The sequence below is a fragment of the Puma concolor genome, chromosome A3, assembly GCF_028749965.1.
Source record: "Puma concolor isolate L17-30 chromosome A3, mPumCon1.1.hap2, whole genome shotgun sequence".
Lineage (NCBI taxonomy): Eukaryota > Metazoa > Chordata > Mammalia > Carnivora > Felidae > Puma > Puma concolor.
The window spans coordinates 86,857,499-87,000,801 of record NC_141669.1 but is presented as its reverse complement, the minus strand read 5'-3'; the positions used below and the strand labels follow the sequence as shown (position 1 = coordinate 87,000,801).

The following is a 143,303-nucleotide window of genomic DNA, read 5'->3' as shown; positions in this document are numbered from 1 at the left end:
GTGCTAGAACCCGGTGGCAGGACAAACACCCGGGCCTCCTAAAAGAGGAACCAGGAACCAGCAAGGGGACTGAGGACATCCTCTCTATCTCTGATCAGGTGCGGTCCTATCCCGGCTGTTTATTCCAAGTTGGTCTCACTGTGACTCCTGCACAAGCACTGTCTCTATTCCAGTGTAGACTTGTCTACAGGTGAGTCGGGGTTTACAGTTCTTTCCACATCAGGAACCTGAAAGAGAGTATTCCTAGAACTCAATCCCGAAGTCGAGGGAGAAAATCCGAGTAGCCCAGCTTGAGTCAGGGGATCAGGAAGCATGGCCAGAAAGGGCTGTGTCGAGTGTCCATTCTGTACATCTGGAGGAGGGAGGTGGGGCCCTTCTTGTGGCCCAGGCTGGGCAGAACCCCCTGAAATCATCCACAACAGGCATGCTGCCGAAAAGCTATGTGCATACCACATTTCAGGAGATCGCGTCCTGCTCAAAATGCACTACAAGTAATTAACATTTATATAGCAACGCTGAAGTTAAAAAACTGTTTTCACATTATTCCAGGTATGCCCACAACAACCCCCTTGAGGCAGGCAGTATAATCTCCGTTGTGCTGATGAGAGACTGAAGGCCTCAAAGGATGGATGAACGAATGACGGATTGTGACACAAGCGATCATCTTTGTCAGGAACAACCATCAAAAGAGCCGGCAGAGTATTCACAGCACGAGATGCTGATTGTTTGAGGGACTTGGGGCTGCCATCAGGGGCTATCACCAACTGGGTAAAAAGACGAATGGCCAAGTCAGATCACACATAATGGAAACTACGTGAACAGGAAAGGGAGTGAGGGCTGTCGTGGGCAGAGACAGCAGAGGTCTCAGGGCTGGAACAGTGGAAGGAGTTTGCCCCAAGGAGGTCAGACTCCAGTGGCTCCTGAAGGACACATGCGACATAGATGAGCTGCAAGACAGAAGAGCATGTGGCAGTAGGAATTGCATGGAGACGGGTTCAGAAGCAGAATTACCCTCAGGTGTCCACTTCATGTCTCCACACACACAGAGGACAGAAGCCATCGTGTAATGGAATCCTCCTTAGCGAATGAGTTTTTCCATGCTAGTGAATTTTCCAACCAACTGCAACTTGAAGTACCAAAACATTTTTAATGAAAACCATTTTGGATGGAAATAGTTCTCAAATGAGATGACCCCTATGAAGCATTTAGCACAGACCTTGACACATAGCGCCCCATAAATGTTAATTATTATTGTTGTTGTTATTCATAAAATATGTCATGTAAGTCCCAGCCTTAGGAATCAGAGTAAATAGAGTATAATTTAAATTTTCTGGATGGCTAAAGGTCATCATGAACATTAATGATTTCACTAAGCTGTGAGTACAGGAATGTCTTGAGAGTTACTGCCCTGGGCTGAGAGGCATGGCTAATGCTGAATCTGGTGGTTGGCTTGGCTTTCCCTCCTTTGCTGTCAGACTGTCACTTCTCATGGCTGACACTGTGCCTGCCGCGGCCATCCCCACCCCTGCCTTTAATTTCCTACCATTGTCTGTGAGATGAGACATTGAGCCCTTCCAAACTTAGAAGAATATTCTGTAATTGAGCAACCCATACAGTCTTTCTCAGCCTCACTTTCCCATTTGTCCACGTAATCTTGATGTTTCCAGCTCTAAAATCTATGAATCTATGAAATGTTTCATTCAAAGTGAGAGTCAGAGGTCTTCTGACCGTCTTGGGCTTGAGGTTCCAATTTGGTGTATTTCTGACAGTACTCTAGGGAACTGAACACTTGCCAACTTTCTGACAGTCCCGAAATTAAAGGCTTCTTTCATTTTCAAAGCAAAGAGAAACAGCAGCGAAAAATCGAGATCGATTTGCTGTGCTGATAGCATTGCCTTCACTAGGATTGTTTATTTTAAAAAAAAATTTTTTTTTCAACGTTTATTTTTGAGACAGAGAGAGACAGAGCATGAACAGGGGAGGGGCAGAGACAGAGGGAGACACAGAATCTGAAACAAGTTGCAGGCTCTGAGCGGTCAGCACAGAGCCCGACGCGGGGCTTGAACTCATGGACCGTGAGATCATGACCTGAGCCGAAGTCCCGAAGTCGGACGCTTAAGCGACCAAGCCACCCAGGCGCCCCTCACTAGGATTGTTTAAAAATCACATATGACTTAGGAAGGTTCTTCCTTGGAGCACCTGGATGGCTCAGTCAGTTAAGGATCTGACTCTTGGTTTTGGGCTCAGGTCATGATCTCACGGCTCATGACTCTGAGCCCCGCATCAGACAGTGAACTGACAGTGCGGAGCCTGCTTGGGATATTCTCTCTCTCCCTCACTCTCTTCCCCTCCCCCATTCGTGCTGTCTCTCTCTCTCAAAATAAATAAATAAACTAAAAAAAAAAAAAAAAAAAAGGAAAGTTCTTCCTCCTCCAGTGTGCCTGTACTTTCTCATGAGAGGATGGAAGGAAGGGCTCAGAAAGACGTGCACCTTGTGGAGGAGACAGATCTGATGTCGAAGGAAGAGCATTGGATTTGGAGCCAGAGGATGCAAATTCTAGTCATCTGTGTGATTGGAAGGTCCTCAGATAACCTCTCTACACCTTAGTTTCTCTATTTGTGAACACGGGATCACATTACTTGACTCATCGGAATGTCGTAAGCACATCAGTACTCGTCTGCTAGGGCGGCCACGACAAAATGCCGCAGCCTGGAGGGGCAGGGGGAGCACAGGGGGTGTTAAGCAACAGAAGTTAATTTTCTCATTTTCTCACAGTCCTGAAAACTAAGAGTTAGAGATGAAGGTGTTGGCAGGTTTGGTTTCTTCTGAAGCCTCTCTCCTGGGGTCGCGATGGCTGCCTTCATGTCGTGTCCTTACATGGTGTTTCCTCAGTGCACGCACATCCCTAGTCTTTGTGGGTCCAAATTTCCTCTTCTTACAAGGACACCAGTCGGGTTGGATTAGGTCCCCACCTAAAAGCCTCATTTATTTTTTAGCTTTATTGAGATATAATTGACCTGTAACAATCTGTAAATTTAAGGTGTACAATGTGATGATTTGATAAACTGATATGTTGGGGAATTACCAGAACAGGGTTAGTTAGCACCTCCATCACCTCACATGATTAATTACCTGTGTATGCGTGTGTGTGTGCAGTGAGAACATTTAAAATCTACTCTTTTAACAATTTTCAAGTATAATATGTAATAGCATTAATTAGAGTTAACAAAGTCCTCATTTTGACTTAGTCAGCTCTTTAAAGGTCCTGTCTCCAGGGGCGCCTGGGTGGCTCAGTCAGCTAAGCTTCTGACTTCAGCTCAGGTCATGATCTCTTGGTTTACAGGTTCCAGCTCTGCGTCGGGCTCTGTGCTGACAGCTCAGAGCCTGGAGCCTGCTTCAGATTCTGTGTCTCCCTCTCTCTCTGCCCCTCCCCCCTCACGCTCTGTCTCTCCCTCCTTCAAAAATAAATAAACATCAAAAAAAAAAATTTTTTTTAAAGGTCCTGTCTCCAAAACAGCCACATTCTGAAGTTCTAAAGGTTAGGGCTTGGACATGGGAATTTGAGGGGGACATAACTCAATCCGTAACACTATCCACAAACGTGTTGTGTGAACTCCTTATAGATGAAAGGTGTGGTGTCTCCATCCCCAAAAGCAGAGCAAGTCGCTGACGAGTGAGGCCTGCTGGGTGCTCCATGGCTGGCACAGGATAACCAGACTGGTAACACCGCCAGGTGGTCATTTTGTACCCAGCATCTGCTTTTACAGCTGTGTCCCTTCAGCACTTATCGCGTGGGTGTCTGCCTTGCGTGCCAGCGCTTAGCTGGGCAATCTAAGGGTTGGGGCAGTGCTGTCCAGTGGGAACTAAGTGGGTCAAGACATGGGACAAAGACGTCCTGCTGCTCTTCCCTGTCTCGAGAGCCTCCTGCGTCCCATGACTAGGGCACTGGGCACTTCCAGATACATATGTTTTGTACTCTTCTCAAGAAGAGAAGAGCTGGGTTTTGAAGCCCAGGAACATGCAGTAAATTGCCCAAGGCCAGACTCCTAAACAGCAAGGTCAGGATTTGATCCCGGGTCTGCTATGCCAAAGTCTAACACTTTTCTGTTTAGAAGCATGGTATTATCGGAGAGGGGGGGGGGTCTCAGGGATAGAACCAAGTGTACTCATGCTTGGTTTCTTGTGTGAGTTTGGAATTGGGGCATGTGGCCATCCCCATTGAGAATGAGGGGCCAAGAGGTTGAACCTGCCCACCCAGAGGCTCTGTTTCCTTCTTCCTTCCTTGACCTCTGTCCTTTGCTGACCTCTTCTTCCTTATTCAGTGGACCCTGGTTCTCGGGGAACCCACCCTGGGGTGGGAGCAGGGAGGAAAGGCCTATCCACCATTCTTCTTGGTCCTCGGCAGGTTTGCACTGCTCTGACTTCTTTCTTCTTGGTTAATAACACAAATGCAATGTCAAATATGCCACAATAAAGCTGAGAAAAAGAAAAGAACTGAAGGCCATGTTTTCTCTCAGAAACTATTCACGGGTTAGTGGTGATTTGGGTTTTTGTGTTTGTTTTTGTGTTTGTTTTTTTGTTTTTTTTTTTTACAGACTTTCACAATTAATACACTAAAAGGCCAACATGAGTCTAAGCAGTCCCAATAAGTTAAGAAAATAAACAAATGAATAAACAAAAAAATTAGAGATTAAAAGGGACCACAGAATTGCTAAATTTTGTCCTACTCTCCAAGTTCTAGCGGATGCAGAATAGGAGATTCATGAAGAATAATGTGGATCTCTTCTAATGAAGGCACGGTACCCCTCTTTCCTGCTGTAAACTATAACACCTTACCTCAGATTAAAATTGTCTTTTTGATTTTTCTATATAAGAGAAAGAGAACACCCCAAGTTTTGACTATCTGCAGGAACGCTGAAATCAATTTATTTTCTCATACTTAGATACCTTTGTGTCCAAGAAATTTTCACAGCATTAGTTAAAATTGGATATTTGAGCGAACACATCTAAGTGGAGACTTTATGCAATTTTCAGTGGAATCTTGTCCGAACAATGCACACATACCTTAGACACAACAGGGGACAAAGGAAGCCAGGATAAACGTTAATATTCTGTCTAGACATAATTTGATTGTGTAATGCAGGAACCAGGCACAACATGGAGGAAATGGAAATTTATAAACAAGCTTTTATTTTTTAATTTTTTTTTTTAACGTTTTATTTATTTTTGAGACAGGGAGAGACAGAGCATGAACAGGGGAGGGTCAGAGAGAGGAGACACAGAATCTGAAACAGGCTGCAGGCTCTGAGCTGTCAGCACAGAGCCCGACGCGGGGCTCGAACTCACGGACCGCGAGATCATGACCTGAGCCGAAGTCGGCCGCTTAACCGACTGAGCCACCCAGGCGCCCCTAAACAAGCTTTTAATATCTGATTTTGATTCATTGTCCAAACAAAGACAAGTCATTAATGAAACTTCAGAAGACCTTAGTAAGTAAGAAGAGTCTGATCCAAATCTATAGAAACTGTACCAAGATGTAACTATATTTTCTCCTTGGCTAAATCATCTTATGGGACAATTTAGGAAAAAAATATATTTCTTTAATTAAAATTACATAAGTCAACACCCGTCTCTAAACACTCTGATGGCTTTCCTATGTATTTTGGGCAATTCGCCTGCTGGAATTCCTAACACAAAATGTGTCAAGTTGAAACAGATGTTCCCTTGTGAAATTGTTTTCTTTCATTCTATATTACAAGTAGGCTGATCAATTGGTTGGTTGGTTAATTCTAAGCAAATCCTCAGAAGTCAATGAAAACTCTGTGAAGGGAGGCCTGGGTGGCTCAGTCGGTTAAGCGTCCAACTTTGGCTCAGGTCATGATCTTGCAGTTCGTGAGTTCGAGTCCCTTGTCAGGCTCTGTGCTGACAGCTCAGAGCCTGGAGACTGCTTCAGACTCTGTGTCTCCCTCTCTCTGCCCCTTCCCTGCTCATGCTGTTTCTCTCTCTCTGTCAAAAATAAGTAAACATAAAAAAAATTATTTTCTCCCGAACAGAGAAAGCTACAGAGACAGAAAGTAGATTAGTGGACGCCTAGGGATGAAGGGAAGGGAATAGGGGGATGGTAGCTAAAGCATATGAGGTTTCTTTTGGGGGTGATGAAAATGTTCTAAAATTGACTGTGGTGATGGTAACACGTGTCTGTGAATGTACTAAAACCACCGAATTATGTATACTTTAAGTAGGTCAATTTTATGGTATGTAAATTATAGCTCAATAAAGTCATTTTTTAAGAAAATCATTGGAACACACAGTCACATACACACACACTTGGGACAGACAGACCTGGGAACACGGCAGTAGCATAGCGGTATAGTTTTTAAATCTTCCCAAACCTAAAAATCAAAATAAGAAATCCATAGAAAACAGTTGCAACAAAACTGCAGAACAAGGTATTTTTATGAGCCCCCAAAATACAAAGGGGGAGGGACAAACCATCAAGAGCCAGAACACATGCTTGGGAGCATCAGCCTCTGTGCAGAAGAAAGCGGAGGGATGCCCACTGAGCATGTTCACCAAATTCGTCCAGGGAGGTGATGACTTCCAGACTCCAATTGTTTCAAATATTTGCTTCAAAGTCTAAAATGATTTGCCTTTGTCCTTACCCTTTAGAATGCAGGGTTTTTAAAACAAAGATCCTAGGAAAAATAAAACCAATGTGCACCCCACGTCTGCACACCTTTGTGTCACATTCTAACGGTGACTCCACCTTCTTCCCCTTATTCTTCCAGCCAGATCATGTCCTGTCATTTTTAAAATTCCAACTCAAAACTCATCTCCTGAGGAAGGACTTTTAGGATTGATCCCTCCAGATTAACGGCTTCTCCAGGATAACTCAGGATGACCCCCTCCAGGTCTCAAATGCCTAGTTTCCACTGAATTAATTTCCTCTTGTTGAGGTTTTGTGCTTTTTCCAATTGAGCCTGTCCAATAAGATGAGACATTCCTGGAGAAGAAGCTGTTTTGTCTGCATCCCCCACTGTATCTAGGATATTAAGTAGGAAACAACTGGAAGGCAATGCTGGTGCCAGTTCCTAAATGATTGTGGGCAACTGGGGACCTTTCATGCAGCACTTTGAACAGTTCACCAACAAATGTATGATTTCAGCTTGCTCATCGAATTGCTATACATTGCTTTAAAACGATGAGCTATCCCGAAAGAAAACCGCAGTGTTCTTTCTAAGTAATCCCGAGGAAAGTGTTGAAAGGGTTGGCCTATGCACAGTAAGGCTCCCAACAGCTTTTCTGTTTTTAAGACAGAGATGTAACTGTTTTTAATTTAAAAGGCAAAATGGTTTCTAGGTGAGCCTACATTAAGTTCTGAAACACATTCTCCTTAGCCCATTCTGAGCATAATTTGCATCTGGCCAAAGGAAAGAAGAGGGGGGACATCATGCAATGCCAATTGAGGAGCATGCTTTATAAGGCTGTCCTCCCACATGAAGGATAATAGATAATACTGATTTGCAATTTACACACTAATTAAAGCATCTGTGTATTGGACCATCTTTTCCAAACAGCCTCAAAACCTTCCTTTCCGTCTCAAACAGGTTTCACCTCTCCTCTTGGGAAAGGAAGAACCAACATGGGCTGTTAACACTTTTTCTGCAAGCCTTTTGCATTTTCACTCTTAAAATTGTCTGGTATCAGTATGTAACCATATAATTGGAGTGCTTAAAATTAATTGGACTTCTAATAATGAACAGATTTATAGTTGATGAAGGTGACGATTTAAAAGGCAAGGAGTCTGCCTCTAAACTTGGTAACAACCATTTTCGAAAGCAGACTTCGTGAATCGTGGTGTTGTGTATCTGACGGCTGCTTTTTTTCTCCACTGATGGGAAGTTAATTACTCAACACACCCCAGAGAAATAAGCTTCTTTAATGGGTAATGCAAACTTCACAAAATAACAAATTAAAAACGTAATTCGCCTGTCTAATGCACTTCCCTAAAGTCAGTTGGTCGATAAGTATTCACAGAGCATCCACAGCTACAGCTGGCGTGCCCATTAACCACGAGAATTTATTGCCTACTCATCAGAAACCTCTCCCAAGCAGAGAGACAATGTTACCACCCAGATACACAAATGACAGTTCACGCTTTCCTCTTGCAAAAGGACAAAAGAGGGAAAGCCTTAAGGAATTAGTGAAGAAAGCTTTTTTTTTTTTTTTTTTTCTACTCTATTCCTCACTCACAGATACTTCGGCACACAGGTCTTTGTGTTTTCTTCTTGTAGATCTTCCAAGTTCTACAGAAGCTTGGAATTAAGCACTTCAAAAATTACTAGTCACGCCAGAGTGATCTATTTCTAAACTTGGACTTAGCAGATTGTCAGTGAAATCCTCTGTTCTGATGCTCCAGGGCATGCCAGCGAGGGGGACCAAAACGCTGTCATCTGATATCTGCAAACAGCCTTCAAGGTCCTTGACTCCTTCACGTGCCTCACTCAGCCCACACCCTCCGACAGACTCTGTCTGCCCCATAAAAGCAAACCTCAAACACCGGCAGGGGACAGAAGCAAGAGCCCCAGAACTGGCCCCCACGCCCCATAACATACATACTTAAGGGACTGGCTCTCCCTGGCTGTGTTACCAGCTTCCCATTTATTCCCTGTAGTTGTGACCATCCCTGGATTTCTTGTCCAGCTTGTGGGTGTCCCAGCTATGCTGGCTCTCTGCCCGGCTCAGTCCCTCGGGTATTTGGTGCCTCCTCACCGTCTCGAGTGAAACTGACTGCTTCCCAGCCAACACTGGCTTCTGGAAGCTCAATCCAGAGCCCATCAGGCCCCTTCAATAAGGGACTTGCTGGCAGCAGAGGGGAGGTGGAGCCTGGCTACCCCCAATACCACCTCCTCAACAATCATCCAAAGATCGTTGTTCACTCCGACGATGAGAGACCACGGTGAGATGATGCTAGGGCAGGACGCACACATGCCAGGTCTACATGTGGACAGGGAGTGGCACAGGGGTCAAGAAGTGTCCCCCAGGGCTCGGCATAACTGTCAGACCTGTGGCTCAGACCAGGCTTCAGCTCTGTGGGAGGAGGGCCTGGGGAAGAGAGGCAAAACCCCCCTCTTCCTCGTTTTTTGGTTTTTCTTCTAGTTCTTCCTGCAGGCAGCTGCTGGGAGGCTATCTGATGGAGGTGATCACACAGGCACTTAGCTTCTTGCTGATTGGTACAAACCTGACCGCCTCCCTCTCTTCTCCGCAAGCTCTAACTCACAGGTGCAAGACTACTGCCCTCACGAGCAAGACCCCTGCTCCAAGGGCAGCCACAAGGCCATGCTGAGTCACAAAGGCAGAAAGCAGGTGTCCATTCTGCTAGGGTGTTTGTGGGTCTGATGAGGCAAGATTTCTATTCAAAACCAAGAAAACATTTATTACCACGTACTAAGAACCAGGTCCTGTGCTCAACGCTCTCAGTATTTACCCAGAACTGTTTGTTTTCTTTTGTAGACCACTAGAATATGGAAGTTTGATCAGGGTGAATATAGATTTGATCAGATGCTTCCCTGTAATACTTCTCTCACTTATTAATTTCACTGTGATACATGCTACAAAAATATATTCACTAATACATAAATGTAGAAATATTAATTTTCACACTCTCTTATTTCTTCAGTTTTATTCAAACTATGTGGTGTTGACATAAGCATCTCTCTCATTACCAGAGCCAACGTCGAGGCTCTAAAACCATTTTCTAGAGCCCGCAACGTTTAGCCCTTGACTAAGTTGAGATATAGAACTTTTTGAACAGTGTATTACGCGGCCAATGGAAAGTTCTGCCCGAATCACAAATACCCATTCTCATAGTACGTGCTGAAAGACTGGTTTGTGCAGGCACACCCTGATTGCCCCTGCTAATCACGACTTGAGAATGTACAGATCCTGTCCTCCTCTACATTCCATCAAGCAGAACATGTAGAAGAACCTGTTGTTGGGCACTCAAGGTCAGGGTCTCAAGTGGTGGTCGCCCCAGAGTGTCTCTTTTGTGACAAGGAATGTCTGGGTGGAGGGCCTTGATCTCCTTGGAGCGTGCTGGCCATTCAAGGGGGGAAAGCCTACGTACAGACAGTTGCTAGGCTCGTTGCTACACCATAAAAGCCTGCTGCGTGTAAGTTCCAGGCTTAGAGTCCTTAGATAGTTGATTTTTCGTTTATCCTGTTCACGATCTCCGTAATTTGAATAATTACTCGATTCCTTTCTTAACTGATCTTTACAAAGCCTGTGTGCTATGACATTCAGTAGTTGAAAGCTGAGGTCATACCCTCAGGCTCATTATTAAACTTCTGCCAGATGTCTTCCTTTTTTTTTTTTTTTTTCAATAAATGATTCCTTAGGTAACCTCTGGAAACGCCCAAAACTAGCATTTTTTAAGTCCCTTTCGAGCTTACATGTTCAAAATAAAGTAATTGAGATTGCATCTCATTTTCTGAATCTTCGTAATGCAAGTATAAGGTGATTTTTTCTTAATGAGGAGCAAGCTTTAGAGGAAGGAGAGACCCTTTGCTGCATGTCAGGGAAGAGATGGTACATGAACTTGTTTGGTCATCACAATGACACACTTAAGAGTATAAAAGCGGAAACAATTTTATGACAGAATAGAATAAACCCTGCTCACCAGTAGGAATTTGATGGCTTTCTTAAAGACCAAAGATTTGGAATAATATCCAGTATTATTGAGCATTTATAAGACGCCACTTTCCTAAGTGTTTTCCACGTGTTAATTCATTTAATCCATAAACAACACTATGTGGCAGGTACTATTCTTGATTCCACTTAAAATAAGAGGAAACCAAAGAGGAAACTTTGTCTAAAGTCCTTGATCTCATACCTCTTGCTCATAAAAAGCGAGACAACTGCTTGAGAACATATATTTTGTTCCTTCTTTAAAAGAGTCCAAAATTTCAGTGCTTGATGTGCACATTAGAACCAGCAAGTGATGATCAGGCCCTAACCCAGATCAGCTCAGGCCAAATCTCTGTGGGACTAGGTAGGGGTGCTTTTTTTCTTTTTTAATGTTTTAATGTTTCTTTACTTTTTTGAGACAGAGAATGCAAGCCTGGGAGGGGTAGAGAGAGAGGGGACAGAGGACCCAAAGCAAGCTCCATGCTGACAGCCGAGAGTCTGATGCGGGGTTCAAACTCCCAAACTGTGAGATCGTGATCTGAGCCCAAGTCAGATGCTTAACCAGTTGAGCCATCCAGGTGCCCCTAGGGGTGCTATTTTTTGTAAGTGCCCCAGGGGATTCCGATGTGCCACCAAATTGAGAATCTCTGGCTAGATCCGTGGTTCTTGAGAATCTAAATAAGATCTTAATACACTGTTACCACATCACCACGGCCATCATCACCACAATTAGTTTCTCTTTAAATTGAAGTAAGTAGCAAAGTACAGACCAAGCAATGGAGAGAGAGTGACAATAGAAATAAAGACACCAATGGCTGGAGCCATTGTCCTCAGGAACAACAGAGATTATGGTCTCTCCTCTGCCATAGTATAATCAGGGTGTCTCCATGTATATACCCTCTCCCCCTTATAACACACATTGGTTTCATTTTTGAATCATGGGGTCATTTTTTAAAACATTTTTTAAATGTTTATTTTTGAGAGAGAGACAGAGTGTGAGCAGACGAGGGGCAGAGAGAGAGAGAGAGGGAGACACAGAATCCGAAGAAGGCTTCAGGCTCTGAGCTGCCAGCACAGAGCCCAACACGGGGCTTGAACTCATGGACCGTGAGATCATGATCATGGGGTCATTTCAATCCATACAAATGATTGCTTCTTACCTGCATTTATTCTACCACCACAGGAGGTTGCATTGAATGCCTATAATGAACAAAACACCACGGAAAACAGGAAAATGGGCAAGATGTGGTCCCCACCCTCAAGAAGCTCCGTCTATCGGAAGAGATAATAAAATGCTGAGAAAATCCAGTGCAGACAGGGATGACTGTTAACCAGGGGATCAAGAAAACTTCATGGTGGAAGTGCCATTTCAGCTGGACATTGTGGATAGTGAGGGGTTTTAAAGAACAAAGCAAAGAGCATAAGATTAAACTCAGAGAATCACGTGAGTCAGTGCAATCGCCTGAGTTCAGTTCCACCAGCATTAGGTTAATGGGAGAAGAAGGAAGAAAAACAGATAAAGTGCCCCGAGGTTCAAGACCCGACCTCTTTGCTCTCAGATCCATTTTTTGCCATTCCTCTGCTGTGTTCCGTATCTCGCAGGGGCTCAGGCTGCACTTCCCAGAGCCCCAACCAGCCGGCCTCCAGCTTGGTTAGCCAGGAGGCACGGCCAGATGGCTAGAGGCAACAAGAAGAGAGAAGCTGGGTGTGTGTTCAGCCCTTTTCCTGCTCAAACCTCAGACCCAGCTCCTGCGGAACCTGTTTTCTCCGTGGCTCCAGCTCCTACTGAACAGGCTCGTGGTGCTTATAGCACCTGCTGGTGCCCCTGGCTTCTGTGCTCTGGAAACACTGGCAACCCACCTTTGTCCCTCTAGACAGTGGGGGTGTCTTACTCAGTCTGGGCTGCTATATGCTAAAGTACCTTAGACTGGGTCGCAAACATTCAGTCCTTTGTGGGAAGGCAGGGTGGCAGTAATTTTTTGCCCGTGCCAGTCGCTGGAGTGCTTCACCATCCCAGCTGTTACCATTGTTAACAAATTCCCTGTATTATATTCCTTGGCATTCTTGCATTTAAAGTATTTCAAACGGTGGGGCACCTGGGTGGCTCAGTCGGTTAGGCATCCGACTCTTGATTTCAGTTCAGGTCATGATCTCACAGTTGTGAGATAGAGCCCCATGTGTAGCTTCCCTCTGGGCATGGAGTCGGCTTGGGATTGCCTCTCTCTCCCTGTCCCGCTGCCCCTCCCAGGCTTGCGCTCTCTCTCTTAAAAAAAAATGAAAAAATGAAAAAAAAAGATTTTGAGTAGTTGCTGTTTTTCTGGTTGGATCCTGACTTAATCAAATGATCATTTAGCAGGAAAAAAAAATCCCATGAGGTCTCTACAAACAGGAAGATTGCATGGGATTCTGGCTTAAAGAATAACCCTACCAGTACAGACTTAATGCTTTGAATCCAAATCTTCTCCTGATGCTTCTTGTCTTTTATGTAGCATCCCACATTGCTGCCTCACCACTCACTCTTCTCTGGGTTTTTGCACTTCCACTCTCTGCTTTCTCTATTCCTCTGTCATTAGCCTTCCTTTATTCTCACTGCAGTCTGTCTCCCTGAGCAAGTTAATGTTTTGACATCATTCTATTCAGTTCTTCTGAGCCTCAAGTTCAAATTTGTATCTGTCTACTAGACATTTTCCGGGGGGGGGGGGTGGTATACATCTCAAAGTGTCCAAAATAAAAGGAGTTCTTTCCTCCCACCCCAGCTGTTTATCCTTCTTTCTCGACTAGTCTTGGTGTCCTTCTGTAAGTAGGAAACTCAGTATTTGATGTTAGAAATGTCTTCATTTCACCTTCCTTCTTGAATGATGTTTTAACTGTGTAGGGACTTCACAGTTGACCATTACTTTTCCCTTAGTACTTTAAGTTGTCCCATTATCTTTTGGCTTCCATTTTTGGTAACTGAGATGCTTACTCATAATGTAATTGTTAGTCTTTTAAACTGTTGACATGTCTTTTCCCTCTGTTAGCTTCTAGAAGTTTCTCTTTGAATTTGAGTATTTGCAATTTCTCTGGTGGGGAGGGTCTTTGTATGGGTTTGTGTGTTTGTTAATATATGAGGACTTATTTCTTTCCATTCTGAAAAATTTTAAGACACGATTTCTTCAAGCACTGCTTCTACCCCTTTCTCTCTATTGTCTCCTTCTGGATTCTTAGTCACATGTTGGATCTCTCATTCTTGATTCCATGGGTTGTTTTGTTTTGTTTTGTTATTGGGTGTTTTTATTTTGATTCCACATGTTTTATCTCTCATCCGGTATTTTCCACACCTCTGTGTTACATTCCTCATGGTGTCAACTCTAGCTCTCATCAGATCAAAATCCAATGAAGTTTTTATTTTTTTTTTAATTTTTTTTTTTCAACGTTTATTTATTTTTGGGACAGAGAGAGACAGAGCATGAACGGGGGAGGGGCAGAGAGAGAGGGAGACACAGAATTGGAAGCAGGCTCCAGGCTCTGAGCCATCAGCCCAGAGCCTGATGCGGGGCTGGAACTCAAGGACCGCGAGATTGTGACCTGGCTGAAGTCGGACGCCTAACCGACTGCGCCACCCAGGCGCTCCAGCCAATGAAGTTTTTAAAAAATTGCAATGTCTAGGGGCACCTGGGTGGCTCAGTCAGGTAAGCATCTGACTCTTGATTTAGGCTCAGGTCATGATCTCACAGTTTCATGAGTTAGAGCCCCGCGTCAGGCTCTGTGCTGGCAGCGCGGAGCCTGCTTGGGATTCTCTCTCTCCCTCTCTCTCTGCCCCTCCCCCACATGCTGTCTCCATCTCTTTCAAAATAAATAAGTAAACTTAAAACATTTTTTAAAACTTGCAATGTCTAACTTTTTTTTCTTTCTAAAATATATATGTCACCACTTGTAATGTGGTCTTAGTCTGCTTTTTTATCTCTTTTCAACTAACATACTGCTTTTCAGATCACCCAGTGACAATTTTTCCTGACTTTTTCTCATTCTCTTTTGTCATTCCACCTTGCAGTTACATGGGCCCTGCTCGGGCTCTGTGTCATCCCTCTGGCTGCAGGGACCGGCCAGTGGCCCAGGCCCATCCAATCATAGATCATAATCTTATTGGCCACAGTTTTTGATTCAGGGATAGGATCATGATGAGAGTTTGGCTCATTCTTCCTCTTTCCTTCTTTCATATTTTTTTAAATGTTTATTCATTTTTGAGAGGCAAAATGTAAGTGAAGGAGGGGCAGAGGGAGAGGGAGACACAGAATCCCAAGAAGACTCCAGGCTCTGAGCAATCAGCACAGATCCCGATGCGGGGCTCGAATCCATGAACCATGAGATCACAACCTGAGCCAAAGCCGGATGCTTAACTGACTGAGCCACCCAAGCGCCCCTAATTCTTCACTTTTCTAAGTGGAATCAGAGGTAAAAGTCTCTTTTCTTCTTGAGCAAGTGTTGGCAGACTTTTTCTTTAAGGAGCCACCTAGCAAATATTTTAGACTTTGCAAAACAAGAGGCAAAATAAGGATATGGTGTAAGTACTTATATGGTAAGAGAGAAAACACATTTCTACAAGAATTTTACTGACAAAATTCAAAATGTAATAATAATTGAGCGCTTTTGCATAATAAGTTTATTAATGAGAATAACAGAATTATTTTTTGTGAGATACGATTTTGCTAATTTGGTGTTCAATGTTAGTGTTCTTATTATAATCACTTACAAATGTTCATACGCTAATACTGAGACAGTATATATTTCATCATTGAAAATATCTTTCCATACAGGTAAGTATGGCCAAATACTGGTATAAACCCATGAGCCTATGATTTTATTAAGAATATTCATTCCTTTTTTTTTTTTTTTTAATGTTTATTTTTGAGAGAGAAAAAGAAGAGCGAGAGCAGGGGAGGGGCAGAGAGAGAGGGAGACACAGAATCCGAAGCAGGCTCCAGGCTCCGAGCTGTCAGCACAGAGCCTGACGCGGGGCTTGAACTCACAGACCGTGAGATCAGGACCCGAGCTGAAGTCGGACGCTCAACCAACTGAGCCACCCAGGTGCCCGGAGAATATTCATTCCTTGGAAAGCACTGCTACAATTCTGTGATTCTTTTGATAATTGTATTTAGCATGCCATTGCATTTAAAATGGACCACTACCCAGGGTGCCTGGGTGGCTCAGTTAAGCGTCTGACTTCAGCTCAGGTCATGATCTCAAGGTCTGTGGGTTTGAGCCCTGTGTTGGGCTCTCTGCTGTCAGCGCAGAGCCTTCTTTGGGTCCTCTGTCTCCCGTTCTCTGCCCGTCCCCTGCTTGTGCTCTCTCTCTCTCTCAAAGAAATAAATAAACATTTTAAAAATAAATAAATAAATAAAAGGAACCACTCCCAATGGAAGGTTAGGGGAAGCTCCTGAATCGCACAGTTCAATAGATTTTGCAATATGGAAATTTCCTTTTCCTTTTGGCTTGCCTCAAGATTTGATAAACACTACTAGAACTGCAGTTTGAGCTAAGGATATATATATATATCGTCTGCAAATTTGTGTGGGAATGGAGATATCATTTCTTATTTTAACTTTTGACAGCATGAGAAGTGTATAAAGCTGCTTGATGCTATATGTGATTTAAACGTTAGTTGCTATTGAAATGGCTTTACCACAGTTTAAAACAACACGTACAGTGTTGTTTTGCCTTCTAGTTTTAGGATGAATTCATTAAGAAACATTATGAAGCCTGCAGCAGAAGTTAATTTCGAGAGCTATTCCATGTGTGATAATCGGGGTTAAGTGCAGTTCTTTTTGTTCAGAAATTCAATCTAAGCCCTGAGCTGAAACTATTGCAATAAAACGTTGCCATTGCCAAGCCACTGAACTGCTGTGTGGTTGGTCAATTCAGGATATGCAGCTTCTATTTGGTAAAAAAAGAAAAAGAAAAAGAAAAAGAAAAAGAAAAAGAAAAAGAAAACAAATGCATGAAACTGACAATGGGTAAGCCCATTAGAGTGAATGAAGTCCACTGTTGATGCTATTTGTTCAGTAGCACATACTATGTTTAAATATTTTCTACCAAGTATCTACTGATAAATAATACAATGAGTAACTACAGGCTTTAAACACCTTAGGTTTTCACAAATTTTGTAAATCTCTCCAACTAAGCTGTTTTTCTACTTTACACACATTTATATCACCATCAGAATAACACATCTTAGGAGATTCCACTTCAAGTTGTACTCAATTCACATGTTCTCAGCCTCTTTGGAAATATTCTTACCTTCAGCTCTTCCACACACACTAGAGGAGCTAATTCTTGGGTTACTTCAAGCTCACCATTGATTTCTTAAGCAAACAAGGACAGCTGAACCACATTCAGTAACATTTGCTAATTCATCAAGGACAAAGGAAAACCACTTGAAATCATTTACCTTTAAAAAAAAAAGTCCTCAAATCTGAGAGGAACTATTTCTCACCAAAAGATAATATATTTAAATAAGTTTATTTTTTCTGGACACATTTCCTTGGCTGCTGCAATAAAATATGGTTTAATTTACTCACCATTGGTAAATAGCTGTCCTCGCTTAGCTAACAAATGAATTATTAGGAAACTTACTTTGTAGCCTTATTTTCCCGTTTCATTTTTGTGCAGGAATCTGCGTGATGACACTTCCTATTTTAAAGGTTCTAATTTTTCTAGGGGCGCCTGGGTGCTCGGTCTGTTAAGCATCTGACTTCAGTTCAGGTTACAGTCTCGCAGTTTGTGCTGACAGCTCAGCGCCTGGAGCCCGCCTCCGATTCTGTGTCTCCCTCTCTCTCTGCCCCTTCCCTGCTTGCACTCTGTCTCTGTCTCTCTAAAGTAAATAGTAAAACATAAAAAAAAAAAAAAAAAAAAAGAAAGAGAGAAAAATAAATGTTCTAAATTTTCTGACTGTTGCTTTCCTGTGAATTGGGAATATTGCTGTGAGCATTAAGTCTGATAACACTAATCTATGTCATATTCAGTTAGCATGCTGTAGTGTCATTGCATGACAAAAAAATGCTTTGCCATCTAATGCAATAAAGTAATCTACATTCTCCTGTGCCTTAAAGGCAGATATTCAAAGCCCAGTTTTCTCTTTGCTTTTGTATTTTGGCATAATGAGTACTCATTGGTGATAAAACTTAAGACCCTGTAATCTACTGGTATCTACGGCAGTGAAACGCCGTCACGTTTCAGTGTCACTGCCATGTGTAGTGTTTACAGTGACAAGTGTCATACATGGTGTCTTGTGTTTACTCAACTCTGCCCTTGTGGTGCCAGTGCAACCAAATGAATGAGTGTGTTTATGGTCCAACACTCCAATAAAACTTGATGGACACGGAAGTGTACATTTGATACAATTTTCCCGTCACAAAATAGCATTCTCTTTTTGATTGTTTTTAACCATTTAAAATGTAAAACCATTCTTGACGTGTAGGCTACCCAAAAGCAGGTAGTCAGTAGGCTGTAGCTTGTTGATTCTGTACAGTAATCCTAGAACTCCTGGGGACCATGTTTCCTGTCTCTAGAGGCAGTCTTATCCAGGATAAGAGAATTTGAGCGTGTGTGCATATGTGCGTGTGCGTGTGTGTGTGTGTGTGTGTGTGTGTGTGTTAGACACTTATTGGGCTCCCAGTTCTAGGCCCTAAGGCCCCAGTTCCTATTGTCCTTCCCTTGATTGTGTGAATAATTCCAGCCTCCTTCTTCAGGGGAAAGACTAGGATGAATTTGGTCATTTGCACTTGTAACTGTCCTAACAGTACAGCTGAGTTTATCACTTGCCAGCAACCTCAGATTGGGCAAAAACATTTGCTTCTCAAATGCTAAGAGAGACATAGCTGTAAGAGTAATAACACCACACTCGAAGGCTCCATTTCACTAATGTGACGAAAACTGCTGCAGGGATGAGGAGGGCTCGTGGGACGTTTCTCCTGGTGACTGACTTCCTTATGGCACCTACTGCTAAGTCCACGACCTGTAGTTTTCAACATCTGCTGTGTGTGATCATCCTGATAAGGCGATGCAACACATTTAAAAATAGACATTTCCTTTTTCTTCACTTAGTGAAGGCAATTGTCAGCAGGCCTTAATACGACATTTTCCGTATGGTATTTCTGTCCCTGCGAATGTGAAGTTTCTCTCCAGAAAATTACCAGAAAAGTTCAAAGAGTTAACAAATCCAGATGTGAAGGATTTTACTGAAATCAACCAATAATGCTATTGCTCATTATGGACGCTCTAAATTCAGCATTAATATCAAAGTTTTGAAAAAGCACACTTTTTGCCAAAGCATATTTATTGTTTTAAGAGTCTGCCGTTGGGAGCAAACACTCTAACAAGGACAGCAATGATAAAAGCAACAGTGACCAGTGTTAATGGAGTGTCCATTCCCTGCCAGGCACTGTATGGCTTTACATATATTGTCTCCGATCCTCAGAGCAACCCTGAAAGGTGTTATTCAACCCATTTTACAGATGGAGGCTCCGAGGCTAAGTACCATATCCAGAGCCAGTTCGGGTTATGGGGCCAGAACTGGAATCTGAAATCATGACTTGACTTTAAATGTTAAATACTGTGCCCTCCCATCCTCGCCCACAGTGTGGCCACTAGCCATCCTGTGGCAGGGTGATGCAGGGGTCTCTGTTAGATGAAACGTTAGTCTAAATTGCCAAAGAAGGCTACCATGCTTTCTCACGCTAACATTCACAAATACATACCTCTTCTCAGCAGGAGGGACATAAGAGTATGGGGATCAGAGTGATCCTCGAGATCAGTGTCGAGGTGATCAGTGTCACCTCGAGAGTGACAAGCTGTCACCAATGCCTAGGACTCATACTATTTTTGGACAACATGCGTAAGTCAAAGGAAGATGTCCTCTTTTTTTTTTTTTTTTTCAAAGAAAGGATGTTGTAGTGAGGGTCAAAGAAGGGTCTGACGGGGAACTATTCACAACAGTGGCCACAATGCAATCAGACACATGTACCTTTATAAAGTTCTATAAAGCTTCAGAAAGGTTATCGAGGCAAAGAAATTGAACTTCTAAGTGAGAGTTCATGCAAATTGCATACGAAATGTTATAGTCTACTCTACGAGGCCCTTGCTGCTTTGTAGGATGGCATTGCTTTAATTTCAGCAAATCACAGAGTAAACGACCCCTTCTATTTGATGAAATAATTCAGAAGAATTTCCTTTGGGAGGTTTTGACGGACATCTTTGAAAGGGCTTCGGTGGGTATTTTAATTTCATTTTTTTTTTCATTGTTAAGAATACATTTACGGTACCGGGAGAGAATACCAAACCAGAAGAGTGACACATCTGTTACATAATTACAAGTTGATGAAGTTCAGATTCTTATCAAGTTAGAATCACTTTATCACTTTATCAGTGAAAGTAGCAGCGTTCCTCTTTTTTTGTTGTGCAAAACACACATCACATGAAATTTACCAGTTTAACCATTTGTAAGCATACAGTTGGGTGGCATTAAGCGTTTCCTATTGTGCAAACATGACCACCATCCATTCTCAGAACTTTCCTGTCCTAAAGACCCTGTACCCATTCAGTGTAACTGTCTGTTCTCTCCTTTGGTTTCCGGCAACCACTATTCTACCTTCCGTCTCTATGAATGTGTCTACTCCAGGTTCCTCATACTAGGGGAATCCTAGTGTTTGCCCTGTTGTGTCTGGCTTACTTACTACTTAGCACAGTGTCCTCAAGCTTCCCCCAAGTTGTAGCACGGGTCAGAATTTCCTCCCTTGTCAAGGCTGAATAATATTCCATTGTGTGTATACATCACATTTTGTTTACCCATTCATCTGCTGTTGAACACCTGGGTAGTGTTAATTTTATTTAGAAATTCACCTGGGGATATCTCTTTCGAGGTTCTTCTGTTCCAGTGAAAATCTCCCTTAAGCCAACCCAGCATTCAGGACAAGTTGCTTCCAGCATATGAAGGGAGGAAGTCCTTTGGCAATTCTTGAGCTGCTATTTTATCACTGCTTCACGGGTCACCTTGAACCTGTATATGAAAGAAGGCTTACCTATCTTTAAAACGAATAAACTGATATCTACTTGTACTGAATCTTCTGCCTTTTCTGCCTTCCCACTCTGGGTTTTGTTCTGCCCAAACACTTCACTGTTATCCCATTAACCCTGGAAAATCCCCCCATCTCAACCTTGGTTCTGACACTCCCTGATGACAGAGATCTGCTACCTGCACAAGGTCTCTGCTTTTCCCTGATGTCGGTAATTTAAAAGCAATTAGGAAGCTGCATATGAAGTGAAACATAAAGTAACTGATTTTTTAAATGTATGTCTAAATATATGTTGTCCTTCAAAATTATCACCTCCTCAAAATGTCTGTGGAATTATCTTCACATCTGTGTTATGGGTTTTATTACTTTATAGGCACAGGGTGCTGTCATGGCTGATTACCTCCTCCCTACTTGACTTAATTCCATTCCATCGCATCCCAACTTACCCTGCTGCTGTCAGTGACTGTGGGCCCAGACAGTGAAGTGGACGTGGAGGATGTGAAGATGCAGACTATTTCATGTATGTTTTTTCATGACTCGGGTGCTTGCTTGCTTGATGTGCTTTACTAAGTTATCATTAGTTGTGCACCAGAAAACCCATCAGAACAGGACTCCATGGCTTCTTATGCTTACAGGGAAGCCATTTTCTTACTATCTTCTCCCCTTCTTGCAGTGTCACTACTACATCTCACCCCACTCCTGGCCATGTATACCACATACAGTTGTGCAGGTTGTACACTGATTAAAGGCATACTATCATAGAAAACATAGATTTATGTATTTACTATGACAACTTCCTGCCAGATAGGAGGAAGGCATATTGAGAAAAAAGAGCCTTTTTCTGCTTCCTATGAGAATGCTGTATTTTGCATTCTCTGCTTCTGAAGATCCCATGCAGATGTTTGCTTACACGTGTGCACATGTACACATGCACACACGCACACACAGAATTTTCTCTCCTGACCACTGTTTGTGCCTAAAAATTCTCATTTTAAGCTTTCTTCCTTAATGTGTAAAGTATCATAAGGTCTGAAAAGCATGGTTTACTGTCCAATACCTAACCCACTAAGGTAACTGATTACTTCACTGTTGCCTTGTAACACAATGCTCTGACCATTGTTGCCTTGTAACACAATGCTCTAACCAAAGTCCTAGGTCAGTTTTAAGGTACTCATTGTTACCAGGCTCTCTTCCAGCTCCTTGGTTATTTTAGTCTGGAATACAGGACTGTCTTTAGACTAGACAAGGAAGGATGATGCCTACGGGATACGATACAGAGGCTTTGCTCAAAATGATCTCCTCCAATGGTAGTTGTAGTATGTAAAATTAACCGCAAAATCCCTGAACTAGAAGGAAGCTTGCAGATAGAACCACAACAACCAAAAAAGGCCTGGGAGACCCTGCCCCACTCTTCCCCAGCCACGCAGGCGTCACTAACATCACAGCACGTTTCCTGCCATGTCTGGATGCAGCAGCCCTTCCTAACTCCTGCTTCGGGCAACCGCAACATTGCTGCTGCAATTGGCATGCATTTGAAACCTCTTTGCCAATTCTAAATTCAAGACCAGGAGTCTCGTTAAAATGCAAACCCCTGGAGGAAAAATGCTTTCAGTCTTCATCGAGTAACACCTCAGGAAGACCCGTCACCCCAGCATGTGACATGAGAGTCTTATGTGATTAATTTTTCTCCCCTTTGACCTCTGCAATCAACTAGAACTTCCACTGTTCTACTTTCGAAATAACCCTCAAATTTGACCCCATGCCCTTTCCACCATGACTGCTAGTGTGTTCCTGCTCCTGTCCACCCGGGCTGTCGTGTCAGCCGTCCACGCCAGGTGCCTCTCCCGTGACACCAGGAGACCAGCCTGACGACGGGAGCTGCTGCTCAGGGCCGGCCCAGCACACTCACTGTCTATAGGCCAAGACCAGACCCAGAGTCTGATCGAGCTTAAGAAGATATTTTCATGGCACCTGGGTGGCGCAGTCGGTTAAGTGTCTGAGGCTTGATTTTGGCTCAGGTCATGATCTCAGTTTGTGAGTTCGAGTCCTACATCAGGCTCCGTGCTGACAGTGTGGGGCCTGCTTAGGATTCTCTCTCCCTCTCTCTCTGCCCCTCCCCTGCTCACACACACCCTCTCTCAAAATAAATAAACTTAAAAAAAAAAAAAAGAAGGTATTTTAAGGGTGACACCAGAGTATTTCTTAGAAAGGGAACTGTGTTTGCTTAGAAAGATAAAAAGGGGAGGCCAGCAGGGTATGGACTAACCCAGGGGAAACAAACCGCCCAGCATAGAAATTCCAGGGTTGGGGTGGGACAGGGGGCCTGGGGGTGGGGGTGGGCAGAGGAGAGAGGAGGGGAAAGGGGCGCATGCGTGCGCCAGTGTGTGTGTGTGTGTGTGTGTGTGTGTGTGTGTGTAGGGAGAACGGGGTGGAGGACTGCACAGACGGCCATCCCCAGGGATGCAGTAGTCAAAGAACTCTTGGGTGACGCTGCTGTACGTGAGCACTGGAATCAGACAATGAAGCGAATGGATGGTGGATGGCAGGGGCCAGGTTTCTCACTGATGGAGTGGGAAGTTGCAGCCAAGTAAGGGAGGAGGGTAGAAGGATCCACACGGCAATGGATCGGAGTTGGGGACATCAGGATGAACGCATGCTCAGCTTCACACACACTGTTACCTGCAGAAGTGCTTACCGCCACGTGCATGTGAACACACACACAGTTCTTTGCTTTGTCATCTAGGAAAGCCCGGAAACAACAACACTCCTGTACTAGCACATCCAGCACCCAGACGGTGGTTTCCAGTATCATTCTCCAATAAAAGGAACGAGGACTCTTTGGAGAAATAGCTGATTCTGGGGCTGGGGCAGGAAGTATACAAGATGAACCTGGAGCACTTGTAGCCCCAGGAAACTAAACCAACAAACGCAAAGTAACTACAATGAAGAGAGTGTATCAAAGGTGCAGAGGAGCCAATTCAAAGAGCTTCTAGTGACCCAAGCTGGGACAATTTGAGCAATGAAACAAACAAAGCAGTATGGCATTATAACTCCAAGTACAAAATCAACAGCCACAAGTCCCATGGAGGATGGATTGGATAATTAAATGACTGGATGTCTATGAATGGGGTAGAAGAGACAAAAGTCCCTTCAGGAAGAGTTCCAGATAATTCAAATACATACTACACCCTCAAGGAGGTGACTTGTGACTCCCCGCTTTGTATGTGCGAGCTGTGCAGAATGGCTTTCTTGCAAAGAGGACAGAATGGAAAGGGGACAAAGAGTAGCTACAGAGGTGAGAAACCAGAAAAACACACCTAAGCCTGGCAGTCAAGGCCAACATCAGCAGTCCCAAATCATGTTGACAGTATGAAGCCCTGATGTGAAGGGACGTAAATCCTATGGGAATTCAAGATATCAACAACAGGGGGAAATGGGTGCATGGGGACTTTCTGTATTATCTTCTCAATTTTTCTGCAAGTCTAGAGCTGTTCTTTTTTTTTTTTTTTTAAGTCTAAAGCTGTTCTAAAAAATAGAGTCTATTTTTTAAAGAAGACTCATGGGAAAAAAAAAAAAAAAGAAGACTCATGGTGGGTGGTACCTGAGCGGCACAGTCGATTAGGCATCTGACTCTTGATATTGGCTCAGGTGGTGATCTCACAGTTCGTGAGTTTGAGCCCCGCATTGGGCTCTGTGCTGATGGTGCAGAGCCTGCTTGGGATTCTGTCTCTCCTTCTCTCTGGACCTCCCCTGCCTTTGCTCTCTCTCTCTCTCAAAATAAGTAAATACACTTTAAAAAAAAAAAAGACTCATTGGCGGGGGGGGGGGGGGCTGGGTGGCTTAGTTGGTTGAGCAGCTGACTTCGGCTCAGGTCATGATCTCATGGTTCATGGGTCTGAGCCCTGCGTTGGGCTCTGTGCTGACAGCTCAGAGCCTGGAGCCTGCTTCAGATTCTGTGTCTCCCTCTCTCTCTCTCCCTCCCCCACTCACACTCTCTCTGCCTCTCAAAAATGAATAAACATTAAAAAAATTTTTTTACAGACTCATAGGAATGGGAATGTTAGATATACAATTTCAGACTATTTAGGTGGCTGGCATATTAAAACCTCCTGTGTCCCCATGCCTGATGGAAGGTACAGTACACTCATTCATTCTGATGTGACACTGGGGCAGGAAACAAAGAGATTGAGTACAGAGACCTACCTCCCATTTGTCCCTCTTCTGAGACCCATGGACGTAATGTCCTTTACGGAGGGACTCCAGTGAAGGAAAACAGCAGTGACCTGTGACAGAGCTGGAGTGGCATGGAGGAGAGGCTTCATGACAGGCAACTCCAGAGTAAAGCTGAGACTCTTCTTTCTCAAATATCTTACCAGAAGATGTATCAGCCAAGGTCTAGTCAGGAAAACTACTGTAAGTATTTCAAACATACAGACTTTAATGCAGGAGATCGGTTACAAAGCTGTTGGAGGGCCTAAGAAGACAAAGGAGAGGAATTCTGAAAGAACAAGAAAGAATGGAGTGATACCCAGAGATGAGAAGCAGTGAACACCCACGGGTGGTCAGCCCTGGAGCAGCCCAGAAGAGAGGCCTTGATTCTCTGACAAGATGTTGCCTGGCTCGGGACGGCTGGGGTCCGGAATCACCCACCTTCGCTAGCAAATGCTAGCAACGTCATGGCCACATTGGAAGAGCCAGAAGCAGATGTCTCTTCGTCCTGCTGGTCTCCCACCGGGGCCTCCCACTGGCAGGACCTACCAGCAGCTGGATTATGCAGTGTATGGACTCCCAGCCCCAGCAGAACAAGCACAGATGGAGACTGAGGCAACTGGTAAGGAGCTAGCAAAGAAAGTGAACCTTGACCAGGACCAGACTGACTCTTGGTTTGTACCAACCCTCAAGGCCTTCCAGAATCTTTCCTTTCCAACATGTATACCTTCTCCCCGCAATCCCTGCTCCTCCAGCCAAACAAGCATCCCCACTACGCCCTATGGTATCCTTTCCTTCCCCAGTGTCCCCGCCCTTGCTATTTCCTGAGGGAACCCCCTGCCCAACATGTGTGAGTAAAAATCTTCCCCATGCTTTCAAATTCTGCTCACATAGCTCCTGTTCTGCCAAATGTTCCTCTCATTATTCTCACCTGGAAGCCAAAGTGTGTGGGTTAAAAGGAAAAAAAAAAAAAAAAAAGAAAAAGAAAAAGAAGAAGCCCTGATTCAGAGCAACTGCTCATTTCCATGGTATAAACGCTCCCACTGGAGGTGCGGCCACTCCGCTTTGGTGAGCGTGTGCCACAGTACCCGGAAGCAGTGTCTCTGTCTTGTGAAATTCCTTAGCCATCCATGGAGTCTGTCCCACAGCACTCACTGCTTTCTACCATGAATTACAGTTGTTTCTGCACACCTCTTCACCCTCCTGAAGAAAAGCATCCTTAAGTAGCGCAAAGGCATGAGCTAAAATCCCAGCCCCGGGGGTTTCAGTCCCTCCTCTGTTAAACACAGCAGCAGCAGCGACCCTATACCACAGAGCTGTTAAAAGAAGCAGAGTGCCTGGTTGGCTCAGCTGGTTGAGTCTCTGACTCTTGATTTCAGCTCAGGTCATGATCTCAGAGTTCATGAGTTCAAGCCCCACGGCAGGCTCTGTGCTGACAGCACAGAGCCTGCTTGGAATTCGCTCTCTCTCGCTCTCTCTCTCGCTCTCTCTCTCTCTGTCTCTCTCTCTCTGCTCCTCCACCAGTGGTGCATGCACACACCGTTTCTCTCTCTCTCTCAAAAATAAACAGACACTTAAAAAAAAATTACATGAGGCAACATGTCAAAACATCCCGCGTGACAGTCCCTGGCACGTGGTAGAAGCTTTAATAAGTGCAGTTTCCTACCCTTCTTAGGATTTTTAGCACTCTAGGAGAAGAGCCATATTATGATTCAGTTTTTAATCACCCCTTGTAACTAGTAATTGCTCAAAAATATTCTTGTTAACATATCCATTGAAAGAATGAAGTAACTGATAGCAAGGATGGGGTAGGGGTTGGGGACGTGAGCCCGGACCTGTTGGAGGAAGTGGAGGTGAGCCAGTTGGAAAAAGACCAGAGAAAACAGAGAAGAGGAGCACAGGGAAGGACAGACCTAAGCCCGCGGTTTCCCTGATGAGCTTGGAGGGCCTCTTTGGCATCCCCTTCCCCCTGTGCCTTCCCACCTCCACTGGGCACAACGTGTACTACTGCCTACGCCCCAATTCTGGCTTTGGTGGAGCTGGAAATCGGGATCCTGGGCCACTAACAGCCTTCTTGGTGGTAGTAACGACAGCAGCAGAATTTTACCTACAGCTGCTGATGGCATTTCCATGTATTTACTCCAGTGGGGCAGGAGCAATGGAGCACTGGCATTGGTGCGTGGTGGCAGAAGAGATGCTCGACTAGGAATGCAATTACACACTGTTGTACAGAAATAGCACGTATTTCACAATTTCTGTCCCGTCTGAATTGATAGATACCTATCAACGACATCCTGCCGATAACTGAATATGCTTGAAATCTGCTTACAGCTTCAATCTGATTTTCCCAGTAGGACAAGTGTCAACAAAAATCTTTTCTCACATCTCTGCTCCTCACCTTTAATCTAAAAATATTAGAATCAGAAAAGCCCAAAGCTCTACCTGCTCTAGGCACTTTTGTGCAACAAGTATAGAACTAACCCAGATCCAAAATGTTAATGAGAGGTAAACTAAGCCTCACAGGCAAAAAGTGGTTTGTTTCAGGCTCACAGCTGGGCTCTGGAAGCCCTGCCACTGTGGGAACCTAGGCTTCTGGCTCCCAAGGCAGGGCTGTCTCTGCCTCCAAAGGAAGCGAAGGAAATGTCACTTGGCAGCCTCCTTTGATACTTCAGAGACTGGGATGGGGCTTCTTGAAAGTAGGCCACTCCGTTTGTGGGCAGCATGATTGGAGGGTGGCTCTTCCTAGGGCAAAACCCCTCAGCATGTTTCCTCCCATTCAGTGATTCTCAGCAAGTTACTGGGGAGACCAGGTTTGGGGGGAGGTTGTATTTAGAATCATACAATCACAGCATTTGGGCTGTGTAGGTTAAGGCTGTAACATATTGCTGCTTTGATTTATTGCTACTTGTTTATTTTTCTTGGAGGTTTCTAATAAAGCTAACACGAAGTGTTTGATTTTGGCAAAATGGCCTGGCACTCCAGGGATGCTGCTGGCTCCTCTGACTTCTCTCTGTGGCTGATCAGCACTTTTAGCCAGTACCCCAACATTTTCTGGGGTCTCACTTGACTAGGCATCACAGACCTATGTGTACCATCTTTTCTTTTCTACTGGGACCAGCTTTCTGTGGCTCCGATGACGAGCTTCTGGTGTCCATGTATCCTCTGACACACCTCCTTGTTTGCAGCAGGCATTCAATAAATGCCTACGGAATAAATACATTCAGCCACCACACACGCAATCGGTACACCACTGCAATTCACTTCCATAACTACTTTACAGTATATGCACTCAACAAAAAGCTTGGAATGAAACACATGTGATGACACGTTTTTCTCTAGGCAGAGACAAAGCGCGGCTTCACCCTTTCCTTTTCCCGGTTTGTCCTAATTCTATATCACCAGCATTACGTTTTCACAATAATAACAAAATATTTTAAGAAGAAAGACATCCCAGTCGATCACAGCAGAGAAAAAAGGCATCGGGTTTTCACTTTAGCAGTGTTTAGAGGATTAATAATTTTCGCTGCTGCTCCTAACGAAGTCAACACAACAGTCCACAGAATTAGTCAACTTTCTGAAAGAGGCGTTCAAAGAACTTCAAAGACATGGCCAAATTTAGCATAAATATTTCTTTTGATGGCCACATATGAATGCCCACAGCGTGCCACCCCCTGGGCCGGGTTCGGAAACTGGCGACCGCGGTCCCGCCCTCGGGTCGGGGACGTACCTCTTCGGTACAGCGCGCCAGCAGCACTCCGGCAGGGGGAAAACACGCCGGTACACGCATGCGCCGCGCCCGCCCCGCCTTCGGCTCGCGGCCACATTCTTCGAAAACTGAGCACAGGCGCAATTGCGCCTGCGGGGAGAGCAGGCGGAGGGGCTGCATGTTGGGAGGGCGAGGGAGGAGGCGGGGCGAGGGCGGAGTGGCGCCTGCGCGGTGGCCCCGCCAGCAGGAAACCCGGCACGCGGGGGCGGGACCGCGCGGGCTGGAGGCAGGAGGCGGGGCTCTCCCCGGCCGCCGCCGCCGCTGCTGCCGCCGCCGCCGCCGCCGTCCCCGCCGCCGCGCATTGTGCAGCAGGCGGGCCCCCGCGCGGCAAGGGCCCTGGACCGGCGCGGCTCCCGGGTATGGTGAGCAAGGCGCTGTTGCGCCTCGTGTCTGCCGTCAACCGCAGGAGGATGAAGCTGCTGTTGGGCATCGCGCTGCTCGCCTACGTAGCCTGTGAGTTCGAGCCCGCGGCCGGCGGGGAGCCCCATTCATTCCCGGACGCCGCGGCAGCGGGGCCGGGGGTCGGGGGGCTGTGGGCAGGGTGGCCCTGCTGCCCGGTCTCCCGCCGCGTACTGGGCGGGACCTAAGCTCCCTGCTTTCACTCCTTTTCGGGGGCTGCGAGGACCCGTTTCCCCTTCTCCGCTCTTGTGGCAAAGCAGCTGGCCAACTTGGGCGCAAACCCTCGAGCGCTTAGGCCCCGGCGCGGAGACCTGGCGGTCCGGCGGAGGGTCCTTGCCCCGGAGCTCTGGGACTGCCGGGCCCGGCACGGCCGAGGCGCCAGCCGAGGCCCCAGCCCGGTGTCCCAGTCCCCCCGCCCCGACGCGTGGGACTCCCGTCCACGTCGTCCCGACAGCCGGCGAGGGTCCGGCAGGCGATTCCTGAGCGTGCCGCGCGGGGACACCCTGGGGACAGTCGTGGCCGCGCCGCCGTGTTGGTTAAGTAGGATAAAAATACTGTTGCCGTTGGCAGAGCCCCCGCTCCGACTGTTTGCTCCGCAGGAAAATTACTCAGCATTTAACTATTGGGGAGCCAAGTGTTGCTGATCCCCGCCGGCCCTCGGCCGCGCCCAGATGTCCGGGCGCGCAGGGTCCCCGGGGCGCGGCGGATCGGCCCAGTGGGGAGGCGCAGCTCCCGGAGACCCGGGGCGGTGCTTTGCTATGTAAGGTCCTCGTGTCTATCCTGACTCCCGGCCTCTGCCTGAGACCCGGGCAGGAGGGGCACTTCGCAGGCAGGTGGTGGACCCTGTGTTTTCTAAGAGGCAGAACCCCCCCCCCCTTTTATGTTAAGATATTTTCGATGAGCATATATTATAATTGTTGCTATTAATACTTTACCAAAGACCACAGTTGGACTAGAAATAGCTTACAGTGTAAGCTCCCTTTGAATCCTAGTCACCGCACAGACATGCTCTTAAATGAAACAACCTGCTAACTGGTTGAATTACCAAGATCTGGTTCCCGAGATGAGAGGGGACTTGGGAAAGTGACTTCAGTTGAGCTCTAGGAGGACATGTGTTATTAAGACCCAGATTGTCCAGCATAGCCCAGCTGTTCCAGGAGGTGGAGCAGAGAAACCTCAAGCAGGACTTTTGGATCCTAGGCAGAGTTTCATGCCGGGTTGGGTGTTAGATGGGAGTAGTTTGAAAGGGAGAAAGAGCTCTTAAGTGAATGTGGTCAATCTTGAGCAAGAAAGCTGAGACCCAGGGGAAAGATCACTTAAAATTGCATAATTATTGTTATGAAATAATAATAGCACCTAAATTTGCTGAGTGTTTACATATGTGTGCAGGCATGAGTCTCATTGGCTTATTTAATTATCTCAACAATCTTGGGAAATACTATGGTCATTCCCATTTTAGAGGTGGGAAAATTTAGACCAAGAGGAATTAGGAACATTTATGGATGATTATACAGATGACAAGCTATAGAGAGCCAAGTTTTGAACCTAGAAAGGCCAGGGAGCTGGGGGTAGAACCCAGGTCTGCAGACGGTTCAGTGTTGATCTAGGTTGGACAGAGGTGTTTAGAATTAAATTTTTTTTGATGTTTTATTTTTGAGAGAGAGAGAGACAGAATGTGAGTGGGGGAGGGGCAGAGAGAGAAGGAGAGACAGAATCTGAAGCAGGCTCCAGGCTCTGAGCTGGAGCTGTCAGCACAGAGCCCCATGCAGGGCTCGACCTCATGAACCATTAGATCATGACCTGAGCTGAAGTCAGACGCTCAAGCAACTGAGGCACCCAGGTGCTCCATCGTGATTAGAATTAATAAAGGGAGATTTAGGGAGCCCTGGGAAGTTTTTCAGCATTCATTCAACCAGGAAATCCTGCCAAGTCTTTTCCCTTGTCTGTTACTGTGCATGGTGCTGGGGGACACTGAGGAAGTGCCATCTTGGTGCCTAGAGCAGTGGTTCTCAAACTGGGGAGTATATCAGAATCACCTGGAGGGTTTTCAAAACACAGATTTTTGCCTCCCACCTCACGGTTTTGATTGAGTAGGTCTGGGTTGTGTATTTGTAATAGCATCACCTGGGAAGTTGTTGCTATGGTCAGGGGACCACTGGTCTAGAAGGTAAGGTAGCCAAGAATGAGATAACCACCTGGATGAGGGCTGAATTACAAACTGGTATAAAGGAAAGGAATGCATGAGAGATCATGCATGGGACTCCTGAATTAGGGTGATCAGGGGCATTTGTTTCTGTGAGAATTGAGGCTTGAGCTGAGAATTGAATGATGTGTAGAATAGGGAGGCTTAGGGGGGAATGTGTTCCAGGAGGACCAGCATGTGCAGAGGTCCTGTGGCAGCCAAGGGCTGTAGGAATGCAAAGAAAGATAGTGTTTTTGGAGCATGAAAATGGTACAGTGATGAGGCTGACCAGACAGGGGCCAAGAGCTGGCCGGCTTGGGAGAGGCCTGGTGCCAGCTTATAAAATCTGATTTTAGTTATGAGGGGCTCAAGAACAGGGTGGAGCAGTGTTACTAATGAGCAGGGATGGTACATCTGAGACACTGCTGGAAAAACGTTACGGGGCTCCTGATAGGTGGTGTCCAAGGATACTGAGAATGTAAGTCAGCAGGGAGTCTTACCGACAATCTTGCCCTCCCTGTTAAGAGTGAAATCTCTTTGAAAAAACTGTCCATACTCCCACTTAACACAGCCTCACAGCTAGCCAGTTCCCTTTCTGGAAGTGCACTGTCTGCTCCTCTCTCAAGTTCTGCCAGTCTTTCTCATTGCACTTGGATCTTTCTCAAAGGGCTGTTTTTTTGCCTACTTGGGCCGGAGTCTCCCTTCGTGCATCTGAACTCTTCTGGACCATGCCTAGGGGAGTCAGCCCATGACACCTTGCACTGCACTAAAGGTCTTTCCCATGCGTGTGTTTTCTTCTCAGTAAAATTCCCAGTCCTTGAGAACAGGGCTTCTGTCTTCAGTGTTTCAGCCCATGGAGTACTGAAGAGCTCAGAGGTCTGATTGAAAATCTTGCCAACCTACTAGGTAGGTAGCTCCCCAGGTAGAGGCTCAGCTGGAATTACCTTTAGTGTTTCTTTAACATGCACAGAGTTTGAAAAGTCAAATAGAGTCTTCAGGGTTTGTTAGGCAAAACAGAGTCCCTGCCACTATTTTCCCCTGCCGGGAGGCAAGCACTTCCCTTAGCTGATTGTTTTTGGTGTTTATCTTTGTGCCATAGAATCATATGCTTGTTGATTTTTCATTTGTAGGTATTACCTAGTGACTTTATCCTTTGCAAGATGATTATTTTCTTACCTCCCTGCTTCCCCTGTGTTCACCATCCCCCATGTAGATGTGGTGTAATTTTGAGATCAGCATTTAGTGTATATGTGTATGACTAAATGCTGTTCTTCTTGTTAGTGAGCTGTGTTGTGCATGACTTTTGTTTTCGCTGGTGCTAATAAATGGCTTTTTCTTTTTCTTTCTTTCTTTTTTTTTTTCCCCTCTCTGTCTACTATTTCTGATTCAATTCCACATGTTTTGTCAGTTGCCCTAAGATGTTCAGAAGCATCAGGACCTCTTGATGGGGCACCTTCCTGAAGAATGGCCCCCACAGCCTTCAGACCTGCTCTGCCCATTACAGATGTCTTATTCCCTGACTTCTTCTTGCTTATTTTGCACTTATTTCACTTGAATGTGCATTGGAGGAGAATTTTGAGACATGTGATAAATGTCTTCACGTTTAATTGGTAGATTGATGATGTAGAATTCTAGACGAAGATTCCTTCAGAACTCTTCAGGGATTATTGCATTACTTTCTGGCTTCTACCGTAGACCAGTTGTGTCAGGTCAGTGCCTTTTGTGGGCTTGTGTTTTCTTTCTGGAAGGTGTCAGGATCTTCTTTTTGCTCACAAGGGTCATTGTAGACCACACGTTTCCAGCTCTCTGCTGCCTGGCCTTTCCTCTCTCCCAGAGCTTGGTGGCCTCATGCAGTCAGCACGCCCAGGAGCCGAGGGGGGTGCCCTGCTTCAGTTCTGGGCCCAGCGATTAGTTATAAACATGTTTCCTCCCCTCTGGGTTGATAACTGACATCATTCAAGGTGATGGTGCTCAGTGAAGAGCCTACCCCCACCCCTTCCTTAGAGTGACACAAACTTGAATAATACATCTTCGTTTTTAAGCCTCATAGGGTCTGGGCTCGCTCATTGCTGCAGCTCAGCAGAGCCTGCCCTGACGCACCTGCCCCCTGATATGGGAGGTGCACATAGCACCTGTGCCCCATGCACTGGGTCCTCTGTGTCCTTGCAACCCAAGAAACTCTTACTTTTCAGTTCTGGGATTTTCTTAAATTATTCTTTGTTTCACCTCCTCATTCTCTGTTTTCTGTCTCTGAATCTTATGCTGATGTAGTATTACCTGCTCTAGTCCTTTTATTTCCTATTGTCTCCCCTTAAAAAAAATTTTTTTTTAAGTTTACTTATTTTGAGAGAGAGAGAGTACAAGTGGAGGAGGGTCAGAGAGAGAGGGAGAGAGAGAATCCCAAGCAGGCTCTGCATTGACAGTGCAGAGCCTGATGCAGGGCTCCAACTCACGAACTGTGAGATCATGACTGAAACCAGGAGTCGGATACTTAACCAACTGAGCCACCCAGGCGGCCTGTCCACTCTTTAAAAGTTTTGCTCTACTTTCTAGAAACTTCTGCTTTGTATATTTTAAAAAACATTTTTTTTAATATTTATTTTTGAGAGAGCGAGCATGAGTGGGGGAAGGGCAGAGAGAGGGAGACACAGGATCTGAAGCAGACTCCAGGCTCCGAGCTGTCAGCACAGACACAGGGCTTGAACTCACTGACCTTGAGATCATGACCTGAGGCACGGTTGGTTGCTTAACCGACTGAGCCACCCAGGTGCCCCTACTTTACATTTTAAAGCTTCTAATGATTTTTTAAAAAATTTATTTTTGCTATCATTTTTCATTAATATGAGTTCTTTTTTCTCTGGATTAAAAAAAACCAGAAACAAAGAAAAGCAGTGGCCTTTATTTCATGGCTGTATTCTTTTCATGGTAGTTTTGTTTATTTTTCATTCTCACTAAAGAATCTCTTCCCTCCTGGTCCCTTCCCACTGTTCTTCTTGGAGGCTTTCATTGGCCTTCTGGTGGCCCTAGGTTGTCCACTCCTATTTGAGAGAGTGCTGTAGGTCTGTCCTCTGAGCCCTGGTGCCCAGGCTCTGCCAGCTGTCTGCTGGAAGAGGAGGCCTGGCTGCCCGCATCCTGGAGCCCCCGTGGGGACAGGACTTCAGGTCTGAACGGTACCGTGATCATTGTCCCAGGTGGACCTGGGGCTCTCCAGTCTGAGACCCCCTTCCAGAGAATGGACTGCCCATCTGCTGCCGGGCGGGGAGTACAGCTGCCAGTCATGCTGCTGTTTGCACACATTTGAAAGCCAGAACCCCTGTCTCGGTCGACTTGTCACCCCATTTCCAGAGGCACAAGGCAAGACCATTCCTGACTCTGCCGGGTGCGGCTGGGCCTCCCCACTGTCTGTCCCAGGTGTTCTCTTGACTTTGCCTCATCCTTCTCATGCCTTCTAGCTGCATTGTGTTCCCCTCTTCCCACCCCCCCAGGCCCAGACCTTAAACAAGAATGAAAAAGAAGTCTCCTTTCTGCTATAGTGATTTCAGGAGCCATTACTTTCATCCTCAGCTCTTGAAAGCTAGAGTTGTGATACCCTGTCATCCTCATTTAAGTTTTGGCATATCAGGGATCTTGTGGTAATGACACTGCAGCCGTGGCACCCTTCAGTCCTGTCGCTTGCACCCCACTGAAGAGAAACGCTACGAAATGAAACACTGAAAACCGTATAAAAGCGCGGTTTATGTGTGTTTGCTTTGCATTTATGGAAACAGACTGCAAACTTGTCGGATTCGGGCTTTCGTTAGAACAGCTTTGCCCTTAATCTGATCAGCCCCGCGTGACTAGGGACTGTCCCTCGAATTCACTCGGTAAACATCCACCGGCCTGCTGCCAGGGAGACACAGGGAGTTAGACAGCATCCTGATGCCAGCTGCCTCCAGGGAGGAAAGGGGGGGAAAAGACAAAGCAAATAGTACAGGTGCTGGTTCCAGACTTACCTGAGCATGAGCTTCAGCCAGCGCTTGTGAAGTGCAGGTTCCCAGGATCCTTGAGACCCTGGGAATCCATTCCTTGGGGGTTGGGAGGGGCACCTCAAAGTTGTTTTGAGCCCTCAGCATCTTAGTTTAATAATTTACACACCTGTTTTCTCTTACTCCTAATGAAAGACTAATTCAGCAAACAGGCAAATACTCCTCTGCCTAGATTTACCAGCTGTTCTTTGTTTCCACATTTGTTCTTTTTCTCTGTTTTAACGTGTACATCTTTGTGTTGAAATATTTGAAAGTTACCCCACCTTTAAATACTTTCACGTAGATCTCCTAGAACTAAAGGCATCTTCTGTATAATGTCATCACCATTACACGCTCTAAAAATTAACATAAATAATACTGTCTAGTGGACAGTCCATGTTTGAGTTTCCCCCAGTTGTACCATCAATGTCTTTGATAGCCTTTAAAAAAAAAATCTTAATGTTTATTCATTTTTGATGGGGGGAGGCAGAGAGAGAGGGAGACACAGAATCGGAAGCAGGCTCCAGGCTCTGAGCTGTCAGCACAGAGCCCGATGTGGGGCTCGAACTCACGAACCATGAGGTCATGACCTGAGCTGAAGTCAGATGCTTAACAGACTGAGCCACCCAGGTGCTCCCCACCCTCCCCCACCTTTTTTTTTTTTTTAACTCTAGGATCAGTTAAGGTTTATATGTTGCATTTGGTTGTTACGTCTCTAATTTTTTTTTTTTTTTTTTAATAACATGTACCTTTAAAAAAAAGCCCAGGCCAGTTGTCCTGTAAAACATCTCACATTCTGCGATGTGATTTGTCTGATTGCTTCCTTATAATTTAAGTCAGCTGAACGTTTTTATAGTCGTGCTTGATGATTTGCCTTCTATCAGGGTTGCCCCACTGTTGATGACACGTTTGATGCCTGGAAGGGTTGGCCATCGCCGCACTTCATATTAAAGGTGCAAGGTGCCTTTTCCTGGTACAAAGTCCCAGAGGTGGTTCTCAGAGACGGAGTGGCTTCTCGTCCAGCGAGTGCATTCAGTGCCCATTGGCAGTCCTCTCCTAGATCAGTTTTCACACTGGGAAATCCAAAATGCTGCTTTTCTTGAGTTTATTTTTACTTTATTTTTTAATGTTTATTTATTTTTGAGAGAGAGAGAGAGAGCGTGCGCGCGCGCGCAAGCGGGGGAGGGGCAGAGAAAGAGAGACATACACAGAATCTGAAGCAGGCTCCAGGCTCCAAGCTGAAGCCCGATGCGAGGCTCGACGCAAGGCTCTAACCCACGAACTGTTAGATCTGACCTGAGCCAGAGTCGGATGCTTAACTGACTGAGCCACCCAGGCGCCCCTGCTTTTCTTGAGTTTATTAACTTGCATTCTTCTGAAAAGAACTTGCCTCCCTCTATCTTCTCTCACTTTCTGTAGTAATTTCCTGTGCCTGTTGTAATGTTGCCACAAACAAGGTGGTTTTCAAACAAGAGAAATTTATTCTCTTACCGTTCAGAGGCCAGACGTCTGAAATCGAGGTGCTGACAAGGCTCCTCTCCCTCCGAAGTCTCCGTTGAGGCTCCAGATGTTTTGGCGTGTGGACGCATCCCTCCCATCTTCCTCTGTGGGTGGTCACGTTGCCGCCTCTTGCTGTCACATCTCCCCTGGGTCCCCTATGAGGACACATGGTGCTGGATTTAGGGCCCAACTGAATAATCTAGGGTCATCTTTTGGTCTCAAGATCCTTAATTACACCTGCAAAGCATCCTTTTCCAAGTAAGGTCATAGTCAAGGTTCTAGGGATTAGAATGTGGACATATTTTGGGGGGTCACCAATCAGTTCACCGCTCCTGTTTAAAAAAAATACCACTGTGGACTCAGAGTCTTTGAGCACTACCTTGATCTCCAGATGTTCTGGGCTCATCTTTCCCTGCCCCAGTCCTGGAATTAGCCATTTCTCCAAGGATCCCTGCTTTCTCTCACTGGAGAATGTGGTTTAGGAATCAGAGCCTGGGCCCTGGTTGTGCACATTGCCATTGAGGTGTCCTTGCTCCCAGGGCTTGTAGGGAATGGAGCCGGGAAGCATGCACACTTTATCTTCTTTACCTTCCCCCATTCCATATTGCTGTCTCCTTTTTCCCACTGTGAAAATCTCATTTCTAGCATCAGTAAAAAAGTCATCAGCTCTCTACTACCATACAGACAGAACAGTTTCAGAATTGCTACGTCAGTACCACTACCAGTAACAAACTTGGCGAAATTCAGGATTTCTTTGGAGTTCTTTTTGTCCTCAGAATATGTCCTACTGAGGATGTGCAGTTAGAGTATTGTGTTCAGAAGCTACTTGTGATCATTTTTTTTTAAATGCTGAAACAAGTTAGGGTCATGCTTTGGTTTGCAACCAACTTTCTTCTTTTTACTAAAGTGTTTCAGCCATGTACATGGTTCTGAGTCGAACTACATGAAACATTGGATGATTTGGGGGCAATCTCGAGTCTTCTGCACACTTCTGGTTTGTTTTACCTGTCTTATTACAACGTCAGCATTTAGTCCACGTGTATGCATGCCCTTGCTATCCGTTTTTACTGAGCGGGTAGCATCCTGTGTAGACTGTTTGCCTCCCTTTCCTGGAGAGCGAGGGCTCTGTGTGGGGGCACATAGCCGCCCCCTGTGCTGTTGTGCATCTGCGTAGTACTCCTGTGTGCACGCACCAGTCTCCTATGGAAGGCGTTTATTTCCAAAATGCTGCTGTCGCAAATACTGCTGCAGTGAATAGACATGTGTGCATGCTGTCACCAGGGGTTGTGAGCAGCCGTCTCCTCTCAGCCTCCCCAGCCGAGGCTGCTGGCAAACGTTTGACTTGTCACCAGCCTGAAAATGCCATCTCCTTGTTTTAATTTGCATTTCTTTTATTGTGTCATGAAGCTGGTTTTGAAATGTTTAAGGACTATTTATATATATGTGTGTGTGTATATATATATATATTTCTGAGAACTGTTTATGGGTTTGCTCATTTTTCTATTGAGTTGTTGGTTCTCTTTTGCACTTATTTGTGTAGGCTTCACACCCAACATGGGGCTTGAACTCATGACCCTGAGATCAAGAGTCTCATCCTCTCCCGACTGAGCCAGCCAGGCATCCTTCTTTGCCACTGATCTCTCAAGATCTCTTTCTATATATGTTAACTGTCCTCTGTGAAGTGAATGGCGACTATTTTCTCATGCCTGGTGTGGTAGGGAGGAAAGTATATTTGGTCTTTGTCTCCTATTCTTGGCACAAAGCGCCTAAAACCCTTGGGATTTCCTGAGCGATGGGAGTGTCTTTTGTTATTCATGAGAGCCTCTCTTTGATCACACCTGAGTTGATGCCAACGCGGTGACTTAGGGTGGTCCCTAGGTAGCCATGGTGGGCCAGTCATGAGAAGGACCGGCCATGTGCTTAGAGGGTTGGCACTCCGGCCCCACCCAGCGTCCTCCAGGAAGAGAATGGGGTGCTGGAGATAGAGCGCTACAAAAACTTGAACAGTGGGATTTGTTGAACTCCCCGGTTGTTGAATGCAAGGAGGTACTGGAAGGCTGTGGGAGCTCCAGTCCCGTCACCCTGCCTTGCCGTGTACATCTGTTTCACGTGGCTGTTTCTGGGTTGTATCCTTTATAATGAACCAGTGCACGTAAGTAAACTGTTTTCCTGAATTCTGGGAGCCATTCTAGCAAATGATCAAACCCAGGTATGGGGTCATAGGAGCCCTTGCTTTATAGCCACTTCATCAGGATAGGGACATGTGATTGCCATCTGAAGTGGGGGCAGTCTTGTGGGATTGAGACCCTAACTGGGGTCTGTCTTAATTCTAGATTGTTAGTGTCAGAATGAATTGGAATTGTTGGACACCCATACAGTTAGTGTCCAGAGAGTTGGAGAATAGGTTGTTAGTGTGGAGGAAAAAAAAATCCACACATTTGGTGTCAGAGGTGTTCTGATGGCAGAAACAGATTGGACCTGGGAATCTTTGTTTCCAACCATTCTATTTTTCCTACATTGTTCTTAAGAAACTGGCCAAGGTATTTCTTGAGAGAAATGAGACCAGGGACTATGAAGGAATGGAGATGCCCTCAAGGCCCAGGGGTTGCTACTTAGAGGAGGATAAGATTTGGACGGTAGGGTTGAAGGCAAAGATGCCAGCATGACCATGGCGTTGGAGGAGATAGGGTGCAAGGAGCAGGAGTCCTTCAGGCCCTTAAAGGCAGCATTTGAAGTCTGTCCCCAGCATAATCTTTATTCAGTGAGACGAGTTAACATTTGATCAAAATTCATACGGCGCAAGAAGATAAGAGATTTTGGTGAACATACCCTGAATTTTCAAGCATTAGGGCAGGGTCACGTGGAATCAGTTTTGCGTTTGGGGGCAGCCTGTCTAGCCGGGATGTCGCAGTCTGCTGTGTGCATCCCGGACCTTGTGTAGATGTGCTGGTGGGTTGTAGGCCTGCTGTGTGGTACTGCTGTGTAAGCCAGGAAACCCAGAGTGTGGTTGTTGTGATGTCGAAGAGCTTTGACGAATGGATGTTTAACAGGCAGGGCCTGTTACCAGATTCTCCATGTGCCTTGAATCCACATTAATGCCTGCTTCACTTTCCCCCCCCCCCCCCCTTGCTGTATGTTCTACAGATGTCTTGGGTCTTAGGAGTTCCTGAAAGATCCATGTGGGAGGAGTGATTCCTCCCACAGAGAAGGGTAGTTTCACTTGCTCTTGTTAGGCTCATAGTTTGGCTTGGAGACAGTCACCTAACCCTGTTGTTCCATTTTTATGCACTTATAAAATTGGAATACTATGTTCTCTTACTACCTTGCAGGTAGTGGTACTTTTTAATGTTTATTTATTTTTGAGAGAGACAGAGACAAAGCTTGAGCGGGGGAGGGGCAGAGAGAGAGGGAGGCACAGAATCCAAAGCAGGCTCCAGGCTCCGAGCTGTCAGTACAAAGCCCGACGCGGGGCTCGAACTCACGAGCTGCGAGATCATGACCTGAGCAGAAGTCTGATGCTCAACCGATCGAGCCACCCAGACGCCCCAGGTAGTAGTACTTTTTAAAAAGCATTATGAGGAATTGAAAGAATTTCTTTAAAGAGATGATAGCTTCAGTTGATGAGCCACCTGGGAGAAAAGATGTCTCCAGGTGTAGGTGTGAGAAAGTGACCTGTGGGGAGGGACTGTCCTTGCTCAGGAAGGGCAGTGACAGCCGGCAAGTGGGTGCTCCCCAGGGGGTGGACTGAGGAACCCCTTTGAAGAGCAAGGGTGAACATCAAGTTAATCCATTAGTTTCTTTGAGTTTCTGGTTAAGCTTTCTATGTTTCTAACCAGAATAAGTTACGTGCTGTAAAGTATCAGTAGCAAACGCTTGGACTGCTTTATCATAGTCTTTTTCAGAAAGGGTCTGAACGTCTTGGAAAGTGAAAACAATTTTGTTAGGGTGGTGAGACCTTGGAATTTTATTGTTAGTATCTTTGAACATTTTTATAGTTTTTCTGAAAACAGACATGCTGTTTCTAATTTAGAATTCTGTTGACATATGTAATGTAAGTGATCTGAGTTTCGTTTATTTATTTTGAAAGATGTGAGCAGACGGCCATGTTATACCAGCAACAGAAGACTGAGGGTTAGGATGGCTCCATTGGAGTCAAATGAAAGAATCCCATTAATCTGACACTGTCAGGGGCAGTGACAATCCTTGGGAAATGGTTACTAGCTATGAATGATAAGGGCCACGAACAGTGGTTCTCCACATAAGTTGCACGTAGCCACATCAGGATCTTAGGTCTGTTCTTCCTTTAGTTTTTTTGTTTTGTTTTGTTTTTGGATAGAATCTTATTCTAATTCCTTGATCTCCTTATTCCCAGTGCATCTTAATTATTTAAAAGACATAATTCCTGTCCCAGGCTCTCAAAGTAATGAAAGCCCCCCCCCCCTTCCTGCTCCCACCCCTGGTGCACATGCTATAATGCAGCATGAGGAGTGGCCTGCTTTGATAATGCTACTGTCTGGCAGGGAGGCGGGGATAATCTCCCCATTTTATAGATGGGGAAAATGAGACATAGGGTGATTATATGACCTGCCCCGGCACTTAGCCTGATACTCCATCATGGTGTAGAGGGACCTGAAGGAACCCCATTTCTTAGCTTCAGTGTAGACTTTTACAGACACTTGTGCTGAAACAATGTTTTACTCTGAAGCAGCCCCAGTGGGGTGCCTACAAGGCGGAGGGGCCAGGAGGTTTTGTAGAGGACCCTACTCCTGGGCATTGGTCCTTGCTGGTGGGTGATCCCCTGGCTTCTGGTCCTCCGTTTGGCCCTGCAGTGGGAGCACCCCCTCTTCTTTGGGACTGTAACCTGGCTGATGAGCATTGTGGGTCCAGGTGGCTGCTGGGCAGCTGGTCTGCGTTGAAGCCCATGCAGCTTGGGTGGTTGGAAGGCCTGTTCCTCTGTCCCAGCAGCAGCGTCCTGTCCAGGACAGGGTGCCGAGTTTGTAGGGCCCACAGCCCTTCTGAGCCAGAGTGGCGGGTCTTGTACCTGCATCTGCCTGGCTCACCTACCCTGTCCCCCACCACTGAGCACCGGGACCTTCCTGAGGCCTCTAAGGCACCTGCCCACCTCACGCCTTGGGCTCCAACACCCTTGCCCCTCGTCTGCCTATCCACTCTTCGCCTCCCCCCTTCCACACTCCCACCTCCCCTTTCTCACACACCCACCTCACCTGCAGTCCCTGCTACTCCCTGCACTGCCCACTCCCTTCGGCTTCCTCTCTCCCTCTCCATCTCCCCCTTCCTCATTCCCCACCTGTCCCCTCACCCCCCTCCCACCCTCCTCCCCGGTCGCCCACCCAGTCTGTCCTGTCCTACTCATGTCTCTTTCCCTCTCTCCCAGCTCTCACCCCCAGCCCCACACAGACACCCCCGCCACACTCACCCCCTCATCTGGCTTCTCCCATATACCTCTTTCCTCATGTTAGTCAAGGGCCTTCCTCATGTTCTCCGGGGCTGTGCTATTCCTGACTAACGCTGTGGGTAGAAGGCTGGCATTTTCCAGGCCTGTTCGGGTGACCTATGGACACAGCCATTCCGTGGGCTTCTGTCCCTGTGGATGGCCACCTACCAGTGGGGAATCATTGCATTGGTCATGGGCGTGGCACACGTGGCTGTGGTCTAGATGACTCCAGTGGGCACCGTGGTCTGAAATGTCCCTCCTGAGTCCCTCCCGCACCTTCTTTCCTTCTCCACCTCTTCAAATACAAAATGAAAAGGCCAACTTAAAACCATCCTCAAGGGGCGTCAGGGTGGCTCGGTCACTTAGGCGTCAGACGCTTGGTCTCTGCTCAGGTCGTGATCTCACGGTTTGTGAGATCGAGCCCCAGAGCCCCGAGTTGGTCTCTGTGCTGACAGCGTGAGGCCTGCTTGGGATTCTCTGCCCCTGCCTTCTGCCCCCAACCTAAATAAATAAACAAATAAGAGTAGATAATTCGTAAATAGGAAAATAATGTACTTTACTCAGTGTGGAAAAACAGAATGAAGTACAATGATAAAATCAGTCTTTCAAATTTTAGGAGAGTAAAATGTCTTCCCACATATAGGTAGTGAGTGATGTCTCTTCATTTTCAATGAGATCTTTCTTTTTGGGCCCTCAGTAAAGTTTTATAATTTTTTTCATGTAGGTTTTATTTTTGTGGAATTTATGTCTATCAAGTTTCTCTTTAGTATTTTACATAAAGATCTTTAAAAAAAAAACTTAAAAAAAAAAAACAAACATGTTTATTTATTTTGAGAGAGAGCACGCATGAGCCAGGAAGGAGCAGAGACAGAGAGAGAGAGAGAGAGAGAGAGAGAGAGAGAGAGAGAGAATCCCAAGCAGGCTCCTTGCTATCAGCACAGAGTCCAACATGGGGCTTGAACCCACAAACCGTGAGATCTTGACCTGAGCCGAAACTGAGTCGAATGCTTAACTGACTGAGCTACCCAGGTGCCCCGACATAGCAACTTTTTTTTTTTAATGTTTATTTATTTTTGAGAGAGAGAGACAGAGCACTAGTGGGGGAGGGGCAGAGAGGGAGGGAGACACAGAATTTGAAGCAGGCTCCAGGCTCTAAGTTGTCAGCACAGAGCCCCATGCGGGGCTCGAACTCATGAACTGTGAGATCATGACCTTGAGCCAAAGTCGGATGCTTAACCTACTGAGCCACCCAGGCACCCCTCGACACAGCAACTTTTAACAGCAAGCTGCAGAATTTCCCCCAAAGTTATATTCCATTTTTAAAAAGTTTCTCCTTCATGCTTTGTACTGATCCTTACATATACACATTTTCTTTTTCCATCTTGTTCTTAATCATAGTGTTCTACTTTCTAAAAACGGTTACTACACCTTTATGTGTTCTGTCATAGTTTCACATTCTGGGTTTGGTCACATGAAGGCTCCTTCCTCCATCTGGAAGTTGTGGTGAAGAGTCTGAACTGTCCTTTCCTTCCTACCTACTTAAAAAAAAAAAACAAAACAAAACAAACAAACAAAAAAAACAAACCTTTTCTTCCGGCTCTCTTTGCCTTCGGCAATCTAAAAATAGATCCAACCAAGCTTACTACCAGACCTAATCAGTGATGCTCATTGGAAGTTAGTTGAAAAGGAAGCCGAGCTGTTGCTTGTTACTTTTCAGCAGATTCATCATCTACTTGGGCAGCAAATGTTTATTGAGTGGCCTGCTCTGTGCTAGGGTCTGGAAATGCAGGCTTTCTATGGACTTCTGTTCCCACTGGGTAGTAATTGATCAGAGGGCAAGAACTCTGGGTCAGTTTCAGGGTGAATCCTGAGAAGTGAGGTCTGCGATTGTGATTTAGGCTTTGTGGTCTGTTACAGGGATGGTAAAGGCATGCTTTCATCTCTCCTGCCCATAGCAGTGATGCTGGGCTGGACTGGGAAGGATTCACCCTTTGTTGCTCTCCTTTTTCTTTAGTTAATCTGTTTCTTCTTTTTGTCAGAAAACTAAGGAGATGCCCTTATTTGGTAGCCTTAGGCGAAGATTGAAGAATCCAAGTGCATGTTTGCTTTCTGGGGTGGTCTGGCATTTTTCTATCTTATTTGCACCTGTGTCTCCAGATTTTATGTTACTGTCTTGTGCAGATTAAGCAGTTTTTGAATGTTTACTTAATTGAATATAATACCATGCAGTAGAACCTTGAGAACATGTTTGAGTGGAACGAGTTTACAAATTTATTGCCTCCTTTCCTGAAGAGGCAGTAGTGGTTTTCTCAGGTGAAGATTTGGGAACAGAATGTATTTTAATTCCAGCTGTAAGAAATAGACACATAGTTGTTACAAGTATCATGGTAAATACCATGTTATCTTTCTGTTGATAGGTTGTTGCCTCTGAGTACCCAGCTGAATTGAACCTGGAGGAAAGAAAGGTTTTCAGTGGTCAAGGGTAATTTACGTTTGGATAGTAAGGTGCAGAGGGCATTGATATGTGTCTTTGGGGGTCTATTTTTAATTCATAATTTTAACATCCTAACAGTATGGAAGCACTTGGAAGATCCTCTCCCTGCTCCTCCCCCTTCTAGCTAACCCTGTTTCCCTTCCTGTCTGTTACTTGTTGACGATTTAGATGTATGTATGAGTCACCTAGATAGTTTCCTGTGCATTATGTGTTCATAAAATATATTTAGGTGTTTTTGAAATGTAAATGTTTTTATACTATGGATTTTCTGTGATTTGCTTTTGTATTTAATATATGGAAAAAATCTGTTAACACAGATTTCATTCAAAAATCTAAATGGTTGCCTAGATCTCAGTGATAGATGTATGTATCATAGGCTGTCCTCATTTAAAGGAAGGTTTTGCATGGCTGAAGTTTTCAATGGGAGAGTTCTTTCCTTTCAAACTCTTGTTCTTACAGCTTTCTTGAATAAGACTGACACCTGTTACAGATAACTCAATATTTGGAATTTTAAAGCTTTATTTTTTTAAATGTTTTTATTTATTTTTGAGAGAGAGAAAGAGACACAGTGCTAGTGAGGGATGGGCAGAGAGAGAGGGAGACACAGAATCTAAAACAGGTTCCAGGCCAGAGCCCAACACAGAGCTCGAACTCACCAAGTGTGAGATCATGACCTAAGCCGAAGTTGGACGCTCAACCGACTGAGCCACCCAGGCGCCCCTTAAAGCTTTACTTTATTTTTATTTTTTTTTTAATTTTTTTTTTCAACGTTTATTTATTTTTGGGACAGAGAGAGACAGAGCATGAACGGGGGAGGGGCAGAGAGACAGGGAGACACAGAATCGGAAACAGGCTCCAGGCTCTGAGCCATCAGCCCAGAGCCTGACGCAGGGCTCGAACTCCCGGACCGCGAGATTGTGACCTGGCTGAAGTCGGACGCTTAACCGACTGCGCCACCCAGGCGCCCCTAAAGCTTTACTTTAAAGACTGTCTTGGGTTTTCAAGGTCAGTGTGTGGAAGTTCGATTGTAATTTTCATTCTGCTACATTGTTTATGTCGCAGAGTGATAGGATGGACAGGACAGGGGCCTTGACCTCGGTGACCTTGGTGAGGAGGTAGAGACAGAAGCAGGTATAAAGCTCTGCAGTGGTACCAAGAAAGGGTCAGAGAGGGCATCTGAGGGATGGTAAGGCCCACATAGGGCTTAGAAAGACGACAGAAGAGAGTCACCTGACCCAGAGAAGTGGAGGGTTGGGAGGGCCTCTGTGAAAAGGGGAAGAATAGGGCCAGGATTTGAAGTCAGCGCAAGCACAGTGCACTCAGACATCAAGGTTCAGTGTTACTTTGCCGGGGGAGAACGTGAAAGGGCAGTGAGTAAAGCTGGAGGGGGCTGCAGAAGGGTCCCTCAGCTGTCCTGCCCAGGAGGACAGGCAGAGAGAACCCAGGGATTGGCTTGCATTTGGTGAGGGTACTCCTCCTGGGCATGGGGGAACCAAAGGGAGGAAGCAATAACCCCTTTGGGGAGAAAGTCAAATGCTGTGATTATGTCAGGACTTGGCTGTGCAGTGAATGTAACACAGAGGCTCTGTCCCTAAGTGTGCTGGGTCAAGCTCATAGCGACCCATTCCTAAACAAACTTTATCTTAACAACTTGGTTTCTATCAGAGACGTCAGACCATCTATAAGGCACTGATTATTTCCTAAGTGGGAAGTGGAAATATGATGTAAGAATCCCTAAGACATTCGGTGGGGTAGGAAGCCTAGGGAGGTTTGAGTATGTTCGGAACCGTGCTGGCCTATTCACGACAGGTGGAGGAGTGGAGGCCAGGATACTGGGGATGAGCCGTGCATCCTGCGTGGCTGGCATTAGGGTGGGGGAGGGTGTGCCCTGTGGAACCCTCCTTCACATGGTGGGCGGCAGTGAAAAATTCTGGAACTTTTCTAAAGTATGTTTGTTTACTTTGAGAGAGAGATCAGGGGTGGGGCAGAGAGAAAGAATCTCAAGCAGGCTCTACTCTACTCGCATGGAGATTAACGTGGGGCTCGAACTCATGAATGTCAAGATCATGACCTGAGCTGAAATCAGTAATTGGGCACTTAACTGACTGAGCCACCCAGGTGCCCCGAAATTCTGGACCATCTATGTGCGTGTGTGTGTGTATGCACTTCTTTTTCATCCTTTACAGTGTGCATGTACATATATAGGGAGCGCATGCTCAGGACTTCTTTTTTTTTTTAATGTTTATTTATTTTTGAGAAAGACAGCAAGCACAGGGGAGGGACAGAGAGAGGGAGACACAGAATCTGAAGCAGGCTCCAGGCTCCGAGCTGTCAGCACAGAGCCCGATGCACGGCTCGAACTCATGAACCGTGAGATTGTCACCTGAACTAAAGTTGGGTGCTTAACTGACTGAGCCACCCAGGCGCCCCAACTCTGTTGTCCTCTTAACAAAACATGGGGTGTCTGAGAATGTGAACATGGGAGAAGATCAAAGGGAGGCCGTTTCCTGCAGAGGTGCTCAGATTGTAGGGCAGCTGGCATCACTTGGAGCCCTTGTTAAAACCCAGTGGCTGTGCCCCACCCCAGAGTTTCTGATCTGAAGCCCTCATCGGGCCTTAGGCATTTCAGACAAGTCCCCACATGATGCTCCTGCCACTGCTCGGGGACACACTTCGTGTAGCTCTGTTCTAAACAACCATTTGTCCTGCGCACCTATGGAGAGTCCCCATGGAAGAGTGTTTCTCTCATCCGGGCTTTAAATTTTTTTTTTTCTTTTTTTACATTTATTTTATTTTTGAGAGACAGAGACCGAGCACAAGTGGGGCAGGGGCAGAGAGAGAGAGGGAGACACAGAATCTGAAGCAGGCTCTGGGCTCTGAGCTGACAGCACACAACCCAACATGGGGTTGGAACCCATGAACTGCGAGATCATGACCTGAGCTGAAGTCAGACAGATAGAGGCTTAACTGATTGAGCCACCCAGGTGCCCCTTATCCGGGCTTTTAAAACAGAATAGTAGTTTCTTGAGATGATAATTGAATTGTTTTGGATTTCAAGTTTTTCTCACCAGTTTGGGAGAATTTAATAGGTCACCCTGTGCTTTGCAGGCTGTGATGCTGCCCTACCTGGAAGGGACAGAAGGAACTCAATGTCCTCTCCAGACCAAAAAAAACATATTTCACACTTTCTTCTTGCAAGATGTAGAAATTAATAGAAAAGTATAGAAACGTATTCTGTGAATACACTTGTGGGTAGTTTTAAACATGTGTATAGTTTTAAAAGGCAAAAAATATTGGTTCTACTAAGTTTCTGTTCTCACTTAATATCGACATTTTTAACATGTAAATACTCTTTGGAAGACCGGATGTCCTGTGTAAAGCCCATGCTTTCTTGCCTTTTTAACCACTTTGTAAAAAAAGGGAACTTCTTGGGACAAAATTTTTTCCCATGGGAATGTTGGTACGCTTTTATTAGGTAAGCCTGTGAGGAGGTCAGAATCATTTCAAGTGTTTTACAGCTCAAGTTCGGGACCTGCCAGCCTCGAATGCAGGGAACATAGGGCAGGCTCTAGAAGGTGCTGTCCCTGCAGCCTGGCCTCCGGGAGGGCCCAGAAGAGAGCTGGTGTCGCAGGGAGGTCCGATAAGCAGGTGCTCTCCGTGAGGCCTGTGAGGCCTGCCAGTTACTGGGGTCTGCTCGGCCACCCCAAGTATCCTTTTCCTGTGGGGCAGTTTTCATCCTGTGTAACTGCTTAGGACAGTGACAGACCTGGCTGGCTGCCCAGCGTTCAGGCTTTGGAGCTAGGCTCCTTCAGGTCAGGCAGAAAGCAAGGATCCCCATTCAGTGGCTTCTTGTTTGAAGAATTAAAAACAGAAGAAGATCTCCTAATTTGAACCTTCCAATCCATTTAAACACTTTTAATACTTTTCTTCTTACGAGAGTAATGCATGAAAGAAAAAGTAATGTGTATTCTTGTTTGAAAAGCTTCAAAGGCTACCCAAGGGGAGTCAGATATTTGCTGTCTCCTGGTACTAGGATTGTTGAGGCTCATGGCTGGGAGCAAGGATGCATCTTTCCTCAGTACATTTAAAGTTTTGTTCAGGTGGAGGCAGGCAGCCCAGGTGGTTGGGGAGGGAGGGATTCCCCACGACTGTAGCCCTGACCCAGGGTTTTACCAAGGCGACGAGTCTGTGCAAAGCTGTGCTTGGACGCGGTGAAGGGTACACATGCACTTGGTAGGGGATACGTCGAGTGGGGAGGAATTAAATCCTGTTCCCTGGGTTGAGTCGAGGTCTGCCTCATCGGTAGACAAAAGGGCTGGGGACATACCTGTCTGTTTCGTTTCTATTTATGTTGTACTGCTTTACCAGTTACTTCAAAACTTAGTGGTATAAAATAGCAGCCGTTTTGTATGCTATGTAATAAAGCAGTGGGTCAGGAATTTGAAATGCAGATGTTCTCTGCACAAGTTTTCTGGAAATGCAGAAGTTCTCCGGAACTTCAGCTGGAATGGCTCAAACGGCTGGGGCTGGAGAATCTACTTCCTGGAGGTTTCTTTGCTGCCACATCTTTGCCTCTGAGGATCGGCTCAGCTAGGACTGGCTGTTAGCCCCGGCAGGTGACCTGTCTGCCAGCGGGGTGATCAGGCCTCTTCCACAGCGGCCCAGGGCCCCCAGAGCCGGCGTGCCAGCAAACTTAGCAGAAGGGCACGCTGTTTGTGACCAGTCCAAGAGCCACATGGCATCACCTCTGCCCTCCCCTGTGCTGGAGAGGGTCACAAGTCCACCAGATTCAAGGGGAGGACGCACACGCCCCACCTCCTGACAGGAGGCGTGTCCAAGAATTTTCGGACAGGTCTTCAGTGCCGCCAGGGAGGCACTGTGTACAAAACACAATGACACCATGCAGCTTTGCAGTGAGCACTTGGCACAAAGTGAGTCATAGCCCAGACGAGGCGTTCTGTTGTAGTTAACACGCTCAGAAAACCTTGAGAGGAACAGTAAACAGAGTCACAGAATGCGTGCAGCCGTGTTGATGTACTTCAGCGTGGCTGGAACTTCCTCTGCCAGTAAGACTCACTTTCCACGAGCTCCAGGTGCCTGGTATTGTACAGGGCTTCTGATTTGAATGCGTCTCTAAATTAGAGTTTCCTTGACCTGAGCAAGCGGGGATGGGAATAGCTGCACACTCTGCTGAAATAGGGAGCGTCTTCAGCACTCGTGGGCTTGTAGCCCTCCTTAGGACTCATGACCTCAGCGTCACTCAGTTTTAGTTGGAGCACACGCCACACACAGGGCCGCTGAGGCTGGGGGATTAGCTTGGAGGACAGGACAAGAAAAAAACAAAATCAAGATGTCTTTTTTCACCAGAGATGGGGGTGACTCTGGGGCCTGGGAATGAGGCCTCACACTTGGAAGTGTTGGGGGAGTGAGGGCTGTCACTGGCCTTGTGACCTTGAGCAAGTCCCATGAGACTCCTCATGGCTCCTATCTTCAGCTGTGAAATGGAGATAATAGCATGACCTTGTGACTAGAAACAGCAAGAAAGGCCCGTGGGGGGCCACTGGCGGTGACACTGGCATCGCTGTGCTTCCTGGTCACAGGCCTTGGCCTTGTCACGAGATTCCCCAGGGCTGTGGCCATCACCTGGCTGTATGGAGCAGTCCGTGCCACGTTCTCTTGAACCTCTGACATATGAGTCACAAGCAGGTGTCCTACCTGCACCTCTGGCTGCCGCTGGCCTTCCCAGCTCCAGGCCTCTGTTTTTACTTGCCTAGTAGACATCTTTAGCCTGGATCACTGCAGGATGCATCCAAGGGAATATGTGCTAATCCCAGAGCATGGTCCCCTCCCCCAGCCATCTCCTGATAACACCCATTCACCACCCCCACCCTGATACACCGCCTGTCCCCTCCTGTCCTCTCCATTCTCGACCCATCTGTCCCTCACACCCCTACTTCCTGTTAGGCCAGAACACAGCTGCCCTGCATCACACTCTGAGCTAGTTGCCCACTAACCAGAGCCCCGCTGTCTGGGAATGCTAGGAAGGGGAACCAGGAGTGCCCACATTTGGTTCATTAACAGAAAATCCCCATGGGGAGCTTGTCAGGAAAGCCCTCATGGCCCACGTGACCCTACACCTTCATCTTTCCCTCCCCAGGGTATTTCTGCTAGCATTGCCCCCCTCCCACCCCTCCGAGGGCATCCCCTGCACAGCCAGTAGATGTCCCTGCCTGTATGCAGCCCGCATCTTCAGAGTTCGGTGACCTCTCGTCCCCTGTCTGCTCCCCAGGACTGGGTCGATGGAGCCTCTACTTCTTGTAGAGCACAGAACGATAAACTATGCACCGTGAGCCAAATCTAGCCCACCCTTGAGCTGAGAAAGTTTCAACAATTTTTACACGGTTGAAGAAAAGGAAAAAAAAAAAAGGAATCCTATTTCATCACACACGAAATTCACATTTCCGTGTCCTTGAATGAAGTCGTGTGGGAGCACAGTCACGCTTTTGTGAATTATCTATGACTCTGCCCACACTACAGTGGCAGAGTTGAGTAGTGGCCTCAGAGATCCTATGGCCCATAAAGCCTGAAATATTTATTCTCTGCCCCTTTACAGAAAAAGTTTGCTGATGACTCCTGCCTTAGAACTGGGATTCCTAATCATTTGGGAGAGCTTTTCCTTCATTCTTTCAGCAAATACTGAGTGAGCGCTGAATATTACGAGGAAGCATCTCAGTTTCCTAGAGAACAGTAGTGAATGAAACAGTCTTTGCTGTCTCGGAGCTTCCATTTTCTGGGCTGGAAACATACAAGCACATATAGATAGATACATTGGGTATATTGTCTGATGATAAGTGCAGTGAAGAAAAAGAAAGCAGGTTGAGTATGGGGAGGGAGGAGAGAAGGGGGACACTATTAATAGGCTGGTCAGGAAGACCTCACTGATGAGGTAACTTGAGCCAATACCTAGATGAACTGAAGGAGGCAAGTTAAGGAGGCATTTGGGAGAAGAGTAAGTGCAAAGGCCCTGAGGCAGGAGAAACAGCCTTGGCATGTTGGAGAAATTACGAGGGACCAGAGTGTTTTGAGCCTGGACTGTATAAGCAGATAGGTGGGCAAAGGTGAGGTGTGGCTGTGGCAGGTCACCAGATCCCTTAGGGCCAGGCTCTCTGCCTTCCCCAGGGGGCACTTGAAAAAATGCAATGCCCAGGCTCCTCTGCAGAGATTCTGATTCAGGAGGTCTGTAGGGCCTCACAGGCTCTGGGAAGCCAGATTTGATCCCTTGAGACTAGAGAAGACAGACCCTCACTCCACTCTCTCCCTGCCCCCTGCTAATTCTTAACCATTGTTAGGTCTCACAGAACCTTTTTAGTCCAAAGGGCACCATGGATTAGGAGCATTTGCTGCAAGACCTCGTACAGTGCTTGGCTTCTAGCAGGGGCTCAATATGTAAATGTTTGCATGTTTAAAAAATGTTTATTTATTTGTTTTGAGAGAGAGCGTAGTAAGCAGGGTAGGGGCTGAGAGAGAGGGAGAAAGAAAATTTCAAGCAGGCTCCATGCTGTCAGTTCAGAGCCCAACTTGGGGCTCAATCTCACAAATCGTGAGATCGTGACCTGAACCAAAATCAAGAGTTGGACATTTAGCTGACGGAGCCACCCAGGTGCCCCTAAATGTTTGCATTTTTAAAAAGAGACCTACATTTATGCTGATGACTGTCCTCTCCTACTGCAGTTTGTGGGCATGCCATTTCTTCCCACTGCCCCGTCTTTGAAGGACTGTTTATGACCCAGGTTCCCCATCATTTTGTGGGTGGCTGGCGCTCCACCTTTTCCTGCATGAACGGGGTCAAGCTGTTGCCCCTTGTGGTTCCAGGTGGATCCTACTGCTTCTTGCCAGCTGAGCCTCACCTCCTCCTCTGGTCCTCACTGACCATCATGTGTATGTTGCCTACTATACAGGTGAAGTTATGCACAGGGTCTTAGCCCTCCGTATCTGCAGGCACCAATTTTGTTGGCTGGCTGGCTGGTGAATGAGCCAGAAAGGATTTTATTTTATTTTATTTATTTTTTTTTATTTTTGGGGCAGAGAGAGACAGAGCATGAATGGGGGAGGGGCAGAGAGAGAGGGAGACACAGAATCGGAAACAGGCTCCAGGCTCCGAGCCATCAGCCCAGAGCCTGACGCGGGGCTCGAACTCACGGACCGCGAGATCGTGACCTGGCTGAAGTCGGACGCTTAACCGACTGCGCCACCCAGGCGCCCCTAGAAAGGATTTTAGCAAACATCGAAGACAGAGGGCACATCTTGCATGGGTTCTCCGTGTGGTTGTACTGTCCTAACATCACCAAGCTGAGTCGGTGAGCCCCTGGCATGCTGGTTTATAGCATGTCTGGCTGTCCTCGCCTGCCAGCACATGGGGTATACTGTGTGTCATACAGGTTTGTGCCCATTAGCTGGGCCAGAGAGCAGCTTTCCTAATTCATTCTTCTGCCTCTGACTTAGGGCAAAAATACATTTGCTTTCTAGGTGAAAATGGTGATCAGAATGCCCAACAAAACATTGAGAAGCCTATTTCAACCATTGAAAATGTACAGGTGTGAAACAGAAATGGTAGTTTGGTTTGATCCAGTGTTAACAGCGGTACTTAAAACAGGGGAATAGGGTTGCTGGTGCAGAATCCGTGCCTTCACTAAAGTCTGGCATTCAAGAACTCAGAATCTATCCTCATTCTAAAACATTCTAAAACCAGTGCACCTCTGAAATTTCAAACTTTTATTGGGGAGTCTTGAAAGCTTTGTATGTGTGGTTTTGTGTGGACTTTCTAGGATTTTCCCAAGACTTCCTGAAACTCATTCAGGAATTCAGTGGAGACCCACAGATTGCAGATTGATAAATTACATTCTGAAAGTGATACTTGGGGCGCCTGGGTGGCTCGGTCGATTGGGCGTCTGACTTTGGCTCAGGTCGTGATCTCGCGGCCCGTGAGTTCAAGCCCCGCGTCGGGCTCTGTGCTGACAGCTCGGAGCCTGGAGCCTGTTTCGGATTCTGTGTCTCCCTCTCTCTCTGCCCCTCCCATGTTCATGTTCTGTCTCTCTCTGTCTCAAGAATAAATAAATGTTAAAAAAATAAAAAAATAAATAAAAATAAAAGTGATACCTGATTAATATTTAAGAAACCATGTTAGATTAATAGAGACCACAGAAGCATTGAGTTAGCATTTTAATTTTTTCTTTGGTGGAGAAGACACTCATTTTTAATCATACCCTTAAAAATCACTCAATTTTTTTTGCCCTAAATGAAAATTTCTATGTGATAGATTTTCTTGAACAGGGTTTCCTTGCATAGCATGAAATTTGGATACAGACAGTAAAAGAATCATGAAACCAGTGTGCCTCAGTTTGCATGCAAAGTATTTTTTGCAATAAAAATTAGAATAAATTAAAATATCTTGAAAGCAGCGTAAGGGAATTTGGTGTTAAGCCATTTGTTAGTGATGGCGAATGATTATCTTTTTTTCCTTTTAAGTTTATTTATTTATTGAGAGAGAGAGAGCGAGAGTACTGGGGGAGGGGCAGGGGGGGAGAGAGAGAGAATCCCAAGCAGGCTCCAGGCTATTAACACAGAGCCCAACCCTGACTGGATCATGACCTGAGCCGAAATCAGGAGTTGGATGCTCAACCAACTGAGCCACCCAGGTGCCCCATAATTATCTTTTTTAAAAAATACCTTTCTTAATATTGAGTCTTTATATGGTATGTAATTGACTTAATTTGGTTCCATTTAGTCCAAACATCAATAGAATACGGTTATTTGTAATTCTCAGAGATCCTTTTGAGACACTGTAAGGTGGGTCAGATTAACTTAAGCAGGTTGCAAAATTCTAAGAGCAACATTAATTTTTAGCAATGTTTAACTTTTAAACTCCATGCTATGCAAGGTTCTAGGCTAGTCTACACTGAACACCAGGAACAAGGCTCTGTAATTGTTGGAAATTGCTTGTGTTTTCCCCCCTTGAAATGAGTCTGCAGTAATTCAGGAGCTTTCCCTGCCTGCTGTGTGTGTTTTTTGTCTGAGCTGGGTGCTGAGTCCTTTTTGTTCTTCAAAACAAAAGCAGGTGGTGTAGCTGTTGAGAATTTAAAAGGAGACCAAAAACACTTGACATAAAAACATCTTAAAGATTAATTAGTAATAACACTTCTGAAGATAAAAGTACTAAGCGAGGGATAAGTATAATAAAGTGAAAACATTCCTTACCTCCTCCATTCCACTAATTTGGTGGCTGGCTGCATGTGTTTGGTGTTCAGGGAAACCCACCTGTAAACCGCCTATTAAAAAGAGGTGTGTAGTGTGGGTGCTGTGACAACGTGGAGGGTCTCCTCCTGTCCCCTGGAGCAGGGAGGGAGGTTGAAGAAGCTTTCCCAACAACGGAATGCTCAGGTGAGGCGTTCTGGCCAAGGGGACCACCACAGGTGGAGCTGCTTTAGGGAGGGTGGAAGCTGCAAGTGGTGGGCGGGGCTTGGGGGGGGTGGGCATGGAGGTCTGATTGGTGAGGAGGGGAGATGGGGTTCATGAAGCTCCAGGGGGTGAACTGGGAAGTGCAGGCGGTTTTTCCAAGTGCAGGGAGCCCATGGAAGAAGTCTGAGCCACAAGAATAGGTTTGGGCATTAGCCATGATGGCCATTATTATCCCTTCATTAAGGGTGGCAACGATGTGGTCATGAGCATTATTCCTCAGGACAGATCCCAGGGTCCTCACCTGCCACCCAGGGGAGGAGTGTTTATACAGGACCAGTAGGGAAGGGGAGAGCCCTCAGAGCCCTGGTGTCTGTAGTTCAAGTAGGGAGAACATGTCTAGGAGAGGGGGCAGCCTTATGTGCTCTGAGGTAGTCTAAGGATGATGGAAGGATTGAGAAATGTCTCTGAGACATTTTAAACCCACTCAAGAAAAGGTTAAAAAGAAACCGAATAAACTAGTAACCATGGAATGATTTGAAAAGGCTGTCAAAGGCGTTATCTATCCTGAAGGCATCTTAAGTTATGGATAATTAACTTCCCCCCTCCTGAGGGTCCACAGCCAGAGAGGGACTGCTTCCTGGCATATTCTGACAAGCAGCAGAATCCTAAAGCCAAAATGAGACGATGTGTTTATTTGAGATACATAGTGGAGAACAGGATCCATGGGGTTTGGCAACTGCTGGTTGGTCCACAATGCTGGGTGTCCAAGCTGACCACTGACCCGGATGTTCCTGGGTCTTCTGGGTGGGGGCCACCTCATGGTAGTGGGGGGGGGCACATGAAAGGGGGGCACATGGTGTGGGGGGCAAAGAGTTCAGCAAAGGTTTGGAAATCTTTTCCCTCCTTTTTTAGAAAACAAGGTAGGAAGGAACATAGATGCATGGAAAAATAAACGATTATGTCACCATTTGAACAATATTTTGGCATCTTCGGACCGTCTATTCTACGTGGTTCTTAGTAGTGGAAGTCATACTGCATGTGTATTTTCTCATCTGAAATGGTCATAATTGCATTACCATGTTACAATGTATTTTCATAGTTTTATTTTTAATTGAGATATAATTGACATGTAACAGTATTATTTAGTAACATAACAATATATAATGTGTTAGTACATATTACATAATATGTATTTATATATATACTATATATAAATACACTATATACACTATATATATACTATATATAAATACCCATAATATATAATATATGTTATGTAACTCTGGTTACCATCCATTACATCACATACTTACACTGTGTGTATAAGAACTTTGAAGATTCACTCTTAGCAACTTTCACTTATGCAATGTTATATTATTAACTGTAGTCACCATGCTCTAAATGACATCCCCCGGACTTTTTTATTTTGACTACCTTCACCCATTTCACCAATACCTACATGTTCACCTCTGGCAACTGGTAATGTATTCTCTGTATCTATCAACTTTGGTTTCTTGTTTTGTTCTAACATTCCACGTATAAGTGAGATCATGCGGTGTTTGTCTTTGACTTATTTCACTTAGCATAATGCCCTCAGAGTCCATCCATGTTACCTCAAGTGACAGGATTTCCTTTTTTTTTTTTTTTTTTGTTTCTTTTTATGGCTGAATAATATTCCACGCATCCAGTGATGGACACTTGAGTTGTGTCTGTGTCCTGGCTATTGTCAGTAATGCTGCAGTGAACCTGAGAATGCGTATCTCTTCCAGTTAGCATTTTTGTTTCCTTGAGATGAATACCCAGAAATGGAGTTGCTAGATCATATGGTATTTCTATTTTTAATTTTTTGAGGAACCTCTTACTGGTTTCCGTAGTGGCTGCACCACTTTACATTCCCACCAACAGTACATGATGGTTCCCTTTTCTCCACATGTTTGCCGACACTTGTTATTTTCTTCTCTGTTTGATAAAAGTCACAGTGATATTTAATGGCTTTGCGATTTCATTGAATGGCTGTATCATAATTTATAGAACAGTTCCCCCATTATAGGATATTTTGATATTTCCCTCCCCCCTTTTTAGTATAAATAAAGCCATGATTTGTGAAGGCGACTTTCCTGTGTATAAATGTGTATCCTGAGGATAATGCTCAAAAGTAAGATCACATGGTCCAAAGGTAAAAAACATTATTTTTTTTAATGAATAAGGAATGTAGCATGGATTTATTTTAATTTCTCCCATTTCTTGCATTTTTGCCACTTTTAGTTATTTATTGCTGTCTTATGTATTAGTTGCTTCCTCCTTTCGGAGGGGAATGTGCTTTTATGTAATCAGTGAAATGTGATTTGGGGAAGTTAAGTCCTATTCTGTAAATATTTGTTAAACCCTACTACGTACCGGAGGATGACCATAAGAAGGTGCCTCAGAGTAGGTACTAACCTTAATGCCTTTCCCAGCTCACAGAATCACCATCCCCGGGATGGGGAGGGTCTTTGTCTTTGCTCTCTCTCTTTCCCCAGCGTGTAAGAGCACCTGGCCCTGAGGAGGTGTTCACCATTTGGGGAGTGACTACATAAGAGCCAAACAGGAATGCGTAGGGGCGCCTGGGTGGCTCAGTCGGTTGAGCGTCCGACTTCGGCTCAGGTCATGATCTCACAGTGTGTGAGTTCGAGCCCCGCGTCGGGCTCTGTGCTGACAGCTCAGAGCCTGGAGCCTGTTTCAGATTCTGTGTCTCCCTCTGTCTCTGACCCTTCCCCGTTCATGCTCTGTCTCTCTCTGTCTCAAAAATAAAATAAAAATATAAAACAAACAAGCAGGAATGCGTACACAATATTAGAACCACTCATTCATGCAGAAGGTTTCCTTATGAAGTAATCCTCTGTTCCATGATGTCACATGGGCGCTCGTGGTCTGGTAGTATGTTTCAAAGTCAGCCATGGCAGGATGTCAGTGTTGCAGCTGGGGCTGGTTTGTGTACATTTACTGAGCACCAGCTGTGTACACATGATGACCCACCCTCTGGGTGTCTATGATCAAGGAGGCAGGCCAGCCGACCGGAAACTGGAATATGAGAGAGACATGGTAAGTGCTGAGAGATGATGGACTTCCAGGTGAGGTTAAGCCATGGCTTCGGCCCGTTATTTAACTTCTCTGGGTTTTGGTTTCATAGAGATTTAAAGAAAGAGGTTGCACCGAGCCCTGGGATCTCTTTCAGGCCTGCAGTTCTTTGATTCTCCTGCCTGGCTTTTCCTCAAACAAAGGTTGAGGACATACTGTTTATCCAAACACAAGCATAGTTGAACTCCAGACCCCACAAGAGGTATTCCAGAATTAAAGAGAGGCATAGGATCCTTTTTCACTTACGTTTTAGTAGGACTTAATCCTTTAAAAGTGTGCATTTTGTTGTCTTCGTGAGCTGTAATTCAGATTTCTTAGTATACTTGAAAATACTGGTTAAATATTAAAATTCTATTCGTTGGAATCCTTGAATGTCATGAAGTTAAATATTGACCTATTTTCTTCTTCTTTCCCTTACAGCTGTTTGGGGCAACTTCGTTAACATGAGGTAACTCTTTTTAATAACTTGGATGCTGTTGGTGGGGTTTTGTAGATGCATTTCAGTCATTACATGTCATGGGTTAATTGAAGAATATTTAAAGAACGAAACTGGGTCTTTTTGCTATCCGCACACCTGAGCTTTGTCTTTCTCCTTATGTTCTCGAGGAATACATCTGATTTTGCTACTTACCCATTTTTACTGGTTGGCTCCCTTGCATTGCCCACCTCAGGGTCCCTTCCCTCCTTTGGTACGCAGTAAGGGGCTGACCCTAGCTTTTACACTGCTGAAATGTAAGGTGTGTTTCAGGGTGGCTCAAGCAGGCACACAGGGGGCGCGCTTTTCCAAAGCCTTTTGAAAAAGAGGCTGTCTTAGGGAAACCACAGCTGGCCCCTGGCCCTGGGAGCAGACCGTGAAGGCTGAGGTCATCTGTTTACCTCAGGATTAGGCCCAGGGAGCCTTCCGACTGAGTGTGCATTATTTGTTCTTCATGATAAATGCGGGAGGGGCACTCAGAAGAGTAAAATCTTTGTGTTTATGTTCTAAAAAAAAAATAATAATAACAGGCGTTCATCATAAAAACAAATTTGGCACTGCTAGTACAGTTTTACGTTTGAAGCAAAACTTGCTCCACTCTCTACTTCTTGGTGGTGAAAATAAAAGAGCCGCAGCCATGGTTGTGGTGCTCGTGGTGAGTTTGGAAGTTGAATGTCCCTGCAGGAGGCCACTAGGGTAAAGGGTTGCTGTGTCCCCACCAGGCTTTTCATAGTGAGTAGATTTTGCAAGGCCGGTGGGGCCGCGTTGATCTGATTCCCACCACTAGGTCATGAGTATCTCCTGACAAAGGCTTCTTTCTGTGTGTGACTAGGAGGGGTGCTCAGATCCCATTTAAAGGAACTCTGTTTTTTCACTTGGAAAAGCTCCATTTTGCATTAAAGCCCCAGGAAAACCCAGCCGAGAGACTTGGACTCCTATAGACACGCTTCCTGCCTCTAATTTATAATCCCACGTTGGGTGTAACATGCAAGTGAGATTATTTTAGTTGAATAGAAATAACCCTTCTGCGGTAGAGGTGAGGGGGTGAGATGAACTTGAGGTTTCCTCTCCTCCGCTGTCTTCTGTTCCTCTGGTGTACCCCCTTCTGGAGGGAACTGGAGCCCGGGACCGATGTTTGGGAAGGGGAGCGGCGAGGTGGTCTGCAGGCGTTGGTGTATGTTGTACTTTGTTCACAAATAAATCTTGAGGTCGCCAAGCCTTTCAGTGGATCTCAGTTTTGTAGCTTTCTACTCAACAGGTCTATGCAGGAAAACGGTGAACTCAAAATCGAGAGCAAGATTGAAGAGGTTAGTTCCTTTCCCGTAATTTGTTTCCGGTTTTTTCGTTATGTTTGTCACTTTCAGCTCCTTCGCTGGTGCTGCTGTCTTTAGTGTGGCAGCTTGCTGCTAATACGTGATTTGGAAAACATCTCCAAAATTTACCCTTATTTAGAGGAGCCTTTCTGTCCTTATGCTCTGGATGCATCCCTGTGTTAGCGTTTGTCTGTTTTATCAAGGTGTGATGTACTGAATTCCTACTCAGAGGCAAAATGGGTTTAAAAGTTTGTTACGACTTCTCAAGTGACCTTCGAGAATTTCTTAGAGAGGGGGAGGTGAGTACCAGGGGTGCAGGCAAGTGCCAGAGCAGATGTTGAAAGGAAAACCAGCCCAACTCAGATGCTGGGACTCCGGGAACACAGAGGGTTACCACATGCACAGATGGGGGAAGTTACACACCCACCTCTGAGAAAGCTAGCTCCTCTGGTGGATTTATACACCTTCTGTTTGAAAATAATCGCTTATGCTTTTAGTCAAATAATTGTAGATATAGGTATGCTAGTGTGACGTGGGCTGTGGGAGGGGATGGAGAGTCCCTCATTTTGGTTCGAAGCCAAATGTCACAGTCCTGGAGAAGCCCTTGGATTGAGCTCCCTGTGTTAAAACACAGCATTGTGGGTCGGCTCACAGCCTGCCATTCATTCATGTGCTGAGCAGATGACATGGCGATTATGTGCAGAAACAAGAGGTTAAGCTTTTAGGGGAGGGCAACGTTTAGGGGATTCTTTAGTTCCTAAAAAGAACGGGTGGTGGTGATCTGTTTTTTGTGAGCCTCAACCACTTTGCTTATTAGTAAGGAAAGTAAAAAGTTAATTTTCTGAGAGAGACTTAAGTGTCTCTGGAGTAAGAGTTCCAACATACAGTTTATCATCTCGATTCTTAACATGTGATTCAAGTGATCTAACTTAATTTCAAACTGGAAGTGGATAGTAGAAGAAATTAAAATCTGATTTGTGTTACATCATGTCTGTGTGGAACACCAAAGAGGGATGGTGGAGAACTCTATTTGCTTCAAAAGTAATTTTGGTTATTTTTGTTTTAGATTGTTGAACCACTAAGAGAGAAAATCAGAGATTTGGAGAAAAGGTATGTGCACGTTTTTAAGGAAAACCCTTCTATTTACTGACTTTAGAAGGTCAGCCTCTGATATAAGCTCATCTCACCTCTGTCATTTTTTTAACCATGTAATTCTATAATATGAGAGGTGTTAGGTGCTTTCAACATAAGAACTTTTTTCTGTGAGAAGGTAGATGTTTACTGTCAAATTTGATGCAGTGTTTTTAAAGCTTTATCTTCCTTTATTTTGCTTTTTACAAACTATTTCTGATGAAAGCTATGGATTCTCTCTAGGAAAAAAAACTTATTTATTTCAATAAAGTTAATTGTTTCAGGAGTCTTCCTGAAGCTCAACCACACAGATCCTACACTAAAAGTCGTTCCTCTGTTATCCCGTCAGTTTGATTTCTACAAACTCTCATATCTAAACAAATAACCACATAAATGTTTTGGTTTTGGTTTTTAATCTCGATTTGAATATAATACTCAAATATTCCAAACATTTGAAGAAGATAGGATCTAGGTGTGTTGAAATCTTCCTTTTCTGAACCCCGTGAATTTCTCAGTTCCTGAAAATTCGTGGCATACAAGTTGAGGCTAGGCCTTACCTTCTTTTAAGTTATGCAAGGCGATCAGATGGTTTCTAGCATATACTGATTAATCTGAGGGAATTCCAAAAGAAGAAAAAAAAAACCAAAAAACTGGAGGGTCTAAAACCCAGTACTATATGTAAGTACTGTAAGAAATTAGGGGTCACTTATTTGCTTGTCACCATACCTCAGGAAGCTTCCAGAATTGAGTCCAGGTGAAGTGGCTGGGAGGGAAGCATTGTATAATATGGTGGGAACTTACTTGAATCAGATTCCAGAGCAAGTTGCTCCTCACCCTTTGTCTTGGTGTTTTCCCCGACTCTCCTCCTGCTGTGTGTAGTTCTATTGTACCCACATTCCCTCTCTCTCCAAAACATTGGAGCTCGGGGCACTGGAACTTTTCCCTTGAGTTTATCTGGAAAACTGTGCATCCAGCATAACAGTTGGGTTTTTAGAGGTTTAAAACAGAAAAATGAAAACCCTCATTAAAGTTGACGTTATTTTTTTTTTCCTTACCTTGGCATGGGTTTGGATGATGTGTATCAGTATTGTATGAGCCTTTATCAAGCCCAGATTCATAAAAGAAGAAATGGAGAGCAATTTTTTCTTTGATTTCGGTGTCTGCGATAAATGATCGCAGAGAAATAAGGGTGAAGAACATCAAACTAAATATGTTCATCATTTTCTTCTTTGTCCTCAATTGATAGTTTATATGCAGTCATACAGACTATTAATTTCAACTCTTGCTGTACTAAAAGTTGTTATTTTTTAGCAGATTGAGTTAGTAATATAAAGTTGTTATTTGTTCTTTAAATTTTTCTTGCTGTGATTTGGGCTGAAATTATGCTGCTGGTAACATTTCACTGGATGGGGGCCAGAAATTCCACCTTTAATAAGACTGGTAGAATTTGAGAGATTTTAGTTGAAACTTAAAAAAAAATTGCTTATGGTAAGAAATAACCAACCAGGTTTTATGTTGGCCAAAAAAAAAAAAAAAAAAAAAGGCCCGCCAGTGATTATTTTCTTTAGAGAGTAATATTCATTTATGAAAAGTGAATCAATTGTATAACACTTCCCTAAAGCAATGGCTTACACACAAGATCTCTTGAAATAGGAGAATTTTATGATTCCATTTGATACTTTTGTGACAATATTTGTGCTTTTTAAACAGGAAAGAGAAGCACAAGTATGAATGTAATTTTGAAGAAAGTACCAGTAACTCATTCTTGTCGAGCTGTGAGAGCTCCCTTTAGGATGGGTGTAGAGGTCAAGCATTTGCCTCTTGGGGCTGCTTTACTAGTTATTCATCCTCAACTGGTTCTGTTCTCCAGTTTGGTGATCAAGTCAGGCGACAGATGAGCCCGAGTTGTTGTGTGTGTTAGAAAGTCAAGTATGGACAAGACTTTGTGGTAGAAATCGATGGAGCTCTGTCGGGTTTTATTTTTCTTGACTGATTTATATGATAAGAATGATCAAACACCCATCTTGACGTGAGCAAGATAAGAATATAACTGGACTACATTGTGTTGATGTGCTTGTCACCTGGGGGCAAAGTGGCCCCCAAGATATTTAAGGATATTTTTGAAAGGTAAAGATTATATTCATACAAGGAAAGAAATGGGGACAGTGCCCTTTGAGAAGCCTGAGTAAGTGGGTTGTGTGAGTTTTTTCTCTTCTTTACAGCACCCCCCTCCCATTTCTTAAGAGTTTGATTGCCTGCCATTTGTTTAATTTCATCTCCATATCTTTATATTTTCTGTGAATAGATAGCAAGTCATGATGAGAACTTAAATTCTAGGTAAAAACACTTCTTACTACTGCTACTTTAATGAACAGTAAGGGTAGAGTCTGGAATGGCATAGAATAATTTCTAAAGGATTAATTTTGGGGGGTAAGAAAAGTTCCATTATTCAATTCGTGCTACATTCTGCCTCCCTTGCTTGCTTGTCTCTCTCATACTCAAATGCCGACTGCAAGCTTCATGTGGGCAGGGCCTTGACCCTCTATGTTGTTTGCTTCTGTATCCTTAGCATGTGGCACAAAATCGGTGCTCATTAAAAAGTTCCCAAATGAATGTATGGATGAGCCAGTATGCTACTACATAGGGTTTTAACCTACTTCATGCCTTTAAAGAAGCCTATGCCTCTTCCTTGCCCACTTTGTTCAGTGCTTGGCAAGTACAGCAGGGGAGGGCTGAATGATGTGCTGAAGGAGTGGCCCAGCTAGCACCACATCAGAACCACCTCACACTGTCACCACAGAGTTACCACGCAGTCACCTCAAGCGGTGACCTCACAGTTCCCAAGCAGTCACCTCACGCAGTCACAGGTTACCATGTGGTCACCCCCGGAGTCACTGCCTCAGAGTTCCCACACAGTCACCTCATGCTGTCACAGAGTTACCATGGGGTCACCTCACACAGTCACCTCAGAGTTGCCATGCAGTCACCTCACACGACCACCTCAGGGTTGCCGCTCAGTCCCCTCATGCAGTCCCATAACTCTGTCACCTGTGGCTGCAGGAAGGCAAACAGGGTGAAGTGCGGACTGAGGAGGACCCTGAAGGAGCTTTCCCCCTGCTCTTGCTTCTGGCTTTGTGTGCCTGGCTTCTAAAAGGAAGAAATGAGGGTTGTGAGAATTTTTCCAACACTTTAATCACTTGATCATACATATGGAATCTGAAACTTGGTTGCTACATGTTGAAGAAAAACAGCAAGAAGCCCAGCCAATGTCTTCTTTTTTTTTTTTTTTTTTTTTTTTTTTTTAAGTTTTAGCACACACTGTTTGAAGTAGGTTTATCAGTCTGTACTTCACATGTGACCTTGTGTCAGGCAGTTAATGTTTTTGCTTCAGTTTTATTTTTTAAGTATATTTCCTGTAAGAAAACTGTTTGCTGTTTTCTTTCCAGTACAAGTGGGCCACAGTGGGCAGGTAGGCAGAGGGTCGGCCTGGAAGGAGAGAGACAATGCAGATGCACCACGTGGCTGGTTGCAGAATTTGGGACTGAGGCTGAACGGTGGATGTGGGGCGCTCAGAGAAGAGAGGGGACATCGGGCCCATGTGAGGGGTGCACGCAGGCAGTGCTGTCGTTTGCTTGGCCCCCCTCCAGCTGACTGATAGAGGAAGTACTTGGAATGACAAGAAGTGTCACTTTGCCAACAAGACATCTGTCAGGCTCCCTGAAGGCTGCCAGTGTTCTAGCAGGCGGAGCTTGCCCTGTTCCACGGCAGCCGTGATAACATTCACTCGGCCCTCACCGTGGCGGCCTGTGGTAAAGACAGTCCGTTCCAGGGCAGCCCTCTCTGGGAGGTGCTGTGGTTACCATGGACGGAGCAGAAGGCCCTGATGTGCACAGAGCTCTTGGGGGTCTTGCTCTGGGTCACAGAACTAGTAAGGGAGAAGCCCAAGATTGTCACCAGTTCTCTCAGATGCTCCCACCTGCCTGTGTCTGGTTTTGTAGTCTGCAAGGGGAACTTGACCTTTTGAGAATCTGGAAGCTCTTAATAGGGGAATTCATCTGCATTGTAAGAGAAAGCCCTCCTGCCCCAAGCTCCAATTTAAGCATGTTTCCACTCTTCCAAGAGATGAGAAACACTTGCTTCAAGGTCTTCTGTCTAATGACCTGTCATATTCTGTTCAGTTCAGCGACCATTAAGGAAATGCATTCTGTATCCCAGCTGGGGATATGGAGGGCATGAGACAGTGCCCCTGGCACCTCTCCAATTAAAATAATGACTGCAAAGTTGATTTCTCTGAACTTACTTAAAGCACTTTTGTTCCTGACTGAACCACTTCAAGAATGGATGTTTCAAATCTGCATTTATCAGCTCTCGGTTGATGTTTTATCTGCCACTTGCGTTGCCCTGCCCCGAAACATCAGTGTGGGTTGGGGACCATGGAACCTTTACCGGGGCAAGAGGCATTGGAAGGGTAAAGTGACACTTAAGATGGGTTCAGAGCGGACTGTGGGAGACAGAAAGTGCTGATGCCCAGTCATCTTGTCCGGGGGCACTGGTGTAGAAACGGATGATGCAATAGTGAAATTGGCCAGAATAAGGGAACAGGCTTCGTTTTTTCGTTTCTTACCCTTGCAAGGCACAATCTCCTGCTTTGGATCTGTGACTTCACGAGGCTGCTTTCTTCCTTCCGGACCCCCAGACATCATTGTGAGGACGCTGCCACCTCCCGTGTTTTGTGTTTAGCTCTGGCTCCTCACAGCCTGTGCAGTGACAAATGTTCCCTTCTCAAGCACGGACTCGCGATCCTCAGCTTGATCCTGCCCAAGGAGCAGGTTGCATATTTCTTGAATTCGAACGAGCCGGGAGTTGCTTGGTTCCTGTAGCCTCTTTGGAATGGCTAGAAGGGCTGACAGTGATAATTCCACAATCTAGCCTTTGTTTTGTTGGGACTAGAGAAAATCTTCCAGGAGATGTTTGACTTTTCTAATCTCTTCACGTTCTACAGCTTCACCCAGAAATACCCGCCAGTAAAATTTTTATCCGAAAAGGACCGTAAAAGAATTTTGGTAAGTTTGCACATCTGATTAATATTTGTAATATCCAGACACTTGCTTTTTTTGTTGTTGTTGTTAATGTTTATTCATTTATTTTGAGAGAGAGAGGGAGACAGAGAAGGGGGGAAGGGCAGGGAGAGAGGGAGAGAGAGAATCCCAAGCAGGCTCCATGCTGTCGGCGCAGAGTCTGACACGGGGCTCAATCCCATGAACTGTGAGATCATGACCTGAGCTGAGATCAAGAGTTGGACGCTTAACCGACTGAGCCACCCGGGCACCCCAAAACTTGCTTTTTTAAAAAGAGGTATAATTCACATACCGTAGGTCATCCATACCGAGTATGATGTATAGTGTGTTCACAAAGTCACAACAGCATCATATTGTATTTTTAGAATGTTTTCATCACTTCAGAAAGAAGCCCCACCCCCATTGCCGGCCATCCTCCTCCCAGCTCCTGGCAAGCACTGAAACTACTTTCTGTCTCTATAGATTTGCTTGTTTTGGACGTTTCCTGTGAATGAAATGATAGACTATGTGGTCTTTACTATCTGACTTCTTAGAGTAATGTTTCTAAGGTTCAGCCACGCTGCAGCACAAATCAGTACTTCATTTCTTTCTGTGGCTGGATAACATTCCATATTATGGGTGTACCACATTTTTGTTCATCCATTTATCAATTGATGGACAGTTGGGGTTGTTTCTACTTTAGGCCATTGTGAATAAAGCTGCTGTGAACCAAAGGTGTATTTAAGTTTTTGTGAAGACCTAGCTTTTCCTTTTTCTTGGGTATATACCTAACGCCATTGGCTGACGAGACTAATCGTCTCCCATTGAATTGTCTTGGTACCCTTGTCAAAAACCAACTGACCATAGTGAAAATATTTATTTCCGGACTCTTAGTTCCGTTCCATTGATCCTGTCTGTCCTTAGGCCAGTATTACTGTCTTGGTTACTGTATGTTTATACTAAGTTTTGAAATTGGGAAGTGTGAATCCCCCCACTTTGTCTTCTTTTTTAAGGTAGTTTTGCCCACTCTGGATCCCTTACAGGCCTGGTGAATTTTAGAATTAAATCATCAGTTTCTTCAAAGAAACTACCTGAGATTTTGATACAGACCGCATCGAATCTATAGATGAATTTGGGCATTATTGCTATCTTAACAATATTGTCTTCCGGATCCCTGAGAACGGTGGGGAGGGGAGGCTTTCTATTTATTCACATCTTCATTAATTTCTTTTAACATACTTTTTGTTTATAGTTTTCATAGTATAAGTTTCACACTTCTTATGTTAAATTTATTCTGAATGAAGTGTTTTATACTTTCTGATGTTGGCATAAATGGAATTGTTTTTTCCATTTTTCTAATTTGTATTTATTGCAAGTAAATAGAACTATAGTAGATTTTTGAATTTTCTCATATCCTGCAAATTGCTGAAATCATTGGATTCTAATAGTTTCAGGTTCCTGAGGACTTTTCAATATATTGTATAAGATCCTACCGTCTGCAGTTATAGGTGGTTTAACTTCTGCTTTATCAGTATGAATACTTTTTGTTTCACTTCCTTGCCTAATTGTCTTGGCCAGAATCCTTAATACAGTGTTGAACAGAAGTGGGAAGAGCAGACATCCTTGTCTTATTCCTCATCTTAGGGGAAAGTTTTGTCTTTCACCATTAAATATGGTGTTAGCTGAGGGCTTGTCATAGATGTCTTTTATCAAGTTGACCAGATTCCCTTCTGCCCCTAGTTTGTTCATTTTGCAATTGATCTTGCATATCTGGGATAAATCTCAATTGGTTAATGTATGATCCTTTTTTTTTTTTTTTTAATTTTTTTTTTCAACGTTTATTTATTTTTGGGACAGAGAGAGACAGAGCATGAACGGGGGAGGGGCAGAGAGAGAGGGAGACACAGAATCGGAAACAGGCTCCAGGCTCTGGGTCATCAGCCCAGAGCCTGACGCGGGGCTCGAACTCACGGACCGCGAGATCGTGACCTGGCTGAAGTCGGACGCTTAACCGACTGCGCCACCCAGGCGCCCCTGATCCTTTTTTTTTTATTCGATCTGAAGAGAAACCAGAGTATTGATCCTTTTTTTTTTTTTAATGTTTAATATCTATTTATTATTTTTGAGAGACTGAGAGAGACAGAGCATGAGTTGGGAAGGGGCAGAGAGAGAGGGAAACACAGAATCCGCAGCAGGCTCCAGGCTCCAAGCTGTCAGCACAAGAGCCCGATGCGGGGCTCGAGCTCACGAATGATGAGATCATGACCTGAGCTGAAGTCGGTCACTTAACTGACTAAGCAACCCAGGTGCCCCTGTATGATCCTTTTTATATATTGGTAGATTTCATTTGCTAGCATTTTGTTGAGGATTTTTATGCCTGTATTTGTAACACATTTTGGTCTGTAATTTTCCTTTTTTTATGATGTCTTTAGCTGGTTTTGGTACTAGGGTAATACTGACCTCATAGGATAGGTAGAGAAATGTTCCCTCCTCTTCTGTTTTTTGAGATGCTTTTGTGAATATTTGGTATTAATTCTCATTGAAGTGTTTGGTGAATTTCACCACAGAAGTTATCTGGGCTTTTTTGTTGTTATTTTTTTTTTTTTTTTTAACATTTTTAATTCAATCTCTTTCTATAGACCTGTTCAGATTTTCCATTTTTTCTTGAGTTAGTTGTGGTTGTTTGTATCTCTTTAGAAATTTCATTGCTTTAGCTGACTACCCTAAGTGCTGTTTCTTTGTTTCACCGATTTCAAAATACTTTCTAATTTTCCTTGTAACTTATTCTTTGATCCATTAGTTATCTAGGAGTGTGCTGTTTAAATTCTGTGTACTTGTGCATTTCTCAGATTTCTTTGTTTTTGAGATCTAATTTCACTCCATTAGAGTCAGAGAACTTACTTTGTATGATTCAAATCCTTGCCTTTTAAATTTATTGAGGCTTGTGTTATGGCCTAAAATATGGTCTGTCCTGGAGAATATTTCATGTACTCTTTTTTCTTTTTAAGATTTTAAGTAATCTCTACACCCAGTGTCGGGGCTCAAACTCACAATCCAGAGATCAAGAGTTACATGCTTTGCCCACTGAGCCAGCCCAGCGTCCCTCATATACTCTTAAAAGGACTGTTGTTGTTGAGTGTTCTACGGATAAAGATATCTGTTAGGTCTAGGTCTAGCAGGTTTTCAGTGTTTTGCAAGTCTTTTTATTTCCTTGCTAATCTTCTGTGTAGTTCTGTTTATTATTGGGAGTTGTTAAAATCTCTATTTCTTCCTTTAATTCTTTCAACTTTTGCTTTGTATATTCTGAGTCTTTGTTGTTAGGTACATAAGTGTTTATAATTATTACATTCACTTGATGGATTTTATCATTATAGAATGCCCCTCTGTATCTCTTAACATTTTTTGTTTTGAAGTTTATTTTGTCTGATACCATCAAAGCCACTCCAACTTTCTTATTATTTTTTGATGCTGTGTTTTGTATCTTTTTACATTCAGCACATTGTATCTTTGGGTCTTCAGTGTATTACCTTAAGACTTCATATAGTTGGATCCTGTTTTGTTTTGTTTTTCTCCCATTTGACAATCTCTGCCTTTTGGGTGTTTGCTGAATCCATTCACACTTAATGTTATTACTGACATGGTTGGAGTTACAACACATTTTCCTTTGTTTTCTTGTATGCCTCATATCTTTGTTTCTCTCATTTTCCATTCTTTTCTTTTGTATTAAGTAAATGTTTTCTTATGTGTAATTTGAATTTCTTTAATTATTTTTTATGTATTTTAAAAATTCATTGTTACTACTTACTCTAGTGCTTACCGTGTACATCTTAACTTATGATACTCTACTTCAGATTTACCCTGAGATGTAGACTTCAGATCCAGTGAGATGTCGACCTGCCACTCCTACGTAGTTTACTACCTTTACCCCTCCTTGTGATATTATTTCTATCCATTTTATTTATTACTTCAGTTCATGTTACAAACCCCATAATACATTGTTATAATTATTTTATATTTATATAGTTTTATATCTTTTAAATAAGCTGAGTGAATGAAGGAGAGTAAAGAGACATTTGCAGAATTTGTTACATTAACCTTTTAATTACCTTGTCTGGTTTCCTTCATTTGTTCCTGTGGGTTTGAGTAAACTTTTGGTGTCATTGCCTTACTGCAATACAACTTGGCTCCCACCTACCCTCTTCATTCTGTTGTCAGATAGATTTCTATATTTTACAGGGCAAGTAATACAGTAATTCACGTTATTATTTTTTACAGTTGTTTTGCTGTGGTGGTGGTAAAATATACATAACACGTTTTTTCATTTTCACCATTTTTTTTTTTGAGAGACAAAGCATGCTTGCAAGTGGGGGGTGGGGCACAGAGAGAGGGAGAGAGAGAATCTTAAGCAGGCTCCACAACTGGAACAGAGCCTGTTGCAGGGCTTGATCCCATGGGCCTGCGATCATGACCCAAGTTGAAATCATAGAGTCAGCTGCTTAACCTACTGAGCCACCCAAGGTGCCCCACATTTTAGCCATTTTAAGTATATAGTTCTGTGGCTTTAAGTACATTCACATTGTTGTGCTGTACAATTTAGTCTTTAAATCAATTAAGAGTAGAATGGAAAAAGTGCAATTACATTGTCTTTTATAATTACTAATTATTTGTTCCTTCCCCCTTTTGTTTCCTCTGTGGGAAATGCTCTCTGGGATCATTTGCTTTCAGCCTGAAGAACATCCTTTAGTATTTCTTGAATGGCAGGGCTGCTAGCAATGAATACTCTCATTTTTTGTTTATTTATTTATTTTTATTTTTAGAAGTTTTAGTAGTACATAAAATTCTTGGCGGGCAGTTTTCTCTCTGCACATTGAATATGTTGGTGACCCTACTGCTTCCTCTATTATTTGTGATGGAGAGTCAGCTGTTAATCATGTTGGGGGTTTCCTTGTACTTGAGTCCTTTCCTTTGTCTCCTGTTTACTTTCCAAAGGCTGCTGTCACAGTTACAAGCTCAGTAGCTTAAAACAAGCAAAATTGAATCTCTCCCAGTAGTGGAAGCTAGAATTCTAATGTGAGGGTATTGGCAGGGCCGTGCTATCTCAGAAGTTTCTAGGAGGAAATCTGTTTTATGCCATTCTCTTAGCTTCTGATGTTGCTGCCGTCCTTGATTCCTTGATTTGTAGATACATCTCCCCAGTCTTGGCCTCCATCATCACATGGTGCTCTCCCTGTGTGTCTCATACTGGATTCAAGGTTTACTCTACTCCAGTATGACTTTATCTCAAACTGATGACACCTGCGATCACCCAACTTCCAAATAAGGTCCTGTGCTGAGATTCCAAGAAGGATATAACTTTTGTAGGACAGTATTTTAACCCAGTACAACTGCTTCCAAAACTTTATCTTTGTCTCTGATTTTCAGCGTTTTTAGTGTGATATGGATTCATGCTTCATATTTGCATTTATCCTACTTGGAGTTTGTTCAGCTTCTTGAATGTATAGATTCATGTGTTTCATGGGATTGGAGAACTTTTCAGCCATTATTTCTTCAAATAATTTTTCGGTTCCTCTCTTTCTTCCTTTCTGGTGCTCCCCTTACATGCCTGTTGGTGAGTTTATTGGCGTCTCAGACTGGGATGAGGCTATTCACTTTCCTTTCGTTTTTCTCTCTGCCCTTCAGGTTGCATAAACTCTCTTGATGTGTCTTCAGGTTTGCTGATTCTTTCTTCTGCCAGATCCAGTCAGTTGTTGAATCTCTCTAGTGAATTTTCCTATATTTGTCAACCCCAAAATTTCCATTTGTTTCTATTTTATAATTTTTCCCTTTTTAGTCTTTCTTTACTTCTTAAAGCATGGTTTCCTCCCATTCTGTGAACTTATTTATAATGGCTGATTTGAAGACTCTGGTAAATGTGGTAGCTGGGCCCGCGCACGGATGGGCCTGGTGGTGTTCCCTGTGTCCGGGTCACACATTCCTGTTTCTTTGCCAGTCTCAACATTTTCTATAGAAACCTGGGTAATTTAGGTAGTATATTGTAGCAACTCTGGATACTGTTCTCCCCTTTCCCTAAGCCTTGTTTCATTTTTGCCTGTTTGTTTATCTGTTGAGTATCTTGGCTGGTCTCTTTCAGTGATGTGCGTTCCCTGGAGGGTGAAGCTCTGACGGTCACTGCTCAGAGGCTGCAGGCTTGGGGATGGACACAGTCACCCTGGGATGGCAGTGGTTCTAGCAGGGCTCTTGGTGACCATCTTTTAGCTTGATTTCTCTGTTAAGCTGTCTGCCTTGTGTGGTATCCACACCAACTTTTAGGCTCCAGTAATCTCTAGTTGAGCAAACTATGCTTTAATCAGTGCTTTGTGTTATAAATCTTTCCTCAGTCGGATCCAGTTAAATTCTGGCCCCTTTGCAGAGGTAGATTTTTAGGCCGATTGTTAAGCCCAGGAGGGCTCTTAGGTGTGTCTTTCCCTGGTTCTCTGTACTAAACTGGCCAGCCTGTGCTCAAGCTTGTTGTTCCCAGAGAGCTACCAGGCTCCTTTCTGTTGCTTACCACTTCAAATCTCCATTCATTATGCTTGAGATCACCTTTATGCTTGAACTTCCCCACGTTGTCTTTCAAACTTGGTTTATACCTCTGTGGGAGCTTTGGAGCTCTGTGTTTTTAGTGACTGCCTCTGTCCCCAGGGGAAAAATCTCTGAGTCACTGCTGTGGAACTGGAAGAGGGAGTGACATTCTTGCTTACAAGCAGGGGGCAGGCAGGAGCAGTACCCCTGGTCTTCTCGCCTGGCCTCTCTGGACATGGAATCCACTCCTTGACTGAGCTTGGGCAAGGGTGACCATGGTCCCATTATTCATGCGTTCACCGCCTGCCCTGCCTGGGGTAGGTAGAGCTTCTGCCCTGTGAGTGGGAGCTGGAGGAGGAAGGTCTTAACCACTTGGCTCACACCTTAGGAATTTAGCCTGTGCAGCTCACAGCTGGAGGGAATCAGAAAGGCCTGAGCCCTGCCCTTCCAGGTGAGATACCATGATCCTTTGACTGCCAGCTCCGTTGTTTTGGCCACACCTAACACTCACCCACTCTGAACTCTGGGCTTGTAGGGTGGAAGGAGGGAGTGGTCCATGGCTCAAGTGTCACAGATTCTCACTGTTCTTACTGAATTTTTGTAGATTTTCTTGAATAAGCGTTTCTTCATCTGCTGTATGTATACCCTTAGGACAATTTCCAAAGACTTTTAACTGGTTAGGTTTTTGAATTGATCCTCCCCAGTTAGGGTTTTGCTGAGTGACAGGTCTGTGGAGCACCTCACAGTGCCATTCTGTAGGAAATGCTTTATCTGTGACCTTGAGATATAAGTGGTTGGTGCACAAGCTTTTCTGTTCTTTTACCCGTTGTTTAGGCTGTAGGACTACTTGTCCCAAACAGCCAAGTAATACTCCTAAATCATTGTTAAACTACTTATACCACATAATCGCCTTTCTCTTCTGGAAGTTATAGAAGACCTCGTGCCTTTTTAGATGGTTTACATAAATCTCACCCTGAGCAGACTCTAAAGTCTATTATACTTGTACACCCATCTTTTTGGGTTATTTCTATCGTATCAAAAACGTGTAGGCATTTAAGCATGACTTGAGAAATACATCCATGTCTTCAGCAGCAGAGAAGAGTTAATTTTTCTGATCTCTCTGCTACCACATGTCAGAGCGATCAGAATGTTTATTACCATACACTAGTATATGAACCCTGCACAGCCTTGCAAGGGTTATTATTATTTCCACGTGAGATGATCTCCCTGCTGATGCCGAGAGCCACTTTACATGTAGCCACAATAAATGGACTGAGTGTTCTTCACTCATCTGCTGGCTCATAGGTTAAGCCACATTTCAGAGTCATCTGGTGCCATGTTGTTGCTAAAACCCAAAGCCTTTTCAGTGATGGTTGAAGCCTTAGCACAGAGAAGAGGTTTGTTCAGAAAGGCATTCTTCTTGCTGACTTACTGAGCAGCATGAGTTTGAATGCCTCCCTTGAACAGGACCACTTTTCACTGCCTGTGAGCTCCCACCAGAGCAGAAGTACAAGCAGTGGAGATGAGCTAACTGCAGAGCCCTGCAAAGCTGCGTGGAGCACAGTCAATTTCAGCATAAGAGGTCTCCTGTCCTTTCTTCCTACTGTCTTCTTCGATGTTACCTCCTAGTTATTGGGAGGGTAGGCCCGGGTTTGGTAGTTAGTTTTCCTGAGGAAGCTTGTAAGTGATGGGCCTCTGCCAGTCTTGTTTCTGTTTGAAATGCTTGCCTAATGGACTGAAATTGATTAGGGAGAGCCAGCTATGTTACATAAATCTTTAAGTATTTTCTATAGAAAGGAATTCTTCAAGAAAAAACAGTTCAAATGCATTTTAAGGAGGGCTAAGGTGCTTCCAGCAATTTTATGTCACCACTAAAACTAGTAAAATGTTGGAGGCAATTGTGTATAATTTAGTACAGCACATTTCTGCTTAGCTGAGTCGTCGCTAGGTCATTTTAGGTGCGGAGGTAAAGTTAGCATGGTACAGAACGTCTTAGTTTAAGAAACATTTGTGTATGGATATAGAGTTACATTAAAAGAGGTTAAATTTCTTTTTAAAAAGATGTAATTTTTCTGATTTATGAACTTAAGTGGGAAGCTTGGGAAAATGCAATGAAATGAAGGCAAAATAAAATGGATTTTCATCCCCTGAGTTAAGCACATATAGTGAGTGAGATTTGGAATTTAGTTATCTTTCCCCAAAATTCTCTTTTCAAATCATTGTTCAGGTATACAGGTGAAATACAGGGGAGCTGAAGATAAAACATGAACCAGACAAATCTACAGGTAGTGGAGAGAATATGAAATTAGGAAGGCTGGGCTTATTCTGTCATTACTGATGACCTGGGGACCTTGGTCAGAAATTCAGTTCCTCTGGGTGTTTGTTTCTTACCTCAGAAGCAGAAAGGATTTAGGAAGTGGTGCTCTCCATTAAGAATGAATGCAGCTGTGGGGCGGCTGGGTGGCTCAGTCAGTGAAATGTCCAACTTCGGCTCAGGTCAAGATCTTGCAGTCCATGGGTTTGAGTCCCACATTGGGCTCTGTGCTGACAGCTCAGAGCCTGGAGCCTGTTTCGGATTCTGTGTCTCCCTCTCTCTCTGCCCCTCCCCTGCTTGTGCTCTGTCTCTCTGTCTCTCTCTCTCAAAAGTAAATAAACATAATTTTTTTTTTTTTTTAATTAATGCAACTGATTGAAAGCTATTCAGCATCAGGATTTTTCAACCATCCACATTCTCAACCATCATACAGCTGACCCTTGAGCAACTCAGGGCCGAGAGGGGCCGACCATCCACCCCCGACACCCCCACAGGCTGTCGAAAATCCACGTGACTTTTGACTCCTTTTGCTTGCTGTTGACTGGACGCCTTTCCATAACATAAACAGTCGATTAACACTTATCCTGCGTGTTATGTGTATTATGTATTTTGTTCTTAAACTAGGGAAAACAGAATGTTATTAAGAACATCATAAGGAAAATACACTCATAGTACTGTACTGTATTTATCAAACAAATCTGTGTACAAGTGGACCCGTGCACTTCACACCCTAGTTGTTCAAGGGTCAGCTGTGTCTGTGATTTTCGTCAGAGCAAGTGTAAATGTCTGGTTGGTGCTGGTGGCTGGCATTTCTCCCCTGCACCGTCTCCCAAATCTACCTTCTTCACCCCAGGCAGCTTTGCCCTCACCCGTGGTCAACATTGGAATTACGTGTCTGATCACAGAGGGCTTTGTTGCAAACTAAATGGTTTAAAACCATAGGCCTGGGGGCTTTTGTGCTTTTTTCAGTGAGAGAATTGGTGGGTTTTTTCCTTCTGTTAATTCTTTCAGTTGGGAACAGAGAAGGCAGGGCGGAGAACAGAACAGGGCAGAGAAGATAGTTTGACTTCACGAGTCTGCTTTCTGAGCTTGTTCTTTCTACTCTTTCCTCAAAATACAGTACATGCTCTATCTGGCTCATCCACTTACACCATTGAATTTGAATAAAGTATCTATGACCTCAAGCTGTGTTTTTCAATCGCAATTGCCTCTTCCGGTTTTGGCAGGATGGCATTGCTGGCCCCCTGCCCCCCACAGCTGCATCGTGTCCCTGTAGGCCCGTTGGTGGACCCCACGCAGTGTTTGTGCTCCCGCTCAGACATTGACCAAACAGTGGACCTCAATCACTTAGGGTTTAGGTCTGAAGACAGTAGCTATTGCTTATTCATTTGTTCTCATAAGCAGTTGGGAAGATCATAGTTTTTTTTTAATGAGTTTTTTGTCTCCAGTTTAAAAGCCACAGAGGTGCCTGGGTGGCTCAGTCAGTTAAGCATCTGATAACTCTTGATTTTAGCTCAGGTCATGATCTCATGGTTCGTGAAATCAAGCCCCGTGTTGGGCTCTGTGCTGACAGTGCAGACCCTGCTTGGGATTCTCTCTCTCCCTCCCTCTCTCTGTGCCCCTCTCCTCACTCTCTCTCTCAAAATAAATAAACATTTAAAAAAAAAAAAAAACATATCATTTGGTAGCTCACCAAATCTCTGCATGTTCTAATCACTTTTAAAACATTCTGAAACTCTGCAGGAGTGTTAGAATTACACAAGTGATGTTCAGTGTCCCATCAGCATAAAATAAGAACCTTTTAATGTGAAATTCTCTGTCAGAGGGGACATTTGGAAACTTGTAGCTGCTTTTCTGTACTGGTATTTACTGGGTGGTAGCTTAAGTTTTTAGGCTGCTTAGAAATCGACAGTAGTATGACGACTTGTTCTGGAGGAAGAGAGAGGACGCTGCCCTGAAACCATTAGTGTCCTCCTTCCTTGCTCTCCTCCCAAGTTTTAAGTTGTGGCTGCACCAAAGGCATATCCCCTTGAAGCTGGTTGTCACCGTGTCCTCTTGTGCTTTCTCTGGGGACCTTGGGCACCCCGTCCTGGTGCAGATAACCGGAGGAGCGGGGTTCGTGGGCTCCCACCTCACGGACAAGCTCATGATGGATGGCCACGAGGTGACTGTGGTGGACAACTTCTTCACTGGCAGGAAGAGGAATGTGGAGCACTGGATCGGCCACGAGAACTTCGAGCTGATTAACCACGACGTGGTGGAGCCACTCTACATCGAAGGTGAGCGAAAGCGCACGTCGACAGCGCGGTGAGTGTGGTGGGGCTGCTCCCCAGAGCAGCCAACCGGCCTGGCCACAGTGAGTTTGGGCTCTGCCTTCTTTCTGAAGTAGTCTCACCAGGTACAAGGCACTATCCTAGTTTCCGCGATGAGAGAACAGTTACGGCAGCGTGGATATTTGACTTCGCTGTTCCGAGCACCCCTGGCTTTGGGTATAGCGGCCCTTTCAAGGAGGGCTTGTGTAGTGCACAGTCCTCCCCACTGCATGGCAGGTCCGGTGGCTGTCACTCGTGTGACAGTACTTGTAGCTTAATGCGGGGCGCCGCCTGGTGTGGAATGTGGCACTAGTAGTGAAATTCCACATCTGACTTTGCCACTCCACAAACTTTGCGGGGCAGTGGGCCGGATGGATCCCCCCAAACATATGGCTTAACCCCTGGAACCTGTGAGTGTGGTCTTATGTCGGGGAAAGATGTTTGGTGACATAATCAAGTTAAGGATCTCAGTCAAGATGAGCTCAGCCTGGATTACCCGGGTGGGCCATATGGAAATATACGTGTGGAAGTGCCATTGGAAAATGGCAAGTGCCTTTATAGGAGACAGAATGGACAAGACACAGTCGCATGGGGAGAAGAGCAGGTCCATGAAGACCAAGGCAGAGATTGGAGCCATGCAGCCCCAGGCTGAGGACCACCTCAAAGGCAAGGAGGGATTCTCTCCTAGAACCTTTGGGGGAAGTGTGGCCTTGCCAACACCTTGTTTTCTAGATCTGTGGGAAAAGAAATTTCTGGTGTTTCGGTTCACCTGGTGCATGGTACTTCAGTTACAACAACGGCCACAGGAGGCTGATATGGGGGGCCTCCGGTAGACATTTCTCGAGATTGTCTGAGGTGTACTGAAGAGAACCTCCAGCAGGTGCTTGGCTAGCAGGCCTCCTAGGATCAGCAGACCTGCTGTTAATTCTCATTTAAATCTGACCGGAGCCCTGAGAGGTAAATGGTGTCATCCCGTTTTGATTATTTATGGAAAACCAGAACCGGGTCGTGGCCTGCCCAAAGCCATAGGGCTATTAGTGGTAGAGCCAGAATTCAGCCTTGGGCTTCAGGCTCCAAAGCTCATTCGTCACCCGCCCCTCCTCCTCCTCCTGCAGGTAGTGTAGTGTTCTACTTTTCAGTATTACCATGTCGGGGACATTTTCCCGTGTCTGCATAATGCAAAGTATCTTGGAGAGCCAGTGTAATTGCTGTGCAGTATCATTGTATGCGGACACCGTGCTTTATTCACTCCTGCCCTTAAAGTTCTCCAGGATTTCCTTATAACTGTCTTTGTCTGAACTGTATTTCCTTAATCAAGTGTTCAAATATGAATTACGCCAAATGCTGATCCGTTTCCTTCATTGTTTGTTGGGGTCTGTGTCACTAACGCATGAGTGACGTTCAGCATTAGCTTCCAAAACTGCTAACAAGATGGTTTGCTAATTTGGTAGAAAACCCACGACTTCCTGGTGACAGAAGAAAAAAAAGTTAGATTTTCTAACATGTTAATTCAGAAAAGAAATCTAAACAGTTTATTTTGCTTTTTTAAAAAATGTTTGTTTATTATGTGAGTTCATAATAGGGATGTTAATCATCTGGTATATACTTAACACCTGCCCTTCTTCCCAAATCTGGCTTTTGCCTTTAATTTTTGTAATTCTAGGCTCATCTGTTTATTTTCCTCTTTGCTATTCTATTTATTTTATGCTTATAAGAGTCCCAAGAATAGAGAAATATTTAGCCATGGCGTTTTTGGTTTGTGTGATATTTTTGTTTCTTTTTAAGCATTTAATTATTTAATCTATCTGGGATTATTTGGGGGTTAGGCTATAATTTGTAAAGCGAACCAGATGATTTAGGTAACAGATAAATTGGCTGACTTTCCCCCTGGACTTGATCATGGGTGTGCTCTGAGGGTTAACTGAGGTCATGCATGTGATAGGCAGAATTGCCAAGTGCAGGAGTCAACACGCTGCAGTGAAAGGCCCTGCTCTTGGCATTGAGGCCATGAATCAGCTGGCTGTAAGATAGTGAGATTACCTGGGATTATGTGGGTGGACCCACATAATCACACGAGTTCTTAAAAGCAGCAGCAGCAGGTGGAGAAGCCAGCTGGGGAGATCTGGTAGAAGGATGCCTCAGAGAGACAGGCAGTAGAGAAATCCGGAAGATTCGAGGTATGAGGAGGACTTGACCCACCGCTTCTGGCTTCGAAAGCGGCCGTTGTGAGCCAGGGCCCACGGGCAGTCTCTGGGAGCTCCCAGTCGACAGCCATCAGGGAGATGAGGCCCTCAGTGCTGCAGCCTCGTGGAACTGAGTTTTGCCAACACCTTGAATCACCCTCTGATGGCAGGAATGCAGCCCTCCCTGCTGATACCCTGATTTCAGCCTGTGAGGGCAGAGCAGAGAACCAGCTGAGCCACGCAGTGCCTGGCTTCTGACCTGCAGACCCAGTAGATGATAAATGGATATTTTTGTAGCCTCTAAGCCTGTTAGGGCATCAGTAGAAAACCACAGGGCTTGGCACAAGGTCTGGCCCACAGTAAGTGCTCCCCAAATAGTAGCTGCTATTATTATTATTATTATTACTTTTCCCTTTTTGCACATGCGAGTAAACATTTGTGAAATGTAACTACGGATTACATAATTTGAGTACTACGGAGAAACCAAAACTTAGTAAAAATGGTATGTTGGTAAGTAAATTACTTGCTTTGCCTCTGGGCTTTGACACCAAAACTATTCGAGGCCACTTCTTCTGGAAGTAGACTCTGTGTGGAGAACACACACGTGAACTCACGACGTGGGCTCACGAGAAGGGTTGACATTTTCTGTCCTTTGCTGGCAGTGGGAGTGGCACCAGTGTGGCAGAACAGAAGACGTTTCTCCACCTCCGTAGTCCAAGCCCGTGTTTCACTTTCTCCAGCTTTAGTGTGAGTCTTCCATGCCCGTGACAGTCTGCCCACCCCTGCCCCGATCACCCCATCTCACTGCTTCTACCCCCACAGTGCCCACCTGAATCCAAGCCCCTTATGGGAAGATGGGCACTGTTCAATCCTGCGTGTGGGTGCGGTTGTGTGTTTCAGAGGGAATAATCCTTCCCCGCCTTAAATCAGATACAGCATGAATTTAACCGGATGAACTTAGTTTGATTTGCCTCCTTTCCTCGGTGTTGCATTCACACAAAGGAGGGCATAAATTAGGGGACCCTTGAGTGCCCCATCATTGCCTCGTGCTTCTAGTCCCTGCTATAGTTCACTTAGACTTCTCTTTAGATTTTCCTCAGATTGAATTTCACAGCCTGTACTCACCTGAAGTGGTGTTACCATTGGTGTAGTATGTATGCAGATGTTGGTTTTTTTTTTTTAATTTATTTATTTATTTTGAGAGAGACAGAGATAGCACTAGTGAGAGAGGGGCAGAAAGTGAGGGAGAGAATCCCAAGCTGGCAACGCAGAGCCTGATTGGGGGCTTGAACTCAGGAAACCAAGAGAGATCATGAAATCGTGACCTGAGCCAAAACCAAGAGTTGGATGCTTAACTGACTGAGCCACCCAGGTGCCCCAATGTACGCTGTTCCTTTAGCAGTGATGAACGAGTTAATATGTCCTGTTGATGTCATAAATTATTCTCCTCCTTTGCACGGTAGAGTGTATTACAAAGTATGTACACCCAGCATTTAATACGTAACTATTTTTTCATACCTTTTTCCTAATAAAAGAAATTCCAGTTGATCTGAAATTTACACCATAGCAGTAACGCTCTTCAGCTTCCAAAAGTATTACATGGGATTTGTTTTGGTTTGTTTCTCTGGAGCTGGCAAAATTTTGGACTATAATGGGTGTCACACAGGGGTGTCACTTAATTTGGCAGTGTCCTAGCGGAGCTTCATTAGTTTCCCTTCGGCACAGCTTTCCTCCTCTTGTTATTTTCAAAGTATAACCATTATGTTTCAGAAGCCGGGGCATTAGCCATGTAACTGTTGTGGGAAAGTAACTGTCATCTGGACTCAGATTGTGGTGGTGGAATTGGGAAGGAAGAAAGTGATTGCTACACACGCGGGGTGTGCACGTCAGGGCTGGGAATGGGGTACCGCGGAATCTGGGGACCGCTATGTGGTCATTAACCGTAAACTGACTTAGACCAGAGGTGCTGTTGTCACAGGGGTTATGTTAGAGGCCTCTGCATTGTCTGGGCTGCACTGTAGAGAAGAGATAGAGCTTCTTTGGAAGGAATTGTAATACTCACTGAAATAACTTGATCTGGTTTTATATTGCTTTAAAAGAACTCTGGATTTTACCAGATGTTACCATTTAAGTTGCAGAAGGTGAATCTGTATTGAGCTCTGGAAGGAGCAAAGTTAATTCTTCTTCCAGCCATCTATTTAGGACATGGGGAAGTTTCGGAGAAGCGAGAGTTGGTGGGTAGCAGGTTGTGTTTGGGTTTTGCGAGGGAGATGCCAGGCCATGGAGATGGTGAAAATGAGGTGCAGCGTTGGGACAGCCCCCTTGTTCCAGCCTGGAGGCCTGCTGGGCGGATGTTGGCCACGGGTGGGCTCAGTGAGAAGGGAGGATGTCTAGAGAAAGAACGTTGTGACCGTTCAGGCAAGGATTAAAGACACATAGGAAACCGAGCACTGACCCCCGGAGGGTTTTCAGAATGGAGCAGACACTGCTGAAGGAGGATGGAGGTATAGACGGTCCCCGATTTAATGATGGTCGACTTAATGATTTTCCATCTCTACGATGGTGTGGTCAACAGTACACATCCAGTGGAAACCATGCTTCAGAGTTTTAATCTGGATCTTTTCCCAGGCTGAGGACATGCAGTCCTGTCCTCTTGTGATGCCGGGCAGTGGCAGTGGCCACAGCTCCTAGTCAGCCACTGATAACGAGAGTCAGCAACTGGTACACTGACAACCACTCTCTGCTTTTGCTTTCAGTACGGTATTTGACAAGGTACAGGAAATATTCAACGCTCTTTACAAAGTAGGCTTTGCCCAGCTGTGGGCTAATGTAAGCGTTCTAAGCATGTGTGCGGCAGGCTGGACTAAGCTGTGTGTTCAGGAGGTTATTTTATTAGCACTTCCCCATCATGCGAATTTCACATAGTTTTATTGGTGTTGTCTCGGGTGTCTGCAAGTTTGCAAGTATGGGGCCATTATGAACCTTGCTTGAGAAAGCCGCCCCGTATACACATCGAAGTCACTGTTGTCATTGTCTTAGACTCATGTCCAGGCTCCTGATGTATATAGCCTGGGCCCCTCGCAAAAGCTGTTCCAGTTTACTTGTCCGCCATCTGTACAAGCAGCAACCTTGAAACCAACATTTCTGTAGAGGACAGAAAACGACAGAGACGTCCATTGCGTCATGGGAAGCCCGGTCCTAGAACATGCAGTACCTGTGAGTAAGAGGTCCAGAACAATGAAAGCAGAAAATAACAATTGCAAACACTTAATGAATACTCACTGTGTTCCAGACACTATTCTAATCACTGTGTATAATTAACAGATTTCATTCTTTCAACATATGGGTGAGGTAGGCATTTATTATCCTCATGTGCAGGTGAGGGAACCAGTGCGTGGAGCCCTATTACCCACCTTGTACCCAGGTGTGGAGATCCTGTGCAGGGCCAGGAGAGGTGGGTACCAAGACAGGGAAGACAGGAGGAGAGGCTGGACTGTCACACCCAGATCCCCCAGAATTGTTCAAGAAAGGTGATGGAAACTGTGTTTGCCAAGGACACTGGGTCCATGTTGACGTAGGTGTTTGAGGAGTGCTGTTCTGATTAGAATATTTTTGTTGAATTATAATTTAGAAAATTTTTTCTCTCTTTCAGTGTTTGTTGCAAATGTAAACATAAAATGTAGAGGCTGCAGATCCGAGATCCCCCGCTTTGTTCAGCTTGGAGCCATGGGGAAATCCTGCAGTGAATCTCTGGCATCATAGGTGCTTTCTCACCATGGTGTTTTCACAGTGACCCCCTGGCACTTGGAGGAGATTCCAGGGGAGGTGCGGGTGGCTGCCAGCTGCAGGAAATTGACAGGCAGCAGCACTGACCATAACTTTGGGTCCTGGGGCTGAGCCAGACCTCTGGCATACACAGTCTTCCCTTCGTATTAAGTCAATATTATTTGATATGAAATGAAGGCAAAATCCCACTGTTTGAGTTCTTTGTGCCAAGAGAAATTTGGTCTTTACACCGAAACGTTATGTATCTTCTTAAATCCTGTTTTCCATCGTAAATACTGGTGTTGGGGGACAAGGGTTAGGCCTCGCGTTGTTCCATGTTGCAGAGAGGGACACCTTGTGTAGTATTTGTGGCAGGGCTCCAGCCTGGACTGCAGGGAAAGAAAACGTGTAAGGAGTAAGTATCTTTACGATGGGGTTCTGCTGTATGCTAAATAATCCCACAAGTTCACAGCAAGAATCAACCTTTTGTTTTATTTTGTAGTTTTTCCAAAGCTGCAGGGTGCAACTCCTTACCAGTTAAGTAAGGTGTGGCTCTGGCACAGGGAGGCGGTTGGACTGGGCTATGCTGGGAAGTTGTGCCAAAAAAATAAATAAATAAATAATAAATAAATCACCAGGAGATGTAAACATTCAGTAGGCTTTTATGTGGATTTCCCCTTTGGTAGGAGAGCACACTCGTTTTTTTTTCATGGAACCTGAGCAATTTGGGGTTTCTCTGGAGTCATTCAGTTTCTACACCTTATTCCTTCTATATTTATATATCATCTGCGTGGACTGCAGGCACAGTGAAATTCATCTTGAAAACATATAAAACGTTCGTTTGTGGTGCGTGTAGTTGCAGTATTATTTTCAGAATCCATGGTGGGGCCGAACGAGCCTCCGCCATACCCTCCCCTGGCCCATCCTCTTCCCAGCATGAAAATAATGTCCTGTGTTTTGGCAGGCATACTGTTTTGGACCTATTTAAGGAAATTCTGTGAAAAAGGAAAATACTGGCTTGCTTTACTGTTTCCCTTCCTTGATCATTAATTTGAGCTAATCTTTTAGGGCTCATTTCTCAGGCTCCTCTTTCTCTCTCCATGATTACAGCACATGGCCCTGGAAAACGTGACAGGGTCGCAGGACGGTCACGTGGTGGTCAAGCCCAGAGGCACAGCTCCAGCAAATGAGAGGGCATGCCTTTCTACTTGTTTCTTCCTCTCCCTCCCCTGAACTTAGATTTTTGAATGCCACGCTCATTTTTGGTGTACTTTTTGATAAGGCAGTTGACATTTTTTTGAGGGCTTTTCTCCCCCTCTGGGATGTGAGGGTTAACTTTACTGTTCTGTTATTATTAATATTACTTAGTACTTTCATAGCACCTCTCATTCCAATTATTTATGTTATGCGTGTTCTAAAGTCCCCCCTTGCTCTCCTCTTCATAATTCCTTACCCGGATAATTAGTCAACAGCCTCCATCATGTGGTCCTTTTTAGGACCGGAACCAGAGTTACTGTCATTAATGCTATAGGCAGAACACGTTCTCATGGGAAGGAGGGGCTGTTGGAAATAATTTTCATAGGATTTCAGGTTCTTCTTCAGTGCATCAGTGTTGCTACTTAGGCGTCGTGACATAGTTTTTATAGGGCATACCTTACTTACTAGCCTTTCCAAGGCGTAACAGAGGCTGCACTGAGGCTGAGCTAGCAGATGGAATAGTCTTTTGGATGAAAAGGCCCCAGTCTATGGCTCGTCTCTTAACTCAGCTAACTTTTAGTGAGCACCGTTCCCAAATTGGCCCCGGCCAAGGCGCCATGTAGGGGAATTTATTTTCCGTGGCAGATTCCTAGGCCTGTCTAGCCATTCTGATGCATTAGGTCTGCCCAGGAATCTTCCTTCATGTGTGCTCATAGGTAACAAGGGTGGCCCCCCTGCTGTAGAGAGCAAAGCTGTGTGGAGATCTAAGGAGGAAAAAGGATTGCTTCGTGTGCTCAGTGAGCTTTTCATCTGGTGAACAGGATGTGTAGGAAGCACTTGACAAGGCAGAACGCAGTAATTAACCAGTGGCACAGGCAGCCGGTGGTAAGAGTGATGATCTCTGACCAGGGCCCGCAAGAAGGCTCCCCACACAAACTGACATCTGAATTGAGCCTTGCAGGAGAAAGTATGGATCCTGCATATGCAGAGGAGATGGAGCGGATTAGAAATGCTTGCACCTTTTATTTGATGTCAGACTCACAAGGGATGGGCTCTCAGGGCACCCTTTTCTCCCACGGTCTTTGATGCTTTGGAGACCTTCCTTTCTTCGCTGCATAGGTTGTCACCTCAAGAGTAAAAGCAGTGCTGAGTGATGTCTTCTGTGAGATCACAACCCGTACCCTCGATTTGCACGGTCTTTGGGGAGCATGTGGCAGCTGCACCTGCATGAGCAGAAATCCGGAGGTCGCAAGCTCAGTTCCAGGCACGCGCGAGTAGGCTCTTTGGGGTGGCACTCAGCTCTGAAGGTTCGGCCAGATTTACTGCATTGTGGATCTGGCCTGCTTCTGCCCCGAGAGAGGCAGTGGGGTGTGATGAGATGTTTTATAAAGAGAAAATGCAAGGACTTCTGGGCGGCTCAGTTGGTTAAGTGTCCCGACTCTTGATTTTTGGTTCTGGTTATGATTTTTGGTTCTGGTTCATGGGAATAAGCCCTGTGCCAGGCTTTACACTGAGAGAGCAGAGCGTGCTTGGGATTCTCTCTCTCTTCCTCTTTCCCTGCCCTCCCCCGCTCATGTTTGCACTCTCTCTCCCCCTCTCTCTCAAAATAAATAAATAAACTAAAAAATAAAAAAATAATTGGAAATGCTGTACCTGAATGTGGAGTTAGTGGTCAGCTACATACACCTGTGTTCTTGAGCTTTGAAACAGGTGAGCATGAACAGACTGCTGTTACCGGTCCTGTCTGTAAGCTGGAAAGGACTAAACTGCCTTAAAATGATGGCATTTTGTGAGACATGTCTTGTTAACTTACAGGTCTCACAGTAAAATCTTTGTTTGCTTCTTATTTTCAGCTATTTATCAACTCCGAGTAACTTGGGGGGGGGGAGGGTCAGAAAGCAATCCTAGGATTTTCCTCGTATTTCGATGGACACTCTTAACAAACTTGCATATTGACAGACTATAAATCATTTTCAAAGGTTTTGTGTTTTCTTAAAGAAAGATTGGTCTTTCAAAAGTGTGGGTTCTACTTTTAAATTAGTAGTCTTCAAATGTGGCTTTAAAAGTATCTGTGTCTGGGGCGCCTGGGTGGCACAGTTGGTTAGGCGTCCGACTTCAGCCAGGTCACGATCTCGCGGTCTGTGAGTTTGAGCCCCGCGTCGGGCTCTGGGCTGATGGCTCAGATCCTGGAGCCTGTTTCCGATTCTGTGTCTCCCTCTCTCTCTCTGCCCCTCCCCCGTTCATGCTCTGTCTCTCTCTGTCCCAAAAATAAATAAACGTTTAAAAAAAAAAAATTTTTTTTTTTTTAAATTTTTTTTCAACGTTTATTTATTTTTGGGACAGAGATTAAAAATAAAAAAAATAGGGGCGCCTGGGTGGCGCAGTCGGTTAAGCGTCCGACTTCAGCCAGGTCACAATCTCGCGGTCCGTGAGTTCGAGCCCCGCGTCGGGCTCTGGGCTGATGGCTCAGAGCCTGGAGCCTGTTTCCGATTCTGTGTCTCCCTCTCTCTCTGCCCCTCCCCCGTTCATGCTCTGTCTCTCTCTGTCCCAAAAATAAATAAACGTTGAAAAAAAAAAAAATTTAAAAAAAAAAATAAATAAATAAATAAAAATAAATAAAAGTATCTGTGTCTATAAAGGTCCAGAGTCTCCCTGCCTGAGACGTCTGCCCCTGGATGCCAGGGGTCTAGGCATCTTTCACTCGAAAGCTTCACTGGGTGACAGATACATAGCAAGGATTGACTGAGAATCTTGAATGACTGGCAGTGGCTCATGAGCCTTATTTTTTAGCTCTTATATTCCCAGAGTAGAGAAAGGGAAGAGAACACATATGTACACAAAAAACTATTCATTTTGACTTCAGCTTTAGTAAGTTATACCCTTTTTCCACTAATACTCTTTTCATCTGCTTTTACGGCTCATCAGTGTCTTACTTTGTTTTTTACCATATGAACCATTGATTTCAAGTGTACCAGTCTGTAGTGTTAAACATGTTATGTTAGGACAGCTCTCCAGAACTTTTTCACCTGCAAAACTGCAACTCTGGACCCACTGAACAGTAACGCTCCTCCTGGTAATCACTGTTCTACCTTGCATCTCTGAGTTTGACGACTCTAAGTACCTCATGTAAGTGGAATCCTACTTTTCATGACCGGATTATTTCACTTAGGGTGATGTCCTCAAAGTACATCTATGTTGTAAGTATGTGACAGGATTTTTTTCAATTTTAAGGTTGAATAATATTTCAGTGTGTGTGTGTGTGTGTGTGTGTGTGTGTGTGTGTGTGTGCACGCGCGCGCGCACATGCACGCTAACACTATATTCTGTTTATCTGTTCATCTATCTATGGATACTTAGGTTGCATCTACTGGGGGCCATTGTGAAGAGTGCTGCTATGAGCATGGGTTTATAAATTTCTCTTCGAGACCCTGCTTTCAATTCTTTTGAGCATATACCCAAAAGTGGGATTCCTGTTCTTACATTACTTCTGTGTTTAAGACTTTGAGGAATCATCACACTGTTTTCCATAGTGGCTGCACCATTTTCTGTCACCGCCAAAGTGTACAAGGGTTCCATTCTCTCCACATCCTCAACAACACTTGTTGTTTTGTTTTTGTTTTGTTTTTTTTAAATAGTAGCCATCCTAATGGGTGTGAAATGATACCTCATTGTAGTTTTGATTTACATTTCTGTGATGATTAATGATGTTGAGCCTCTTATACGCTTGTTGGCCATTTGTATATCATTTTTGGGCATACAAGTGCCTTGCCATTTTGAGTTATTTGATTCTGTTGATTTTTAAGAGTTCTTTATATATTCTGGATATTAACACCTTTTCATATATATGGCTTGTAAATATTTTCTTCCATTGTATAGTTTGCCTTTTTACTGTTAATTGTGTCCTTTGATTCTGTCAGAAAAGTTTTTAAGTTTGATGTACTCCTATTTTTCTGTTTTTGCTTCTGTTGCCTTTGCTTTTTGTGTCCTATCCAAGAAATCTTTGCCATGATGTCATGAAGCTTTCTCCCTGTTTTCTTCTAAGAGTTTTATTGTTTTAGGTGTTACATTTAGGTCTTTTGTACATAGCGTAAGATAAGAATAAAATTTTATTCTGTTGCATGTAGATACTCAGTTTTCCCAACTGACAGTTAGAGACTGTCCTTTCTTCATTGAGTGACTTGGTATTCTTATCAAAGATCACTGAACTATGTATACAAGGCTTTATTTCTAGACTTTGTATTCTATTCCATTGGTGTATACATCTGTCTTTATGCCAGTAACACACTGCTTTGATTAGTGTAGTTCTGTACTGTTTTGAAATCAGGAAATGAAAGTCTTCCAATTTTGTTCCTCTTTTTCAAAATTGTTTTGGCTAGACAGTGTTCCTTGAAATTCCATATGAATTTCAGAATGTTTTTTTTTCTGTATCTGCAAAAATCACTATTGAGATTTTGATAATAGTGTTGCAGAAGTATCTTCTTTTAAAAAAAAATTGAGACTTTTTAAATTTTTTATTTATTTTGAGAGAGATAGAGAACAAGCAGGGGAGAGACAGAGAGGGAGGGAGACAGAATCCCAAGCAGGCTCCATGCCGTCAGCGTAGAGCCCAATGCAGGGCTCAAACTTACAAACTATGAGATCATGAGCTGAGCCAAAATCATGAGTTGGACACTTAAGCGACTGAGCCACTCAGGCATCCCCAAAATTAAGACTTTTTAAAGCAACCACATCAGAAGTTTTCTGGAATAGTCTTGGCAAAAAAGAAGCCTTGTAAATAATCCAGAAGATGGGGCCTATAGTCTTTTACATGTTGTTTTTGCTTTCTTGAGGGATGGTCATGGTATTGGAAAAATATATACTTACCAGGTTTTTCCATGAGCCTGTGCAGTACCTAGAACCCCTTCCCAAAGATACTATCTTCCTGTTAGAACCATCCGGCTTCCGCTTTCTCCTAGTCTTGGTGGCTCATGTGTACTGAGCCTCCCAGATGTGCTTGGGCTTGAAAGACTGTGATAATTAGCGTGAATTAAGTAGAGACCAAGCTCACAGCCTAGAATATTATGCTCTTGTGTGGAGGCATCATTTCTGCCCCTTGTGTGAAGATAAACTGTCATCGGGCTCTCACCCCTGGGTGAGAAGAGTGTTTGGAAATAGCCCCGGCCCCTGAAGGCACTGTGGTGATTCCTATGCCATCCGGGCACGACAGGAGATTTTCAGGAGGGCATGGGTGGTGAGTGAGTGTCGGTGGGGAGGGTAGGCATTTTTTGGTGGGAGGGGATGTTTTCTGAGAAAGTTACATTGGAGAATTCACCATGGGAACTGTTTTTCCTAGTTTGCCGGTTCGCATGTGGTTTCTAAAACCTAGCCCCTAATGTGCCATTACCTAAAAAGAGAGCAGTGGTCCCTGGTTAGGAAGAGGATGGGAGGCCAAGGAGGTCCCTGCAGGCCCTCTTGAATGGGCGCTGAAGCCATGTACAAGGAGGATTCGTTTTGGCTGTGGTGTTTCAGATCCCCCATTCCTTGGCTCGCTGTGATGGTGGTGACATTTTCTTTCACCTGGAGCTGAAGTGCAGTGGCACAGAATAGACTTTGTCTGGAGGGATGGCTTTCCTATACATGCTATTTGACAGGGAGACATTGCTTCCCAAGGGCCTCTCTGCTGTGTGGCAGAGAGCAAGGGTTGGGGATGGGGATGTTCCAGTGAATGCCTGTACACAGGGGAGTCGTGCAGAAGCCAGTCATTTCACCATTTGTGGCTGTAAAAACCACCCTCCAACTACAACTCTAGTGATGGCAGTACCGTATAATGCTCAAAAAGCTCTGGGTTTGGATTAAAATGGAACTGGGTTCAAATCCTGGCGTTGTCATTATTTAGCTGCTTCACCTGCAAGCTTTGTAATCTCTTATGTAAAACAGGAATAATGGTATTTTACCCTCAAAATTATGGTGATTATTACAGTGTGCTATCAGCTGCTTAGTGATTGGTGCCAAAATCCAGGTTCTCAGAATGTCTCTTGCTCTGAACTAAGTGGTCTTCATTGTCAGTGCAAATCCAGGTTCTATCTTGGTATTTAAAGTCTCACATGCTGTAGCTGGACCACATTTTCACTGAGACCTTTCAGAGCCGCAGCAGAAACTCTTGCCTTGTAGCGTCACCCTTTCCCGTCCCTGGTACGCAGCACACCCACTCCCAAGTAGCCCAGCTGGGAATGAGCTCCTGGCCCATCTCTCTGCACATCCAGGCCCGCCTCAAAGCAAGACCCCCTTGCCCAGTCTCCTTCATCAGGCCAGAATCCCCCAGAGCTGGTGATTTGTCATTGTATCCCCACCCTTGTCCTGTGTCCTTCACGAAATAGGCATTCAGTGAGTGAAGTCTCATTATTAACGTTAGTTTCCTAGTTTATTAACTCATTATTAACGTTAGTGTGTCTTTTTGCTCGGGAGCCACTAAGCAGATCCTCAATAAATAATCAGTCAATGAGGGGGCGCCTGGGTGGCTCAGTCAGTTGGGCGTCCAACTTCAGCTCAGGTCATGATCTCACGGCTGGTGAGTTTGAGCCCCGCGTCATGCTCTGTGCTGACAGCTCAGAGCCTGGAGCCTGCTTCTGCTTCTGTGTCTTCCTCTCTTTCTCTCCCTCCCCCGCTCACGCTGTCTCTCTCGGTCTCAAAAATAAACAATGAAAACAAAAATTAAAAAATAATCAGTCAATGAAAAACAGAAACTACCCCCCAACTGTCATCTCAGGGTCTGGTTTTATGTACACAAGATTTGCAAAAACAAAGCAAAAGATTATTTCCTCCCGTACGTTAGTGCTTTTATGTCAGATTGGTTTTACAAATTAAAAACCTTGCTTGCTTTGGATGTTCATGTTTAATTCAGTGTCTGAAAAATTGGTCTTCCTCCTGATTTGCATGCTGTATCTGGGACAGATCTCAGAAAACAGTCAACTCTGGAATCAGATTGACTCTCGTTAGAGAACAGGCCCAGATTACTGGGCCCCCATGTGTTTTTGTTGCAGACAATTAGACTTTCTATTTTTGTTTAAAGTTCTTCTAATTGCAAAAGCAAATTACTTTTTATGAAGAGTAAAACAGTAACAACTAGAATTTCAGTGCTACAGAAATGCCTGTATCATACGGTCTGATTCTTAGGGATTCAGAATATTTTTAATGTTTTCCGTGGAAATCACGAACTTCCATTTTTGTCTCCTTTAGTTGATCAGATATACCACCTGGCCTCTCCGGCCTCCCCTCCAAACTACATGTATAACCCCATCAAGACGCTGAAGACCAATACGATCGGGACGTTAAACATGCTAGGTAAGTTGTCCTTCTCTTATTTCGCAGCTGTTTTGGGGAATGTTGTAGGCAATCCCAGGCATAGGCCATCGACGTTCTGTTAGAGCTTGGTCTTGGACTTTAGACCCCTCCCTCACCCCTGGAGTGACTTTACGAGCCATCAGAGTTGTCATGGGGGACACCACCATCCTAGTAACCAGTCTGCACTGCCACAGTGGAATCCCCTGAGAATGACCACCTGTCACTGTGACTGTGTGTGTGACTGTGTGACACCTTCCTTCACTTTACCCTGTGATACATGGTGTGTGTGCCTCTGAGCTGGAAGAGGCACTGGCGACTCTGATCCAAGGCCAGGTCGGTGCGGAATGCACGCACGGGGGTTTCAGGAGTGCTCCTGGGAGGAGCAGAAAACCAGCCAACCTTATGGGGTTGTCCAAGCTGAGTGCCCAAGTCTAGGCTGAACTGCGGGATTCACCAAAGGGGGCCACGGGTGCGTGTTACAAACAACACGCCGTAGATTGGTAGCTGTGGATAATGCGTACCTATGAATGCTTGAAATCAGAGGCATCTTAAGTTTGACACAGGTTTCAAAAACTGGGAGTTTTGATTAGTTGCAAAGTGGGGAAAAAGGAACCACTTTTTAAAATGTCAAGTGAAAAATGGATTTAATTATGGTAACATTTAAGACAGCTTCTATAAATGGGTTTGGGAAATGCAGCACTAAATTGTAATTCGAGGGAAGGATGGAGACAAGGGACCGAAAGGGATGCCGGAGACTGGTTTTCAGTCCTCGTAGACTAAACAGTTTGAGGGGTCCAGCTCTGCAAGAAATAGATGATTCATTTTCCTGGTGTCGAAGGGGCTTTGTTCCCTTTGTTACAACCCCCGCCCTGGTCACCAGACAGAACAGGGTCTCCCTTCTGCTCAGAGGTAAGACACTGGTAGAGCTGCCTGCTGCTCCCACCCCTCCCCACACTCCCTCTGCCACCCCAGCCGCCTCCTTCGTACCCAAGTGAGATACAACAGAGGAGCCACCAAGCACACGATGTCTAAGAAGATAGCATCCATTGTGCAGTCACTGTGCCCAGACACCGTCCTGTCTTTTGCCAGGGAACTTGGTGTTTCCTGGAGAAGGCGATATATGGGCCCAGGCACCAGTGACACCAAGGAGGAAGGGAATGTTCCCAAAGGGAGGTGCCAGTGAAATGCTGTTAGAGTTCCAGGCAGAAGGGACTAGTGGGCCATGGGTGAGATTGGACCTGGAAGTCCTGAAGGAATGATAAACTCCTTTCAGGAATGACAGGGACAAAAGCTGAAGGTGGGGGACGGTCGCTCGGCCGCAAAGACTTAAGAGGGACTTCATATTCCAGACGGAGAGAGGTGCTGTCATTAATCGCTTTGCACTTGAGACAAGATGCAGTGAACCCCCGCCCCCCCGGCCTCTTCCTGGTGGGGCCCTTCCCTCTCTGTGGCTCCCCACTTCTCTGGGCCCGTGCTCGGTTTCTTCAAGATGAGACCCCTTTGTCCAGTCTCTGCATAAACATCTGGGCACTAGAACAACACAGGTGGGGCTCCCCTGGCTCCCCGCCAAGGGGTCCTCACGATGACGGAGATGCTCTGGGTCCTGAGTGTATCCATGTCAGTGTCCTGCTTGGGACATTGTACTCTGGTTTTGCAGCCTTTTACTGTTGGGGGGAATTCAGTAGAGGCTATGCAGGGTCTCTCTCTGTTGACTCTGTATGACCACATTTGACTCTACAGTTACCTCAAAAGTGTATTACAAAAAAAAAAAAAAAAACAAAAAAAACACCCAACACTCTGGGGTCCTTCCTTTTGAAACTGCCACCGTTGCATCTATGCAGTGATGTGGTACAGTGATCACTCGGCAGACTTCCGAGGGCTGAAATAGGAGTGAAAGAGACAGACCTGTGGTGTTGGTAGCCTTAGCCTATAAATTCCAGATGCTGCTACGTCCCTTTTTAGCATTTATTTGTTCCAGCACGTTGTGGCATTTGCACAGATGATCTCCAGATCCTTCCTGTTTGGCAGCCCTGCTCTCTTGTTCTTGGGCGTCTTCATGGCTCCCTGCTTTCCTCCCCTGGGTGCTCCCACACCCGCACCCCAGGGCCCCTCATGCCAGGGCCCTTCTGTGTCGCCTGGCTGCCTCCAGAAGTGCCCGCAGGCTGTGTGCATACACCCAGCTCCCAGCCCTAGCACTTTACAGACACCTCGCTGGACCTCTGCCCCGTGGGCGGGCATGCGTGCAGCACTGGGTGTGTGGCACCCCGGCCTGTCGACCTGGTGGCATCTGTCCACAAAGGCTCCGAGGGGGAGTACGTTCAGGAGCCATTGGGTTAAGTGAAGGGCGATGGGCCTCTTTGGCGCACAGCTGCCGTGAGCCTCTGATGAACATTGGGACTTTGTGAGTGCCTGGAGACTTTCCATACCTACCTGACTCCCATCGAGCACAGTGTTCTAGTCCATTCTGCCTGCAAGGGGTCTGTGCAGGAAAGCGTTTAGAGCCCGACACAGGGATGTCATGACTTGTTTTGGAGAAGGGGCTGTTGCAGCCGAGCCTTGAAGGAGGTGGTGGGGGGAGGGGGGGGCGGTGTGGAGGGGCCCAGCCGGCGGGGGCTGGCTCCGGCACAGTCAGAATGCCAGGGGGCACGTCGAGGAAGTGGCAGGTGGGCCGCGTCACAGGGACGGTGGAAGGGAAGGTGCGAATGGCCTTGCCTTCTGCCTACTGGTGGTAACCCCGAACCCACACCTCACCAAACTAACAGATTCTCCATTTGGCCCTGCCTGCACCTGCACCTACAAGTGTCCAACTAAATACTGTGCCTCTGAGGTTTCGTTTGTGTTCTTCTATTTTGGTTTTTTGTTTGTTTGCTTCAAGGTAGATACAATATGAGTGGATGGTGCACAGGGCACAGATGATCAGATACAATTAATACTAAAAAACTGCATCAACTGGCCACAAAAACATGCATGCGCTTCTGTAACTTCCTCGTTTCCCTGAGGTTGTCAGCTTCCCTGATCGTATCTTTGCTTTCTGTAGGGCTGGCAAAACGAGTCGGCGCTCGCCTGCTCCTGGCCTCCACCTCGGAGGTGTATGGAGGTGAGTGGTGGGGCTCCCCCAGTCGTGCTTGCTCTGGGCCCATGGGACTGTCTCAGGTGAAGAAGGAATCAAAAATGAGTGCAGGACTCCGTGTGTAAGACGGCCCAGCCCACTCTCCCTGCTTGTGCGCGAGCCAGCAGCGAGGCCACCTGTCAGCCACCCGTGGTCTGCTCTCGGAAAAGGCACGAACCCCTTTTCCTCCCGCCGAAGAACACCCTTGGACGACTGCTTCATGTCACCTTGCCCAGGAGGCCCTGCCATTTACAAAGCCACAGAGGGGTGTTTCCCATTCGGCTCTGAAAGGACCCCAGAAATCATGCAGTAGGGATTTTTTGGCCAGGTTAGCTGGAGCACTTTATTCTTCGGTATGAGCAGTGGGTGCTGTGAGCCTGACCCACCGAGAGCTCAGGGGTTGGCTTTTGCTTGCTTGGCAAAGAGATATGTACTGATTGCCTCACCTGTTGTATAATGACTTCTGGAAGAACCTGAAGTAGGGAATGCCAGAAAACCAGGAGCCTGTTTGCCAACCTGCAGAACTTTACCTCCCCTCCAGGCCCATTAAGCCAGCCTGGGTTAGGAGCAGGATGAGGGGTGCAGGTTCAGCCCCAAACCAACGGGTGCAGGGTTGTGGAGGACGGCATTGTTGAAGCAGCAGAAGCTAGACCCTGACATGCAACTTATCTACTTCGCATTACTATTTTGGACAGAGAAACGAAGTGAAGGGGCAAAATTGGAAGAGATGCTTTTTTTTTTTTTTTTTTAAATAAGGGAACTGAGTGAAAAAAAAATCTAGAAAAAGAGGAGTTCTACTAAATGCAGTTCTGTTCTTTGTAATCCCTGTGAAAACGAAATCTTGGCAGTTAAAAGCGTCCACCCCCTACCTGTTCCCCTCATTGCTTTTAGAACAGACAGCTGAGTGGGTTTGCATTCCGCCTCCCTGTTTCTTTCCATAGCAAGACTTCACAAGGGGTCAGTTTCCCTTTATAAGTCATTGGCTGATTCCCCTTCTCTTCCTCTGATGAGCTTTATATATCACAGCTGAGAGGGCTGGATTTTTTTTTTTTAATTTGGAGAGAGAGCACGCAGGGGAGGGTCAGAGAGAGAGGGGGAGAGAGAGAATCCGAAGGAGGCTCCCCACTGTCAGTGCAGCGTCTGACGCGGGGCTTGATTCCATGAACCGTGAGATCATGACCTGAGCAAGATCGAGAGTAGGACACTTAACCAACTGAGCCACCCAGGTGCGCCTCAAAGGGCTGAATCTTTTTAAATGTCTCAAATATAAAGGTACTCCTCATACTGGCCAAAAGGGCACAGTGAGTGACATCTTTTCCCTGTCCAGCCTTCTTCCTCCTCTCACTTCATTTATTATCTGCACATTTGATGACAGTTTGTCATCAGTTTTTAGGGTTCTTAAGTAACATCGGGGTGTAACTGGTCTGCTCTGATGTTTGAATAGTTCAGGAAACTGGCATTTTGTGGAGTGGGTGCTTAATGTGTTAGCCTCACAAAATGCTGAGAAGGGGAGACTAATTGGAAATCAATTGTGACTCTAGACCTTTACTTTTATCACAGAGAGTGGGCACTTTTAAAGTGGTGTCTTGAACCTTGGGCACCCTGGACACTTCAGCCCAGGGGTGCCGATTGAGGGACAGATGCATGGGTGTGCCTGGTCTTCTTTCTTACCGTTTGCCAAATTTATGATGGTCTCTTTGGAGTCTAGCTTGCCTGGCCCTTGTCAGAAATTCCCACAAAAGGCCTAATGTCCATCATCTGTTAACATCTGTGTGAAATTAAGTTGCTGGTTTTCTTCTCTCAGGGGGTATTTGCCATAGACCTCTTCTCTCATCCTGTAGTAAAAACATGCCCCCTTCTTAAGAGAACTTTAAACCACAGCACTGGATAGAGAGGTCTGAACCTGCCCCTGGATTCGGCCACGCTGCAGGGGTGGGGGGCACCAGTCTCCGACGGGGGCCGGCCAACTCGGGCACCTGTGTGTTCGTGACTCTGTATCCATGAGCTGCAGTCAGATTTTGGCTATAAGATAAGCACGAGATGAATTTATAACACAGAGCTCCTGTACACTGTCCAGGTTTTTTGGCTATGGCTGTATAAAATTCCTAGTGTGCCATATAAATTAGGTATCCACATTCCCAAAATACACTTGTGTTAAAAAAGAATTTGTTACTAGGTTTCTTTAAATGGTCTGTGCCTTTGGCACATCTTAAAATGTGATTGATTTACACACCAGAAAAACAAAAGTTGGGAGATATAAAATGTGTGCTAAGGGAACAAGCGGTCATTTGCCTCAGGGACGCTCCGTCCTTCCACCTACACAGACCAGGGTACTCATGTCTCATTGAGGCTCTCGAGTTTGTTCTAGGGTTGTTGGCACGTGGGGAAGTCCTTGTGTTCCACAGAGGTGCTCCTGAAGTTATTTCAAGAAGTACAGGCTTTGCTGCAATTACATATTTTATAAATATAAAGTTGAACCATACATCCCTTCACGTAGATTACATTTAATTATAGCTTGTATAATTAAGTGTTAAGAACAGTTTACGGGAGAGGGGCTTGCAGTTGAGAGAACCCTGGTCTTTTACTTTATTTCTTCCCCTGTAAAAATACTGTCCAGCCTGTCCCACTGGAACTTAGAGAATGGGCAGTGCAACATTGATCAGGGTCTCTCCATTTGTAAATGTTTACCCTGGTCTTTCTAGAGCAGTCTCTTGCATTGTAAATATTCATTGTTCACGATGCATACAAGCTTGATGAACACATGGTCTCACTTTCCTGCACTCACAGATCCTGAAGTCCACCCTCAGAGTGAAGATTACTGGGGCCACGTGAATCCAATAGGACCCCGAGCCTGCTACGATGAAGGGAAGCGCGTTGCCGAGACCATGTGCTATGCCTACATGAAGCAGGTATCGGATCGCATCCTGGGGGGGTTGGGGTGTAGACACATGAAGCACCTGTCCCGTCAAATGCAAAGCACCATACAGGAATGAAATGCCGTGATTAAGTGGCTACTGAGAGAGTTTAGTTTCCCACTACTGTAAATTAATAGTATCATCAGCAGCTTTTCCCGCGTATGTCCGTTTTAAAAAACAGTTTCCTGGAGATACATTCTTTGGTTTGGAATGCTGTTACATGACTATGAATGGTACATTTCTTTATTGCCTAATTGCCCATCAGCAGTTAGTAAGTGCCCGTGTTTTCCTGAAGCCTTCAAATTAGTGAGGTTTATTTTTGTTGTTGTTTACTTTTCTTCTGAGTTATTTAATAGGTCTACAAATGAATTCATTATTGCTTTAATTTGAACTTTCTTAGGAATTGTTGTTTATATTTATTTCATACTGTTTCCTGCCTTCTTAATTATTCATTGCTGTACTGGAGGTTTCTCCCATGGATGGTGTCATGGGGCAGATCTGGTCACCCACATGCTGTAGCCAAAAGAGCCCACTGACCAAGAGGTGGAGGGCCTCGGTTCCCACCCCAGCTCTGCCTCCAGGCAAGGACCCAGGCTAGTCCATCCTTTCCTTGGTCACTGTCCCTGAGCTTGGATCAGCTTTCTGAGGTCCCCCCAGACATGCCCTCTAGTAGAGGGAGGGATATGGGCATAAATCATTGGGGACTGCAATCAGATGGTGTGGCCCATACTCCTAGGACTTAGAGACTTGATTGCCTGTCCCTGGGAGCAGCAGGCGACCTCAGATGGCAGTGCACGTTGCATGAGGGGAGAGGTGTTGTCAATGTGCCCGGCACTGAGTGTCCCTGAGCATCTTTCTTTTTTTCAGAGGAGAATTGTCAGGAGGGGTTTTTTCCCTTATATTTTTAGTGAAATACCAACATTAAAGACCCATAAAATAACCTCTGCCTATGTGGGCATTTATTTATTCTGTCTTTTTTCTCAGCCAGAAGCAAAACTAATTGCTTTCTAAGCTACTTTGGGCAGTCGGCTTGTATTATCCATTTATTTTAAGAAACATTAATCAGTGGACGCCTGGGTGGCTCAGTCTTCAGAAGTGTCAGACTTTGGCTCAGGTCATGATCTCAACAGTTTGTGAGTTCAAGCCCTGCACTGGGCTCTGTTCTATCGGATCTTCTGTCTCCCCCCGTCTCTGCCCCTCCCCTGCTCATGCTCTCTCTCTCAAAAATAAATAAACATTAAAAAAATTATTTTAAAAAAGGAGAAGCATTAATCAGTTATAGAAAGGGCATAACTTTCTCATTCTTGAGTCCAGAATACCTTGACCCCGCAGTTTAAGATTGCCTCCCAGGGCATCTGGGTGGCTAAGTCAGTTAAGTGTCCGATTTCGGCTCAGGTCATGATCTCGCAGTCTGCAAGTTTGAGCCCCACATCGGGCTCTGTGCTGACAGCTCAGAGCCTGGAGTCTGCTTCGGATTCTGTGTCTCCCTCTCTCTCTGCTCCTCCCCTGCTCTCACTCTGGCTCTCTCTCTCGCAAAAATAAATAAATATTAAAATAAAATGTACCTAAGATGGCCTCCCAGGTACAGAGAACAATGTCTGGATATGTTGGTACTTGAGAAAACTAACCTGTGTTCTTAAGGGGCACGTGTTGCGATTTTATTGTATAAAGAGTTTGAAGACTTGTGTTTCTCAACTGTTTTCTTTTGCTTTCATTCTTGTGGTGTTTCTTAGTGAATTTTTAGATAGGTTAAAGCTGGTGGGCAAATAGGTCATTTTAATTGAACTTTTTATTCAGTGAATCTAAGGAGTGTCTATAGGGAATAGCTATCTCCTCAAGGTATGAGCTCATGGTAATTGTAATAGTAATAATATAGCCAGCATTTGTTGAGCACCGACTGTATGCCAGGAACTGTGATACACATCCACACACTAGCTAGGGTACTCATTTCAAACACAAACTACCATTGCATCTGATTCATCTGGCTCATGATATCGGGAATGTAGCATCTAGATAAATCTGGATCTGTCAGCATTTATGTTTCTGCTCACGGAGGTCTTGGGAGGTTAATGGCACAAGTAGCATTACTCTGAAAACTGTAAACTCATGTTCCCATTAGAAGCCCCTTGTGTGTACAGTTGGTCTGTGCCTAAGTGTCCCTGATAAGAGCCCTGTCAAGAGGGTGTCCCTGCATTGCAGGGGCTGTCCTGGTGAAGGACAGTCCCTCACTTGAATGATGCCTTTACCGTGGAATGTCTGGGATGTGCTTCACACACCGAAGGCCCCAGCAGACGAGTGTTGTGTGGATGGAAGAGTCACATCCATGGTCAAGTTAATCGTGTGCTTCTCACTGGAACACCAGGGGCTCTACCTGTGGGAACTATGTCCTGGTACTAGGTCTGAGAATGCCTTGTGGAAGAAAGGCTCTGTGCTTTTGAGAAGCTTGGGGTCTCGGCTGACAGCACCTAGTGGCCTGTAGACTTGTCCAGACTCATCACATTGTTTAGCACACCTGTCCAAGGACTCGTGTTGGGGTGAGTGTTACAGTCACTGTCATCTGGAAATAGCACATGCCCCTTGTGGCGAGTTGGGACTCGTAAGCAGATGTGATGCAACCGCCTTCCGCCGTAGCACTGCTCCTGCTCCTGTGGGGTAGCCATTAGGTCAGGGAGTGGCCGTGCCTCTGGGTGGCAGGGTCATGTCTGGTTCTGGTGGCCACACAGCAGACAAGTAGAGGTCATGCCTCTTGATGTGTGGACAGCACAGCCAAGGGCTGTGCACTGGGGCGGAGGTCACTGGCCTTGCCCGAGTTCTGAGAGGCCTGTGAAGAAGGCACAGCATGGGCTTCCCACCTTCACCCCACTACTATTTGCCTTACAAATAACTCTGCTTCCTTGCAGGGAGAGCCATGGGTCCACAACTGGGCCCCCTGCGGCTTCTCTCTCCCTCCTTAGTCTGAATCCATGCTGAAGAGGAGAGAAACATTGGTGCATTTCCTGCAGTTGAAAAGTGTTTTGTGTTCCTGCTCTGGCAGGATGCAGGGCCAGGAATAGAAAATAAGAAAACACAGATGAGCAGGAAGGAAGAAAAATTGTTACCCGTAGTCCCATCCAGAGATAAAAATAAGGACAAAACAAATAAAATAAACGCCGCCATGTGAAGACTGTGAAGGATGTAAACGTTTAGGACCCAAGTAAAATCTTTTACTCGGGATTATTACATTAGCTCCCAGAAACAGTAGGTCGGACACTTCCTGTCCATATGGGGTTGGCCCCTCCGGGTGTGGCCTGGTCTGGGGCAAATCAGACCATCTTTGGGGTTCTCACTCCCAAGTGACTGATTTTCAGAACTCTGACTTTGCTGCTGCTTGTGCTTCCTTAGTGGATGTAGCCGTGTGGACCCTAAGTGCTCAGTTCAGTGCCCCGCAGTTCTGGGGGTGCGCCCTGCAGGCCTGTTCTGGGTGGCGCAGAGCAGCTGGACCCTGTGGGCTGTGAGGGCCTGCGGTGTGCTGGTCTCTGTTAGGGCTCAGCCTGTAGGGCGTAGTCTGTTTAATATCCCCTCATTCTCATGACGCCTTGGAGGTAGGGGTGGGTGGCCCATTTTCCAGATGGGAAGGTGGGCTACAAAACTTGTTCTTAGCTCCCCCGCCTGTAAGTGGAGTCAGGACCCACACTGGTGGCAGCGCATGCTCCTTGGCCCTTTCCTGGTGGGTCCCGGTGGGGCATTGCGGGTGAGGAAGCTTGGCTGGGCAAGAGAAGGTGCAGCTCTGAGTCCACGGGCGTCGGCGCTGCCCTGAAGCACACGCACTCAGTGAGGACACCCGGGCCGGCAGTCCACACGGCATTGCTCTGGAATGACCAGCCGCTGATAGAGCGGTAAGGTTAACCACCAAGGAACTGTGCCAGTTTATAGTTATAAATTCAGCCTTTCAAGATAGCAAGATACATTCAAAGCTTCAGGTGTACAATTTACGCTGTCTGGAAACAGATGAAAAAAAAAAATGACCAGAAAGAAGGATAAACCATCATCCTTTGGCATATCTTTACTTAGTTATTTCAATAACTTAAACTTTTTTTTTTTTTTTTACATGACACATCGCCTCTGAAGTGTCAGTTGTCACTTCATTGGGAAGACCCCATATGGTATGTGGTTGTATCTTACTCTGAATAAATCCAATGGATAAGGATGGAGAATATAATCAAGATGAAAAGAGGCATGAATAATCTTGGTGTAAAGATTTTAGAGATCTTTTTCTAAAGAGCTAAAGGACGATTTTCCCTTTTCCAAAAGATTCTCAGAATCCTGAGTTTGTTTTCATGTATGGAAATATGCTAACATATTCTAAATAGAACCTGACTTCCCAGAAAAATCTATCACACGTACACGTTTCAGAACACATCCTTTACAGAAGGAGAAGCTCCCATGAGTCTTCTTCCAGGGGGTGGAATGAGATGGAACCCAAACAGGATCGTCACCTTTACAAAAACACGTGAAAGGCAAAAATAGCATTCAGGGTTGGTTTTTCAGCGAGCTGTTACAGAGGCTGTGAGCCCTCCCCCCACCCCCCCACCGTCCCACCCTCCCCGAGCACCTTACCCAGAAGCCACACACAGCATCTCAGCATCGCGCCAGGTGCCAGAGCCTTGACCTGTGTCCGGGACCATCTGGGCTTTGTCTCGGTTTATTCTGTTCATGTTAGCAAGGTGTGTCCTTGGGTATCAGAAAAGGCAAAGAGAGGTTACTTTTGGAGTCCGGGAACGCTCAAAAATTTTCCCATATAAATTCTTGGTAATTGCTTCTTTGTTTTATGTCATCCCAGCTTATGAAGCGTTTCATAGAAACGCTCTACTTCTGGATCCCAGGGGAAACCTGTCCTTTGAACTTGTCAGGGAGGAATTAAGGTCTGCGTTCTTTGTGCACTTGGATGAATCTGGGGACCTCAAATGTGGGGACTTGTCCACTCGCTGTGGTCAGTGGTTGGTGTGCATTTGAGCTCACGGCCCCACGTGAGTCTGACTCTCTGGGGTCTGTGGCCCACCTACAGGACTGGGTCTGCAAAACAAGCCACCATTCATAAAACCATAGATTGGCCAAGCAGAAAGACTGAAAACTCAGAAATCATCTAATCCAGTGGCCTTTTGGGTTTTGTTTTATTTTCTGACATCAGGGTACTTTTTTGTTTTAATTTTTTTTAATATTTATTCTTGAGAGAGAGACACACACAGAATGTGAGCGGGGGAGGGGCAGAAAGAGAGGGAGACACAGAATCTGAAGCAGGCTCTAGGCTCTGAGCTGTCAGCACAGAGTCTGATGTGGGGCTTGAACTCATGAACTGTGAGATCATGACCTGAGCTGAAGCCAGACACTTAACCGACTGAGCCACTGAGGCACCCCAGGGTACTTTTAAAAAATTACATAGTTGGTATATATCTTGTAGTTTGAAAAATATATATTCAGCAAGCAGCTTATAAGTCAAATGTTTGAAGGTAGTATTCACCCGTAGGGGTTAGGACTCGTGGCCTGGAGTTGCCCAGTGCCAGCCTTGTCCTGTCTCCTGGCTCCGCGGCTTACTCGCTGAGCACCTGGCCCTCCACACCCCACAAGTCCCAGCCGGAAACTGGCAGAGTAGTACTTACCCCTCCTGGCTTCACCATGCGCTGCACAGCGAACACTCTGGGCTGATTGTTAAGACCAAAGCAGGGCTGTTGAGGGTGATTGCCAGGCAGACACGTAGCTAGCGGCCCCTGACCTTGTGTGTCCTCCTCCCTCCGCCACCACTGAGAGCGAATTGGAACTTTTTAGCACTTTGGAGAACCCTGCACGGCAAGACTGCTCTGTGTTCTGTAACGGCCTGCAGACCTCTTCAGGATGCATTTAGGAGAGGTCGTAGGGGAATTACCCAGGTCACTGTTCAGGGCCTCATGATCCTATTGCTTTGGGGACGTGAGTGCACTTCTCCCAGCGGTGTCAGGAGGATTATGGAAGCATCACAGAGTCAGGCCCGTCGTACCCAGGAGCACTTCTTGTTTCTTCTGTCCCCATCCCTGCCTTCTGAGCAGGCTGCCCACAACCGCGGAGTGGGTGGCAGATGGTCAGCTCTTGGTCGGCACCTGCTCTCCCGAAGCAGGGCTTCTGTGTTCTGTCCTCCGGCACCTGCCATCGGCGAAGACAGTGACTGTGATCATGCTGTGTTGTTCAGTAGCTGGCGACAGTAGTTGCCAAGCAATGATTGCATTTTAAAAGAGAGCTTTTGAGGGAGAGCTCATTTAATCCCTGCTGGCAGCATTTCTGTCCTCTGGAGATATTTGGGGAGGGAGGAGTCTTTGTTCCCTCACTGTATCTCTTGAGTTACCACTGGTTGATCAGTCAGGCCTGCCTACCAAACCCTTCACCCTTCTTGGGCCCTAAAAATAGGGGAAGAGACCTTCTGATGCCAGCTTACCATCTGGGGTTGTGTATTACTGCAGCCTGGCCACGGTTTCCAAAGCCCAGTTATCAAAGCAAGCCACATGTTCTTTACCTGCGTGTGCTTACATGTGCTCACTCGGGTGGCACCCCGAGCATTGTCTTCTCTTAGGTTTCCACTGGTTTTGTGTTGCTGTGTCTCAAACTTGGAGGAGTCCCCCTAATGCTTGATTAAAAACTTCCTGATGCTCGAAGTCCTAAGTGAATGACTCCTGATCCCCACCCAGGACAAAACCACGGACACAGTGAAACCCAGCCATTCTGAAAGACTCGGCAGTTCCTTTTCCGGGTCACTGGTGTGTGTGTGCATGCACGCGTGTGCGTGTGCAGAGATCCTGCAACATGCCATGGTGGAAAGTCACGCACCAGCATGGTAGTCACCACGACTCTGTCCCTGGCAGACGGAAGGTTGAATATGAGTTAGGAGTTTGTGCATGCGTTTGCTCATTGGTCCTTCAGAGGAGGGTCTCCCCGAAGAGGCATTGCAGCCTGTAGGCACCTTCTGGGGTTTCACCCAGGGAAGTAGGCTTTGTGTCAGACACTGGCCCTTTCCTCAAGTATGAGATGGGGAGTAATTATACCTTCCTCCAAGGTGCGTACGTGTCCACCCACCAGGCTGCCACTGTAAGCAGCCGTGTCAGTATCTGTTGACTGTCCACCCTGTCATGCAAGGGCCCTGCAGGATCGCAGGGGATGAGGGCTGTTAGACTGTGCGTGCAGAATGGGGGTGGCCTTTGTGTCCTGAGGAGGCAGTATGCAAACTTCAGAGCCACTGCATGAGAGGAGAGTGGGTCTTATGTTGCATGAGCCTTGGGTTTATGTTGATTTCATTTGCGAGCTATTGATTTCATGTTTGAGAGCTGGAATTCTCAGAAAGGTGAGGTGGCTATCCTGGTAACCACACCTATCCAGAGGCATTGTCCTGTAGCACCTAAGTTTATAACCCAAATGGGAAAACCATAAAAACAGGCTCCTTTACATCCTGGTCAGTTCATGTCTTCAGAATGCGGCTTTTATAAGGCCTTGTTCTGGAAGGTTGTTCCAGAGGATAAAGTCCAGAGGATGAAAGCATCTGATTTGTTGCAAACCTTATATAGCCCACGAGCTTCCCCCTGCTGGGCACATGGGTTTGTCTCTTGTAAATTTGCTGAGGCTTTTCCAGTCTTTTTCTAGAATAATGTCATATTCATCCACTTCTGATCTTTCCTCATCTTAACAATTAAATGCAGGTGGCTACTTTTTGAGTTCTTTTCTACTGAGGTCAACATCTCTGCTTCTTTCTCCCCCTCACCCCATTTTGGAAATATTCTCTGGTTAGTTCAGTACAGAAAAGAATGGTTTATTCATGGACCTTAAATTAGAGCTCATACCTTAATCCTAAAACTCTGAGTAGCTCATGTGAGCATTATAATGTATTGCTGGGAGGCCCTAGCAAAAATGTAGCCTTCTGGTTTCTAGAAGTGAGCTGTTTGCTGGATCCATGCTTCCCAACAGTTTCACATCTTGGTGCCCATAAAATTGCTAATGTTTGTCTAGCAACTGGGACAGAGATAAGGCTGCCGTGAGCAGAGGTGGCCAGCCAGGTGGTTCCAGCCACAGGGAGACCTCATGGGCCCTTGGGACACTGTAGCTCATCACGTCTCAGTCATTCCAGTGGTGGTGAAGTCTGTGCATAATCAGCCCGGTTAGCTGAGGGTCCATTGGCTCCTAGCCTGTGCCAGATCTGAGGCAGTAGAATTAGAAAAGATAAGAACTTTCTGGTCAAGTAAACACAATAGCAGCTACTGCTTTTGGCTGCCAGGCCCGTGCCAAGGGTTATGCAGGACCGGCTTCCTTTTTATGATCCCCCTGTGAGGTACGTACTGTTCTCTCCAAAGTATATAGTGCAGCTCAGTGAGAACAAGTGGAGTTGGAGGGCACATGAGCCCCTGGGCCTCACGCTGCCATCCTGCCTGTCCTCAGACGCCTGGAAAATACGTGTCTGTAGTCTAATGGGTGAAACAAATTAGAGACACAGATGCTGTGGAAGTTCACTAATTCCGGGTGTAATGCAAACATTTAACTTTTTTTTGAGAGAGAGCGAGAGCACACATGAGCACATGCACAGGGGAGGGCCAGAGGGAAAATCTCAAGCAGGCTGCACATCCAGCGCAGAGCCTGATATGGGGCTCGATCTACTGACCATGAGAGCATAACCTGAGCAGAAATCGAGTCAGACACTTAAACAACTGAGCCCCTCAGGCGCCCCAAAACATTTAACTTTTTGATTCATGAAGAAGTAGCCTGTGAAATTAAGAATTGTGTGAGATAGTTTAGAGAAGGCTTTTGGGGTTTAAAAATGTACTTTCCTGGGGGCACCCGGGTGGCTCAGTTGGTTAAGCATCCGACTTCGGCTCAGGTAATGATCTCACCGCTTGTGAGTTCGAGCCCTGCATCAGACTCTGTGCTGACAGCTCAGAGCCTGGAGCCTGCTTCAGATTCTGTGTCTCCCTCTCTCTGTGCCCCTCCCCCATTCATGCGCTTGCTCTCTCTCTCTGTCTCTCTCTTTCTCTCTCTCTCTCTCAAAAGTCAATAAAAACATTAAAAAAAAACTTTCCTGATTATAGATTTGAAAATATACTTTTCTTGATTACAAAAGTACTACATATTTCCCATGATTATAGCAGCGCTATCAACAATAGCCAAAGTATGGAAAGAGCCCAAATGTCCATCAATGGATGAATGGTTTAAAAAATGTGGTATATTATAGACAATGGAGTATTACTCGGCAATCAAAAAGAATGAAATCTTGCCATTTGCAACTACGTGGATGGAACTGGAGGGTATTATGCCAAGTGAAATTAATCAGAGAAAGACAAAAATCATATGACTTCGCTCATATGAGGACTTTAAGAGACAAAACAGTTGAACGTAAGGGAAGGGAAACAAAAATAATAATAAAAACAGGGAGGGGAACAAAACAGAAGAGACTCATAAATATAGAGAACAAACTGAGGGTTATGAGAAGGGTTGTGGGAGGGGGATGGGCTAAATGGGGAATCTACTCATGAAATCATTGTTTCACTATATGGTAACTAATTTGGATGTACGTTTTAAAAAATAAAAAATAAAATTAAAAAAATTTCTCTTACTATAAAAAAGAAGTAATACATATTTATTGGAACAAAAATAGAAAGATTTAAAAAACACGTAGAGGAAAGTGAGCACCTGTAATCCGACCATGTAGAGACAGCCATTCTAAATAATGTTGGCATGTATCTTTCCAGGTCTTTTAGATACCAACCTACGGGGGGTGCCAGATTGTCTTTAGGTTTTCACTAAAACAAGTTTTCCAGTGGACCAGATTGGGAGTGTAAGACAGCGTGGCTCTTCAAAAGAATACCTGTATGTCCCTTCTTTTCCAGGATAAAGTATTTGCTTGTTTTTCTTCAAATCAGCTATTAAACATTCATTGACATTTAAATCACTATTGACTAGTAAACCTGCAGGAAACACTGTGTGAAGAAGATTATAAAGGACTATGCATGGCATGGTCCTATTTGGGAAATAGATATTTATTTTCTGGGAAAAATTTTCTCTCCAAACATGTTTTCCCCATGTACTGTTTAGCTACCTCGCAGGTTTTCTGGCAGAGGGTTGATGCCAGTGGCCTGATAGTGGGATCAGGGACACATTTGAGTTTGGTATAACTGTGTGCAGTCCTCATATTTGTTAACGAATGCATCATGTAGACTGAACCAGAAAACCACTCTCATCTGGGAGCAAAAAGCCAGACATTTTCAGACTTCCTTTACGGGCTGGGCTCCAGAAGCACGAAGTGAACTGCATCTCACGTCCTCTTCTGCTGTTCCAGGAAGGCGTGGAAGTGCGGGTGGCCAGGATCTTCAACACCTTTGGGCCACGCATGCACATGAACGACGGCCGGGTCGTCAGCAACTTCATCCTGCAGGCGCTACAGGGCGAGCCGCTCACGGTTTGTGCAGGCCTCGGGTGGGGGCAGAAAAAGTTGGCAGTCTGCCAGCAAGTGACAAAGGAGCAGTGCCTCTTGGTTCAGGGAATAACTTTCCCGCAGTTGTCGTTTTGCGCGGGGCACATCCTGCTGCCCTTAGTGACGAGGAGGGAAGGCGCGGGGCTAGAACCCAGAAGAGGAGCAGCAGAACCTGGTGGGCTTGTTCTCCAGGTGCACAGATAGTCTAGTGTGCGGGCTACAGCCTGGTCCATGCTGCTCGGGCCCTGGGGTATGTCTGGCCGCACCAGCCTGCCAGCAACCACCTTTCTGGACATTGATCTGGCCCTCCGGCTGTAGCCAGGGCTGTGTGTGTCCTCAGTGACCCTCAGGTTGCTAAGTGAGGTGTCTGGGGCAAGTCTTGGCAGTTGTCATGGTGACGCCCATACGCCCTCTGCTGGTTGCACTCAACCTGGGAGGCTTCAGGACCCTGGTGGTTTGGGGTCAGTGGTTCAAGCGTAGAGTACAGGTGAGCACCAGCGGCCCCATGCCCTCAGACACCCCTGTGGCATCAGGATGTCACACAAGGGGCTCATCACCACCCCCTGTCGCCACCTCGGGGAGGAGTGGCTCTCGCCTGCTCTATGTGGGGTTTGTTGATTCAGTTCAGATGGTTTTCTTTGGTTTTGCTCAATCCTCAGTTCTCTCTTCCTCTCCTCTTCCTGTTCCTCTGCCCTCCTGCCTCCTTTATCTCCTCCTCCTCCTCCTCCTCCTCCTCCTCCTCCTCCTCCTCCTGTCTGCCTCACATCTTCCAGCCCTGTAGCCTCTGCGTCCTTTCAGGCTCAGTGTTTGGTGGACATCCAGGGTAGATAAGGGTCTGGTTACTCTGAAAACTGCAGGATGGTTTGCTTATCAGCTGAGTGGATTCCGGGGGGAACGTTACAGCTCTGTGTACATACGTATCCATCCATCTGTCTCTCAATAGAGTAAATTTACCGTCTCCTATTCAGTGACGTTTGCATCCATTAAGTCACTCAGTGCTCATGACAGATGTGGGGGACGCAGATTCTATTAGCCTGTTGTCCAGATGGGGAGACTGAAGCTCCATTAAGTCACTCAGTGCTCACGACAGATGTATGGGGCGCAGGTTCTATTAGCCCACTGTCCAGCTGGGAAGACCGAAGCATGGAGGTTAGAGGAATTGCCCAAGCTTATGTGGCCGGACAGCGGCTGCCAGTCTGAGCCGGAGCCTCTGCTCTCGATCGCTGTTCCCTGTGGTGCTCCTATTTCTTCTTGGCTAGGTTGGCTACACCACTGCCTATTCAGAACAAAACGCTGAGCCGGTTACAAGATGATGTGCCCCCTGATCCAGGGCAAGACACATGTTGTGGGTGACTTTTGCTGCACACATGCGGGAGAGAGGTGAATCCAAACCCTTTCTCAGGGTGCCACACACCTGCTCCCCCCTCCCACTTACCAGCTGCTGGCTCCAAGCCTCGGGGCCTGCAGATGGCCATGCCGTGGACACCCTGGCTCCTCTCCTGACCACAGCCTGGTGGTCTTGCCCTAGAGAGATCCAGAATCCGGCCCCGTCTACCTCTTCTGTCACTGCCCCTGGCCCTCATGCCACACACTCCCAGTTTATTGCCCTGGCCTTCCAGCCATTCTCCCTGTCGGGGGCTCTCTGCCCAGCAGCCAGGGGCTCTCTGCCCAGCAGCCAGGGGAGCCTTTAAAGATAAGTAGAAGCTCGAGAGCTTTCACCTGCTGAGAGCGTGATTCACGGGCCTCCCTGCATACCCCAGCTTTTTGCCCCGCTGCTCTGCAACCCCAGCTTTTTGCTTCTACCTTTCCAGGGAGCATGTTCCTTCCAGGCATCTCCCTGTTCAATCATTCTCTCATCTGGATCATTCTATATGTAATGACACCCACCTGCCACTCTTCCCTCCTAACCATGCTTTCTGTTGTTTTCCTTGCACTGATCACTGACTGAAGTATTATTTTTCCAGCCACCAATCCCCTCTCGAGTGTCAGCTCTGGAATCGGGAACTAGTTTCATTCATGGCCGAGTCCCCAGCTGCCAGAAGAGTGCCTGGTGCCCAGGAGGCGTGTGATGAGTGCTGGTCAAGCTAACGATTGGGTTTATAGTGGCTGCTTGCCTTTGTGATGAGCACAAGGGCTCTGGGGCTTGTTCTGGAAGTAGTGGTCTCAGTGTTACTGAAAGCTAAGCTTCCTCTCCTCCGTGTTCCCCTTCTGTCTGCTGTTTGGGCCCCCCGGGTTCCTGCACGGGGACCCCTCAAGTCCAGCTGCTTGGTTGAGAATTCCTCACCCTCAGGGACACTCCCGGAGCTTTTTTAGCCACTGCCCTCCCTGACTATCTTCACACCCGAGATCAGAGCTGCTTTGTTTGCAGAGCAAACTGTTAAAAGCTTTCTGAGAAACCGCTTCTTGACTGATTGCCTTCTGGGCTGCAGCCAGTGCTCCAAGTGTCAGGTGGGAAGCTAGTCCTTGCCCGCCGAAGAAAGCACCTATTGTGGGCAGATGGTGGTAACTCATGTGTTGTCTCTTCGCCACCAGAGCTTCTGTGCCAGGGACCGGGCAGCAGGACGACTGGTGCCGAGCAGGACTGCGACGAGTCCAAAACACGCCACGTTCCATCTTTTCTAGGCGCCTCTGGTGGCAGGAGTCCTCAGGGAGGCTTTTCAGAAGTGTCTGGTCCCTCCTGTCACACAGCATTCTATTTCCCTTTAGTGATTTGATGGAGTCGCTAAACTTTTCGTCCTTTGCTGCCCCATTGAGATAGCCTCTCTTCTTTCGTCAGATGGCTCTGTGGAGAAGTCTTGGAGGAGGAGGTCATGTGTCATGACTCTCTGTCCAGCCCATCTTGGGGAACACTTTGCTTAATGAGGAGGTACAACCATCCTTTCCCTTCCTGTTCATTGCCAGCAAGTTCTTTCTAAGACTAAAGATCTCATTTGTAGCAGCTCAGTATCTTGCCTTCCCTTTTCCAAGCTGGGTTACTGTGGTCACCCGCCTTCCAGCTGCTATTTCCCTGAAGTCTTTTGTTATCTTATCTCTGGGCAAATACCATTCTTTGGACCTGTCCCCCCCTTGAGTCATAGACCTCTGTCAGGGTGACTCGGAATATTTTGCTGAGTTCTGTGAGTCACGCACAGAAGCTCTGTTCTGTCTAGCTTGAGCACACAGAAGCTCAGAAAATCCTGCAATCCAGTTCAGAAAGTTTAGAAAATAGTTGAGTATGGTTTGAGGAGGGCTAGCTTATTAAGTTTATTTTGAAGAGACTTGAGTTCATTCAGTTTAAGCACTTGCTCGCTCACATGTGACCTATACACACGTTTACAGTGGGGTTGAATTCTGTCTTGCCACCTTCCTGTGATTTATTCCAACTTGCAGATGACATTGATTTTTTCTGGATGTGTAAGAATTGGGGTTTGAGTCACAGTCTGTATCTTTTAAAAACTCTTGCTGTTTTTCTAAAGGGAAATTTTGGAGAAACCCTACTTCTGAGACCAAAGTCTGCATTTTATTTATACACTGTTTGTATCCACAGTGTAGTATCGGAAGTGCTCTCTGATTTGGGGCCTTCGTTGACAGAGGCACGAGGCACAAGGCACAGCAGTGGGGTTTGGGCTGATGCATGCACCCCATGCTGCCCCGCAGGGTTCCTCATACCTTGCCCACCACCCCCCGTGTTCCTTATCCTCTCTGACAAGCTCCTTGTGGTGCTTTGTGCTCCCCCTAGTGCTCCCCTGCAGAGCTCGCTATACTCCTGCGTGTTCCTCATGACCACCATGCTCTCTGTGCTCCCCTGCAGTGCTTCCTATGCTACTCTCTGTGCTCGCTACATAGAGCTCCCCATGCTCCCTGGCTGTCCTCCCCATGACCCCCATTGCCCCACAGTGCTCCTCATGCCCCCCCACGTTTGCTGCGTTCCCCCAGTGTGCTCCCCTGTGGTGCTCCCCTGCAGTGTTCAGTATGCTCCTCCCCCCCCCCCCCCCCGTGATGCTCCCTGGTAGTGCTGCTCCTTGTCCTCTTGGCTGCCTCCCTGCCCACTGGCTTACCTCTCCCTTTTGGGAATTCCTGAATCTCCATTCTGCTTTGACCTGCACATAGCCCTCGTTACCAGACTGAGCAGGACCCTGAATCTCCTTGCTCTTCTCTCATTCCATGAAGCGAAGCCAGAGCTGCTAAAAGCCCTGCTGTCTTCTCGTAGAGGAAAACTAGGCAGACGTGGGAGCTGTGCCATACTCACCAGGCCCTGGGTTGTTCATGTTGTAGCATTTGTTGCTTATCTGCTTGTTGTCAGGACTGTGGGTGAGATTCGGTGCCTGCCCTGGTGTGCCTTATGGTTGGGCCAGGGGCTGTGCAGGGCTCCGGGTGCTCTGAGGTCAGGGTGGGTGTATTTGCTGGGGAGAGGGGCACATAGCATCTTCTTTCTCACACGTGCACCCTTTCTTTATTTCTTCACATTGCACACAGTGAATTGTACACACAGGAATTCAAGGTCATCGTATTAATAAATACTGGGGATGTATATAGGGAGACGGATTTAAACCAAAGCAGAGATGAAGGATACGATACTCTACAGAAACTTAAATCCAATAGGACTTTATAAGGATGCTAGGGAAGAAGGGTCCGGGGGCACCGCTCACAGTGCATTTGAACTAAGTGCACACACTGGAGCACATCTTCAAAGTCGATCATTGACAGGATCCAGGAGAGTTGTGTGTGGGGGTCCCCGGGATCCTTGCATTCCTGCCATAGCCTGGGCATAAGGGTCCTCCCATTGCCTCCTTCTGTAACAGGGACTTTTCCGAGGGCCAGTTGCTACCCCACTTGGACATCAAGTGGGACCTCAGTGGAAGGTGTCTGCGGTGGGGGTGCTGCTGAGGGGCTTTTGTCTCTGGGTCTCAAGGAGACAGACTGAGCCCCGCCTCTGCCGACTCAGGTGCCTACAGCTGGGGAGGTGTGCCTAAGGACATCCTGGCCTCTGGTCGTCCCTGCCCCGTCTGGGAGGGCCCTCTGAACAAGGCCACTGTGCGAAACACTCAACAGACGCAGCTTGCTTGAGTTTTCCCTCTGGGTTTACGACGTTTTGCGACTGTCACCATCACGATTCTCTTAACTCCTATTGTTGAGAAGGCGTGTGGTGTGATTCTTCAGAGTCCTAATGCTGGCAGCCCACTTAACCTGCCCCTGGCTCTGGCTCAGCCAGCCCGCGGCACTGGGCCCCGTCAGGGGGACGGAGGGCTCGTGGGACTAGAGACCATGCCTACAGCCAGGCACGTTGAAGGCCGTTGCTGCTCTGCACGTGCAGTGGGCTTCTGTGCGTGTTGCCGGCACGTGGCAGCAGACCACCTGACCCGCTGTCGCAGGGACCTGACCAGGGGCAGTGGGAAGGTGCAGGCAGAGAGGAGTGTCTGCACCCTCCGTGTTGACTCCGCAAGCCAGGAGCGGCAGGTACATGGCCGACAACCAACAGTACAGCTTTCACATCTGCAAACCTATGCATCGAGGATGCGGTCACTCGGGTTGAGGGGGGTCGTCTAAATCGGATCACATTATAATGAGATGGGAGAATGGCTCAGTGCCAACTGGTAGGCCATCGCTGACAGCTGAAGCTACAGGCCGTTCTGAAATTACTGATGCGGTGGGGTAGGAAAAAGATCCTCGGACTTGGAGTCAGGGTAGACTTTGCTCTCCTGGATGCCGGTCACTGCAGCGCTCTGAGCTTCCATGACCCCATCTGTAATGAGGTTGTACGAAAAATACTACGGGCGTCACACCTGCAGGACCCCTCGGATGGAGGTGGATTTCCAAGGGGGACGAGCCAGCATTGCAGTAGTGGATGGCTCTCCCCCACTCCCAATTCTGCTTCCTACTTACTGGGCCCGAGGCTTCCTTTCTGACTTGCCCAAATGTAGCAGAAGGGCCAGCAAGACCAAGGCTTTGGGTTCAGGCAGAACTGCCCAGAAAGGGTGGGTCTGCTTCTGAGAGGTGCACTCCTCTTTCTTCGATGTTTTGTGTCTTGTAGACAGAAGGCTCCCTAAATCAGTTCCCTGGGCTTTTCTCGCTGGGAGGGCCTTCGCCCCAGTAGGTCAATCTGATGCCCCTTTGATGTTGGTATATGCAAATGTTTATTCAGGTAAGACAAGCAGCTTTCTATAAACCTTTTAAAGAAAGAAAAAGGCAGGTGTCTGTGAGGCATGCTTTTCTCCCTTTACCTGTCCCTTCCCATTTGCTTCTCCAGTCCGGCGGCCCGAGCCCTGCATAGCCCTGTTGAGAAGCAAGGCCAGGAGGCTGGTGTGGACTGTGGGGCTCTTGGCCTCCGGCTCCTCTTTGGCATCAGGCGGCCTGTGGCAGGAGGCGCCGGTGTTGTTCTGTTCCGGCTTGGAAATCAGGCTGTCCCAGAAGGCGGTTCGTCCTCCCCGCTGCCACCTTCCCACCGCAAGCAGGCAAACAAAAGCCCTGTGGCTCCTTCCTTCTCTGTGACTGTAGGGGGTGCTTCAAAGAGCCTTCTGTGTCCATCTCTTCATTCTAAGCGGTTATAAACTTCAGAGCTTATTACAAGGTTACTTGTGGAGCACATGTTCGTGGAGCACGGGTGGTGTGTGCTGCAGCAGGGAACGGGTGAGTCAGACATGGCGCCTGTGCCCAGGAGCCCACAGCCTAGGAAGCTGGTGTGAGTGGCGGAGAGAGTCTAGAGGAACGGTGTGAATGGCTGAGCATCAAGGGCAGAGTCGTTCATTCTGGCCTGGAGAATGAGCCAGAGAAGTGTCACAAGGAGGGGACGTTTAGACAAGGGGGTCTGTAGCGGTGGAGGAAAGGAACCGAGTGAAGGCCCGGAGACATGACGATATGCAGGGGACACAAATGGAGCGTTGAAGCCCTCCCCTTCCTCTCTCCCGCCACCTCTGTCTCCTATCCAGAGTTTCCTGGGTGGTTCTCAAACTTGGCTGCACATTAGGATCACCTGGGGAACTGGTTGCAAACATACCGAGGTGCCTGCCACCTCCTCCCCAGAGATTCTGTGACTGGTCTGACTGAGCACCAGCTGTTCTGATGGGCAGTCGGGGTGGACTGTTACATGTACTGCTCACTGCTTATGTGTGTCCGTCACCCTGCTGGACGCAGAGGCCCCAGAACCCAACATAATCCATGACCCATCACAAGACCGCAGTAGAAGCAACTCCTGCTGCCGACTCTGGGGGACAGACTTGACACGTGTGTATGTGCACGTTCTCGTGTTGGGGCATTATTTTGAAATACGGAATGAGTTGTCGCATCACTGCCCCTCCGCCGTGAGTTCTGAGGTCAGTCTGTGCCTCTGGAGTTCTCAGGAACCCCGTTTTCCCATTGCAGTGTGGTTTTCTCGGGCAGCCTGACTGTTGCTTTCCTCCTAGGTGTACGGATCCGGGTCGCAGACGAGAGCGTTCCAGTACGTCAGGTAAGGCAGCTGGGCCGCTTCCGGCAGAGGTGGTGCGGCCCAAACAGCCTGTGTCTGTTTTATACGTTAATTATTTTCACATCTCTGTTGTGGCTCGGTTAAAAGTCCGTTTTAATTTTCAGATGGAAAGCCCTTGGGGTTCTCTGTTTAAAAGCTAAAATTCTAGGGGCGCCTGCCTGGGTCTGTTGGTGGAGCATGTGACTCTTGACCTCGGCGTTGCGAGTTCAAGCCCCACGTTTAAAATCTTTAATTTTTTTTTTTGCAAGTAAGTCCCAGACTTTTATGACTCATGTGCTAATCTTTTACTGCCACCTAGTGTTTCATAGGGAAACTTGCCCAGTTCTGAGGGCGACTTGATTTCCGGTTCACACCAATTGGAGAGATGGCCTTAATCATCCAGCAAACCTACAGGTGCTGAAATCAGACCCATTTGAAATGTGGCTTTCTGGGGCGGGTGAGACTGTCCTCATTAAGGGAAAGATAAGGTAGACTGTCCTCATGTCAGATTTTATGCTGGAACGGAAAAAAATACATTTGAGAACTTTGTTGAATAGTCTCACGTGGTAATTTTTATCGTTTTCTTGTTAATCCTCACATGTCTAGTTTTCTTGTCAGTTCAGTTGGTGACATTTTAAAATGCAGCTTGGGTTCTGGGAAGAGAGTACTTTATAAACAGTTGGATATACCAAAATATTTTCCCACATGACATGGTTACGATGAGTTCTTTATTAGTTTCTGATATCCTAAATCCTCGTAAAATCCAGCTCTGCATCTGGGTACCCTGTATTTTTCACTTTTCAGTGCAAATACCCTGGGATGCCTGTCATTCGGAAAATGCTATTGCTGGTGTGTCCCGAGGCCATCCCAGGGGTGCTACAGCGGTGATGGGGGTGGGGGGGGGGGGGTGGCGGGCACAGGTCTGGGCCATCTTGGCCAGAGCAACCACATAGACTTTTGTCTGATTATGTGAGAGTCCTGGGTGGAAGTCTCTTTGAAAAATAGAACTTCTAGGAGAAAAAAAAAGTCTTTTAAACAAAAATAAAAACAACTACCATAGATTTTTTTTTTCCCCCGAAAGTATTTGTTAATTTTCACATTTAGTCTAAAAGAAAGCTATGAATAAACATACATCACGGTCAGTGGTTGGTTTTGTTTCTTTGTTTTTTTTTTTTTTGTTTTTTTTTTTTCCTCCCTGGCCTTGAGTGTCTTGCCGAGCAGGACACAAAGCCTGGGAGTAAAATATAACTGGTACATTTTGTTGCCCAGATACTCTTAAGAAGGATTTAACCAGGAAATTTGCAGCAGCCACTCCTTCAGGATTGTTTTCATTTCAAAGCACTTACCCCAGGAACCATGTGCTCAGAGAAAATTCATCATGCTACATTTCTGTATCCGGACCATCTTAATTGGACCTCTGGGTATCGAGCACCATCTTTCCTAATAACACACTTTCATCCCACCTGCCTTCACCCACCCCCAGTCTGTGCACATTGTGAGGGAGTCCTGCAGTTCCTGGCATTTCCTGGAGCCACCTCACCGGTGGCCCCCAAACGTCTCCAGCGGTGACAGCTCGTGAACTGTCATTGAGACTGTGCAGTAACAGAGCAGTTAGAACTGGATTTTTTCGCCATGCTCATTATTTCAAAGGCAGCAGATACAAAATTCATTTAAAATAGCCTCATACCTCTTCCGCCAGTGATTAAAATATTTTAAGAATTCAATGGTGCACATACCGACACCATGCCAGCTCAGGACCAAACGTGCCCACGGTGTGTGCTCCGATGGCTGTAGCAAGCTCGGGCAAACAGCTCTCCTGACTTCCAATTTTTGTTATTCAAGACCCTGCTGAGGCAGATAACTTACAGTTTTGCTATTTTTACCACGCTGTTTTTTAGAAACTGAGAATTTGTTTACTTTGCAGTTAAAAATGTGCAACGTCTGAGTCTGTGCTTACTGTACTAAGTTAACTTTCCAAAATCCACAGTTGCCCTGAAGCGACATTTCATGGTTTCTGAGGTCCAGGTGATCATACCATACACATTCACATCTTGGCATGACTGGGTCTGATGTTTTCACGGTCAGGTTACGGCCTCATTCACACAAGAAAGTCATGCTTTTTTTTTTTTTTTTTTTTTTTTTTTTTAAAGTCACTTTGTCAAAATGACACTTTCAAAGAGCTTCAGGTTAAAAGTGTGATCGGGGGCGCCTGGGTGGCGCAGTCGGTTAAGCGACTTCAGCCAGGTCACGATCTCGCGGTCCGTGAGTTTGAGCCCCGCGTCGGGCTCTGGGCTGATGGCTCAGAGCCTGGAGCCTGTTTCTGATTCTGTGTCTCCCTCTCTCTCTGCCCCTCCCCCATTCATGCTCTGTCTCTCTCTGTCCCAAAAAAATAAATAAACGTTAAAAAAAAAATAATAATTAAAAAAAAAAAAATAAAAGTGTGATCTATGCAATTTTGACCTTAAAAGTTGCCAGCTTATTACATAAAAGATGCGTGTCCCTGCCACGAGGATGACTGCACGAGTCCGTTGCCTTCCAGTTTAATGCGGGCCCTCCCTCCCCACCCCACTTCAGTTCAAAAAATGATTGTGGATGCTACGGAATGGCAGCTTTTAACGTCTTCTTACGAGTTATGTAGTGGCCGATGCCATGAGAGACGTGTTGTGATGTAATATAATTACTGCCATCATGATGAAGTGACTTTTTGTCAGTTTCTAGAAAAGTCATCCAAAGTCAGCAGTTACTTGTATTTGTGCTTGACCTATGAGAGTGGGACGGACTTGAGGCATGTTCACATAAAATACTCAATCGTCAGAGACAAAAATTCAGAAAATAGTTTGCTAAATATCCCACCCCCCAGATTTTTTTTTCCCCCAATGAAAAGGAAAGCAAAAACAGGTTTTCTTTTGGAAATTGACCCTGGCAACCTGCTCCTTGCTGGTAATGACAGAGGAGGAGGGGAAGGTTTCAACATAGACTGCCTTTGGATCACCAGAGCAGAACTTTAAACATCTCCTGAGCAGCACAGCCGATGAAAATAGACGTAGAACAAGTGCTTGTGTGCCACAGTGAGGTGTCATTTTTACGAAGTAACTTTTTTTTAACAGAGCCACACTTTAAAGCCTCTGAAAATAAGAACCAAACCTTGGTAAGCGAAAGTTTGCTTACTTCTCTTCACCTTCATGGCCCAGTCGGTCACGATCCATCTGAAACATCCAGATCCCCTGACCGTTCCATGCGAGGCGTCTGGGGGGGTGGGGCGGGGGGAGGTGGCAAAGTGAAGTTTGAGGGGCGGCAGCAGTGGTCCGGTTTATTTCAACCTGCATTGTTTGGCTTTATCTGTGATTTGCCAGTATGAGAATTACATACTGGAGTGCTCTCATTTCAGTGGGTCTTTTATTTTTTTTTTTTTGAATCATTGCTTTTTCACATGGACCAGCTACATGGTTCACATTAAACATGGACTTTTCATCAGAAGCTGTAGAAACACCATCTTTTGGGGTGTACGCCTATTTTATTTTTATCGCTTAATCGTTGAAGTGTTCCAGAAATATACAGAAGTAGAGCACGTAGGCCCATCAGTCAGCTTCCATCCTGTTTAGCCGTCTGTCCCCCACACACTGACAGCGAATCCCAGACATCATGTCATCATCCATGAGTACAGCATTCTCAACGCTGCTGATTTGCAGGATTTTGCTTTTGACTGTTGGTTTTCCATTTGGGTTTTGGTTTTCTTCCGGGAGATGGGGTGGGTCTGCAGGGCACCTGGGCACTATAGCAGGCGACGCCTGACCCTGCCTTCCCGTCTTTTCCAGCGATCTGGTGAATGGCCTCGTGGCTCTCATGAACAGCAACGTCAGCAGCCCCGTCAACCTGGTGAGTACGTCCGCCCCTTCCATGCCCCCCAGGTCATGTTAGAGTTCCGTGCTTTTATAAAACCATGCAGGGCAGCAGGCTGTGCTATTTCCCAGCAGCACACGTAGGCCATACGTGTGTATTGCCTGCTGAATGACAGAGGAAAAAATAAACACAAAACAAAGTAAGAGTTTGCAAAGGAGTAAAATGTCTGCAAGGCATGGATGAATGGCATGATAAACGCTCACCCACCTTCGTGGGGCGCCTGGGTGGCTCAGTCAGTTAAGCGTCTGCCTTCGGCTCAGGTCATGATCTGACAGTTTATGGGTTCGAGCCCAGAGGCGTGCTGTGTGCTGTCATGACAGCTCAGAGCCTAGAGCCTGCTTCAGATTCTGTGTCTCCCTCTCTGTCTGCTCCTCTCCCGCTCACACTCTATTTCTCAAAAATAAATGTTAAAAAAATTTTTTTTAATAAAACAACAACAACAACACTCACCCACCTCTCATCCTGAATGGCCTGGGTCTAAAAATGTGTGACAGCCTTTGTGGCTGTAGATGGACATTTTTTTGTGTGCATTCCTTTCTCCGTTGTTTGACATAATAAATCTACTCTCTGTAAGACATTTTTAAGTGAGAGATCACAGAAGTTGTTAAAGTTTCCCAGTTTCTGATCACATCTGTAGTTCAACTGACTGCCCCGAGCACCTTTGTTGCTTCTTCCTTCATTGCTTCCCATGGTCCCAGAGTCTCTCTGTTGGAGGGATCAGAAGGTGGTTTTGCCCCACGGTTTTCTGCTTGGTGAACGTGCTTCCCTTCAGAGCACTTCATTCTGTCTCTGGCCAGTTCTCACTGGCAGGAAGAGTTTCCTTATATTTGGAACTATAATCTTGGTGTCTGTGAACTACCCACTGGCCTTACTTCCCAGCATGGGGGCCATTCACAGCTAGTCTAATGGCTCTACAGTGTGGTAGCTTTCCAAGGATTTGGAGGGCAAGGTCAGACCCTCTGAGTCTCCTCCCCAGCTCTCAGCCAGAGTTCATATTCATGTCTGGAGTCCCCCTACCCTCTTGCTTACTGTCTTCTGAATGGCTTCATTCCATCTTGTTTAATTTTTTTTCAATGTTTATTTTTGAGAGAGAGAGAGAGAGAGAGAGAGAGAGAGAGTGCACAGGGGAGGGGCAGAGAGGGAGATACAAAATCTGAAGCAGGCTCCAGGCTCTGAGCTGTCAGCACAGAGCCCAACATGGGGCTCGAACCCATAAACCGTCAAATCATGACCTGAGCCGAAGTTGGACACTTTAACCAACTGACCACCCCCAGGCACCCTCATTCTATCTTGTCCAGTGTATACTGTCCATCATTCAAGATGTTCTGCCTATGGACCCTGACAGTAGCTTCTTTGGAGCCATGGCCTTACCTTGACAAGACTTGGAGTCTGTTTCAGGTGCTTCTCCCAAACCACCTCTTCCTGCTTCCTGCACAGGAGTGGTCATGCCTGCTTATTTCTTGAAACCACTTCCCTCAAAAACCTTTCCTTGTACTTTTCTTTGTAACCAGCAGTCAAGCTGTAGAGTTCCTGTCTCCCTGAGTTTGGAGGGAATTCTGACCAAATAGGAGACATGGAGTCGTCACTCCCTTGTCTGGCTGTTGACCGATCATGGGGGCCAGTTGCTGCAAGGGCCTACGTAGGGCTACCTTCATGCACTTTTGAAGAAATGTGAAGTTAAAAATAGAATGAGACACGTCTTGTGAGCCTCAGTGTCTTTTGAGCATTTGCTTACCTGATACTTTAAAGGCCATGCCACCCTCATCCTGGGTTTTTGCTCCAGACCCTTTAAAATGTGCATGTTGTCAGTTATCGCCCTCCTAAAGTAACCGATCTTGTCTTAGATACCCGGCTCCTTCCTTCTTTTTTTCTGGGGGTTATGTGGCTTTGCACAGGGCCATTTGGGAACTCCCATCTCTTATAGAAACCTGTCTTCCCTGAAGTCTGAAAAATGTCTGCCAGTAGTCCTGACATAGACAGGGCCCCTCCCTCCCAAGTTCCTATCACTACACTCTGCTAATTAGTCCTTCCTTTGTGCTCATATATAAGACCAGGGTCCCTTCCTGCCTCTCTTTCCTTCTAGCTTCGACCAGACCAGGAAGCTGGGAGTTCAGCGTATTTAGGATATGAAATTGCCAAACTTGATGGTGGTCTCTTATGATGGAGAGGAGGTGGCAAATAAAAGTAGCAGAATTGGGGAGCACCTGGGTGGCTCAGTTGGTTAAGCGTCCAACTCTTTCAGCTCAGGTCATGATTTCATGGTTTGTGGGTTCGAGCCCTGGGTCGGACTCTGCGCTGACAGCACAGAGCCTGCTTAGAATTCTCTCCCTCTCTCCCTCTCTCTCCACCCCCCATCCCTGCTTGTGCGTGTGCACTCTAGATAGATAGATAGATAGATAGATAGATAGATAGATAGATAGGTAGATGATAGATAGATAGATAGATAGATAGATAGATAGATAGATAGTAGCAGGAATCGGAAAGGAAGAAGGACAGTGGCTGCTGTCATGTGTGAGGGAAGAAAAAGGAGAAAATGATTTTCCTTAAAGCCCCCAAAAGCAAGCTCACTTTATAAACCACATCGAGTCTTTCCCTCTGGCTTGCCCAGAGCCCTCATCTGTGAGTGCATTTCATTTCTGTTACAGCTTCCTTGTGCAAGTTTGCAAATCCATTATTACTGAAGTTGTTAACACAGTGCATCCAGAGGGAAATATATTGTCTTAGGAGAGCTAATTTGCAGCACCAAACTTTTATGCAAAGTGACAACGCAGTTATAGTAACGTTAGATACGGAAATTGTCCTGGTCTTCTAGGCCAGGTAACGTGTATGTCCTTATTAGATGCTCTTGACCTAGCTGAGGGGTGTTCTTGTTAACAGAAAGTCTGGAGGACAAAAGCAGTACTGGGTACAATTTAGTACTTTGCTGGAGGGATTAGTCAGCATCCCGATCAGTTAAGCACCTGATGAAACAGGAAGAGGCAGGAGCCTGGTGACTTTCTAAGATGCCAGAGTTAGCCTGTGGATGCTTTGAAGATCTACATGCAGTTTGAGTGGTAGAGATCTCTGCTGTTGGGATTACACTTCTAATCAGCAACCGTTTCTTCCTTAGGGGAACCCAGAAGAACACACAATCCTAGAATTTGCTCAGTTAATTAAAAACCTTGTTGGTAAGTAGGACAAACACCGTGCTGAGTGAAATTGGCAGCACTCACGCTATCAGTTAATAACACCTTGACTAAAAAATGTGTAATTAATACAAGCTAATTGAATTGGATAAAAAGCAGAACTTTATCAGGAACACTTAATTGTTTTCTGATTCTTTAATTAAGTAATGGGAAGATAAAGATGAAGGGGCGTGGGAAAGGAGATGGGTTGTGGTCACAGCTGCGTCAGCAGGTCGGGGTGGAGCAGGAGGAAGCGCTTGTTCCCAGGGCTCAAGACACGGTTCTGGTGGAGCGCTGCACAGGTGACGATTGTTTGGTGTCCAAACAGTCATCACTGACAGTGACGAGAAGGGGATTTTGGAGGTCCAAGAGGGAGCGACACCAGCTTGCATGTTTCTGACAGAACCTGTTGGCGATTTCAAGCTCTTTACAGCTCTGGCCAACCTGGCCATCACCCACTGGAGGCAGCGTAGACACTGGGAGTAACCCCAGTCAAGGGCGTACTCTAAAAGCTGTAAGAAGCTCGTGTTTCTTCAGCCAGCCCTCAGGCTGCAAGTGTGCACTGGGCAAGCCTGTCCTCACTTCGGCACGCTTACTGGAGCTCTGGGAAGTCTGGCTCGTAGGGGGTGTCTGTTTTCCATAGTTGATCGAGAAATTTGAGTCAAGACACAACTAGATTGGAGTGGTGAGACCTGGGGTAAGCCTAACATAGGATGTTCTGAAGTGCCTTGCCTGTTCAGACCCCACACTTAGGTATGCTGATTCTTCAGGGCTGTCCTTCCTGGCATGGGGCTGTCATCTACCAGCATGTTCTAATCAGCTCCAGACAGTTGTACAGGATGGGAGCTGACCTTCCTCAGACGTAAATTGCAGGATCTCACAGCCCCAGTCGCCTCCCCTAGCTCTGTTCCCCCTGCCTTCCCACTCTGGGTCTGCCCATCTCTACCCAAGTAGGGAAGGGATGTACTCAGATAACAGCTTGTCTGGGATCTAGACCATTCAGAACCTCTACCCCAAGTGGGGCCCATGGGATACTTGTTAGAAGTGGAGAATCACACACACCACCCATGTCTTCTGGATAAGAATCTGCATTTTGACAAGATCCTCTGTGGTTCTGTGAAAGGCTGAGTAGTAAGTACACCAGCCCAAACTGCAGAGGCTTAAAACAACAACCATCCTGTTTGTTCACGAATCTGTGATCGGGGCTGGCCTCCGCTGGGGGTTTCTTCTGCAGGTCTTGCCGATGGCCCCTGGTGTGGCTTCATTCTGCTGGCCAGCAGGGAAGGGGCCCTGCTAGGATGCGGGACAAGCCAGGTTCTCTGTCCTTCTGCATGTGATCCCCCCAGCAGGGCAGTTGAACAGCTTATGTGTTGGCTCAGAGCTCACACCTGCAGGTGAATAAATAGTCAGGTCTTCCATAAGGCATCAGCCCGGGACTGGCCCATGGTCTTTCCTCCTGCACTCTACTTGGTTAAACGAGTTGACAGCCGGCCCAATTCCAGCGAGGCGCTCCTGCGGCACATGAATGCCTCAGATGTGGCTCACTGGCGCCATCGGCATCACAGATGACCACACTCCCCATTCACCATTTTTACTTACTTCGGAGTCGGACCCTGTGGGCATGCCTGCTATGTTCGCTGATGGTGGCTGGTCTGCCCTGGAGCTGGTAGCTAGAACAGGCCCTGTCCTTCCTCTCAGGCCTGTGGAGGCAGAGTAACCGCCTCTCACCAAGCTCTCGTAGGACCAGAGGTACAGTTCCTCACGTGGCTCAGTGACTCCGTGAGAAATGTGTTCTGCGATGTGCTCCCTTATTCACTGCACAGATGGGATTTTGCTTTGAGGCGTATAGCAGAAGTCACACCCAGAGTGGTTTGTGATTCTCTTACCTTTCTTTTTTCTGCAACAATTCAGGAAGTGGAAGTGAGATTCAGTTTCTCTCCGAAGCCCAGGATGACCCACAGAAAAGAAAACCTGACATCAGAAAAGCGAAGATGATGCTGGCATGGGAGCCCGTGGTGAGTGCGCGGGCCCGACGCTGCCCTGTTGACAAAGGCCCGTGGTGGTTTTCTTGGGCGCTGGCGTGGTCGGGCAGACAAGATGTAGGGTTTTCTCCAGGCTATTACGTGGCTTCTCCTTTCATATGTTGTCTTTGGTTACGGGAGGAAATGGGGGCCCACAATGCAGCCTGCTCTTGTAAACTTGCACACGCACGTGGCTGAATCCGTGAAAGCAGCATCCAGGGTGGTGGCACGGTGCTGTGAGTGTGCCTCCAGAGGGCAGACCCCATGTCACCACTTCCTTCCTGCTTCCCCAGGAAGGTAGGCTGTTTCTTGACAGTGACTTTGTCTCCTGTTCTCTTTCTCTTTAAACAGGTCCCGCTGGAGGAAGGTTTAAACAAAGCTATCCACTACTTCCGCAAAGAACTTGAGTACCAGGCAAATAATCAATACATCCCCAAACCAAAGCCCGCAAGGATAAAAAAAGGACGGACACGCCATAACTGAAAACCTCACTTCTTGGGACGGGAGACTCCCTGTTTCACACTTGATGGGATGTATTTTTTTTCTTTTCTTCTTCTTCTTCTTCTTCTTTTTTTTTTTTTTTAAAGGAAAGACTTAAAACAGGTGACATGAAGAACAAACTGGAATTTCATTCTGAAGCTTGCTTTAAAGAAATGGATGTGCCTAAAAACTCCCCTCCAAAAACTGCAAATTTTGCCTTGCACTTTTTAAAATCTGTCTTTTTATGTAAAATAGCGTAGATGCATCTTTGCGTATTTTCACGTTTTTTATCTTGCTACGAGAGCATATGTTGTGACTGTCGTTGACAGTTTTATTTACTGGTTTCTTTGTGAAGCTGAAAAGGAACATTAAATGGGGTGAAAATGCCAATTTTATTTATAAAAGTGGGTACTTATAAATGAGACGTTGTACTATGCATAAAGAAAAAAAAAAGCAAACTTAAGCAGTGTTGTCAGTTGGGTGGCACACCGGCATTTATTCCTCAGGCAGATAAAAGAATTCTGTTGAGGGCTTTATGTTTCTTTTAATTCAGAATTTTTCCAAGGTCTCGTTTTTAGTTGCAAACTGGACTTTGAAATACTTCTGTTGGTTATCACGATCAAGGATATTCGAAATCACTACTGTGTTGTGCTGCGTATTTGGGGTGGGGGTGGGGGGACAAAGTTAACGTATTCTTGGTTAACGGTGGTTAAATATATGCTATTTTAATAAAATATTGAAACCCACTTGTAGCTCTAAAGATTGGCTTTCTGCTTTGCATGTGTACTATTGAATTGCTAAGAAAAATACTGTAGGGGGGCACCAGGGTGGCTCAGTCGGTTAAGCATCCAACTCTCGATTTCAGCTCAGGTCATGATCTCACAGTTCATGGGTTCAAGCCCCGAGTTGGGATCGGTGCGGACAGCAAGGAGTCTGCTCAGGATTCTCTCCCTCCCTCTATGCCCCTCTCCGACTCGGCCTTCCTCTCTCTGTCTGTCTGTCTCTCTCTCTCTCAAAGTAAAAGAAGAAGAAAAATACTGCAGAATTTAGAGGAAAAATCTGAAAACAACCAGGTTGGTACATGTAATTTGATGAGTGGATATTAAGAACTGCTAAGCTAGCAGGGCTGAATGTGCATAGCATGCTAACTGCAGCATGGAGAGATCTCTCAGCGTTCACCCAGGGTCTGAGTCTGCACGTGTCCTTCTCTGGGCAGCACAGACCAGATGGAGAAAAAGCAGTGCTCTTTGTTGTACAATCTGCAAGCGAGGCTCATTGAGTGAAAACTTTGAGAGCTTTTGCTTTTGTTAAGAATTCTTTCAAGCTTTGCGGCACCTGGGTGGCTCACTCGGTTAAGCAACCGACTTTGGCTCAGGTCATGATCTCACGGTTCATGAGTTCAATCCCCACGTCAGGCTCTGTGCTGACAGCTCAGAGCCTCGAGCCTGCTTCGGATTCTGTGTCTCCGTCTCTCTCTGCCCCTCCCCTGCTCACACTCTGTCTCACTCTCTCAAAAAATAAACGTTAAAAAAAATTTGGGGGGGGGTGCCCGAGTGGCTCAGTCGCTTGGTCATCTGGCTTCTGCTCAGGTCATGATCTTGCGGTTTGTGGGTTCAAGCCCCGCGTCAGGCTCTGTGCTGACAGTTCAGAGCCTGGAACCTGCTTTGGATTCTGTGTCTCCTTCTGTCTCCGCCCCTCCCCCACTTGTGCTCTATCAAAAATAAACATAAAAAAAAATTTTTTTTAAAGAATTCTTTCAAGGTTTAGCATTAGGATTTTTTTGTTGTTATTCCTTTTAAAACAAATGGAAGAACAATGCAGGAAGTTAGAGCGACTGCACTTTCCAAGCCAGGTGGCTCTACATGAGCAGGCAGAATGCTTGTTTCCACAGCTAACCCTGGAAAGCCAGACTCTCCTGCCCTTCAAAAGCACGTAGGGATTTTTTTTTTCTTAATTGGACATGTTTTTCCCACCGAATCTTGGAGGCCAGGCTAAGGAAGCTGTGGTTCTGTTTCATTTGTCATGCTAATCCCCAGAAGACCCCTGGAGCTGAGGATCATTGCTAGAATGGACCATGTGTCAAGGAGAAAGGATTCAGGGAAGGTTTCTTATTTCAGTTGTCATTATTTTGGCCTGAAGTGTGGGATACACCTTTTCCTGGGCAGAGGTGAACAGCTGAGAGGTTTGAGAGCCGCTAACGATGATCCCAGACATGAAGAGCAAACAGAGACCTGGAGTGAACTTCTGTAGACCTAAGCTGGGCAGTACAGTTTGGGGGTACCCAAAAGCCTTGGGTGCACAATTCTCTTACCTTGTTATTTGCTTGTGTGTAGAATTCTGGAATTCTTTTGACTTCTGTCCCCATGATTTTCATAAAAATTTTCAGGAAACAAGAAAGAAGGGGATGAGGGATCATGTCTGATTCCCCCTAAGGAAAAGGGTCATGCATCCAGGGAAATAATGCAAGCTTTGGATTGAGCATATGAAAGTCCCAGAGAGAGAAGAAAGTGGTTATTGAGGGAGCCTGGAGAGGGACGGGTGTGGGTAGTGATGATGCCCCTACGTGTCAGGATCAGCTCCTGATCTGGGCATCAGTGCTGGGGCACAGCTCCTCTTCCTTCCGTGACAATGGGCTCAAGCAAGGTGCACATCACAGAATCAAAACTTACTGGTTTTCAGCTACACACTCTTAGATACTGATCCTGGCCCACTGTCCCCAGTTAGACTCTCGCAGCAGCCTGTTACCACTCCGTGAGCCCTGGTGGCATCTTCAGTCACGACATTGGTGCTGCATGGGCTGCCTCTCTCAGGGTTCTGGGCTGGACTGTGAGCTTGACTTCATCCTCAATTCCAAAGTTGTATTGAGTGAAATGCTGGTCTGGCCATGGAGTGACTTACCATTTAGCCTCATAAGGGAGACGGGGAGATCTGGGAGCTTTTCAGTGATTTCCTGGGGCAGAGGAGCTGTGAGTTTCAGTTTGCATATACAGGTGATTTCTGTGTATTACCTAGACTTTCTGTGGTTGATCGTTATATCTGATAGGGAGTTGAAAAACTGCATTGCCCTGAGAACTGTTTACTATACTATATGGAGGAAGGGACGCACTGCTTCAAAGACTAGTAGGGCTTTGTCCTAATTACCAAGATTGACCCACCTGTTTCCTCTGTTTTAAAAATTCTTGGGGCGCCTGGGTGGCGCAGTCGGTTAAGCGTCCGACTTCAGCCAGGTCACGATCTCGCGGTCCGGGAGTTCAAGCCCCGCGTCGGGCTCTGGGCTGATGGCTCAGAGCCTGGAGCCTGTTTCCGATTCTGTGTCTCCCTCTCTCTCTGCCCCTCCCCCGTTCATGCTCTGTCTCTCTCTGTCCCAAAAATAAATAAACGTTGAAAAAAAAATTTTTTTTTAAATAAAAAAAATAAAAATTCTTGACTGTGTCCTATTTGTACCTTAGGCACATTAGGAATCAGGGTCATTTTTTTATCTACAGCTGTGCTGAGGGAAGGAAAAAAGAAGGTTTTACTATCAAAAATCTTATTTTTTTTTCTCCTTTTAGGTGGGAAGGTGTCTAGTGGGGGCCGGCATGATTTCCCGTTCTCCAGGTCAGTTAGGCTCTGAGATAACCCCAGCAGGTTACCCTGGTTGACTAGTGTCTCTCGAGGGCAGGTCTTGTTAGGGACAACTGGGTACTCTGGTGTACTTCACAAACAGTTCCTTCCTCTCTCCTGACCACACCAGGAGCATGAAGTGTTTTTCCGCTCTTCGCCGAGAGAACCAGGTGGAGCTAGAGAAAAAACACAAAACTGCGGGTCCCCCTGTGACCGGCTCCCCCTGGACTTCTTAACCAAGCCTTGTCCACACTGGGCCTCCAGTAGTTTGTGCATCACAGTTCAGACTTCACTCCCATGGTCCTTGTTCGCTCAGAGCTTGCTATCCTGCTAAGTTGTGATTCTGTATATTCTCCAGTCTCCAGTTTGGGGGAAAGCACTTTGCCCTGTGACCTCACTACTCTGTTGAATGTTAAGAAGAATTGGCGGTGGTTCCAGTTTTGCTTCTTAGCGGTTGGGACGGAGGAGTGACTTGCAAGCTCCTTCCACGGCGGGCGCGTGCAAGAACTTTTAACGGTGTTTGAAAGTCTTGCTATCTGGGTACACTTTGAATTTTGTGTTTCTGTGTTTGTTAAGATATATTTCGTTTGGAATGAAACTAATGTGATGTGATCTAAAGACCCGGGATGCAAGAGGCGGAAGATTCACTGGCTTTACCATTTACCAGCCACAGAAGGTGAGTTTTTAAAGAAAAGAAGATAAAAATGCAAGGAAGAGACTTCTGTTTCCAAGAATGGAGTAGATAAGACTTTCCCTTTTCTTCCCAGGAAGCACAATTTAAAATTCTGGACATTATATATAAATCAAACATAGGAAGGCTTAGGAAATGGATAGAAGAAAGCAGACAACTGCATACCTCAGGACCTGAGGAAGGTCACAGTGGTGTTTTGCGTGGACTTGTGTCCCTTCAAAAATTTACATGTTGAATCCCTAATCCCCTGGACCTCAGAATGCAGGAGATAAAGTCTTTAAAGAGATTATTATGTTAAAAAGGAGATCTTTAGGATGGACCCTAATCCAGTCTGATTGATGACCTTGTGAGGAGGAAATTTAGACATCTGTGTGCATGTGCACAGGAAAGACCATATGAGGACACAGCCAGAAGGCAGTCATCTGCAAGCTAAGGAGAGAGGCCTCATGAGAAACCAAATCTACTGACACCTTACCCTTGGGCTTGCAGCCTCCAGAACTGTGAGAAAATAAGTATCTGCTGTTTAAGCCCCCAGTGTCCAGTGTTTGTTATGGCGACCCTGTCGCGACCGGTGCGACAAACACCGAGGTCAGGGTCCTGAGGGTAGGGGGATGCAAGAAAAAAAGAGAAGAAAGTTTGGGAACAGGAGGGTCCCCTGGGCTGATGGCCCAAGTGACGGCTTTATTGTTGCTGTACACAATCTTTTATAATATAAGACTCTTATGGATCAGGTCGTTCTAAGAATAAACAGGTTTCACATGATCACTGCCAGCCAAAACATTTAGTTCTGTGTACCTTGTGAACTTTCTGAACGGGTCACAAGACCTTGTTGATAGATTTCTAGCAAAACACAGTTCCCATGTTTGTTTCTATCTGACTCGGGGTAGAAAAAGGGAGGTAGCATTACTGCCAACACCTGCAAACCACAAGCTTCAGGAATTAACTTTCTCAGCCTTGACAAGGCTTTCGTATGCCCTCGTAAGTGGGGGAATGGGAGGGGGAAACACCGGGTTGGCTGAGTCAACAGGGAACCGTTGCTCAACCCGGTCTCAGCCTGGAACTGGGGCCTGGCCCCCCACACGACCCTAGGAAACTAATACAAGTAGGGAGTTCCCTGGATTTTCTTCTTGCCTCATACATCCCCGAATGGAGAAGCCACAAGCCAGAAATGCCAGTGGACACCGTCAAAGCCCCTCAAACCTGTTCGCTGTAACAAATGTACCAGGAAAGGGGCAGCCTAGTAAGGCAGAAAACTTTCAAACAATAATGGGTCTACTCCAGCCAAATACCACGTGAGAAAATTGTAGCCCAATCCTGTTTCTGCCATCAAAGGCCAAGTTGGGCCTGGAGTTTCCCTTGCCTGGCTGTGACAAGATGCCTCAGCCAGCCCCCCCACCCCGACACCTCTCCCTGGTGGTATCCCGGAAGGCCTCGTGGGAGCTAGGGACTAGACAGCCTGATATGGGACTCGCATCTCTGATGGCTGGTAATGACCCCATCTGTATGATGTAAGACCACGTGGGGGTCATGGACTTCCACCTCCACCCAGCAGTATTGATGTGTCCCTTTCATTTGCCACTGGGGTGGTGTCAGAGGCCTTGTGGCGAGTCAGGACTTTCAGCTCTTTGATCAGTAGTTACAAAGCAACCCCAGTGGGGACCACTTGGGCAGCAGTAATGAAGTGCCCCTTCCCCTTCTGGCCTGAATGTCATCCGTGGAGACCCAGTGAGGAGCCTGGACCTCCACCCCCACCAAGTAGTAAAGAGCAGTGCTCCCTCTTACTCACAGGAGCAGTATCAGAGGAGACCTGCCAAGGCCCAGAGTTTTCTCTTAGAATATTGACCAGGTGTCCATGGAAAATCATGTCACCCCAAGAACCAAGATCAAACCGAATAAGAGAAGACAACAGATGTTAGCGTTATCTGGCAAATATTTAACTTCTATGTATCTTTAGTTTTTGTTTACTGTGAATTATTTTGAATTGTAGTTGACACAATGCTACATAGTTTGAAGTGTACAAAATAGTGATTTGGCAATTCTGTATGTCGCACTATGGTCACAAGTGTAGCTACCATCTGCCACCGTACAATGGACACTACTTCAATGCCATTGACTATATTACTGATGCTGTACCTCTCTCATCCCCATCTGATAAATATTTTAAAGCAGGCATCAAGAAAATACTTCAGCAAGCAATTACAAACATGCTTGGAACATGAAAAATGGAAAATCTCAGCAAAGAGGAGATATGAAGAATGAAATGGAACTTGTAGAAGTGAAAAATAAAATAATGAAAATAAAAAGCTCTGTGGATGGATTCAAGAGCAGAGTGGAGAGGACAAAGGGAAGACGCCATGAACTTGAAGATGAAACGGTAGAAATTACCCAGTCTGAGAAAGAGAATAGACCAAAAAAAAAAAAAAAAAAAAGATGTATGGAAGTATCACAAAAAATCGGTCATGTCATTGGAGTCCCAGGAGAGGAGAGGGAGATGGAACTGAAAAAAATACTCCAAGAAAAAGAACTGACAATTTCCTAAAGTTGGCAAAGCAACATAAGCCAACAGATTCAAAATGCTAAGAGAACCCCAAATAAGAAAACCCAAAGAAGTCCATGCCAAGACACGTAATAGTCAAACTGAAAACCTAAAGCCAAAGTAAAACAATCTCAAAGGCAGCCAAAGGGACAAGACACATTGCCTCTGGGGGCAAAACAGAATGACAGGGGAATTTCTCATCAGAAACCACGAGCCCATGAACAAGTGGCACATTTTCTAAGTGTTGGAAGAAAAGAACTGTCAATCCAGTGAAAATGCCCTCCAGAAATGGAGGGGAAAGTAAGACATTCTCCTCTGAAGGAAAACTATGAGACGTTTTCACAGCAGACCCACCCTAAAAGCATGACTAAAGTAGAATTCTTTAAACAAAAAGGAAATGACAAAAGATGGAAACTTGGGATATCAGGCAGGAGGGAAGAACATGAAAAGAGCAAAAATAAGAGAAAATGTAATGGGTTTTCCTTCTCTTAACGTTTTCTAAATTATGTTTGATGGTTGAAGGAAAAATTATAACACTCTTGTGGTTTTCAATTAATTTAAAGGAAATAAGGCAATTGTGTATAAATGCTGGAAGGTAAAAAGCTTCCATATTTTACTCAAACTGGTGAAAGTTGATGCAAGTAGATTTTGAGAAGTCGTGTGTACATACAATGTAATGTCTAGAGCAACTCCTGACAGAGATATACTCAAATGAAAAAATAGAGTTGTAAAAAAAAAAAAGAATGTGTGACCCACAGGAAGATGGGAAAAAGGAAACAAGTAGAAAACAAAACAAAAAGGCAGATTTAAGCCTTAATATGATAATTACATTAAACGAAAATGGCCAATCACACCAATTAGGAGACATCAAGAGAATATAAGGGAATACTAGGTACAACTCAGTATGTAAATTTGACAACTTAGATGAAATAGACCAATTCCTGGGAAAGCACAAACTAACACAACTTACCCAGTATGGAATCTGTTACTTGAATAGTCGTATAAGATAGAATTCATAATTAGCCTCCTGAAAAATCTCCAGGCCCAGAAGGATTCACTGGAGAATTCTACCAAATACTTAAGTCACATCGATTCTACACAATCTTTTTCAGCAACTAGAAGAGGAAGGAACACTTCCCAATTTGTTTTATGAAGTCAGTGGGTTTTTTTTAATTTTTTTTTTAACGTTTATTTATTTTTGAGACAGAGAGAGACAGCATGAACAGGGGAGGGGCAGAGAGAGAAGGAGACACAGAATCGGAAGCAGGCTCCAGGCTCTGAGCCATCAGCCCAGAGCCCGACGCGGGGCTCGAACTCAGGGACCGCGAGATCGTGACCTGAGCTGAAGTCGGACGCCCAACCGACTGAGCCACCCAGGTGCCCCAATTTTTGAGAGAGAGAGAGTGTGAGCAGGCGAGGGGCAGAGAGAGAGTGACAGACAGAATCCAAAGCAGGCTCCAGACTCCGAGCTCTCAGCCCAGAGTCCGACGCGGGGCTCAAACCGCGAGATCATGACCTGAGCTGAAGTCGGACACTTAACCGACTGAGCCACCCAGTCGGTTACTTTTAAATAAAGATTAAAGATTACTTTTAAATAAAGGGAGGAAAATGTGATAGGCATTGAAAAGGATTAAATAGGATCAGTAGCTAAAAAGGGAATTTCAGTAATCAAGTATTAATGAAATAAAACTCGTTGAAGATATTAAAAAAAAAAAATAAGTGAAGGTGATAACACCCGATTTTCCTACTTTAAAGGTGATAGTGAGGTTGCAGTGATGTAATATACAGATGGGAGGAGGAAATGATGATGATTGTGTTTATACTTCCCACAACAGAACCGTGTCTGAGTCAGCGGCCAGCTGGAAAGATCATAGATGGACAATTAGTCAAAATCACCATTCCTAGCTCCACAGGTCAAATGGCAGGAGGTAAAATTCATCTGTCGTCAGTGCAATAAAGACCCACTCATCAGCGTTCTTATCAGCGTTTGGGCTTCTTTAATGTTAGATGCTTACCATGTTCTATTTCACATTTGCTGGTCTGTTTTCACAAGATTTGTTTCTCAGCAAAAAGAAAAGAAACTGGAAATCAGAAAGGAATAGGATGAGAAAGAGCTCAATTAAAAGCAACAAAAAACTAGCCATGAATTACAGGCAGCGCCCACCACACATCCTTTATAACAGAGTCCACTCTACACGGTTTTTTTCCCCCGGAGCAACTACATCTGCCTCTTGGGCTGCTTCTCGGCTTTTCCATAATGCTGGTGGTCACAGCAGTGGCGCCGCTTGTTGTTTTTGTCTGCCCTCTCCCCAGGCCATCTTACATTAGCGAAGCTAGGTATTTATTTACAAGAAAAGAAATGAACTTTCAAGGGAAAGACGCAGCTCTTTGTAAATCCCGATTCCCTGGAGGTATCTTCCTGTTTTTCCCTCATTGCTACACTGTGATGTAGAGGCAAGGTAGATCACAGACTACTAGAGCCTTTATTGAGTGGCCTGTAGCCTGAATGGAGTGAATCTTTTAGCTGTAACATATCTGCCATTATCTAGTCTTGCCTATGCGCCTTAGGTGTATGTACTATTAGTTTTATCAGAGAAAAAGGCTTAGTCAGGGTTTCAGAGGAATCAGGTGCTAGATCTCTTCACAGAGGCTCAACAGGGATGGAGAAGTGAGTTGCCATTGTATGAGAATCACCACTGAGTATTTCAGGATCTCAGACTTCAAGGAACTTTAATCTTCGAACGCAGAATTTGCAGTAAACAATCTTGGCAAAATGTTCACTCACCCTGCTGGAAGCACTTAACCTCGTGAAGCATCCCATTCTACGTTTAGCATTTTGAGCTGAAATTGGGTTCTGGTTGTGCCCTTTGGGCTCTCCAAGAACGAGACTAAGACTTGTTTCTTTTGACAGCTCTTCAGATGTTTGAAAATGAGCAGTCCAGTCACTCCGGGCATTTTATCCCTAGCATAGATTCCTGGGATGATCTGGTCATATTCCCCCAGATGCTGTCTACTCAATGTTTAAAAACATGGGGCAGAGGATGAGGGGGAGAGCAATGTCTGTGCACGTGTCATCCTTCCATTTCCAATCTTTGTATCTTTTTACAACGGCATTCCCCATCCCCCTTTGTTGAAGCTGTATATAAAAATAATTGGTTTATAAAATCCTGGAGAGTAATTCCATAAAAGAAGACTGTATTTCTTGATTTGAAAAGAATTATGTGGTATGATTTGGAAAGCACATGGCCAAGGGCCTCTGACCAAGCTTGAAAAAGCTTCCCACCCAGCCTGGCCTCAAGTTCTCATCCTTGATCATGTGAGCTTCTGCTCAGAAGGCAGCCGGCATTGGACGAGTGGGAAAAAAGTTAGTTCGCCATTTCCGGTTTGAGAACAGGTTCAGAAAACCAAAGGCCCATGAGGCACACCTTGGAGAAAGGAGGTGGACATTGCCATGGGGGAAATTGGGGGTAGGGACATGGGGATAAGCAAATGTAGGGTGGTGCATGTCCTGAGGAGGAAGGAGAGAGATCATCTGATATGGGAAGGACCCCCAAATCTGAGTTGTATTCCTGTTCTGTTCCTGTTTCACTTTGTATCTTAGGAGGTGTCTGTCCTTCAGCCCTTCTGGCCATTTTCCCCATTTGTAGAAATGAGACTAGATCAACTTTTCCCTTCCCAAATGCAGTCAGGCTCAATCCAACCCATACTAAAGAACAGTTACTCTGATGGGCTCTGTGCTAGGCTTTGAGTGAGCAAGAGATAGTTATGCCGTGTGTCCTGGCATTTCCAGTCCAGCAGAGACCAAGAGGTTTATCAGATAATGGCCCATGTGACAATATTCTCTAGGAAGGTGCTATATCTCAGCACTGTAGCAGAGCCTGTGAGAGGAAGCTGACCCGGAAGAACTGGGGAGGGGAGAGGACAACAGTGAATATTGAAGGAAGTCTGGGAGTTACCCAGGCAAAAGAGGGAGAGAGAACCTTCCAGAAGGAGGGAGTCGGTGGCACACTCAAAGGATGGAAAGGCTGGAGTGGCTGAATCAGAGCAAGAGGGAGTGACAGGAGGAGGCTAAAGGGAGAGGCGGGGACCAGACCTCCTAGGATGACTCATGTATTTTCACCTTTAACCTAAGAACAATTGGGAACTTTCACTCTGGATATACTACAGGAATTGGACTGGAAACCCCCTTTTTTTTAATTTTTTTTTGTTTTTTGAGAGAGAGAGAGAGCACATGCCAGCAGGGGAGAGGGGCAGAGGGAGTGAGAGACACAATCCTAAGCAAGCCCCATGCTCAGTGTGGACCCCAATGTGGGGCTTGATGCCATGACCCCAGGATCATGACCTGAGCCGAAATCAAGAGTCAGATGCCCAACCGACTGAGCAACCCAGGCACCCCTGGAAATACCTTTTAATAAACAGTTTCATGAATTTGAATGGGGAAAGATCTTACGTTCTTTGTTTTTACTCTCCCCAACTCAAATGTAGACTTTTCTTTAATTATAAGTATAGGCAGCAAACTGCAATAGTCTTTGCTCTTACCTGGGACTTTGTCGTGCATACAAATCAGATATGCCATCACATTATACTTGTTATGAATATCTCAGAATAATTTCACTACTCGGAATTGGATTGTCTACCTGGCACCAGATCTTCTTACTCATAGCACAAGGAAGCACCCTTATTACTATATCACAAATTTGTCTTTTAAAATGTTGGTAAATTTTGGTGCACCTGGCTGGCTTGGTTGGTTGAGCATCCGACTTCAGCTCTGGTCATGATCTCGTGGTTCGTGAGTTCGAGCCCCACATCACACTCACTACTGTCAGCCTGTCATTGTATGGCCCACTTCAGGTCCTCTGTCCCCCTCCCCTGCTGTGCTTTCTCCCCAAAATAAATATTTAAAGTGTTGGTAACTTTTTTAATATAATTGGTTTCATTTTTAATCCTATATATTTTACTTACTAAAAGCATTATGCTTCAGAGATTCCTAGACACACACAAAAAAGTGAGGAACGTCTGATATGAAGTAAATGACCAAATAGGGGACACCTGGGTGGCTCAGTCGGTTAAGTGTCCCCCTTTGGCTCAGGTCATGGTCTCACTGTTTGTGAGTTTGAGCCCCACATCAGCTCTCTGCTGTCAATGTGAAGTCTGCTTCAGATCCTCTGTCCCTCTCTCTCTCTCTGCCCCCCCTTCTCAAATATAAATAAAAACTCAAAAAGTAATATATGTATATAAATGAAGTGAATGACCAAGTAGGAGTTCTGTTTCTAGTAGTATGACAGATTAGATAACCTAAATATATCTCCAGTAAGGGCAAATAAAGTGCTGAATATCATAATAAAAAGCAATCTTTCCAGGTGTTATCTCCTAATGATACAAGAGTAAGGAATCCACCTGGATGGATAAACAAATAAACCCATCACACTGAAGCGGGCAGTGAAGATGCTTTCTTTCAGAGAGCTGGGTAGGGGTGGATGGGTAGGTTGGGAGAGAGCATCCATGAAAATCTTAACCCCAAGGTGTCCCCGTGTGCTCTATAAATCCACAAGTGGAGAATTTAATCTACAGTGGTCCCTGTTTGGTAAGACTCCACCTGTCCCTGCCTCTGCACCCAAGGCCACTCGTAAAGGGAGACGCAAGGGCCACATGGACGAATTCAGCTTAAATCAGGCATCAAATATTTCCCAACCAAATAAAGCTCTAAATAAAATGAGCAGGAATTAGGCATTACATGGAATCAAGGAGATGACATTATGGGTGAAAAACAATGGATAGATGGCAGGGTGGTAACAGATCCACAAAGGCTTCTTCAGATACTGGAGAGAACAAACAATATAAAAAGAAGTTTCATACGTTTAAGGAAATAAAAGAGAAACTTGAAAATCTGAGCAGATAACAAGAGACATAACTAAGCATATTTGAAAAAGAAAGGGAAAATGTAAGTGAAGTTTATATACTTGAGTAACGTTTTGGGAAGAAATCATAGAATGAGGAAGAAGTGACATTCAAAGAAGTATTGCGAGAATTTTCCATATTTGTTTAAAGATGCTGACCGTCAGATTAAAAAGCCCAACACACCCTAAGCAGTGTAAATATATATAGACCTAGCTGTGGGAGATAGCAGACAAGTAAGCTATAAAAGACCCTTGGAGGGACAGTGTCACTCAGAGAGAAGTGATAGGTAAGTAGCAAAATTTGTAACGTCAACAGTAGAAACCATAAGACAGTAAGAATCATCTCAAAGTACTAATTAAATAACCAAAAATTCTGTACCAAGTGAAACAGGGGAAAATGCCAAACTTGAGAGTTTACCACCCAATGACCCTCACTAAATGGATCCTGAAAGATTTAATTCAAATCGAAGGAAAATGACCTCAGGTACGTGGTCTGAGTTGCAAGGAGAAATAATGAACCAAGATAACTATGTGACAGTCTAAACAAATTAATGACTACATATGAAACAAAGATAATCCGTGGGGAAAATAAAGAAGGCTAAATTTAAAATGCCAAGTTACAGCCGCTCAGAAGTTGGGAGAGGAGATTGGAGAATAAGGTTTTGCAAGGTCCTTGTATTGTCCAGGAGAAGTCTATATGGCTACCGAGTGCCTGTCGTGTTGTCAAATAAGCATTAAATAGAGCAAACACGAATAGAACAGAGCCAGTGCATACCTTCAAAAGAAATACAAGGAAAAGACTCTACCAAGGAAAACATAACAGTCCAAAGGAAGGCAAGAAAAGAGGAATAAGAATGTGGGAACAGATGAAATGGAATGAGTCAGAAGTCCAAACTGTGATGTTAGAAATAAAACCAAATTGCTCATCACATTAAAAGTGAAATAGGGGCGCCTGGGTGATTCAGTTGGTTAAGTGTCCGACTCTTAGCTCAGCTCAGGTTATTATCTCAGAGTCTGTAGGATCGAGCCCTGCAGCGAGCTCTGCTCTGATAGCTTGGAGCCTGCTTGGGATTCTCTCACTCTCTCTCTCTCTCTCTGGCACCCCCCCCCCACTGCCGCCTCTCTCATACTCTGCCCCTCCCCCCTCTCAGAATAAATGAATGAACTTAAAAATAGAGTATGTGGACTACATTCTCCTGTTAAGGCCTTAATAGTCACACCATATTTTAAAAACAAAACAAATGTCTGCTATTTATTCTTTACAAGACACACATAAAGCACACACACAAAAAGGCTGAACTATGGAAAAGATATACCAGGCAGTTAGTAACCAAAGGGAGGCAAATATAGTTATCTTAATATCAAAGGAGAACTCAGGCAAAAAGCACTACTAGAAATAAGAAATTTGCTGCATAATGAGCAATGATTCCATTCACTAGGAAGATGCATTGAAATGTGTGGATACCATGCAAATTTGTGTGTAGCCTCCTATGAAGCCAGAATGACAGAATTAAAGGAAAACCCTTTTGAATCCATCATCATAGTACACATTAACACATTTGGCAGTAATCCGTAGATCAAACAGACCAAAAAAAAAAAAAAAAGTCAGTAAGAAAATAGAAAATGTGAAGAGTACAACTACCCAGCTTGAGCTAATGGACTTGATTTCATCTGATGTCTGGAAAAGACACACATAGAACACTTGCTGGGGTTGACACACTGGACCATACAGCTGGCCTCAGTATAGTTCCAAAGATCAGGATCTGACCATAGTTGTTTTGTTTTTTTTTTTCCAATTGTTTACCACAATGCAATTAAGTTAGAAAACAAAGCCAATACGATAATTAGAAAAATCCATTCACTTGGAAATTTAATAACACTTGTAATCAACTTAAGGGTCAAAGGAGAAAATATAATTGAAATGAGATGATGTCATCTTTTCTTAACTTTTCACATCAAACTCATGGGATACAGTTCTTGGAAGGAAACTATTAAATGCCTTCAAAAAAAATAAGGCTGAAAATAGAGCTGAGATCTAATATAAATCAAAGTCCCACAGATGTAGAAGGAAGGAAATTAAGAGAACAGAAATTCACAAAGTAGAGAAACATACAAAAGAACAGATCAACAAAGCAAAATCTTTATGCTTGAAAAGACGGTTCATTTTTTAAAAAGGCACAAATGGAATGGAAATGAAAAAAAATAACAAAACCACAGATACTACAGAGAAAAGCAGTAAAAGGATATTAAGAACAACTCTCAATACTTCAGAACTTTGATATAATGGGAGACTACCTAGAAAGATGGAATTTAACAAAACAGATCCAAGGAGAAACATAAAGTCAGAATAATGTTTTACCTGTAAAAAAAAAAAAAAAAAAATGCAATCAATAGGAAGCAATTTTACCATGAAGAAAACACCAAATTCAAATGGCTTTATCTGAATGCTACCATTCAGGAAACAAATCATTCCATTCCTACACAGAATAAGAAAGAAATCAGCTCATTTTAAGAGGGCAGAATAACCTTGATACCTAAACTGACAAAAACATCCAGAAGAAAACACTAAGGCCAACCTTCCTCATGAACATGGATATAAGAATTCTGAACATATATCCAACCAGAATTCAACAATAAATAAAAAGAAATCATGATCAAGTTAGGTTTCACCCCAGGGATTCAATTGATTAATATTAGAATTTTGTTAACAGAATTCACCACATTAATTAATAGATTAAAAAGGAAAAGTGATATCATCTCAACAGATAAGGAAAATAGAATCTGACATCCATTCGTGACATTTAGAACTTTTCTTAGGATACTTTTAAAGCCAGCACGATAAATAGGAAACTCCATTTCCTTAAATTTCCTTAATTTTATAGACATCTACCAAAATCATCCAGCAAGCATGGAGAAGCATGGCAAGGTCAGGAACGAAGCTGAGATGGCCTCTCCATCACCCTTCCCTCCCTCCTCTTTAATTGTGCTGGGTTTGAACCAGCCTAATAGTAGACAAGAAGAAGAAACACGCTTAAAGGGTGAGAATGTAAAACAGGACAGCCACTGTGAAAAATATGTATGGCAGTCCCTCAAAAAATTAAACAAGTACCATATGATCCAATAATTCCACTTCCGGGCATACACCCAAAAGAATTGAAAGCAGGCACACGAGAGCTATGTGCATGGGCATCATGCACAGTAGACAAAAGAGGGGAGCAACCCAGGCATCTGTCCACTAACGAATGGATAAATCAAATGGGGCACAAACATACATTGGAACATCGTTTATCCTTAAATAGGAGGGATATTCTGACACATGGTACAACATGGATGAATTTTGATGACATTATGCTAAGTGAAATAAGCCAGACACAAAAGAACACTGTATGATTCCATGTCAGTGAAATACCAAAGTCACCATATTCGGAGACAGAAAAGACAATGGGGGTTGCCAGGAGCTGGCGGCGGAGGGAGGGGTGGAGGGGTGGAGTGGGGATGGGGAGTTAGTGCTCAATGGGGACAGAATTTCAGTTCGGGAAGATGGACATGTTCTGGAGATGGGTGTGGTGATGGTTGCCAATAATGTGAAAGCACTTAATGCCCCTGAGCTATACATCTAAAAGTGGTAAAAACGGTAAACTTTATGTTATGAATAGTTTACCAAATTTTTAAAAAATTGTAAGGATGCCAAAGGAAGACATAAAGTTATGAAAACAAAATTTATATGTGGGTGTTATGAGTGCCCATATATACCACTCTCCTGAAGCCCGTTGTTTGTTTATCTTTAGTTATGGTTTGTGAATGGAGATGTAGTCCAGGGACTATATACAAAATTATCATTTTTCTGAGAAAGAACGAAAAGCTTCCATTAGACTGTCAGAGGGGTCTGTGACCCACAAAAGTCTAAGAGCCATTCTGAGTGCCCGCCGCAGCACAGAGGTCATCACACAGGCTGTGACCAGATTCCCTCCATCAGTAATGTCTCCGGACAGCACCCCCTCACCTCACCATCCTGCCCCCATCTCCCTCCTTCTTCCCTCTCCTCACCTCCACAGCACTTTTCTCTTTTATTCACACTCTGGTTGTTTATTTACTTATTTTTAATGAGAGAGAGAGGGAGCACAAGCAGGGGAGGGGCAGAGAGAGAGAGAGAGGGAGACACAGAATCTGAAGCAGGCTCCAGGCTCTGAGCTGTCAGTGCAGAGCCCTGCAGGGGCCTTGAACCAACTAACCAAGAGATCATGACCTGAGCCTGACTCGGAGGCTTAACAGACTGAGCCACCCAAGCACCCCTCATTCACTCTGGTTGCTTAAATATGAAGTGAAGTATATTCTTAAATAGTTCTTGAATTCATTGGCTAAGCTTTAATTCTTTTAAGAGAAATGAGGCCATGACTTCACCCAAACTTCAGCCTTTTTTCTATTACCCTTCATTTCCTGCGTGATCATATTAAACAGGCCCAGCTCTAGCTCAGGGCCTGGGGGCCCAGAAAAGTCTCACACACATGTGGAATGATTAGTCCAAGCCGTGTTCTGTAGCCTTAAATAATTTTCGACCAAATTTTCTTGTTGGTTCCATATCTTGGGTTTAGCGTGGGCAGAAATGTTAACAAACGGAAGACCGCCCTGCTCAGTGGCCTGGTCTGCCCCGGTGGTGGTGAGGATTCCTGGCAGGGTGATGGTAACAGAGAGCTGTCTCTCAGATGACGCTTCAATTTAGGGAAAATCCAGGGACTGAAATCCACCCGAATGAATTCAGAGATTTCCATTTTTAACAAAATGCTTTTATTTCTATTTTTTAATGAAATGCGTTGTTAGGTACTTGCATGAAATATCAAAAAGCATTAATATTGTTTGTTTTAATTCACCCTTCCTGGTCGCAGAAAGGGGGTAGAAAAGATCTGCTGGAATAAAGCCCAGCAGAAGCCACGTGGTGCGAGGCAGTGAAGGGGGTGGGGTGGGGGGCACTTTCGGCGCCAGTTCGCATGCACGGGGTGTTAGTAGTCATGGTAGTTGCCGATGGGTCCGTGCCTGGAGTCGTAGGGGCTCATCGCAGAGTCCTCGTCATAGTGACGCTGGTAAGAATCATAGTAGTCGTCCCCATTCCGACCTCTGTTTAGCCAGTAGGTGACGTCATCTTCAAATTTCTGGAGAAAAAAAGCACAACAG

The 143,303-nt window shown here is 45.6% G+C and overlaps 2 protein-coding genes and 1 long non-coding RNA gene across 5 annotated transcripts in view; 1 reads left to right on the top strand and 2 right to left on the bottom strand.

Annotated features, from left to right (window-relative positions):
• Positions 1-28,968: 28,968 nt before the first annotated feature.
• On the top strand, positions 28,969-126,153 carry UXS1 (UDP-glucuronate decarboxylase 1). 3 transcript variants are annotated; one of them, XM_086701459.1, is made up of 15 exons: positions 28,969-29,164; positions 58,738-58,765; positions 60,051-60,099; positions 61,172-61,215; positions 66,239-66,299; positions 77,267-77,447; positions 91,841-91,945; positions 94,983-95,042; positions 97,842-97,963; positions 108,288-108,407; positions 115,802-115,845; positions 119,658-119,718; positions 122,852-122,909; positions 124,818-124,921; positions 125,279-126,153. In XM_086701459.1, the coding sequence occupies exons 1-15, from the start codon at positions 29,071-29,073 to the stop codon at positions 125,408-125,410; spliced, it is 1,263 nt and encodes a 420-aa protein (XP_086557585.1). In that variant the 5' UTR covers positions 28,969-29,070; the 3' UTR covers positions 125,411-126,153. The 3 variants fall into 3 exon arrangements, with proteins under 3 accessions (XP_086557585.1, XP_086557583.1, XP_086557586.1); XM_086701457.1 differs by having other exon boundaries at positions 60,036-60,099; XM_086701460.1 differs by lacking the exons at positions 28,969-29,164; positions 58,738-58,765; positions 60,051-60,099 and adding an exon at positions 60,293-60,404.
• LOC147582586 (uncharacterized) lies at positions 101,997-104,283 on the bottom strand. Its single transcript, XR_015249320.1, has 3 exons — positions 103,606-104,283; positions 102,566-102,679; positions 101,997-102,444 (listed from the first exon to the last, which is right to left on the bottom strand). It is a non-coding gene; the product is annotated as an uncharacterized LOC147582586 (long non-coding RNA).
• A 16,749-nt stretch (positions 126,154-142,902) lies between the features above and the next one.
• Positions 142,903-143,303, bottom strand: part of ECRG4 (ECRG4 augurin precursor) — an 11,413-nt gene continuing 11,012 nt past the window's right edge. Inside the window, exon 4 of the mRNA XM_025932435.2 lies at positions 142,903-143,281. Coding sequence (XP_025788220.1) covers positions 143,132-143,281 — 150 coding nt within the window. The 3' untranslated portion in view covers positions 142,903-143,131. The remainder of the gene's footprint in view (positions 143,282-143,303) is intronic.

Bases quoted from the DNA above. Each gene is read 5' to 3' on its own strand.
- UXS1 (XM_086701457.1), top strand. From the start codon at position 29,071: ATGGTGAGCAAGGCGCTGTTGCGCCTCGTGTCTGCCGTCAACCGCAGG. The intron at 91,946-94,982 runs GTAAGTTGTCCT...TGCTTTCTGTAG, and splicing joins CGGGACGTTAAACATGCTAG to GGCTGGCAAAACGAGTCGGC. The intron at 95,043-97,841 runs GTGAGTGGTGGG...CTGCACTCACAG, and splicing joins CACCTCGGAGGTGTATGGAG to ATCCTGAAGTCCACCCTCAG.